This window comes from Chiloscyllium plagiosum, unplaced genomic scaffold (genome assembly GCF_037043375.1).
Source record: "Chiloscyllium plagiosum isolate Xiang-an unplaced genomic scaffold, Cpla_swu_hap1 HiC_scaffold_5, whole genome shotgun sequence".
Lineage (NCBI taxonomy): Eukaryota > Metazoa > Chordata > Chondrichthyes > Orectolobiformes > Hemiscylliidae > Chiloscyllium > Chiloscyllium plagiosum.
In genome coordinates this window covers 27974940-28119118 of record NW_028270143.1, presented here as the reverse complement: position 1 = coordinate 28119118, position 144179 = coordinate 27974940, and the positions used below count along the sequence as shown (strand labels likewise).

The window sequence follows — 144179 nt, the reverse complement described above, 5'->3', positions numbered from 1 at the left end:
TTGATTTGAAAGGAAAATTCTTCTGGGAATTTTGGAAGCAGGTAGAGGAAGAGAAAGTCAGCCAGAAGGTCTGAAAGAGAAGTGCTGGAAGGCTCTCCGGGTTTTCATGTTCATCCCTGGGTGTTTTAGTCATTGAAGTGAGGACAACAAGTGGAAGGACTCCAGTGCATTGTGGGTAGGGAGTCTCATCAAAAGCATTGTGGATCAAAGAGGCTGCCAAGAGCATTAATGGGACCTCCTTTAGTCCAAGAGCATTTATGGGACCTATTAGTCCAAAAAATGCTACTAAAGGTGCTATTCCCTGTGTAATTTCTACAATAATAGTGGCCTGTCATTTTTCCCCTTGGCTATCCTATTCATAACTGGGTGAAAGTAAACCGCTGGAACTAAACTTGAGGAAGGTTACGTTATGCTTTTGAGCTGCTCCTTTCCTATTCACATTCCCTGTTCCAGCCTAAGATCATTTAGTCACAGAGTCATACAGTCATACAGCACAAACATCGACCCTTCAGTCCAGCCAGTCCATGCTGACCATGTTTCCAAACTAAACTCGTCCCACCCACCCCCTCGTGGCCCATATCCCTCCAAACCTTTCCCATTCACGTACTTATTCGAATGTCTTTAAATGCTGTAATTGTACCCAATGTCCACCACTTCTTCAGGAGGTTCATTCCACATGTGAGAGCCGTCTGAAAATTCAAATCAATCACCTAAACTTGCTCCCCCATTCAACTCTATTAGTTACATCCTTGAAGAACGCCCAATAGAGTTCTCAAGCATGGTTTCCCTTTTGTAAATCTGTTCTGACTGCATCTGATTCTGTCACCATTTTTGACGTCTAAAACATTTGCCCCTCATATCTTTTAAATCTCTCTCCTCTCACCATAAAAATGTGCCTCCTAGTCTTAAAATCCCCCACCCTAGGAAAAAGACAACTACCATTAACTCTTATCTATTTCCCTCACTATTTTAAGAACTTCTATAAGCTCATCTCTCAACCCCCAATGCTCCAATGAAAAAGTTGCACCCTATCCATGATTCGGAGATGCCGGTATTGGACTGGGGTGTACAAAGTTAAAAATCACACAACACCAGGTTATAGTCCAACAGGTTTAATTGGAAGCACACTAGCTTTCGGAGCGCCACTATCACCTGGTAAATACCTTCTAAGCCCTATATAGCTTAATAATATCCTTCTTATAACTGGGTGATCAGAAGCTGGCCACAGTGCTTCAGAAGAGGCCTCATCAATGTTCTATGCAACTTCAACATGACTTCCCAACTCCTGCATTCAAAGGACTGAGCCATGAAGGCAAGAATTGTTAACCCCCTGTTTATATGTGATGCAAACTTTAATGAAATTTGTACCTGCACCCCTCGGTCCCTCTACACTACCCAAGGCCCTTACCATTAATTTTAAAAACCCTACCCTTGTTTGTTGTACCAAAATGCAATATCCCACATTGATCAGATTGAACTCCATCTGCCATTTTTCAGCCAATTGACCCATTTGATCAAGACCCATTTGCAATCTTAGAAAAGCTTCTTCACTGTCTACTATGGCACCAATGGGACACAGCAGATGATAGGTCTTCAGTCCGAAAAGCAACTCTCCACATTACTCTCTGTCTCCTGCCATTAAGCCAATTATGCACCCAATTGGCAAGTTCACCATGAATCCCATGTGACCTATCTTTACTACTTAGTCTGCCATGTGGAACCTTGTTGAAGACTTTACTAAAATCCAAATAAACAATGTCTACTGCTCTGCCATCACCAATCCTTTTGGTAGCTTCCTTAAAAAAAGTCACAATTAAATTGTGAGACATGGCTTTCCTCACACCAAATCACGCTGACTCTCTGTATCCAATTTTTGCCTCTCTAAACGTTCATAAATCCTATCTTCTATAATCATGTCCAACTATTTACCCACAATCAAAGTCAGACTCCAGGTCTACAGTTCCCTAGTTTCTTCTTACAACCTTTCTTAAGTAAAGATACAACAATAGTCACCCTCCAGTCATCAGGCACCTCATCCATAGTTACAGATGGTACAAATATTTATTCTAGTTGGTGATGTCCACGGAGCCTGGGACAATCAGCTTCGCATGTAATTAGATTAGAGATGTCACTGTGATTGGTAATCACTCAGGAAAGTATTTCAAATTCAGTCGCTAGGTCAGGTTGTCTGGTTTCCGAAGCATTGGAATTGGTGGAGAGTGTCTTCAAGGGTTGGGTAGTTAGTGTTTGATCTCAGGATCAGGGGTCAAAGCAGGGATAGGTGGTCTAGAATCGCTGTGGTTTGAGGGGGTAGAATGGATGTAGTGGAGTGGGATCAGGGGCCTGGGAACTGGCTGTCAGACATTAGGAATATCAGAATCTGGAGCTGGCTTGTGCTTACCTTTTTTCTGAAGGCAACCTTCACAGTTGTTTTCCCTAAGTACTGTCAGACCTGGCACTGTGATCTAGGCTGAAAATGTGTTGCTGGAACAGCGCAGCAGGTCAGGCAGCATCCAGGGAACAGGAGAATCGACATTTCGGGCATAAGCCCTTCTTCAGGAAAGGCTTATGCCCGAAATGTCGATTCTCCTGTTCCCTGGATGCTGCCTGACCTGTTGCGCTGTTCCAGCAACACATTTCCAGCTCTGATCTCCAGCATCTGCAGACCTCACTTTCTCCTCCACTGTGATCTAGGGCAAAGCTAAAGTTGCTGCAAGTACTTAAATCTGGTGAAAGGGTGTTTCTTATTTCCCTTCACCCGATATAGTGGATGGTGCATCTCATGAAACGTGTATGAATCCACATTTTGGAGACGTTGTAGGTCAGAAAGAGTGCAACAGAAAGAGCGATGATGTATGGGCAAATTCATCTCCGCAGAAACGAAATGTAACTTTTGGTGCAAAGCAGTCAATGGGTAGGACAAGCCATCCTGCTGCCTGTCACATGGCTTGTGAAGGCCCAGGTTTCATTTCCAAGAATTGGTACATTATGTTGTACACCTCAAACCAAGCTTCCAATGATATGCACCAGTCAGAGAAGGAATCGACATTTTGAACCTTAGTCAGAGCAGTGTCATTGATGTCATTCTTATGGATGGGCAAAGCATTTTTCTCAGGCTAGGAGGAGGATGGCACAAAATTTTAAGAATAGGTTATTTGTGGAGTTTTTTTTCAGTGGTTCTTTGTTTGAGGAAAATTTGTTAGGTTGCTCAGTTGAGTACAAGGAACTCAGGAGCAGGTTTGACTTGGTGAGCAATGAAGGAAGGCAGCAGAACAGACAATTTGAATGCTCGCAACTAACAAGAACTAACAATGGCTTGGGGTGAAGGATGAAAGACTGGTGAGAGGAGTTTAAGGAGAGAGTAGAGGTTGAAGAAAGGAAGGCTTATCTTCACTCTACAGAGTTATCCGACAATAGTGAATGGTTTTGGCAGGGTAGTGTATGGTCCAACACTGCTTGATCATTTCCAGCCAAGTTAAGGAATGGATGGTTAGACATCTGCTAAGCTCAAGTCTACAACTCATGCAAACAAAGAAGAAAGGATGCCGATGAGAATGTGGTTTGAGTAGAAAACCTGTTGCGAATTGTTTTAAAAAATTCTCAAGGTCAGGTTCGTAGGAGAGTAGTCTGACACAGAACAAACGACCAAGAGGCGAGTCTGCTAGAATATGAGCATTTTATTCCCCGCAGCGTCGCCACAACCAGGTCTCATACTTACAACGGGTCTGGCTTATACTCACTCTACATGTTACCGGAACTGGGAGCCGTCAGTTCTCGTAGAGCGGTTGCCAACAACCCACGCTCGGCGGTTAAACGTAACCCCGGAGCAGACTCCCCGAACTGGAGACTTTTCCAGCTGATATACTCTTTTCCAGATATAAACATTCATGTGAACAGCAGAGCAAGGCTAAAAAACACATTCCATTCTGGTTACATACAGATAAGAAGATTCACACGGGGAGGTGTGTAATAAGATTCACACGGGACTAAGCAACACCTCCATTCCGGTTAGATTCACACATGTATTGGGACATAATTTTTTAACCGTTTCACCACATTCCACTGCTTGGCCCAATACATGTGTTACATTATGATTCACACATGTATTGGGACATAATTTTACACCACACGAATGTATTGTGGTAAATGGTGGACCAAAGACTAGGCCATTAGTAGTTAAAATGTACACATACCAATAACTTGAAATGCATCAACAATGAGCTCCCGTTTCCTTTCTCTGGCTGCAGACTGACAGCTCGTTTGTTCTACTTTCACCTCACTGTACACTCTCCTCTTGAAGAAAAAATCAGAACCTGTCCTCCTGCACAAAATTCTTCCTGAATTTTCATTTTTTGGTCAAATTTGCAAACTGCAATTCGCTAGGTAGCATCATTTATGCATTGCTAAATTAGTACCTCAGCTTCATTCAGTAAACTCAGGTCTGCATGTGACCTCACAAGTATGCCTGGAAATGTTTGCAATGTCATATTCACTGAATATTACTTCTAACTTCCACAAAGATGGAATAAGTGATACTTTGCAACATCTCTGTATATAAACCGTTCCTTGATAAATGACCCACGGTGAAGCTGTTGCCTCTTAACTGCCCTCTCAAGTGGCTTCGCAAGCCATTGCTCATATTAAACCTCTCTAAAAAGTAAAAGAAGAATAAAACTCTATGGGCCACTCAGTGACAGACACACACAAAACAAAGGTCCAATTATCTTTGCAAAGTCCTCCTCACCGAGCATCAGTGAACTTGTACTTAAATTGGAAGACTGGTCTCACAAACCAGACCAGTCAGACCTGGCAGAGTCATACTCAATGAATCATACCTTTCAGCCAACATTGTAGACTCTTCCATCACCACTGTATATGTCTCCCTCAGTTGGGTGAGGTTTCAAAGAAAACAATTCTAGCCTATCCAATCTTTCGTCCTCACTGAAATTCTGCTGTCCATCCTTGTAAATCTCCATGTACTCTCTCTGATCACATAGTTCCTACAGTGCAGTGGAAAGAACTGTGTACGGTATTCCAGCCTAACCTGTGTGCTACAGGGTTCCAGCATTAACTCCTGCTCTTATATTCAGTGCTTTGATTAATTAAGGCAAGTATCCTATGTGCCTTTTCTGTCATCTTGTCTAGCTGTCCAGTTACCTTCAGGATCTAAAAATGCTTTGCCCATCCATAAAATCATTAGCAATCAATGTCTGAATAATGATCAGATTAATGACAGAAATACAGTGTTTTCACCTCTATTCCAGCTGTAATAGACTCCGGGCCTGCCTCTTCACTTTACTGGTAGTAAAATAGTCATGCCATGGTTAAACAAAAAAAACTAATTGGTGTATTGTAAAAAACGTATACATAGCATGTTCACGACCATGTGAATGATGTGTTGGGTGGGTGGGGGGGATGCGGGGTAAGTGGACAGTTATATTGCAGTCCCATTTGCTGGCAATACACAGATAGGAACAGTCCAGGCAGTGGGCTGTGGAGGAGGTCGTCTCTGCCAAATACCTCCCCCTCTTCCGCGGTAACGTTTGAGCCTGGGTGTTCTTGGAGGGTGAGCATACGATGTCCACCAACACTCTCGATGCCTTTAGGGAGAGGTCGGCACCATGGCAGGTGGAGAGCTTTATTCCCCCCTCCAATTGTATTTTGATTTAGTCCCTACCCTCCCCCTTCACTTTTTCCACATAAGCATTGCCCTTATCGGGCTTTGCTTTTTAATATTTCACTAGCCACGTGGGTGGCTTCCTGGTGGTGGAAAATAGAGAATAAAGTTTTAAAAAATCACTGACAAAGATATGTAGGAGGGTAGTGAAGAGGTTACAAAGGGTTTGTAAGGGAATATGGACAAATAAAAAGGATGGGCAAAATTACAGCAGGTAGTACATAATAGGGGAAATATTGTAGTGGTTCACTTTGGAAGAGCCAAACAAAAAAGCAGCATATTGTTTAAATGGAGACACAATCTGCAGAGTGCAGTGATACAAAGCAAAGAGCTTATGCTATGAAGAAAGGTTGAGCCTCTATTTTATTCAAGTTTCAAAGAATAAGTGGTGATCTTATTGAAGCATTATAGATCCTGTTGGGGAGGGGGAGTGATAGTTGACAGAGTGGATGCTGAGAGGATATTTCCATAGTGAGGGATAGCCAGGGGACACAGTTTAAAAATAAATTTGATACAGAGAGGAGGAGGAATTTCTGCCCTCAGCATATTGTTAGTCTTATTTAGTTCTCTTATTCAGAGAGCAGTGGAGGCTGGGTCAGTGAATATATTCAAAGTTGAGCTGGACAGATATTTGTTTGACAAAGGAGTCAAAGAAAATGGAGTTAAGGTTGCAATCAGATCAACTGTGATCCTACTGAATAACAGAATAGGCTCAATGGGCCACATAGACTACTCCTGCTCCTGTTTTTTATTATTTATTTAGCAGATGTGATCACATATTCCATAGACTCTCAAATAGGGGGGATGTACAGAAGGAAATTTGGAAGGACACTTGGGTTGGGATATCTGGTTGGCATGGACGGGTTGGACCGAAGGGTCTGTTTCCATGCTGTACATCTCTCTGACTCTATGACACTACCGGGAGTATCAAGTATAATGTAGTGATTAAGCAGACCTTGCTCTAATGGGTCATCCGAAAGACAACGCTCCATCCCTCAGTGCTGCGCTGAGGTCCCACTCTTGGTTTCATGCTGAAGAAGAGGATATGAACAAACACTGGCTCCGAGGTAATATTGTGACTGCTGATAATGCTGACACTTTTTGGATAGTCTAAGCAAATGGTTTAAGACATACTTGGCTCTGAAGTAGTGCTTCTGCAATAACATGGAATGAAGCTAGACTTTCAGGCTGTTAGGCACCTGCTCTGCCCTTTGTCTTTTTCAAGAGTAGCTGGTCCTCATGTTTCAGTTGCTTTTGCTGACGGTGCAGATCCATGGATTTGGAAGGGATCGGGGATGGGGGATTTCACAAGCTCTGTCCAACTGTTGGATTTCCTGTGACTGAAAATAATGATTAATTTAGTTGGAGATTTTTAATTATTGGAAGGAAAAACATATGTGGCAGAATAAATTCTGTACCTGAATTTCAAACATAGTAGCAATGATGAACTTCTGTCTGCTAAGAGCAATTGATAAGATGGCACAAATGCAATTAAAGGGAACCTGAATAAACACACAAGGGAGATAAAAGTAGAAGGTTACACTGGTATGGCTTGATAAAGAGAAATGATTGAAAAGTCACATGGAACATAAACATGGATTTGGATTAACTGGGTCAAAAGTGCGGATTCTTTGCCACATATTCTATGTAATTCTATGTAACATGAAACTGCAACAATAACTTGTAAAATCTATCCTTTAATATATTGCAACAACGTAGACTTCAGAACTTTAATAACTTAGTGGTTTGAAAGGATTAGCTATAGCTCTTTCTGGAATAAATAGTTTCCCAAGCTGAATGGGACAAGGAGAAATGGTTACAAAGGAACTAACAACAACATGCCCATTCACTTGGAGTGAAGGAGTCAAAGAAGAAGGAGTCAAAGTAACCAAAACAATCTGTTTCCTGGGAGAGTGGAGGACACACTGCTTGCTGACCTGCTGTCTTGTGACAAATGGGCAATTAAGACAGCTTGTAGCAGGAAAGTCCTGAAGAAAAGCTGTTTGAAACAGACAGCTAACCCTGAATATCACAAGGAATGTGGCACTACTTTGGGTCAGAAGGCGAGCGACAGATTTGAGGTCTCCAGAAGTGTAATCATTGTTGGGATAAAAGAAATCAAAGGATCATCAATAATGCCACACAGCCAACTTGAAAGAGAGAAAATTGGAGAAGAATCCATTTCAGAACTATTCAGCAGCAGAACTTCAAAGAATAACATTGCACAAAGATGGAACCCTGGACACTTCTGAAGACAGACACTTGGTTGGGATCCTGGCTAGACTCCACCAGTAATTGACCACTAGCCAAGCTGCATTGTGAGACTTAACTTGCTGATCTGAGGGGTATTATTTTGGTTGCTGCATGCAACAAGGTTTAAATAATTGTTTCAGTACTTGATAGTTTGTGAGATTTCTGAATAAGTAACAGAATTACTGGTAACTTTTAGTGATTTACCCAAATAATATTGTAATTACCAATGGACTAGAAATAAACCACTAACTCTTGTCTGCACAGAGAATTAATGCCTATCTCTCAAAGTAACTTACCTGCTGTGACTCCTTGACAATAGCATTCCCCCAAGTAAACCTGCTAAACCTGAGAGGAATTTAGCTATTACACATCAAGCCATAACTCATGTTTAGCAATTAATGTACTTGATGGCAAATCACGTTATTCTGTAGGTGATCACAGCACTCATTAACAATCACGAGAAGAGATTTTAAGCTACTTTTCCATGAGCACAGAGCTTTTGCAGGAACACAGAGAAAAGAACTGGGCAGAGAGATCAGCCCTGGCCATAAGAGGAGAACTCCACACAATGGGCCATACAGTGTAGGTCATACAAACTAACACACTGCCAGTACACACAAAGGTGGGGCCCCAGCAAACTCCACAAAATATTCCAAACAGTAATGTTAATGAACAGAAGGTCCCACATGCTCATTGACTTGTCTGCACAAATTCCAAATATGTTTAGCCCGTATACAAATTTGTAAATTTTATCCATATCTTATATATAATGTATGTTTGTGTCTGTATATATTGCACAGAAACATTTGGCGAGTGAGTTCAACTTTTGTTTTGATTGTAATGTGCTGCCATCTTCTGCATTTTCTCACAAGGTGCAAACATTTTAACACTAGGCTGTACAGATTCACATGGGCAACTACAAAAACATCTGAATAATAAACATTTCGAGCAGACATCAGGGTTTCCAACCATTGTCAGCATTCTTGAATGAGTTATTCTCATTTTGCTTTGTCCTGCTTACTGTCATTTCAGTTGAAGACCATTTTGGGCTTGTTCCCGTTAATTCTATCATTTCTTGCTTAACATCATGGCCTCCCCTTCCCTCCTTCACTTCACTTCACTTCACTTCACTTCAGTGTTGCTTCCCCATGCTTTCCTTGTGCCACCGATGGAGCTTATTCAATCTCAAAAACAAACTGAATGTAAATGTTACTTAAATATTGATTTTTTTTTATCATAGACTCCCTGCAGTGTGGAAACAGGCCATTTGGCCCAACAAGTCCACACTGATGCTCCAACAGTAATCCACCCAGACCCCAACCATATTACTCTACATTTACCCTAAATAATGCACCTAACCTATACATCCCTGAACACAATGGGCAATTTAGCATGGCCAATTAACCTAACCTGCATATCTTTTGGATTGTGGGAGGAAACCGGAGCACCCGGAGGAAATCCATGCAGACATGGGGAGAATGTGCAAACTCCACACAGACAGTTGCCCAAGGCTGGAATTAAACCCACGTTCCTGGTGCTGTGAGGCAGCAGTGCTAACCACTGAGCCACCATGCTGCCCCTTATATTTCGGGACATATTCATTTCACAAGTTATTTCAGATAGGAAATCATGGTGTTGCACAGATTCTGCATTTCAACGAGTACATTGGCTTTTTCATTGTTGAGAGGGTGGTGCTGGAAAAGCACAGCACGTCAGGTAGCATCCGAGGAGCGGGAGAATCGACATTTCGGGCATAAGCTCTTCATCAGGATTGATGCCTCATTCCTGATGAAGAGCTTATGCCCAAAACGTCAACTTTACAGCTTTTTGGATGCTGCCTGGCCTGGTGTGCTTTTCCAGCACCACCCTCTTGACACTGATCTCCAGCACTTGCAGTCCTCACTTTCTCCCTGTGCTCTTTCAGACAAGAAAGTGCCCAATCGAACATAAGTTTGGCCTTAACATTAATTGCTCTGGGAGCACCTGACTCCCACAAAGTGATTTCGCTAGTGGCACTGTGGTAGTGTCCTCACCTCTGAGCCAGGTGGCCTGGGTTCAAGTCCCACTTGCTCCAGTGGTGTGTCTCTGATCAGGTTGAAGGAAAGAAATGTTTGTGGTGCAGTGTTGAAGGCTGATTTGATACAGTGGTAGTGTCCGTATCTCTGAACAGGGAGACCCAGACTCATAGTCCCACCTGTTCCAGATGTGTACAACAACATCTCTGAACAGGTTTATTTAAAAAACCCTAAGGTGTAGTGAATGGCAGGGGAATAGCACGCTTGTGATGCAGTGGTAGTGTCCCTGCCTCTCAGCCATGAGACCTGGATTCAAGTCCCACTTGACCAAGCGGTATTAAAACTTCCAAGGGTTCGCAGCCCCCCTGGAATACCTGAGAAGCTTTCAAGCACACTAATCCTGAGAAAAGGCACATGAACAAAAGCTTCTGCTTTGAGTGTGATAAATCCAGAATTATGCTGCCACCAAGTGGCTCCTTCAGGAAAACCTGCATTGTTCCTTGCCTTAAATACCTAAGAAGAGAAAACTTATCGATGGTAAAATTACCTTCCATTGGCAGCCCAAATGATTGGGTCTGATCAACAAGATTTACAGGATGTTACTGAGACTGCGTTATAAGGAGAGGCTGGGTCTTTTTCCCTGGAGCGCCGGAGGTTGCGTGGTTCCTTATCGGTATTTATAACATCTTGATGGGGAAGATTTGTGAATAGCAAGGTCTTTTCTCCAGGGTAGGGCCATGCAAAACTTTAGGGCGTAAGACCTAAGGTGTCAGGGGAATGATTTAATGAACCTGAGGGGCAACATTTTCACACAGAGGTAGTACATACATGGAAAAAGTTTGCAGAGGAAGTGGTATAGGTGAGTACCATCACAGTATTTAAAAGATATTTGCACAGATACATGAATAGGAAAAAATTTGAGGGATATGAGCCAAATGCAAGTGCATTTGACTAGATCAGTTTAAGAAACACAGTGGGAATGGATGAGTTGGGCTGAAGGGTCTGTTTGCGTGCTCTATGCCTCAATGATTCTAACGAGAAGCATATTAAACAGTTGCTTAGTTCTGCTGCTGTTATCGTTTTTATCACTGTCACACTTGATACTTTCTGTTTCAATCATGTGTAATAACATCATTTACGCTCATACTATTTGATATCCTGAACGCAAAGGCTGGGGCTGTCTTCCCTGAAGCATCAGAGGCTGAGGGGTGACCTTATAGAGGTTTATAAAATCAGAAGGGGCATGGATAGAATAAATAGACAAAGTCTCTTTCCTGGGGTGAGGGAGTCCAGAACTAGAGGGTGTAGGTTTTGGGTGAGAGAGAAAAAATATAAAAGAGACCTAAGGGGCAACTTTTTCACACAGAGTGTGGTACATTTTTGGAATGAGCTGCCAGAGGAAGTGGTGGAGGCTGGTACGATTGCAATATTTAAAGGGCATTTGGGTGGGTATATGAATAGGAAGGGTTTGGAGGGATATGGGCCAAATGCTGGCAAGTGGGACTAAATTGAATTGGGATATCTGGTCAGCATGGACGAGTTGGACCGAAGGGTCTGTTTCATAGAGTCTCTATGACTCTATGATTATATGACAAAGAGAAGTGGAACTACAGCCTCCAAGCTCAGCTCCTCAAACTTAATATTTATGGGGCATTCAGGATCAGGATACTCAGCTCTATACAAAGTGGGGGAACACATTGGGGGAGAATAAAGCAAGAACTGAACTCCTCGAGTCCTTCTCGGTAACCAACGGCTAAGGACATCAACAGCCCCCTGTAGACCAGAACATGACAGAGCTGGAGAAGCAACTGAGAGGATCAATGTGAAGAAACAGAGACAGACAGAAAATATTTTCTGGTGTGTTTTGGAAAATTTTCTTGATCAGTTTGTTTCTGGTCCAATGGGGAGGGATACATTTCTGGCTCAGGTTTTAGGAAATGTGGGGAGTCAAGAGTCTATAGGGAAAAAAAGGGAACAGTGATCATCATAACATTGTGGGCGGCACGGTGGCACAGTGGTTAGCACTGCTGCCTCACAGCGCCAGAGACCCGAGTTCAATTCCCGCCTCAGGCGACTGACTGTGTGGAGTTTGCACGTTCTCCCTGTGTCTGCGTGGGTTTCCTCCGGGTGCTCCGGTTTCCTCCCACAGTCCAAAGATGTGCAGGTTAGGTGAATTGGCCATGCTAAATTGCCCGTAGTGTTAGGTAAGGGGTAAATGTAGGGATATGGGTGGGTTGCGCTTCGGCGGGTCGGTGTGGACTTGTTGGGCCGAAGGGCCTGTTTCCACACTGTAATGTAATCTAATCTAATCTAAATTAGGTTACAAGAAGCCAAGAGTGATCGAAATTAAAAATTCTTGCTTAGAGAAAGGTTAATTTCATTGAACTGAAAGTGTATTTGCCCTGTGTAAAAGCGATTCGAAGATTGGGAAGCAAAAATATAATCAAACAATGGGCAATCTTCATGGAAGTGATGGTTCATGCATATGAGGGGAAACTGTAGGGCAACAAAAATCGGGAATTCTATGATGTTGAAAAATAAGCAGATTACTTTGCACTTGCCCTTATCAAAAAGACATTCTCTAAGGTGTTAGTAAACCAGAATTGGAAGTGATGATACTTGAGAAACTGAATGGAACAGAAGTTGATAAAGAGGTGGGTTTGAGAGACTGGCTGTGGCCATGTTTCTTCTCTTGTTTGCAAAATGATGTGATAGAACTTTCTTGCTGTTTAGACCCTACTTGGCATACATGTCTCTGAAAGGTCTGCCTGTTTCACAATGGTGCATTGTCATATGTAATCTTTTTAGGTCTACTGAATATTGTATTTCATGTGTCTGTATAGATGTGCTTGAAAGTGTCCACTAGCTACGACTTGGACGTTTAGAAAAGTAGTCAGTGACTAGGAGAAAATTAACACCATGTATGATGAATAAATTTGTTGCGATTTTGTACCAAAGGACTGATGGAATTCGTGAGGATGTTTGTGAGGCTGAGGTAACTAGGGGATAGATCTTTGACTGTGAACTCCACAGCATGCTAATGGTCAAACCAAGTATAGTACATGTGAAAACATTCCATACCATCAGCATCCTACAGTAAACCGGCAACTGGCTTTTTAATCCTGCCTTTGCATTTTCTTCAAAAGGAAGCAAAACAAAATATACCTGCAGTTTGGGATTTTAGTTGCAAGGTGTAACTTGCTGTTGATCAGGACTGTGTCACCCCTCATTGTCTTTGTAGTCACAAGAGATCATAGTCCAGTCTCTTTTGACTTGCCTGTTCCGTCTTTAAGTGTGGCATTCTCCAGATTTCTCTCTCTCTAAAAAGCCACCTGATTTATATTCTCGACTATTGCCTTTTAAAAACAGAGCTTGGAAGTACAATTTGAAACTACCTACAGTATTTTGGAAATCTAATCTCTGCTCATGATGGGTATTCTGGGCCCAAATATTCCATGATTGTGCCATCTTCCTTCAGCATGCATACAATCGAACTGCACCTTTATGCTGTTCTGTTCCATTTTGTCCAGCTCACTCTTAAACTTCTGTTGTATGTGAACACTTCACTTTCTGGGAGGATTGATTGTTGGAATTGCATCTTCTCTGAGGGTCGGTATAGCATCAAGTTTGAAGTTTGGCATCAAGTCTGTGTAGTAAGTCCTGCACTGGGTGACTTGTGGTCTCTTCTGCTGCAGTCAGCATCTTGAAGATCTTGTGAATGTTCACATTGTTGAGGGACACAAATATAATCCTGTTATTGCTGGTCCACTCATCTCTGTGATGCAGAATTGCCTTGCTGCATTTCATTGTAAATGTACTAATGCAAAGCATGAGTGTCTCATTCTATGCAGCTAATTCTGCTGTTGTACATTGTATCATAGATGTATAATGATTCAGGTAATCTCCTTCAGTGTTATAATGAGTACAATGCAGAATTCTGATTGACAGGATGATTGCACTAGCCCCTGAGCTAACTTTGTCCTTGAGTGTGTGTTTACCAATTTTATTTGGCCATAAGGTGTAGTTAGTGGCAGAAGATGATTGTACCCTGTTGTAGCCTTTGGTAATAGCTTTGGAACAAGGATATTTTGCACAGGCGAACCAGTGTCCTTTTGCATTGCATCACTTGCAAAGATCTTGGAATGTAGGACAGTTTTGTGGTGTGTACAACAGGCCATACTTCCCAGAATGCTTTTTGCATTCTAGCTACTACCCCAGTACTAGTAATTGGATTTCGTGCTATAGATATTGTCGTTCAGCCACAATGATTTCATATTTTCGTTGTTATAACCTCTCTTTTTCTCCAAGAAGTCTTATCAAAGATGCAGCAGGTGAGCAAGATATAACGAGCTACATTATCTACTCGGGCAGTTCAACCTCTGAAGAATCCCAGCTTTCACCTTTGTCAGTGCAACTCCTGACAAAGTAATTAATTAATTCTTGAGACTGTTGTAAGATATCAACTCTAGTAGGTGAATTCTAAAGTTTACTTTCATATGAAGCTGATTTTCCAGCAATTTCCATGGCTTAGCTTGAGCTCTCTGTAGTGCTAATGAGAGAGGTCTGAAGTGTTGATTCTTTGTATCCTCTTATTTCCAGTAGCTGCAATCGGTTCTTGCTATAACACACTTTTTTTCAATGCAAATTAGCTATAATGTGATTGAAGAATTTAGGCCTTTATTTGTAGAAGGTGAATTTTTCTTGCTTCTATTGGTTATAAAGTGATTCTGGCCCCATTAGTTTAAACTGTGCTGCTATTACGTGATTTTCTTATAATGTGGGGTCACATAGGAATGGAACTATCACTTTATATCAGAACTGACTGTATCTTTATTTTCATGGTTTCCCTTGCCTAGTTCTAGAACTGCTAAATCTAAAAAAACAGAGCTCCCATCATTTGTTCAAAGAGCTTATATTCAGACAGGGACCTTTGTGGCTTTCTAATTCACACCAGCGATATGTGATCATCTTTTTGATGTTCCCTGTCCTTTTCAAGTGCTATTGATAACTGGGACATTAATTGCCATGTTGTGACTATAAGGTTACTCAATGTAGAGAGCCAGCAACAAGGCTATTAATATTTTAAAATTCAGCCTTCTGCCACTTTTGGCTATGGCTTTAAATATTTTTGTTACAAATTGAGCACTCATTGTTTTTGTGGCTTTTTTTCCTCTGGGTCTCAGTAATTTCTGCACCATGTTAATTCATGTCTGGGTCCAACTCCTCTGGGTGTCAAGCATAGTTCATCACCAGATTATATTCCTTGTTTATTAGTGAGTTGCATCAATTTGACAGAGTGGGTTTAATATATTTGAAAATCTCATGCAGGTTTATTTAACAGCCCAGGCCACGATTTGCAGTTGGAGAAAACCATGTAGTTAATCTCTTTCTAGCATGTTACTCCTGGATAGCACACAACATTTGGCCATGTCATAAAATCCCTATGATTCTATGGTTGGGGTCATTTGAGTACAAAGGATCATGTTTGTGCTTGCTGGAGGCTAATCAGCCAGAAGACATCATTGCAGGAATTGCAGACTCAACTCATCTGCTTCATCAATGACGTTTCCTGCATCAAAGGATCAGAAGTAGAATGTTCACTGATCATCGGACAATACATTCCACCATTTGCAACTCCTCAGGTACCTACGCAGTTCATTTCCACAGGGTTGCCATGCGCTAATCCCATCTATGTTGGAAAAGAGACTGACTGATCATCGGAAAGTCCAGGCCATACTTTTTATTGAGCATCTTAAAGGGAGAAAGAGATGTCATGCGGAGTGGACGCGATGGGCCGAATAGCTTACTTCCGCTCCTATGTCTTATGGTCTTATGGTCTTATGGTCATGAGGTGTGGAGATGTAGTGGGGGAGCACACAACTCAGTGCCATGGGATCTGAAGGCAAAGTGACCAATGGGCAGTGATTAAAACAGAAGACGCTCAAAAGGTTAGGTGAGGCAGGAAAATGTGGATGATCTCAGGCCATGGATGGTCAGAGGCTGTGAAATAGTCAAGTCTAAGAGTAACAAAGGTATGGAAGAGGTGGTAAATGGGGTGCCAGTCAAGCTATCCTGGATAGCATTTTGCATTTGCTAAAGATAAAATTCTATCCTAGTTTCAACCTGTGCTTTGTAGATGGTAGAGAGGCTTTCAAGTTAGCAGGAAGGTATTTAACATGGAGCAGGAGGTTAAAATGGTACTGGTGGCATGACATACACCTGCCTTCCCCATGCGAGTGTGGGCATCTGTATATCCATTCTTCAGATTGTGTTTTACCCACCTAGTCCATTAAGACGTGGGTAGAATTCTGCAGCACCGTACAGAACAGTTCTCCAAAAGGCTGCCTCACAAATAGGTCTAGAGCAAGCAGGAAAGAGGACATGCAGTAGTATATGGAGCTGACCGTGAAACAAAGCTATTGTTCAATGCAGAAGGAACTGGCCTTCATAGAGCAACAGCATTTTAATTAAGGCATCCTCAACGTGTGGGATATAGGTAAAATAGTGTTACTTCTGTAATCATAATTACTTATGCAAGGTAAATGCATTCACACCAGTATATAATGTTTCAGCCAAGAGCTGAGTCAACAAGAATGTGGAAGAAATATATAATTGTTTTTGTATTAGCTGAAATGTGCATACAAGAATGAAATGTGCCTACAAACAATGGTAGATGTTACAGACAAATAGATAAGGTGCTGTGAGGATGTCGGTTATACAAGCTTATACAAGCAGTAGTTATAAGCATCTGTTCCCACTTTTGCAAAAACACAAAAACAAACCCCAATTAAAAGGACATAAGGATCAATATGGTTGGGGAAAGAGAGGAAATGTCACAGGTGGAGGAACTAGATAATAGTGAAGAAGGATATACCTAACAATGGGCCACAGCAGGATGTGGTGAAATGGCTGAGTAAAACTTGTACTTTGTTATGCACAAGGCCGGATAAGGCAAGTGATAAACAATAGGAGAAAGTGAGGACTGCAGATGCTGGAGATCAGAGCTGAAAATGTGTTGCTGGAAAAGCACAGCAGGTCAGGCAGCATCCAAGGAGCAGGAGAATCGACCGAAACGTCAATTCTCCTGTTCCTTGGATGCTGCCTGACCTGCTGTGCTTTTCCAGCAACACATTTTCAGCAAGAGATAAACAATAGTAATGGGCACCGTGTTTGGAGTAGTGAATCCTTTATAAGATATGTACTTGCTAAACACTGTGTGCCCTATTCCAGGCACCACGCTTGCAAGCGTATAATTGACATACTGATTGCTTCAGGTCTTGTCTTGGACTGAAATTATTGAAGTGAGTGAGCTTTGTTTCTCACAATTGGGGGCCGTCTGGGATGTTCTTCCATCGCTGGGGGGAGTGGCTGCCCCTGGACACTGGGAAGACGCGTCCCGTTCCCAATTGAGGAGCGGTCTCGTGTCCCGGTTTGGTCCGCTCCCTTGGGCGACTGGTATGAATCCCACAAGCGAGACATCTGAATCAGACAGTGAAAGGAGGTCAATAGAAAATACGGCTAAAAGGGGCCAGGCAACTGTGTGCACAGACCAAGGTAAGAAAACTGACTTTTAAGTATTGCCTTGATGGCCGGGAAAAGGGGTATTTAATCGCTGATGGACTGGCAAGGGCCCCGAGAAATGGGGGGTATGCCGAGTAACTGTGACGGAGTAAAGGAAGAAAAAGTCCCTGGTAACATTCCTCCTGAAAGTCCGTTGGGGAGGATGTTGCGGGAATGGACAAGTAACACTTGTACAAGGGCAGAAGATAAAAAGAAAATGATTAAATATTATTGTTTAGTATGGACCAAAGAACCAATCCTTCGCCCAGCTATCTTCTGGCCAAAGTATGGTTCGGACAAGCATTGGGTATGTCAGTATTTAGATTTGTATGTGAATAAAAAACAACCTTTTAGTCAAGACGAGGCGGACTATGCGTCCTGTTGGAAGGGCAGTTTGGGAATGATGGTAGTAAAGACAAAGAATTCCCCCTCGGCTCCACCCAGTCCCTGGGATCCTCTTGGCTGCTTGCACCCCCCACCCCCCCGTACCATAAAATCAGGTTAGATGAAAATGGGGGAGGAGAGACAGACAGGGACAGGGAACGGATGACCCACAAGAGGAGGACGAAGGGGCGGTGGACGGGGATGTTGTTGTTCCCGACCCTCAATCCCCAACAAAAGAAAGGGAAGATAAAGTAGATGTAGAGGAGGCCTCCGGAGTATCTCAACCAAAGCCTAAGTGGGAAAAAACAAAAACAAAAAAAGGGGAAGAATGTAAAGACTTATCCCCTTTGGGAGGTACCCATAGGGGACAAAGAGATTGGGTTTGTAAGTGCCCCCCTCACCAGTGGGGAGGTCAGAACATTTAAAAAGGAGATAAAGGTCCTGGTTGAGGATCCGGTAGGGTTGTCTGAACAAATTGATCAATTCTTGGGGCCCAGTATGTATACGTGGACTGAGTTAATGTCTATTTTGAATATACTATTTACTGGGGAAGAAAGGGGACTTATATGAGGAGCAGCCATTAAAATATGAGACAGGGAACATCCCATTGGAGATGGGGATGCTGGACAGGGAGAGACGAAGTTTCCCCTCAGAGACCCCCAGTGGGAAAATCAAAACCCGGAGCATAGAGAAGAAATGAGGGAATTGAAAGACCTGATTCTAAAAGGAATAAGAGAGGCAGTTCCAAAGTTGCAGAATTTGACTAAAGCCTTTGAAGTTAGACAGGAGAAAGATGAGACTCCCTCAGCTTTCTTGCAAAGATTAAGAGACTCAATGCGGAAATACTCTGGAATGAACCCTGAGGACCCAGTGGCACAGGGTCTTTTAAAAGTACATTTTGTGACAAAGGCATGGCCAGACATACAGAGAAAGATACAGAAGATAGAAGGGTGGAGCGAAAAACCATTAGATGAATTGTTAAGAGAGGCACAGAAAGTGTTTGTAAAGAGAGAGGATGAGAGACAAAAACAGAAGGCAAAAATGATGGTAGCTACAGTTGATGAGGTAGTTAAGAAAAGAATGGAACCAATAGTGAGCAACCGGAGCGGCGGGTAGCAGCATGTAGGACAGAGAGGAAGAGGGAGAGGGAGAGGACAAGGGGGAGCATTTGATAGAGGGTTTGGGCGACAGGGGCAGAGATGGAAGTCTCCACAGGCAGGATGCTATTGCGGAAAGATAGGGCATTTTAAGCGGGAGTGTCCTGATCTACAAAGGGAAGAAAGGGCAATTCCACTTATGAATTTTGGTGAAGAATAGGGGTGTCAGGGGTTCCTGCCCTCGGGGGCCCACCAGGAACCCTTGATAAACTTGAAGGGGGGACCCTGTAGGGAAGAGGTAGTCTTCCTAGTAGATACGGGGGCGGCACGGTCATTGCTGAATTTTAAACAAAGAAAGTAGGAATGTCAACACGATCAATTACTGTTTCGGGGGTAAAAGGGGATGGATTTACTGTTCCAGTATTTGAACCTATGATGATAGAAGGTCCTAAGGATACAGTCACAGGGGAACTGTTGTATATCCCCGATATAGGAAGTAACTTACTAGGGAGAGATTTAGTTATCCTTTTAGGACTGGAGATTGGAATTCAGGAAAAATAATTAGTTGTACAAATAGCAATGTTGACAGAGGATGTGGAGAGAGAGAGGTAGACCCTATTGTATGGGCTAGAGAAGGGAATCGTGGAAAAATACAGATCCCTCCCCTAGAAATAAGTTTAAAAAGGAAAGAGGATGTTGTCTGTGAGCGACAATATCCCATTTTCGTAGAAGGTAAACGAGGACTGCAGCCAGTAATTGAGGGACTGATTAGAGATGGACTGTTGGAGCCATGTATGTCTCCTTATAATACCCCAATCCTACCAGTACGGAAATCCAATGGAACTTATCGATTGGTGCAGGATTTGAGAACATTGAATCAAATAATACAGATCAGGCACCTAGTGGTGCCAAATCCCTATACGTTATTAAGTAAGATCCCTCATGATAACAAATGGGTTAGTGTGATAGATTTAAAGGATGCCTTTTGGGCTTATCCCTTGGCGGACGAAAGTAGGAATTTGTTTGCCTTTGAATGGGAAGATCCCAAGACAGAACGGAAACAGCAATACCGGTGGACCATGCTCCCCCAGGGGTTTATGGAATCCCCGAATTTATTTGGATAGATGTTCGAACAAATATTGGAGAAATTTAGCAGCCCCAAGGGAACTACCCTGTTGCAGTGTGTAAATGACCTCTTAGTAACAGGAAAAAGAAGAGAAAGAGTAGTAGAAGCCACTAACAAATTATTGAATTTCCTGGGTCAGCAAGGACTGCGAGTATCTAAAAACAAACTACAATATGTGGAGCGAGAAGTGAAATACTTGGGACATTTAGTTAGTAAGGGAAAGCGAAAGATAAGCCCGGAACAGATAGAGGGAATAGTGGGGATGCCGCTGCCCAGGACTAAACGGGAGTTACGTAAATTTTTGGGTCTAACGGGATATTGCAGATTGTGGATTGATTCTTATGCTCAAAAGACTAAGAAATTATATCTCAAATTATTAGAGGAGGAACCAAAGTGTCTAAGTTGGGATGATGAGGAAAAAGAACTAGTTGAGGAACTCAAAAGAGATCTGATCCATGCCCCCGTGTTAGCCTTACCTTCTCTAGATAAACCTTTCCACCTCCTTGCTACCGTAGATAAGGGAGCGGCTTTGGGAGTATTTACCCAGAGGTGGGGAGGAATGAAACAGCCAGGAGCATATCTTTCGAAGCTATTGGATCCAGTATCCCGGGGGTGGACTGAGTGTGTGCAGGCCATGGCTGGAGGAAAGCAGAAAGCTTACATTTGGGGGAACCCTAATAGTAAGCACCCCACACCGTGAGAATGATCCTAAACCAAAAAGCTGGGCGATGGTTGACAGACTTGCGGATTCTGAAATATGAGGCAATATTAATAGAAAAGGATGATCTAGTATTGGTCACGGACAATTGTTTAAATCCAGCTGCCTTTCTTTGGAAAGGGGAAGGAGAATCTCCTCAGAATACAGAGCATGACTGCCTTGACATTATAGAATACCAAACTAAGGTCCGTATGGACTTGAGAGATGTTCTGCTTCATGCAGGAGCTTGACTTTTTATAGACGGATCATCCCGGGTGACTGAAAGGAAAAGACATAATGGGTATGCAGTCGTAGACGGGACAAAAGGTAGTGTGGTAGAGGCAGGAAGGTTGCCAAATGGGTGGTCAGCTCAGACCTGTGAACGCTATGCATTGGAAAGAGCCTTTAGGGCATTAGAAAATAGAGGGAACAGTATACACTGACTCTAAATATGCATTTGGTGTTGTGCACACTTTCGGAAAGATATGGTAGAAAAGAGGACCGATCAATAGCCGGGGGAAGGAATTAGCACATGAGTTCATTAAACGGGTCTTGGAGTCTCTATTACTCCCCCGAGAAATAGCAGTAGTGCATGTAAGTGGTCATCAGAAAGGAAATGAACCAGAAGTTAGGGGGAATAGATTAGCCGATGAAGTGGCTAGGGAAGCCGCCCTGAATCCACAAGAAATGGTGATTCGTTCCCTAATACGTACTGTCCCAGATCCTCGGGAAGCTCCTATATTTACTGAAAGAGAGGAAAAAGAATTGCAAGATTTAGGGGCTGCAAAAACAGCAGATGGACATTGGATGTTACCTGATGGAAGGGAAATGTTAAACAAAATGATGATGTGAGAAATTATGGCTGTCCTACACCAAGGCAGCCATTGGGGAGTACAAGCAATGTGTGATTTAGTTCTTAGGGAATATGGATGGAAAGGAATATATACAATTGCTAAACAAATATGTGAGGGATGTATAATATGCAGAAAGATAAATAAGAAAGCCTTGAGAAAACAGGCCCCGGGAGGAAGAGACCCAGGATTGAGACCCTTCCAGAGTATACAAGTAGATTATACTGAACTACCCAGAGTAGGAAGACTAAAATATATGCCGGTCATAGTAGATCATCTATCTGGTTGGGTTGAGGCATACCCCTAGCTACTGCCACTGTGAGTGGGGTGTCTAAAACAATATTAGAGCACATAATTCCCCAATATGGGCTAGTGAAGCGTATAGATTCCGACCAAGGAACTCATTTTACCTCTAAAGTGTTACAGGGGGTAATGAAAAGGTTGGGAATTTCCTGGGAGTTACATACTCCATGGCACCCGCCATCATCGGGAAGGGTTGAGAGAATGAATCAAACACTCAAACGACAGCTCTCTAAATTGATAATAGAAACCAGACTCCCTTGGACCAAATGTTTACCTATAGCTCTCTTGCGAGTACAAACAACCCCAAGGAAAGATTTGGGACGATCCCCTTATGAAATCTTATTTGGATTACCTTATCTGGGAACGAATGGAGAATTGCCAATTCCCGAAACTAAAGACTTGTTCTTAAAGAAGTATATACTGGGCTTGTCCTCCTCTTTGTCTTTCCGCAGGAAACAGGGTTTATTGGCACAGACTCCGCCCCTTGAATTCACCGTTCATCCCATCCGGCCGGGAGATTGGGTCTTAGTAAAATCATGGACCGAGACTAAATTGCAGCCAGACTGGGAAGGGCCGTACCAGGCTCTTTTGACCGAAACGGCAATAAGGACGGCGGAGAAAGGCTGGACTCACTACACTCGGATCAAAGAGCTAGTGGAATCTCCAGTTGAGGAAGAAATCTGGACAGCCGAGTCAACGCAAGACCCGCTGAAACTCAGGCTAAAGAGACTTTGAGTAACTGATTATACAGTGGCGACGCGAGCCCGGGATTATTTCTGTAGGATTGTATATTAAGTCTTTTTGTCCTTCAGCACGATTTTTAGAATGCTGGGGATGCTTAGAGTTATGATGCTAGCCCTCTTAGTATTGGGATTTTGTCAAATATCATTTTCATACGTGTTATTAACGGTTCCTGAGTCTGGTAATCCACAAGTAATAGACGCTGATGCATGCAGCTTAGTAAATTGTGGGGATGTAGATAATCAGAGACAGTACCGCAGCTCAGAGATACATCTTAAGTCCTATGGGGATGGCCTTGGGGATTGTACTTGGTATAATGTTCTCGTCACAGTACACCGGGCCAGCTCTCGATTGTCCCGATAAAAAGTATAACCCAATATACTTAACGATAAAGAAAACCACATGGCAAGAAGCAATTCTGGGGGGGGGATGCACCTATGAGATACAATTAAATAAAACATTTGGGATAGAAATGAAAGCAAACGGGAATGATTTCTCAGGCTGTTGTTTTCGAATTAGTGTAGGACAGGGAAAACGAGCAGAACTACTTGATAATAAGGTACAACCTTTCACCCCTCCCAATGATCTTAAATTAGTAAAAATTATAGAGGTAAAGGACTTAAGACAGACCATTGAAATAGAAACTGGGTACGGGGATGCAAATGCCTGGGTTGAATGGGTAAAGTATACTGTAAAAAGTCTGAACAAAGCAATTGCTATGCATGTGCCTCCGGTAGGCCAGTGGCCCAGGTGGTTCCCTTTCCGCTCGGGTGGAAGCGAGACAGGAAGGGCATGAAATGTATGATAGCTGTGTATCAGGATGAGACTGCATGGAATGATAGGAATTGTACCTATCTCTGATGTTCCCTCCTTTGGAGAAGAAAGATTCAAAAGCCCCCCCTACGTTTTCAGCCGCAGTCGGAAATCACACATCGTGTGCGCGTAGACGAGGTACAAATTGGTCTAGAGATTTGGGGGAGCTGAAATTGTGTACAGAGATTAAGAATGTCACCGAAACGGACAAGGGAGGGAACTACTCAGCATTAAAGGTTCCCCGAGCGGATCTGTGGTGGTACTGTGGAGGCAAAATATTGTGACCCACCCTACCTCCGGATTGGAGAGGGATATGTGCAATTGTACAATTGGCAATTCCATTTACCCTGGCATTTGAGAAGGAAAAGATAGTGGGGAAAAAGGGAAAGAGTAAGAGATCACTGTTAGACACTTCGTTCGATGACAGGATTTATCTCGATTCTGTAGGAATCCCTAGGAGGATACCTGATGAGTTCATGGCTCGTAATCAGATTGCAGCAGGCTTTGAGTCAGCTCTCTTTTAATGGATAACAATTAATAAAAATGTAGATTGGATAAATTACATTTTCTATAATCAACAGCGATTTATAAATTATACAAGAGATGCGGTTAAAGGAATATCAGAACAGCTTGATGGGTCAAGTAGGATGGCATGGGAAAACAGAATGGCCCTTGATATGATTTTAGCGGAAAAAGGGTGTGTGTGTGTGTGTGATGTGAGGAGGAAGCTGTTGTACCTTTATTCCTAATAACACTGTGCCTGATGGTTCAATTACTCGGGCCTTAGGGATTGACTACCTTAGCAGAGGAACTGGCTGAGAATTCAGGAGTTGACACATCTCTCACGGGATGGCTTGAATCCTGGTTTGGAAAATGGAAGGGGGTGGTGGTTTCCATCCTTACTTCCCTGATAGTAGTAGTCGGGGTATTGGTGAAGACTGATTGAGACAGCCTTAATGAAACAGATGCCCCTAAAAGGGAATCAGGCAGAGGAACTTTATCGATTAAATAATGAGGGGATGAGTGAGAACAAGATGGATGAAGTCTCCGGAATGATGCTTGTGAATTTTGGGGGCGATGCTTAAAAGAAAAATGCAGAAGATAACAAATGGTAATTAAAGAAAAAAGGGGAAATTGTGGGATATAGGTAGCGTTACTTCTGCAATCATAATTACTTATGCAAGGTAAATGCATTCACACCAGTGTATAATGTTTCAACCAAGAGCTGAGTCAACAAGAATGAAAACTATGTGGAGGAAATATATAATTGTTTTTGTATTAGCTAAAAGGTGCATGCAAGAATGAAACGTGCCTGCAAACAATGGTAGATGGTACAGACAAATAGATAAGGTGCTGTGAGGATGTCGGTTAAGCCAGATATGCTTGTATAAGCATTTGTTTCCCACTTTTGCAAAAACACAAAAACAAACCCCAATTAAAAGGTTACAAGGATCAATATGGTTGGGGAAAGAGAGGAAATGTCACAGGTAGAGGAAGTAGATAATAGTGAAGAAGGATATACCTAACAATGGGCCACAGCAGGATGTGGTGAAATGGCCGAGTAAAACTTGTACTTTGTTATGCACAAGGCCGGATAAGGCAAGAGATAAACAATAGTAATGGGCACCGGGTTGGGAGTAGTGAATCCTATATAAGATATGTACTTGCTAAACTCTGGGTGCCCTATTCCAGGCACCACGCTTGCAAACATATAATAAACATACTGATTGCTTCAGATCTTGTCTCGGACTGAAATTATTGAAGTGAGTGAGCTTTGTTTCTCACAAACATATATTGGACATATGGTCAATACTGATACTTCCTTGAAAGGAATGGGGGGAATAACATTTATCATAGCAGTATTCAAAGGCAATTTTTGATAAAAATGAGATGTTCTACTCATTCTTGAGTTAAACAAGATCATACTTTATTAAGCATCCAGTGCATTCAAAAGTAATATACAGACAACTGACAAATGGTACTTACAAATTCATCAGGGCACAGACAGATTAAACATATGACAGTTCAGTCTAAAGGTTTTTGAACATAAGATCTCTGTAAAAAAATCTCAGTTTTATTTATTTCTCTAAAAATAACAATGCATCATACAGCTTTCCATAAAAGTTAAAGCACAATTTCATATAAAGATTATTGTACCTCATTACCAATAGAGATCACTCAGACAGGTCAGTCAGTTAATGCAATAATTCATTATTCTGGCTACAACTGAAAGAACTTTAACTACTAACACAAATCAAGCAAACTAAAGCAAGGACTCAAAACATAGCTGAGGTATGACCCGCAAATGGTGAACCTGACCAAAGTTCGACAAAAGGGTCTCTAATCACCAGGTCCTGGACACAAGGGCTGGTCACTTCTGTGATGGTTGTTCTCCAGAGTTGTCACACCATCTGCGCTTGTCTCCTTCTTTATAGGGTTACTCTTGGCTTCTTTTCCTTCAAATACTCTGTAAACCTTGAAGTCTTGCTGTTTTATCTCTCCCCTTGTTACCTTCACTGCTGACTGACCATCTGAGCCGTCACCAATTACACCACTTTGAAAAGGCTACGTATCACCCAAGTTGTGTATCATTTGAATCCATGCATCCTTGTCAGTTGCTGCAGCCAGCAGACTTGGAGACTCCAGCTGTCAGGTTTGATGTGGTCTGTCAGAACCCTGGGTCTACAAGGCATTGTAACTGAATTATCGCTTATCACTACAACTAATTAATGTACCACTTTCCTAACGTCAATGCAAAAACACATTCGATGCTGGAAATCTGAACTAAAAACTATAAATAGACACGTCCACTTAGACCTAAAACATTAATTGTATTTATCTCTCCATTGAAGCTGCTTGATCAGCATTTTCTATTTTTATTTGGTTTCTTTTCTCAACTATCTCGTTTTCCCGATCAGACTCATGAGGTCAGCATAACTCGCTTTGTTTACTCATCAATAGTTTTGCTTTTGTGATAATAACGGTTAGCCCGCCAGTAAAACATGTAACAGTTTGCCCTAGATTCTGTATCATTTGGTAACAGTCTCTTGATTTTACAGAAACTCCAAATATAAAAGGTGTTTATCAAACTATTTTTCTTGTGCAAAACTGTTTCCTCTCACCCATGAGGATAGCTGCCTGAAATGTAGAAGCCAAAGTTTAACTTGTGTAAGGCTTCTTCAACTATGTTAGGGAAGAAATGATTTTATGCAGGAAGTGACCATCACTTTGGAGGAGATTTCAGTTCAAAGCTTTGGTAACGTCTATATTGTAATTGAATCATGCTTCCCAGTTTTTCAAGCATAGATGGCAGGCTAACGTTACGAGTCAGAATATCATTTGACAATTTCTGAGCTGCCTGGTTGACCCTTCCCTTACAACTGATAGGGGTTCACCAAAATATAACAGACTTTAAAAAATATTATCAACTGGGGATCAAAACATTGTTGCTAGGCCTTTATTCTCAACTGGATCTTTTCCATCAATTTTGACATTGTTAGAAATTACAGCAATCTGACGACCATGCTAAACTCTGAAGGAGTGAAAAATAAACTACAAGGTGTTCCCTGTTGAATGAGTTAATCCCAAGGAATGCCTGTTTTAGGCATTCATGATGTTACCGAGAAATCTACTCAGAAGTTAACTAATCTTAATATAATTCATTCATAGCTTGTAACTCACTCCATTTCTCTTTAAACTAAAAATACTAATACAGGATATCTTTCACAAATACATACTGATTATTTTTTGTTACAACAACACAAAAGTAGAGAAAAATCTCAGACCACATTTTGTAAAAGTACTACACATATGCTTGACATCTCCCCAGGAGATTATACAAGGTTAGTAAAAACGTGTTTGTAAAAAATATGCAAGTTATAGGATTCTGAGGCACATTCTGCTGATTGGGATCTTCTAGATTAGTGAAGGTAGGTTTCAGGATGGGATGTAGGAAAATTGGGAAAAATTGCGATCGGGCCATTAATCTGATCTGTTCCCACCTCCTTTGGTGTTTCCCATGGCAAAGTTGTGGAGAAATCAGATAAAGTGCTGACATTTGAAATAAAAATATGAAATCTAAAATAAAAGTGCTGAGGGCAGGCAGACTGTCAGCTGTGATGAAAAACAGCAAAAGCAAATCTCAATCTGTCTTTTCTCCTTTAAATGCTAATTAATTTGTTATACATGCTTTGGAGATTTTACACTTGTAACACAGAAGGATGTAATGAACAACAGTCAAAACCACAATGGATTCTGTATATCCTGGTCTCTAACCAGTGCTAATACCAATTTTGTGGAAACATCCGTTTTTTCCTCACATTATCTATCATACAAACAGAGTCATAGAGATGTACAGCACGGAAACAGACCCTTCGGTCCATGCTGACTAGATATCCCAACCCAATCTAGTCCCACCTGCCAGCACCCGGCCCATATGCCTCCAAACCCTTCCTATTCATATATCCATCCAGATGCCTTACAAATCTTGGCACTTAAAAGAAAGATTTTTTTTGGGTTGGGATATTGCTGTCCATCCCTAATTACCCTTGAAATAAATGACTGGCTAGGCCATATCAGGGGGCAAGTTAAGAGTTATAAACATCGCCGTGGGTCTGGGATTACATATTTAGCCAGATTTTGTCCCCGAAGGACATGAGTGAACTGGATGGGATTTTATGACAATTAATAGCTTCATAGTTTTCAATTCTGAAGTTAACTTTGATTCCAAGTTTAAGCATTTAATTTCTAACTCATCAGCTGCACTGTGGGCAGCAGAGAGGGATTTGAGCTCCTGTCCATTAGAACCTATGGGTTACTAGTCCAATGACATGATCACTACACCATTTTCTTCCTAAATTATACAGTACCATCTCAAAACGTCACAAAGCATTTCACAAAGAAATAAATACATTCTGAAGTGCGGTCACTGTGCAATGAAAAACAGCAGCCAAACTGTGCACCAGCAAGATCCCATAAACAGCAATTTCTTAATGACGAGGTACAGTCATCTGTTATATAATAATTCAATGTTGCTTGAGAGATAAGTATTTGATCGGTCGCCAGGAATCGTTCCTCTGTTCTTCAAAACTGTTCCACTGGATCCGAAGTGACCACCAAGGGTTGAGCTATAATATCTCCCGTGGAAGTTGACACATCTGACTATGCTGCATTCCCTCCTTGCAATACTGGCGTATTCAGTTTTAATTTTTGGCTTCACGTCTTTGGAGTGGACCTGGAACAGCAAGAGCACTATCTCCTGAGCCACAGCGCTCCTATAGTTCCTGAACAGCCACAACATCTTACCCTGACTTTGGTCAGAGTGCAAGTGTGGCTGATCACATGGCCGGGAGCAAATTAGACCAGATCCCAGACCCTGGCTAAAAACTACAGCTGGCTTTCTGCTTTTAGTGACTCCAGCATAAGATTAAAAGAAGTAGGAACAGGAGTAGGTAATTTAGTTCCTTCAGCCTGTTCCGTCACATAATACTATCATGGATAATCTCATCTCGGCCTCAACTCCATCTCATCTTCCATCAACTTAAGGCCATTAATTCTGAAGTAGGGTCACTTGACCCAAACTGCTTTCTCTCCACAGAGTCTGCCAGGCCTGTTGAGTTTTGTTTTCAGCAGTTTCTGATTTTGTTTCATCAATTTAAGAGATCAGCTCGTGCTGGGGCTTCCATGCCCAAACGTTTATACAGGCCCAAAATAGGTTTAATTTAGAAAAACCTGATCACACTGGATGGACCAGTGTGAACCACTAATAACTGTGGCCACAAAGCTAGGACTGAAGTCTGGGCCACTGACTCTATGAATACTAAATTGTGTATCACTGGTATCTCAGCTTTTTTTTCTGGGGAATCTGATAGCCCCTGCCTGGATGTTGCTTAAATCAACACATTCCTCTGGCGCCCAGAGGGGGAGTTAAATACAGGCTCCACGGGAACTGAATCTATTTGGAAAATTGTCTCCCGAAGGTTACAGTTAATCTGATAATATACAACACAACATATATTTAAATTCTAGATGAAAAGGTATACATCGTGTAGACATTGTAACAAGGTTGATGCTCAAAGTTATATATTGAGTATATCAATGTTAGTTTGTGTTCTCTATGTCGTATGCTATTGGTCCATCCATGGAGAACCCCAAGTAAAAGGATACTTTTTCAATGCTTTGGCCACTTCTCAGTTTGCCCAGGTATACAGGACGCACAGGAATTTTGATTTTCTCAGTGCTGCCAAACTCAACGTACACTTTGTTATCTTCCCCTGTTCTACCATTCAAACGAAGAAGCAGCTTTTTGACTTGGTCTGTTTTCCAGATTTCTCCAGATTGCCATAAAGTATTCAGTTGTGGCACCTTACTGAAGAACTGATCGATTTTTGCTTTGTGAACAAATCTGTTCAAACCCTCTTTCTTGCCAAGATAGAAATGTGCAACAGGGTGTTTGGAACGACTCATTCGTCCATAACGCCCTCTAAATGACTGTTTGATTACATTATCATACTTAAGAAGGAATCTGGAATCTTCATTAATTTCATTATAATTCGTTGGCCAAAATAGTAAGGAAACCAAGAAATATGGGTCAACGTGTCCATAATCGAACCCGACATCTTGCAGAACCTGTTTCAGAAGTTCTCTAAGTTTATTATAAGTTTCGATTTTTTTGGACTTTGGTTTAACACAGTTAAGTACAATGGTAGCCAATATAAAATTTTGTTTGTATCTTGTTAACGGAGGTGCTGATTTCTGAAGGAGAAATTCATATTTGCTGACAATTTCTTCCACTCTTGAACCAATTTCATGATTGTTTGTAAGGAACTCAAGCAGACCAGCGAAACGGTCCGCTTTTTGGGACTCTAAAAACTTCTTGCATTCTTCCAACTCAAGTGGCAGGCTAAGCTTCGGCCTGTTTTTCCTTGCATCCCTCATTTCAATGTATGATGAACAGAATATTTTTGTGTATTTTGAAAAACAATCTGAAACTTTTCTGCGAATTTTAAATTCTGCAATTTCTCTCTCAATATTTTTTGTTTTGAAGTGGACAAAATAGTCTTCAAAAAAGTCAAAAGCTGTTTTCATAGTGATCTGAATATTAATCACGTATCGGTTGTATTCTTCAACCACTGAACATAACTCCTCATCTTTCTCGTTTGTCTTTTCAATGTGCTCAAGATTCAACTTACCTGAAAGTAAATCCCTTAATTTCATCTCACCAATATCGTCATTTCCACTGAAGAATGGTATCATCCTAAGGATGTCCATAACACACAAAGCAACTTCAATCTCTCCTAAATAACCAGAAGTGTTGTACACATCATATTTCCGTTTAGAACTTGGTGTTACCCATTCAAGACTGCTTTCTCCTTTTTTTCCTGTCAGTTGCTGGGATTCTCTGAAAGCATTTGAAGCAGATTGTGCAAGATCCAGGAACTCCCTCAACTGTTGAGGAGTCACCTCAGTTTGTTTAGCAATCTCAACACACTCCATTCTGTATTTTAACTTGCTTTTGAATACTTGGCCTAATGTATCAGCAACGTAAGAATTATCTCTTGCTCGCTCCTTAGCTTTAGTCGCCCAGTGAAGTGCTGAATCATAGTCCTTTGCTATCAGATAGAAATGCCTTGCCAGAACCTGGGAAATGAAGGGATTCTGGTCAAACCTGCTTGATGCTTCTGTCAAAACATTCACAACCTGATTATTTCCTTCCTCACTCTGTAATGCTTCAATTAAAGGGGAGAACAAAGTATCAGCTTCATCACCATGCTCTTTCCGTTGTCTGGTAATCAACAAGCTCCAAGTGTCTTGTAGCAGTTTTTCTTTTCCAATGCTACGTCGAAGAAATATGTCTTGGCTGAGCAGTTTCAAAGCAATCTCACTCTTGGAAAGCTTGTAAGATTGCTTCAATTCATCCAAGCAACGGTGTGCAATCAAGGGGTGGATGATTCGAATTCCCTCATATCTTCCATATTCTTCCACTTCTATGCGAATTAGAAGGTTGCAGTAAGTGCCCATTGCATCCTCAAACTTTTCTGGTCCCCAGAAAGATGTTTTGACCTGTCCTAATCCCAGAAATTCTTCACATTTTGAAACTGACATTGAAGAATCTTTCACGTACCAATTCAGCAAGGCCAAGATTGAAATCAGCTGTCCTTGCTTGCTCTGAGTATTCAAGTCCTTCAAACTGTTGTGTACCACATTTTCGATGTACTTTTTGTCAAAGTTACTCTTCATAATCATGAAGGAGTAGAAGTTTTCAGGTTTTGAGTGTTGTTCCTCAATTTCCTCAAGCTTTAGTTTAAACAATCGTTGCTCTTTAATGGACAGCTCATGTTTGAGAGCAACACTATCTAAAACACTCTTTTTTGAACTTCTGACTGGATCCTGGGATCTCATACAGTTTAGAATGATGACCAGAGGCCACTCAAACCGTAGGCCTTTCTCTGCAACTATAGCCTGAATTGAATTCTGTAACACATGCACATTTTCTAATTCTTCAAAGTCATCCACCAGCAGTAATACTGGTAAGTATTCTGAGTTAGCTGCTACTTGATAAGTGACTAGATGAATGACTTGCTTCCCAATTTCCACAAAGTCTTCTTTACTGTTTTTCAACACGGCACACCTGAATTTCTTCCTCGATTCCCATAAAAAATGCATGGCTAAAGTTGTCCCACCACAGCCTGGATGGTGAAATAAATTGATAATCTTTACACACATGGCAGAAGGTGATTTTGCATTAATCAATTCTTCGAGGTTAGCGTAACTGTCTCGTTTGATAAAAGGAACTTTTGTGTCAAAGTAGAAGTTCCACCAGGATGCTTTGCCACCCCGGTAAAACTGCTCCTCTTTGGATTTTTGAAATGCCTTAAAACGATTTTGATCATTTTCTATTTCAGTGCCCTCACATTCATTTTCACACAAGATTTCGAGAGCAGTCAAGAGCTCCTCCTCTTTTTTCTGGAGGATAACAGAGGCTGAAGTTGCAGAGGGTAAGAATCGTTTTGTAGACCGCGTAACGGATTTCAATTTTAAAACAGTAGCATTGACTTCATCAAGGCTTAAGGCAGAAACACATCTCTCTGTAAGTTCGTACGATTCACACGTGCACAGCATGAGGTCCTTCCATCGCAAGAATGTTTGGTCACTTTCACAGATACACAATATGTCTTCTGTCCCTTTCAGTTCCTGAAAAAATGAACAGAAGGTTTCAAGAAATGGATCTTTTGGATCGTCTACTTTAGACAGGATCAAAAAAACTACCAGAAACTTCCCTTTTGGCATGATGTCTGCTCGGCACAGAAATGAAACCAATTTCCTGACATCTGCAGCTCGTTCTTTATACCACATTTTGGGGATTAATGGCTTATAGTTCTGATCATCAAGGTCTGACCTTCCGTTACAAAATATCCAGCTTGTTTGCTTGTACAGGTTCAGTTGTTCAATCTTTTCAGTAACTGCTGTATCAATATCTTGGAAGTGACTAGGGAAATGGAGATTTGCAGCTCTATCTTCACGATATGACTTACACACCCCACTGGCTAGAGACTCAGGATCAAATTCAAGTACACAAAACAAATTCATTTCCTTCAGAAACTCAAAATTGTACGTTTGGGTTTGCTGGGATTTATTTGTCACTAATATGTACCACTGGTAATAGGATGTGTCCATCATTTCTGAGCCACCCGTAATCATCCTGATCAGCTTGTATCCCTCCTGTTTCTTCGTCTGCCTTTGTGGTTTTCCTTCAGCACTTTTCCTTTTATCGTCTAAGGTTTTTAACGTCTCTGTGTGGAATTGTCTGTATTCTGCCTCCCTTTCTGTGAGATTCTTATTTCTCAGAATATCCCTGGAGCTGCCTCCATCACGTATGAAGAGATGTTTTTCCTTACTTTTCATCCATTTCCCATTGACCTTATTCATCATGTAAATATGATACAGTCTGGACTCACAAATCCTGAAGCTTGGTACAACATCGACTTCAATTACAAATTTTTCTGACAATGTTTGATTTGAGTTCAACACCTCCACAAATCGAGGTGGTCTAATGCATAACTTTGCATGTTCAATCTTTTCTTTCTCAAAATACTGAGCAAAACTGTTAGAAATATGGTCAATATATATAGCTGGATTGTCCACAGACACACCTATAATCTCACCATGTTCATATCCAGAACCTGTATCTCCTACCCCAAAGTGGATGGTCCCATTGGTTCTGCTATTCATGCATGCAGCTGAGAATCTAAAAACTTCATTGCTGAATTTCTTCTTCATATCATCCTCTGTCGCATCTCCTGTCAAATTAAATAGCTTAAACTCATGTACTGGGTCAATTAGATTGGAGGGTCCAGTTTCAGGAGACAGAGTAGAGTTTTCTATGTATCGTGTGCCTGCATGACGTTCATCGAATGGATATGGTTCACATCTTAGTTTTGACTTTGTAACAGGTTGTATTTTTGCAGACGGCTGCTCTGAACACTCCTGCCTTTTTATCTCATCTTCTTCGGGTTTTGTTGAAGTGGCCAAGTTAACTTGCATTTCTGTGTCTGCTTGACAATTAATGGTACAGTGATCGGGTTCAGTTTTGTCTTGTCTCTTCTTAATGTTGTGTTTTTCTTGTGAAAAATTCTTTGCGAGTTCAGTAGAATCTGTTTTAGTGCTCTGAGATTCTGATTCATTATTGCTAACTGCCTTACAACCTGAACTATTTGCTTCTGAAGATGAGGATCGTTCTGAACAGATTTGTTCATCATTAGTGCAAGCTGCAAGCTTTGCTTCCGACTTTGAGCCCTTGATGAATTCATCCCGCTTCCGTATTATCAATGTCGCTGGTCCACCCTTTATGCCCAAATCACGTATGTCTTCTTTAGTAAGTTCTTTCAACACCACTCCATTGACATCTTCATTGTATAGTATGTCAGCATATTCCTGATCAAGGTTCAGACTAATCACCCAGTCTTTTACATGCTTTTTTGTCCATTTTGTTAAGTTGTCTGGTAAATCACAGAGTCCACTCATGTTCCGATCTTCACCTTTAATAGAAATAAAAATTGTTGGATTATTTATTGCACCAAAGGCTGTGTCTTATTTTATCATGTTATTATTTAGCTGTCACACTAATATTGTGAGGTCAGGACAAAACCTAAGTTGAAAAGAGGAGCAAAGTGAGACATGCAAGTAGAACCTGTAAGTACCTTCTATTTTGGCAAACAAGACATTTCTAATCGGTTCTTTTATGCTTTTCCTTGATTTCTACCTTTTTTTGTGGAAGTTGCAGCAGAAGATGTGGAGAAAACGCAGGAAAACTATTGCCACGGCATTCCTAGTTAGACAATGCAAAGTATGGATTGTAGAAGGAAAGGTGTTCAGAGGAGGTCAATGCTTTTAGCTTCAGGTCAGATGGACAAGAGGTGGTGCAATGAATTTTAATTTCAATGGCATGGGAATGACAGAAAAGAATGTAGGATGTCATTTGGAAGTAAATATAAGAAATGAAGAGAACAATGATTGTAATGCTATCATTAAAATAAGAACCATGTGATGCTATAGAGTGGCACAACTGGAATTGGACCATTATGACTGATTTGCAACTGGGGTCAATCACAACTCACATGATAGGACAGGCTATTAGTCGAAGTGGAGTTATATCTCCGCTCAACCTAACTACCTGGAATGCGATTTTGGAGCCTCATCTTCTGACTCGATGGTAATGCTCCAACTAAACCATATCTGCCTGTGGCTGAAGTTCAGGAAGGATTCCATCACATGAAAAGTTTATTGACTCTCTCTCCCATTAGAAGTACAGCAACTCCCTGATTAATTGCATTTCAGAGAAATGTATCTTTAAATGAAACAATGTCAAAGGAATCAGGTTGTCCCAAAATATTCAAGGTTATGTTAGGTTATGTGGGAATGAACTTGTCAAAATATATTTAATATTTTACCCTGCAACCTGTAATCCTGAATATTATTGCATTCCTATTTGTAAATGAAATAGCTTTTAGAATATATTTATAAATATAAAAGAAATAAGCTCTAACTACATACTTCTCACTCGTCCTCTCTCCCACACACTCCTACACTCACTTGATTCATATAAAGTCAGAAGTCACATGACACGAGATTATAATCCAATAAGTTTATTTGAAATCACAGGCTTTCAGAGCACTGCCCCTTTGTTAGATGAAGTCACTTGAAGTTTACACCAATCCTCATAAGAGCATCCCACACAGAACTATCCCTACCCTATAACCCTGTGTTCCCTATGGCTAATCCATCTAACGTGCACATCCCTGGACACTATGGGCAATTTAGCATAGCCAATCCATCTAACCTGCACATCTTTGGACTGTAGGAGGAAACCCATGCAAATATAGGAGAATTTGCAAATTCCACACAATTGCCCGAGGCTGGAATCGAGCCTGGGTCCCTGGCACTGTGAGGCATCAGTGCTAACCACTGAGTCACTGGGCCACCCTTACAGTCTTCACAATAAAGAATATAAACAACATTCCAGAAGCAGCATTAAATCAGAAAGTGCAAGGGAGGGAAGAACTCAGGAAAGTCACAGACTACATAATAGTACTGGGTAAATCATTTGAGGTATGGGCTGATCTAGGATTGGGGTCACTATTTGAAATTCAGAAGTTGCCCATTTGTACCAATGATCGGCAAATTTCTTTCTCTCTCAGGCGGTCATAGTTCTTTGGAACTCTCTTCCTGAAAAGATGGTGGAAGCAGAATCCATAAGATTTCTAAGGGTATAAATAGATAGTTTTTATTAAGCAAAGGGTTAAAGGTTATCAATGGTAGATAGGCAAGTGGATTTGAGGTTACAATATGATCAGCCATTATATTCTTGAATGGCAGAGCAGGATTGAGGGGCTGAATAACCTACCAATGGTTTCTCTCCACAGGTATAGTGTTGCAATTTGTAATGTCATAATACTACAGAGGGGGTCAGTTAGCTAGTTTGTGATGCAGAGTGATTCCAACAGCATGGGTTCAATTCCCGCACCACCTGAGCCTTTCCTGTCAAAAGGTGAAGTCACATGGTATCAAGGGCAAGCTTGCAAGATGGATACAGAACTGGCTTAGTCATGGAAGCTGTGGAAGGATGCTTTTCAGAATGGAGAGCTGTGACTAGTAATATTCCACAGGGATCAGTGCTAGGACCTCTGCTACATGATCTACATAAATGATTTGAGGAAAATGTAGCTGGGCGAATTTGTAAGTTTGTGGATGATAAAAAGATTGGTGGAATTGCGGATAGTGAGGAGGATTGTCAGAGGATACAGCAGGATATAGATCAGTTGGAGACAAGGGCAGGAAGATGGCAGATGGATTTTGATCTGGACAAATGTGAGGTGATGCATTTTGGAAGGTCAGGTACAGGTGGAAATTATACAGTGAATGGCAGAATCCTTAGGAGTATTGATATACAGAGCAATCTGCGTGTGCAGGTCCACAGATCACTGAAGATGATAGAAACAGGTGGATAATGTAGTAAAACATGGTGGCACAGGCTTGGAGGGCCAAAGAATCTGTTCCTGTGCTGTATTATTGTTGTTCTTTGTCAACTGAGGTGGAGTGACCATTAGTTAAAACACCACCAGTCATTGCTCTCTAATGAGAGCTAGCCCAATGGTTAAGTAGGAATATGGCAATTTAACCTCTAATACCACAGTAGTTAATTCTGTCAAACACATTTCTGATTGACATTCCAGCACCCCACTGATGGCCTTGTCTCAATAGCCCTTTCTCAACAGCTCATTAACTACTGATAGTTTTTTTTTAATGAATTCCCCATCATATTTACTATCTCTAGGAATCTTTGTCATACTTAAATTCTTCAATTTCCTTTGTTTTCTGAGGATTAGTCATTAATCCTGTGGTTTGCACTATGGTAATCTCAAGTTTTATCTTTAGATTTACTAATTAACACCCATCATTTAGTGTTAGGCCTATATTCTGCAATGTTTTCAGAGCCTCCCTAACTCTACAATCACGTTTCTCCCTTTGCAAAATCATGCATGAGATTATTATCCATATAGTTAGGCGTTGGATTACTTCAGATGCAGATGCTAGGTCAAAGAGCTGCTCGCTGAAGCAGTAATAATCGAAAATGATTGTTGGCACACTTTGCTTCAGAATGCTTTCTGATTTGGGTCTACAAATTGTTCAGACTGACTTCTTCCATTGTGCCCAGACTTTCTCTGCAAAATTTGACCTGATTCTAATTCTGGATTTCGCCCAGCCTCACAAACTGTGCTCCTTTCACAACGAGTAAATCCTTCTTTACTTGTATTAGGTATTACTTCATCTACTGCCCCAGCAACCATGTGGTCCCACACTAATTCATCTTCTATATTCCAATTGCACAATTTACTGCTAACTAGTCATGGTAGTTGATAAGGAAATCAGTGGACTCCCCCAGTCTCTGCCTCTTTATTAAATTTAGTCCATTCAATGATCAGGTTTCACCGATATTAAATTTTGATAAGACAGAACTTCCTGTTAAGACAATTAAATTCTCATCCAGCCTTTGACTGGTCAGTATCTGTAATGATTCCAGTCACAATGTGTTGACACAATTTTTCTGCTCTTTTGTGTCCATTCCTCCTCTAACCCTTTCCCATTCTCACCCCCTCCCCCTCCCCCTCACACCCCTCCCCATCACACTCCCTCCCCCTCACACCCTCTCCTACTTACACCCTCTCCCACTCACACCCTCACCCTCTCCCCTCACACTCTCTCTCCCTTCCCTCACACCCCCTCCCCTCACACCCTCTCCCATTCACACCCTCTCCCTCTCACAACCTCTGCACTCACACCCTCACCCTCTCCCCTCACACCCTCTCTCCCTTCCGTCACACCATCTTTCCCTCACACCCTCTCCCACTCACACCATCTTCCCCTCACACCCGCTCCCTCTGACACCCTGTCCCTCTCCCCCTCACAATCTCACCCACTCACACATTCTTGCCCTCACACCCTCTCCCCTTCCCCTCACACCCTCTCCCACTCCCCTCATATCCCCTCCCCTCACACCCCTCCCCTCACACTCTCCCACTCACACCCTCTTCCCCTCTCACCCGCACCCTCTGACACCTTCTCCCTCTCCCCCTCACACCCTCTCCCACTCACAACCCCTCCCACTAACACGCCTCCCACTATCTCCCCCTCGTACCCTCTACCCTCACAACCCACCCCCCGACAACCTCTACCTCTCACACCCTCTCCCCCTTATACCCTCTCCCTAAAACTCCCTCCCTCACTCTCACCATTCCCAGTCTCCCCCTCCTTTTTCTCTCTAGCTCACCCTGTCTCTGTCAGCCTAATGCAAGAGACACCAGGACAGAAACCCTGATGTTAAGTGTACACACTGGCCCTATTATATCTGTGACATTAAAGTGAAATGTCTTAAAACAGGGCAACTTTATGCAGGGTCTTACTGCGTCCACCAGAAGAATGGGAGCTCACTCATGAATCTTGATCTTAGGGTCCTTGCCTCCAATCTTGATGGAAAAACATAAGATAATTATCAATCCACTGATAATGCAGGAAATGCAGCCAAAGTATGGAGTCACAGTCCCTGAAGTAGCCTCTTATAGATACTACTGTACCTGCTGAGTACACCCAGAGTTTTTTGGTTTTATTTCAGATTCCCACCATTCTCCTTTTTGATTAATGCCTATTTCCACAATGGGATAGGAAATACCCATGGGAAATATCTCTGGTTCAACTGCCTGCATACCTTGATACCTTATTACATGATGCTTTACAAACTTACTGACTCTGGTAACTTTTTTGAGGCAAAAAGAACAAATCTACTCATAATGTGACAACACGCTTCCAAAATAACTCTCCAAGTTTTAAGTGAAACATCTGAGATTTATGAGCAATTAGAAAAAAAAAATCCCAGTTGTGCACAGCTTAATATTTGCTTTTTTACTGGTTCAAAAGCAACATCTACCTTCCACCAGACAGGTTCACAATCAGGTCAGGCAGCATCCGAGGAGCAGGAGAATCAACATTTCCTACATAAGCCCCTCATCAGGAAGGGCTTCTGCCCAAAACGTCGATTCTCCTGCTCCTTGGATGCTGCCTGACCTGCTTTGCTGTTCCAGCACCACACTCTCGACTCTGACCTCCAGCATCTGCAGTCCTCACTTTCTCCAGGTTCACAATCACCCAAACAAAAGATTATATAATTCAGCTGGATTCCATGGTCCTTTGTCGGACTCTTTACTTACCTTTTCACCATCAGCATCTTCTCTACATGCTCAATCTCATTCACTATAATCTGATTACGACTTAAAAATATAAAAGTATGTTGTGATTTGATTTGATGTATTGTTGACACATGTACCAAGATACAGCGAAAAATATTGTTTTGGGTGCTTTCCAGGCAAATCATACCTAACATAAGGACAGCAGGGTAACAGAACAGAATGCAGAATATAGTGTTATACTACAGAGAAGATGCAGAAAAAGATCAACTCTAAGATATCAGAGATCCATTCATAAGTCTGATAACAGTGGGGAAGAAGCTGTTTCTGAATCTGATCTTATGTGTTTTCGGGCTTTTGTATCTCCTGCTCAATGGAACAGTGTGGAAGACAATATAACCGGGGGCTGCAAGATACTCAGGGATGAGACAGAAATGTTCATTTCTCAGCTCATTTGCATACATTGTCAGTATTTTTTGTCAACATCTGAATTTCAAAAACTGTTTGAATGAACCATGGTGTAGGCTATGAACTACAGTATATATTTTCTAAATATGAATAGACAGTAACACAAATGATACGAAAGGTAAACAAATAATTTATAGCAAAACATATAACAGAATGTGCAAGAATAATAAGAAATTAATTCTACTTCCTGGGGGATGGGTAGCCAGTGGGCACAAGTGTAAGGTAGTTGGCATATAGACTGAAGAGGAGGAAAATCGTTTAAAACACATCCTACCTGAAAGGGTGGTGGAAGCAGGTTTAGTTGTAATTTCCAAAAAGGAATTGGATATATACCTGAAGAAGAAATATTGTCCAAGGCTAAATAGAAAGATCAAGAAAGTGGCACCAATATTTTGGATAGGTCAAACAGCTCAGAAAATTGAATGGGTTGTGCAAAAAATAGTCAGGTCCAAATTGCGATGGTCTGAAGGTAGTCTGGAGTCCATGGGGGATAAGTCAATTATATAGGCAGGTGCTGAGGAAGGAGATATGGCTGTAGTAGGACGTGGTCGAAGAGCTTCAGGGCAGAGGAGATGACCTGGGGGAGGGCAGTGGGAGAGAGACTCACTGAGATTCTTGTGGAGGGAGGAGGAGAACTACTTCAAGGTCGGCATCCTTGGAAGAGGCTTCGCAGTACGATTTTCAGCAACTAGGAGAAAGTCAGGACTACAGAGTTGAAAAATGTGGCGCTGGAAAAACACAGCAGGTTAGGCAGCATCAGAAGAGCAGGAGAGTTGACGTTTTGGGCATGAGCCTTCACCTGAGCTTTTGATCTTCTTGCCTAATATCTATATATGGGGCTTACTGTCATACTTTTTTTCTTTCATGCTCCTGTGAAGCCTCTGGAATGACTCATTATGTTAAAGGTGCTATAAAATACTGGCAGTTCCTGGGATATGACCAGGTTCTGTTCTGGAGTCTGTTTGGAAATCAATTTGTATGCAAGCCACAACACAATGCAGGATAATGTAAAGGAAATGTTCATGAAAATGGAAATCGTTTTTATACTGGCTATTTAAAATTACACCCCTGTATGAGATCACGTTCATTAGAACAAGAATTCATAAGTCGGGCATTTTGTAAATCAAGTTCCACCCTGCTGTTAAAAAAGATGCATCTTTGGGAAATGTAAATGGGAAACATAGTTATTACCAAAGTCACCACTGAAGACAGAACCAAAGGAAAACCAGAATGGGGTAAAGCCTATGATCTGAAATCATTACACCAGGGAGTGGAAAGCTTCAGAGTGCTTAATGAAAAGCTGTTGTTCCTCAAGCTTACATTGAGCTGCATTAGGGCAGTATAGAAGGCCATGGCGAGACAGGTCAGGGTGGGAAAGGGATGAGGGATTCAATGGGTGTGTGGTCACTCTAGTTGGCTGAATACAGATGCTTCGCAAAGTGACCACACAAACTGCTTTGGTCTCTTCAATATAGAAGTGCCCGCATTTTGAGGAGCAAAGACAGAGTCATACACTGAAAAAAATATAAGCTAATCACCAAGAAGTATTTGGGGCCTTGAATGGTGAGGAAAGAGGGATGAAAGGGTGAGTCTTGGAATTCCTGTGCATGCATGGACCTGTGCTGTAGGAATGGGAGGAGTACTGAGCTGGTGGTGAAATGGACTGGACATCCTGGAGGGAACAGCCCCTTCGGGATGCTGACAGGGGATGTCATAGAGTCAGAGAGTTGTACAGCACAGAAACAGACCCCTCGGTCCAACTCATCCATGCTGTCCAGATATTCTAACCTAATCTAGTCCCACCTGCCAGCACTCGGCCCATATCCCTCCAAACCCTTCCTATTCATATACCCATCCAGATGTCTTTCAAATGCTGTAATTGTACAAGCCTCCACCACTTCCTCTGGCAGCTCATTCTATACATGCATCACCCTCTGTGTAAAAAAAGTTTTCCCTTAGGTCTCTTTTATATCTTTCCCCTCTCAACCTAAACCTGTGCCCTCTAGTTCTGCACTCACCCACCCCAGGGAAAAGACCCGATCTATGCCCCTCATGATTTTATAAACCTCTATAAGGGCACCCCTCAGCCTTCAACGCTCCAGGGAAAACAGCCCCAGCCTATTCAGCCTCTCCCAATAGCTCAAACCTGGCATCATTCTTGTGAATCTTTTCTGAACCCTTTCAGATTTCACAACAACCTTCTAACAGGAAAGAGAGCAGAATTGCATGCAATATTCCAAAAGTGGCCTAACCAATGTCCTGTACAGCTGCATCATGACCTCCCAATGCCTGTACTCAGTGCTCTGACGAAGAAAGGAAAACATACCAAACACCTCCCTCACTATCCTATCTACCTGCACTCCACTTTCAAGGAATTATGAACCTGTACTTTTTTCCGCAACATTCCCCAAGACCTTACCATTAAGTGCATAAGTCCTGTTCGGATTTGCTTTTCCAAAATGCATTTATCTAAATTAAACTCCATCTGCCACTCCTCAGCCCATTGGCCCATCTGATCAAGATCCCATTGTAATATGTGAGAGCCTTCTTCGCTGTCCACTACACCTCCAATTTTGGTATCCTCTGCAAACTTACTAACTATACCTCCTATGTTCACATCCAAATCATTTATCTAAATGATGAAAAGTGTTGGCATCACACAGGAGGTGGCAGAAATAAGGAAAGATGGTCTGTGGAATGTTGAGACTGGTGAGGTTGAAAGCAACCATGTCTCTTGCAACATTGATTAGATCAAATCTATTTATCTCCATTTGTGCCACTAATTTGTCTATCACCTTGGGAACATTTCATGGATTCAGACAAAATTCACTTTTAACTTTTTAATTATTTTTTCTTGATTTGTCTTTACTGATGCACTATGACCATTTCTTCTTCCTAACTGCAGTAAAATCCCCGTTATCAGTATCCCAAGTATCCAGAATTCTCATTCAACTGGCATCCAGGATAGGAAAGGAGAATTCCGGATGCTTGGAACCTGGATAGTGGGGACTCTGCTACCTTTAAAACACATCTTGTGGCAGCAACAAATTGAGTTATACCTGCTGCCTGTGGTACTCCCCATGCAACTTGCAGATTCAATTCACCATCAGCCCTCATACTCCACACCAGCCAGGTACCGGGGAGTTTACTGTTCATGTCTTTATCCAAGATGTTGCACTGCTTCACGACCTTGACTTTGCTCGTTATATTTTCACAAGTTTGCCCTCACATGAGCCCTCCCAGCATTTTTACTTTCAAGCTCTGAACGCAGTAGCCCATTGGGGTAATTCGCAGTGTTCCTTATCCAGTTTAAGTGGGGAAGCAGTCAGGAATCTTCTGTTACATGTTTCATTAACATCCTTTAGTACCTTGCAGAATCTTTCTGACAGACATCTAACTTCTCCTGCCTTCCACCCGAGCATAGACCTTCCATTTAATTCTATCCTTCCTTGCCCCCTTTCAAAGTGTATTCTGGCCTAGTCCAGCACCCATAAACCAATTGATAATCTTTGTCACAGCTTTTACTACTTTGTTACTATTGAAGAAAGAAATGTTCCAGGTACAGTTTAGGCACTTTCCTATTAGAGGGAAAGACAGGAAGAACATAGAGTCATAGAGATGTACAGCACGGAAACAGATCCTTCAGTCCAACCCGTCCATGCCGACCAGATATCCCAACCCAATCTAGAGCCACCTGCCAGCACCTGGCCCATATCCCTCCAAACCCTTCCTATTCATATACCCATCCAAATGCCTTTTAAATGTTGTAATCGTACCAGCCTCCACCACTTCCTCTGGCAGCTCATTCCATACATGTACCATCCTCTGCGTGAAAAAGTTGCCCCTTAGGTCTCTTTATATCTTTCCCCTCTCATCCTATACCTATGCCCTCTAGTTCTGGACTCTCCCAACCCAGGGAAAAGACTTTGTCTATATGTCCTATCCACGCCCCTCATAATTTTGTAAACCTCTATAAGGTCATCCCTCAGCCTCCAACGCTCCAGAGAAAACAGTCCCAGCCTGTTCAGCCTCTCCCCATAGCTCAAATCCTCCGACCCTGGCAACATCCTTGTAATTCTTTTCTGAACCCTTTCAAGTTTCACAACATCTTTCCGATAGGAAGGTGACCAGAATTGCGCGCAATATTCCAACAGTGGCCTAACCAATGTCCTGTACAGCTGCAACATTACATTCCAACTCCTGTACTCAATACTCTGACCAATAAAGGAAAGCATGCCAAATGCCTTCTTCACTATCCTATCTACCTGCGATTCCACTTTCAAGGAGCTATGAACCTGCACTCTGAGGTCTCTTTGTTCAGCAACACTCCCTGGGACCTTACCATTAAGTGTCTAAGTCCTGCTAAGATTTTGAGTTACTTTCTATTTTAACTTTCTCATTTTTTCACTTTGCCCATATTCTTGCCTCCCAACTTACTGTACTTGGCCTGTGCTGTTTAAAGAAGTCATCGTTATGCCTTAATCAGACTTTTATTTTCATTCAGTCACATTCTTTGTCTCCCTCTTTATCCAAGGAGCATTGTCTTTGGCTTCTCCACTTGTTAGAATGTATCTAACCTGTACCTGAAGCATTTCTTGATTTAAGATCTCCCATCATTCAGTTACACTTATTCCTGTCAAACATAAATTACATTTATCCTGTTTTAAGTCAGCTCTTATCCAATTAAATTTATTCCTCTACCAAATTAGAAGTTCTACTTCAGAATGTTCTTTGCTTTTCTCTGTTACTAATCTAAACCTCATGATATAATGATTGCTTTTGCCCAAGTGTTCTCCTACAGACTATTAGTCCACTTGGTCCACCTCATTCCTAAACCCATAATGCTGCCCTTCTTGTTGGACCGAGAATGTATTTATCAAAGAAATTCTCCTGAGTACATTTCAGAAATATCTCCCTCTCATTTTCCTTTACTGTACAATCATTTCAATTGATATCTGGGTAATTAAAGACCCCAATATCACTGGTCTATAATCTTCTGTAGTTGCTTTGCAGTTTTGCCCCTCCACTTCTCTACCTTTATTTTGAAGTTTATCTATCCTGTTGGGTTATCCATCCCCAGTTCTGATTTGCAACTCTAACTAATTAGATTTTGTAACAAAAACAGAAAACCCTGGAGAAACTTAGCAGGCCCAACCCTTTGACTCCAAACATTAACTCTGCTTCTCTCTCTGCAGATGCTGCCAGACCTGCTGAGTTTCTCCAGGGTTTTCTGTTTTTGTTACAAAATCTAATTAGTTAGAGTTGCAAATCAGAACTGGGGATGGATAACCCAACAGGATAGATAAACTTCAAAATAAAGGTAGAGAAGTGGAGGGGCAAAACTTAGCAGGCCCAACCCTTTGACTCCAAACATTAACTCTGCTTCTCTCTCTGCAGATGCTGCCAGACCTGCTGAGTTTCTCCAGCAATTTCTAAGTTTTGTTGTTTCAGATCTCCAGTACTTTGCCTTATTCAAATAAATTATGTCTTTTTCCCCTGAAGCACATCTTATCTTTTGAACTATAAAATTGTTGCTGGTACGGTAATGATATTGTAAGATACAACAAGTGAAAGACATTCTTTAAATGTACTCTGAGTGTTTAATTGTGCTGGAACACAATTGGCAAGGGGGGTTGCAATATTTAAATTTGCATTCTGTAAATAAACAAACAATCCAGAAAAGGATTTGCATCTGGTTTCATACAGTTTGGGATCCAATTATCAAAAATATCTTCCTTAAATCATGACTGCCATCTCACTTTTACTCTTCCATGTCTTTTCCCAACACTTCATATTCTCAAATGTGAAGAACCATGTCCTCAGCATCTTTAATGTGACATAAGTATTGTGCCTCACCCCGATGTCCTTTCATCCTTTTGTTTCCCAAGAATCTCAGCCTGGAACATTTTCAAATGCTCTGCTTCCACCACCCCACAACACCCCCCCCCCCCCCCCCCCCCCGTCACATGCCCGAAAAGAAAAAATCCTCGATCTGTCCATTTTAAATGGAAAACACACTACTTTTAATCAATGACCCTAATTCCATATTCCTCCACAACGGGAAATATCATTTTGTGATAATATTATGTCTTTAACAGGTATATTGCATCCTGGCTGTTTTTGAGGAGAGGTTTTAAGACAGAGATGTGACAATGCTGCTCCTTTAACAAGGATATTCTGTCCTTTTTTTTCAAGCAGGGTCGTAAAGGCAGAGGTTCCAATATGTCTGGAAATATCTACTGGAAAAAGCTTATAAGTTTTTTTTTAAAACTCTTGTACAATGCAAGGAGAGTGGCCAGTTCCCCCAATTCAGGTTGTGGTTTTAGCAAGTTGTTTTGTTTGCAGCTGGGAACCCAGAGGAACAGGCAAAAGTGAGGACTGCAGATGCTGGCGATCAGAGTCAAGATTAGAGTGGTGCTGGAAAAGCACAGCAGGACAGGCAGCATGCGAGGAGCAGGAAAAGCGACGTTTCGGGCAAAAGCCCTTCATCAGGAAGGGCTCCTGCCTGAAACATCAATTTTCTTGCTCCTCGCATGCTGCCTGACCTACTGTGCTTTTCCAGCACCACTTTAATCTTAACCCTGAGAAGCATTTTGATGCTGATCTTCTCTCTCTCTGACATCTCTCCTGTTAGAACCTGTGTTTCATTTTACCTTTTTTTGCAAAGGGGGTGTTTATGGGGATGTTGAAAGTATTTGGAACAGCGACATTAAGTTGCGATAGAATTGATTGGGTTTTCAGATAGGTTAAGTTACTTTAAATTCAATTCTCTTTTGTTCGTGTTTCATTCAATAGCCTGTAAATAAATTTGATTTTGTTTGAAACTGAGTGGTTGGGCCAGCTGCAAACCTCCTGGAACATCCACCTTTCACCTACTAAAAACAACTAGCAAAGTTAGAGTCAGGACTACCTTCGAGACATAGGCTCATAGAGATGTACAGCATGGAAACAGACCCTTCGGTCCAACTCATCCATGCTGACCAGATATACCAACCCAATCTAGTCCCACCTGCCAGCACCCGGCCCATATCCCTCCAAACCCTTCCTATTCATATACCCATCCAGATGCCTTTTAAATATCGCAATTGTACTAGCCTCCACCACTTCCTCTGGTAGCTCATTCCATACACGTACCACCTTCTGTGTGAAAAAGTTGCCCATCAGGTCTCTTTTATATCTTTCCCCTCTCGCCCTAAACCTATGCCCTCTAGATCTGGACTCCCCCACCCCAGGGAAAAGACTTTGCCTATTTACCTTATCCATGTTCCTCATGATTTTATAAACCTCTGTAAGGTCACCCCTCAGCCTCCGACGCTCCAGGGAAAACAGCCCCAGCCTGTTCAGCCTTTCCCTATAGCTCAAATCCTCCAACCCTGGAAATATCCTTGTAAATCTTTTCTGAACCCTTTCAAGTTTCACAACATGTTTCTGATTGGAAGGAGGCCAGATTTGCACACAATATTTCAACAGTGGCCTAACCAATGTCCTGTATAGCCGCATCATGACCTCCCAACTCCTGTACTCAATACTCTGACCAATAAAGGGAAGCATACCAAACGCCTTCTTCACTATCCTATATACATGGCTCCACTTTCAAGGAGCTATGAACCTGCACTCCAAGGTTTCTTTATTCAGCAACACTCCCTAGGACCTTACCATTAAGTGTATAAGTCCTGCTAAGATTCGCTTTCCCAAAATGCAGCACCTCGCATTTATCTGAATTAAACTCCATCTGCCACTTCTCAGCCCATTGGCCCATCTGGTTCAGATCCTGTTGTAATCCGAGGTAACCCTCTTCGCTGTCCACTACACCTCCAACTTTGGTGTCATCTGCAAACTTACTAACTGCACCTTTCATGCTCACATCCAAATCATTTATATAATGATGAAAAGTTTTGGACCCAGCACCGATCGTTGTGGCACTCCACTGGTCACAGATCTCCAGTCTGAAAAATAACCCTCCAGCATCACTCTCTGTGTTCTACCTTTGAGCCAGTTCTGTATCCAAATGGCTAGTTCTCCCTGTATTCCATGAGATCTAACCTTGCTAACCAGTCTCCCATGGGTAACCTTGTCAAATGCCTTACTGAAGTCCATGTAGATCACGTCCACTGCTCTGCCCTCATCAATCCTCTTTGTTATGTCTTCAAAAAACTCAATCAAGTTTGTGAGACATGATTTCCCACGCACAAAGCCATGTTGACTATCCCTAATCAGTCCTTGCCTTTCCAAATATGTGCAAATCCTGTCCTTCAGGATTCCCTCCAACAACTTGCCCACCACCGACATCAGGTTCACTGGTCTATCGTTCCCTGTCTTGTCCTTCCCACATTTCTTAAACAGTGGCACCACGTTTGCCAACCTCCAGTCGTCCAGCACCTTACCTGTGACTATCGATGATATAAATATCTCAGCAAGAGGCCCAGCAATCACTTCTCTAGCTTCCCACAGAGTTCTAGGGTATACCTGATCAGGTCCTGGGGATGTATCCACCTTTATGCGTTTCAAGACATCCAGCATTTCCTCCTCTGTAATACGGACATTTTTCAAGATATCAACATCTATTTCCCTACATTCTACATCTTTCATGTCCTTTTCCACAGTAAACACTGATGCAAACTACTGGTTTAGTATCTCCCCCATCTCCTGCAGTTCCACACAAAGGCTGCCTTGCTGATCTTTGAGGGGTCCTATTCTCTCCCTAGTTACCCTTTTGTCCTTAATGTATTTGTAAAGACCCTTTGGATTCTCATTAACTCTATTTGCCAAAGCTATCTCATGTCCCCGTTTTGCCCTCCTGATTTTCCTCTTAAGTATACTCCTACTTTCTTTATACTCTTTTAAGGATTCATTTGATCTATCCTGCCTATGCCTGACATATGCTTCCTTCTTTTTCTAAACCCTCATTTCTCCAGTCATCCAGCATTCCCTATACCTACCAGGCTTTCCTTTCACCCTGACAGGAATATACTGTCTCTGGATTCTTGTTATCTCATTTCTGAAGGCTTCCCATTTTCCAGCCGTCCCTTTACCTACGAACATCTGCCCCCAATCAGCTTTTGAAAGTCCTTGCTTAATGCCGTCAAAATTAGCCTTCCTCTAATTTAGAACTTCAACTTTTAGATCTGGTCCATCCTTTTCCATCACTATTTGAAAACGAATAGAATTATGGTCACTGGCCCCAAAGTGCTCCCCCACTGACACCTCAGTCACCTGCCCTGCCTTATTTCCCAAGAGGAAGTCAGGTTTTGCATCTTCTTTCGTAGATACATCCACATACTGAATCAGAAAATTTTCTTTTACACATTTAACAAATTCCTCTCCATCTAAACCCTTAACACTATGGCAGTCCCAGTCTATGTTTGGAAAGTTAAAATCCCCTACCATAACCACCCTATTATTCTTACAGATAACCAAAACCTCCTTACAAATTTGTTTCTCAATTTCCCTCTGACTATTAGGGGATTTATAATACAATCCCAATAAGATGATTATCCCTTTCTTATTTCTCAGTTCAACCCAAATAACTTCCCTCATCAAAAATGCCACCCCCTCCCCCTTCCCTCCCTTTCAATCCTTCCTGTAGCATTTGTATCCTGGAAGCTGCCAGTCCTGTCCATCCCTGAGCCAGGTTTCCATAATTGCTATGATATCCCAGTCCCATCTTCCTAACCATATACTCTGAGTTCATCTGTCTTCCCTGTTAGGCCCCTTGCATTGAAATAAATGCAGTTTAATTTATTAGTCATACCTTGTCCCTGCCTGCCCTGACTGTTTGATTCACTTCTGTTCTCAACTGTACTAGTCTCAGATTGATCTCTTTCCTCACTATCTATCTGGGTCCCACCCCACTTCCTTACTCGTTTAAATCCTCCTGAGCAGCTCTAACAAGTCTCCCTGCCAGTATATTAGTCCCCTTCCAATTCAGGTGCAATCCGTCCTTCTTGTACAGGTCACTTCTCCCCCCAGGAGAGATTCCAATGATCCAAAAATGCGAATCCTTCTCCCACACACCAGCTCCTCAGCCATGCATTCATCTGCTCTATCGTCCTATTCCTATCCTCACTAGCTTGTAGCATTGGGGGTCATCCAGATATTACTACTCTCGAGGAACTTCTTTTTAAATTCCTGCCTAATTCTCTATATTCTCCCTTCAGAATCTCATCCTTTTGCTTTCCTATGTCATTGGTTCCAATGTGGACAATGACCTCCTGCTGGTCTCTCCATCTTGAGAACATTCTGCACCCTCTCTGAGACATCCTTGATCCTGGCACCAGGGAGGCAACCCATCATTCTGATTTTTTGCTGCTGGCCACAGAAACGTCTGTCTGTGCCTCGGACTAGCAAGTCCCCTAACACAATTGATCTGTTGGAACCCAACATAGCCCTCATTGCATTAGAGCCAGTCTCAATACCAGAAACCTGACTGCTCGTGCTACATTCCCCTGAGAATCCATCACCCCCTACATTTTCCAAAACAGCATACCTGTTTGAAATGGGGACAGCCACAAAAGACCCCGACACTACCTGCCTACCTCTCTTACCTTTCCTGGAATTAACCCATCTATGCGACTGTATCTAAAACTTTTTTCCCTTCCTATAACTGCCATCCATCACATACTGCTGCTCTTGTAAATTCCTCATTGCCTCTAACTGTCTCTCCAACCAATCCAGTCGATCTGGTAGGATTCACAACCAACCGCATTTATTGCAGATATAATCCTCAGTAACACGTAAACTCTCCCTAAACTGCCACAACCGACAAGGAGAGCACATCATTCTACTAAAGGCCATTTTTGCTTCTTCCAATCTACAGATCCAGAAAATAGCACCGTCTTATTCTTCTACACAACATTGCTCCAGGCTAACTTAATACTTATGACTTATATTTTTAAGTTTAATCAAGAGACATTTCTCAATAAAACATATAATCCAGAACAAACTGACTCTATTCACTACTACAGACTTTCTGTAGGCTACACCTAAAAACATTCACTTATCTGTTTCTGTGCTGTGACCTCTCCAAATAGATTCCTCTAAGATTAGTTGTGAATTTCACTGTTTGTTAATTTTCCCAAATGCACTCTGATGTCCGGCGTTACATGAATTCAACAGCAAAGGCAGTAACTGCGCAGGTTCCCTGCTGTGTCAAGTTAGCAGCGTGGGTTTCTTTTTTTTCTCTTTCTCTCTCCTGCACTGACCAGACCATGTGCTGCCTTTTTCTGTTCCTCTCCCTTTTAAAACTGCTGTTGTTTTGACTTTTTTTTTCCTCCATAGTTCCAAAACAATGCAACAGCATATAAAACAATAATTGCTGCTCTTGGAATTTGAGGAAATCACCTCCAACACCTAATATACCTCAAAAAGCAGCAGTCTGTTACAGCCAGAAATTTTTCCTGTCCTCCATCTTGGATTACCCAGAATCCTTCTTCTTGAAATGTTTTGAGGGGGTCTGGCCTGGTCCACCACAGAGGCCATGAGATCTCTATTTGAATCCAATAAAGTGAACACCGTGTGAGATCTGGGGTTCTTTTTTTATTTTGAAATAACAGAAGCAGCCTGAATGGGTGGGGTCAAGCTTCCACAGAACCAGGATTTTTAGTTCTGGATTTTCAGTAGCAGTTGCTGGGGTCTAGAAGCTGGGTGGAAGCTGCAGTACCTCTCTCCCTGCTACTGTCTCAGAGTTTTCTCTTGATGTCTTTCTTCCTGGATTGGAGAATTGCCTGTGAGACAGTCTATTTTACTGAATATGCCTTGGCCAATGGTGTGTTTATGGGATTTTACTATATTGGAACAGTTACTGTTTAGTAGTTCAATAATGTAATATTCTGTTAAGTTTTCCAGTCGTGTTATGATATTCCAACTTCTTCTTTCTGCTGTTGTATTTTAACTAGCGTATATGAATAAAGTGTGTTTTGCTTCAAGATTGGTAGTATGACCAATCAAATTGCATCTGGAACGCAATGCCTGACACTTGCCTTTAAAATAAGAGAAAGTTTTGAGGGGGTTTGGTCTGGTACATAACAAATTGGGGGTTCTTGTTAGGATCAAATTCTCTAATTCTGGATTTGGTTTAGGATTGTTGGACTCAAAGGCAGTGAGCGGTGAGTGTTGGTGTTTTGTTTTGGCTGTTGCATTCAGTTGGTTTGAACAGGATGTGTATTATGTGGTAATGGCTCTTTCAGTCAATAAGAGTTCTCTGGGGATGGAAGAAGTCACTGCAGAGTTTTCCAGCAAATGAGCAAGGCAAAGCTGTTGGAATTGGCAAAAACACTGAAGGTGGCGATACCTGTGTCTGTGAGGAAAGGGAAGGTAATTCTGGCAATTGCACAGAATTTACAGTTGCCGGAATGTAATCGGAATCTTTGGAAATGGCAAAAATTTAATTTGAAAATGAAGCAGCTTGAACATGAAAATACAATGAAACAGTTTGAATGATGATTAAAAGTAAAGGGAAATGTAAAGGAAAGGAAGACCCCCAGCAAAAGAAAGGTAGAAAGAGAGAGAAGAAAGGGAGAAAGAGGGTAGTAGGGAAGAGATGTACTGCACCTTCCAAACCCTGCTTCAATATCCCAGCAATTGGTATTGAAAAACTAAAACTCAACATCCTGGCTCTATGGGGGCTGGGGGGGTGGGGGGGGGGGGGGGGGGGGGGGGGGAACGTGGGGGTAGGGGGGGGGGGCGGGTCTTGACCCAACCCATTCAGTCTGTTTCTATTGTTCCAACTTTTTAAAAAAAGCCCAAGGTTTCACAAGCTGTTTACTTTATTGAATTCAAATAGACATCTCAGTACCTCCATCTTGAAACTTCTCTTAAAAAAAAGGACAAAATACACCTCCTAAAGCCATAGTGTTATCACACTTTTCACAACAACTACATTATGTCAATTCCCTTCAGGATCTCAAACATTTCAATTAAATCCTCTCCTATTCTTCTCAACTTCAGCAGATACAAGCCTAGCCTTTCACAGAACATAAAACATTACAGCGCAGTACAGGCCCTTTGGCCCTCAATGTTGCACTGCCCTGTGAAACCAATCTGAAGCCCATCTAACCTATACCATTCCATTCTCATCCATGTCTATCCAATGGTAAAAACAATGACTGCAGATGCTGGAAACCAGATTCTGGATCAATGGTGCTGGAAGAGCACAGCAGTTCAGGCAGCATCGAGGAGCTTCAGCAAAATCTATCCAATGACCATTTAAATGCCCATAAAGTTGGCGAGTTTACAACTGCTGTAAGCAGTGTGTTCCACATCCCACTACTCTCTGAGTAAAGAAACTACCTCTGACATCTGTCCTATATCTATCATCCCTCAATTTATAGCTATGCCCCCTCATGCTAGCCATCACCATCCTAGGAAAAAGGCTTTCACTGTCCATCCGATCTAACCCTTTGATTATTTTATATGTCTCAATTAAGTCACCTCTCAACCTTCTTCTCTCTAATGAAAACAACCACAAGTGCCTCAACCTTTCCTCATAAGACATTCCCTCCATACCAGGCAACATCCTAGTAAATCTCCTCAGAACCCTTTCTAAAGCTTCCACATCCTTCCTATAATGCAGTGACCAGCACTGCACACAACACTCCAAGTGTGGCCGCACCAGAGTTTTGTACAGCTGCCTCGCATGACCTCATAGTCGCAAAACTCAATCCCTCTACTAATAAAACCTAACACACCATATGCCTTCTTAACAGCCCTGTCATCCTGGGTGGCAACTTTCAAGGATATACATGGACACTGAGATCTCTCTGCTCATTTACACTACAAGAATCTTGCCCTTCAACCAGTACTCTGCATTCCTGTTGCTCTTTCCAAAGTGAATTGTGAATTACCTCACACTTTTCTGCATTGATTTCCATTTGTCACCTCTCCGCCCAGCCCTGTGGCTTATCAATACTCCTCTATAACCGACAACATCCTTCGTCACTATCCACAACTGTGACGACTTTAGTGTCATCCGCATATTTACTAACCCATCCTTCTACACCCTCATTCAGGTCGTTTATAAAAATGATAAACAGCAGTGGCAACAAAACAGATCCTTGCGGTACCCCACTAGCGACTGAACTTCGGGATGAACATTTCCCATCAACTACCGCCCTCTGTCTTCTTTCAGGTCACCAATTTCTGATCCAAACCACTAAATCACCCTCAATCCTATGGCTCTGTATTTTGTGCAGTAGCCTACCATGGAGAACCTTCTCAACCGCCTTACTGAAATCCATATACACCACATCAACAGCTTTGCCCTCATCCACCTATCTGGTCACTTTTTCAAAGAACTCAATAAGGTTTGTGAGGCACAACCTACCCTTCACAAAACCGTGCTGACTATCCCTAATCAACTTATTCCTATCGAGATGATTATAAATCCTATCTCGTATAACCTTTTCCAACACTTTACCCACAACAGAAGTAAGGCTCACTGGTCTATAATTACCAGGGTTGTCTCTACTCCCCTTCTTGATCAAGGGAACAATATTTGCTATCCTCCAGTCTTCTGGCACTATTCCTGTAGACAATGGCGACATTAAGATCAAAGCCAAAGGCTCGGCAATCTCCACCCTGGCTTCGCAGAGAATCCCATCCGGCCCAGGGGATTTAACTATTTTCATACTTTCCAGAGTTTCTAACACCTCCTCCTTGTGAACCTCAATCCTACCTAGTCTAGTAGCCTGAATCTCAGTATTCTCCTTGACAACATTATCATTTTCTAGTGTGAATACTGATGAAAAATATTCATTTAGTGCTTCCCCTGTCTTCTCTGACTCCACGCACAACATCCCACTACTATCCTTGATTGGCCCTAATCTTACTCTCGTCATTCTTTTATCCCTTATATACCTATTGAAAGCTTTAGGGTTTTCCTTGATCCTATCCACCAACAACTTCTCATATCCCCTCCTCACTCGTCTTAGCTCTCTCTTTAGGTAGTTCCTGGCTACCTTGTAACTCTGAAGCACCCTAACTGAGCCATCACATCTCATCTTAACAAAAGCCTTCTTCCTCTTGACAAGAGGTTCAACTTCCTTAGTAAACAATGGCTCCCACACTCGACAACTTCCTCCTTGTCTGACAATTATATACTTATCAAGGAACCGCAGTAGCTGTTCCTTAAATAAGCTCCACAGTTCTATTATGCCCATCCCCTGCAGTTTCCTTCCCCATCCTTTCCTCAGTAGACAACTTGTCCATTCCAGATATTAGTCTGGTAAATATTCTCTGAACTGTATCCAATGCATTTACATCCTTCTTTAAATAAGGAGAGCAAAAATGAACGCAATACTCCAGATGTGGTCTTACCAATGCCTTTTGTAAATGAAGCATAACTTAGATCACTGCTTTTCTTGATCTAGATTAAGGACACAATTTCCACATCTGCAGATGCCACAAAATTTGGAAGTGCTGCGAACACAGGAGGACAGTGACAGACCTCAAGGGGATGTAGACAAGCTGGTTGAATGGGTGGAGATGTGGTGGAGAGAAGTTAACACCTGGAGGTATGATGTAATACAAGGATTCAATTCTAAAAAACAGATGCAGAAGGAGCTGGACCTATGAACAAATCATTAAAGGTGGCAGAAATGACGAGATTTTATTCAGTGTTTATAAGTGGAGGTGTTGAGAATTTGAGAAATAGAAGATTCCGATTTAAAGGGACTGATAAAAGAACAAAAGACAACATGAATAATTCATTATTTTAACCATGCTGGGGTTAGCATAACTAGAATACATTGCTTGTAGCAAATTCAATGTGACTTTCAAAAGTAACTTGGACCTGAAGATTTGGCGGGCCATTGGGAGAATACTAAGGTGCTCTTGTGGAAAGCTGACATGGTAATGAATGCTCAATGGCCTCCTTTAATGCTTTTAGTGCTTCATGGAGCAGGTACTTTGGATCAGATTTCCAATTCTGAACCTGGCAGTGATAGAGCAGTCACTCATTATACACCTGCCCAACCTTCCTTTCATTGATGTCCATTTTTTGGGAAAATCCACGTGTATAATAGAATTACTGTCCAGCAGATAATGTTAAATTGCAACTCTTCATTTCCAGTGTTATAAAATCATAGAGATGTGCAGCACAGAAACAGACCCTTCCATCCAACTCGTCCATGCCGACCAGATATCCTAAAATAATCTAGTCCCATTTGCCAGTTGTTGGCCCATATCCCTCTAAACTCTTCCTATCCATGTACCCATTCAGATGTCTTTTAGACGTCGTCACTGTACCAGCCTCCACCACTTCCTCTGGCAGCTCATTCCATACCCATACCACCCTCTGTGTGAAAAGGTTTCCCCTCACGTCTCTTTTATATCTTTCCCCTCTCACCCTAAACCTATGCCCTCTAGTTCTGGACTCCCCCACCCCAGGGAAAAGACTTTGCCTATTTATCTTATCGATGCCCCTCATGATTTTATAAACCTCTATAAGGTCACACCTCAGCCTCCTACGCTCCAGGGAAAACAACTCCAGCCTGTTCACCCTCTCCCTATAGCTCAAACCCTCCAACCCTGGCAACATCCTTATAAATCTTTTGTGAACAATTTCAAGTTACGTATTAGTTGTTTTTTTTTTAATGTAAACCTGATTTGATCCCAAAGATAAGTGCAGGTAAGAATAGAACAGAAACAAAATAGCTGGGGGAAAACACTGTACTTGATCCCAGCCTTTGATTTAACAACAGCACTAACTACATGGCAATGTACAGCAACAGCAATATTTTAAATAAAGACAAACAATTGCAAATGTCAGAAATCTGAAACAAACACAGAGAATGCTGGAGAAACTCAGCAAGTCTGGCAACAGCTGAGGAGTGAGAAAAACACACTTGACATTTGGAGTCTGAGAGTTCTGAGGAACAGTAATACTGGATTTGAAACATTAACTGTTTTTCTCTCTCCACCAATGCTGCCGAGACCTGCTGAGTTTCTCCAGATATTTCAAAATAAACTTGTACATGATAATCAAATAGTCATAATTCTTCTTGCCACTCAAAAGCACTTTCACCAGAGAGAGAACATTGGTTGTCTGCTTGAGGTGGCACCACTCTCTCGAAGCTTGGGGCAAAGTTCCTCCATCAGTTCCACAGTTGGTACAGAGACTGAACTGCAACATTGGCCTTGTTATTTTTAAAAAAATATATATTATTCATTAAAGATCTTTGCATATGTACATAGTCACAAATGCAATTCGATTCTGTACAGTAACATATCAAGGAAAGAAAAATAAATTGAGTTTGACTCTATCCTAACAAACCAAGGGCATCTCTTACTTCTAGCTGAAAATGTGTTGCTGGAAAAGCACAGCAGGTCAGGCAGCATCCAACGAGCAGGAGAATTGACGTTTCGGGCATGAGCCCTTCTTCAGGAATGAGGAAAGTGTGTCCAGCAGGCTAAGATAAAAGGTAGGGAGATGGGAGTTGGGGGAGGGGCGTTGGAAATGCGATAGGTGGAAGCAGGTTAAGGTGAGGGTGATAGGCCGGAGTGGGGGTGGGGGCGGAGAGGTCAGGAAGAAGATTGCTGGTTAGGACGGCAGTGCTGAGTTCGAAGGTTGGGACTGAGACAAGGTGGGGGGAGGGGAAATGAGGAAACTGGAGCAATCTGAATTCATCCCTTGTGGTTGGAGGGTTCCTAGGCGGAAGATGAGTCACTCTTCCTCCAGCCGTCGTGTTGCTATGGTCTGGCGATGGAGGAGTCCAAGGACCTGCATGTCCTTGGTGGAGTGGGAGGGGGAGTTGAAGTGTTGAGCCACGGGGTGGTTGGGTTGGTTGGTCCTGGTGTCCCAGAGGTGTTCTCTGAAACGTTCCGCAAGTAGGCCGCCTGTCTCCCCAATGTAGAGGAGGCCACATCGGGTGCAGCGGATGCAGTAAATGATGTGTGTGGAGGTGCAGGTGAATTTGTGGCAGATATGGAAGGATCCCTTGAGGCCTTGGAGGGAAGTAAGGGGGGAGGTGTGGGCGCAAGTTTTGCATTTCTTGCGGTTGCAGGGGAAGGTGCTGGGAGTGGAGGTTGGGTTGGTGGGGGGTGTGGACCTGACGAGGGAGTCACGGAGGGAGTGGTCTTTTCGGAATGCTGATAGGAGAGGGGAGGGAAATATATCTCTGGTGGTGGGGTCCGTTTGGAGGTGGCGGAAATGACGACGGATGATACGATGTATCTGGAGGTTGGTGAGGTGGTAGGTGAGGACCAGTGGGGTTCTGTCCTGGTGGCGATTGGAGGGGCAGGGCTCAAGGGCGGAGGAGCGGGAAGTGGAGGAGATGCGGTGGACAGCATCGTCGATCACGTCTGGGGGGAAATTGCAGTCTTTAAGGAAGGAGGCCATCTGGGTTGTACGGTATTGGAACTGGTCCTCCTGGGAGCAGATGCGGCGGAGAGGAAGGAATTGGGAATATGGGATGGCGTTTTTACAGGGGGCAGGGTGGGAAGAGGTGTAGTCTAGGTAGCTGTGGGAGTCGGTTGGTTTATAGTAAATGTCCCTGTTGATTCGGTCAACCGAGATAGAAATGGAAAAGTCTAGGAAAGGGAGGGAGGAGTCTGAGATAAATCTGAGGTAAATTTGAGGTCGGGGCCGATACAGTCATCGATGTAGCGGAGGAAAAGGTGGGAGGTGGTGCCAGTGTAGCTGTGGAAGATGGAGTATTCCACATATCCTACGAAGAGGCAGGCATAGCTGGGGCCCATGCGGGTGCCCATGGCTACTCCTTTGGTTTGGAGGAAGTGGGAAGATTGGAAAGAGAAGTTGTTCAGGGTGAGGACCAGTTCAGTCAGTCAAAGGAGGGTGTCAGTGGAAGGGTACTGGTTGGTACGGCGGGAAAGGAAGAAGCGGAGGGCTTTGAGTCCTTCATGATGGGGGATGGAGGTGTACAGGGACTGGATGTCCATGGTGAAGATAAGGCATTGGGGACTGGGGAAGCGAAAATCATGGAGAAGGTGGAGGGCGTGGGTGGTGTCCCGAACGTAGGTGGGGAGTTCTTGGACTAAGGGGGACAGGATCGTGTCGAGGTATGCAGAGATGTGTTCGGTGGGGCAGGGTCGGCCGGGGAAGTCAGGTTTGTGGATTTTGGGCAGGAGGTAGAAACGGGCGGTGCGGGGTTGTGGGACTATGAAGTTGGAGGCGGTGGATGGGAGATGCCCTGAGGTGATGAGGTTATGGATGGTCTGGGAGATGATGGTTTGGTGGTGGGAGGTGGGGTCATGGTCAAGGGGGCAGTAGGAGGAGGTGTCCGTGAGCTGGCGTTTAGCCTCAGCGGTGTAAAGGTCGGTGTGCCAAACTACTACCGCGCCTCCCTTGTCTGCCGGTTTGTAACAGACCACATTTAAGTGCATTTGAGGAACCAGGAGGGTCCGATAACTGAACGGACCCCCCCCCCCCCCCCATTTAACTTCAGCAGGAAGACCTCAGCCAGTGGTCTTTCCCCACTGCGCCTTGGTGGCAGCTTCCCTCACAATCTTGCCATGTCCCACTGTCTACCCAATACACAGAGAGAGAGAGTCAGCCTTTTCCACATCCTCGACTGCTGTAGGAAGCCACCGCCAGTCAACATTTGAGTGCATTTAACCTGCAGTTACTGGGTTGCCATAGCAATTGAAGACAAACAAATCAGTGGGTTTTCAAAAGAAATGGCATTTGGCGTTTGACGTCGACATTTTAAACAAAGCAGAATTGCTCAGCGCCTGGGTTTTAGTTGAAACGGGGAATGAGTATTTGAGGACTGTGCTTTCCTGTGGATGGCTATTCTTTCAGGAAACTAAATGGAGACCGAAATCGAAACTCAATCTCCGAGCTGACAGATCCTCATGCTATACATTACTCCCTCTGGTCAGCCAAAAAACAAATCAAGTAAGATAAAATTAAAGCATAAAAGGAATGCATTGTTTGAAACACCCAGCTGAGAAGGTGGGTGATGATGATGAAGGAGATGAATAAGTGCACACAGTTGCAGATAAGGGTGATGGTAGTTGCAGTTTCTTGGGTGACTTACCAATAGCAGATGTTCCTCTTTGCTGCCAGCTCTCCCTGAGGTTCTCACTGTGCCGCTGGATTACCAGCCCACAGCCTCCTCAGTCTCTCCCACCGACTGGTAAAGCCTCGCTGGAGGATGGGGGCAATAAAGGCCGGTTTTGTGGCAGTGAAGTGAGATGGTACTGCTCTTGCGTACTCTCTTGCGGAAATCCCCGAAACTGAAAGCGGTCAGCAGCTTCCGCAAATTCCCAGCTCACATCGGTTCAGTGGAAGATGGTTGCGAGTCTGTAGCTGACGGCAATGCTGCTGGGCAAACAGGAATCTGCGTGTGTGTAGGATGGCGAGAATATGGTCCCTTTGAACTGGCGCTGGATTGGAGTCGGGCTGGATGTGAGCTCTGTGCTGCACAGTTGCAGTTACTGAACGTTCCAGCCGTTGCTGGTCCTGAGGCTTCAGACAAACCTCCACCCACTTACTTATCATCTTATCGAGACGCCCTTCTATTCCTCTCACATGGACCTGAGCTTGCCTTTCAATGTGTTTATGCCAATGATCTCAACCATTCCAATGTGAGGGCCACTTTGGCATTCTCAGACACAAACTTCCTCCTGTGTTCCTTCTTGTATTTATTCGTTTTAAAGAACATATGAAAGAACAGAAACCAAAATGCCCATTCTAAAAGATGAGAGACTTGGGAAACAATCCAAGTATTTTTCAATATTTAATTTCAGTTACATCACACTGTAAACATTGGCTATAAATTCTGTGTCCTATGATCTTCTACTCCAAACCAATGCTCCAAAAGCTAATGCTTGCAAATAAACCTGTTGGACTATAACTTGGTGTTATGTGATTATTAACTTTATACGCTCCAGTCCAACACCGGTGACTCCAAATCGGATTTATTCGTGATTTCCTTGAATTAATGTGTCCTAGATTTGGAATCCAATAATAATGGAATTACCTTCTCTCCCTCTGCCCACTGAAACCCCTTTTAAAATTGTAAAAAGATTTAATGAGGTGATCCCACAGCTGCCTGTAGTTGAGAAGAGATTAGATCAGAGTGGTGCGGGAAAAGCACAGCAGGTCAGGTAGCATCCGAGGAGCAGGAAGATCGACGTTTCGGGCAAAAGCCCTTTATCAGGAATAGAGGCAGAAAGCCTCCAGGGTGGAGAGATAAATGGGGAGGGGGGTGGGAGAAGGTAACAAAGAGTACAATAGGTGAATGGGGGTGGGGATGGAGGTGATAGGTCAGAGAGGAGGGTGGAGTGGACGGGTGGGAAGGGAGAAGCCAAGTTGGATAGCTCTACCCTCTCACTTCTAGTTTCATTTTTATAAAAAGGCAATTAGAGTTCACATTGTTGAAATAAATGCCTCAGCATGTACAGTCTTGTGATTGCTACAACAACAACAATCCACACACACCCAAAAACCACACACTGACATTTTTTATTCCTTCTGTGTAGTTGTCAGTTGGATAGAAAATGTTATTGTTCAGAAACATATTCCAATATTATAATAACACACTTTGACTAAAGAAAACTTTTGACCAGGTGTGATTGTTTGACAAGGTTCACTTTCCCACAATATGTCAGGCTCATGACCTGTGGAATTTCTTGGGAGCCTGTTACTGCGATAAAGATACGGTTAACCCAAACCTTCACCCTAACTCTCACCCTGCCACAGGCACAACCAGAGGACATGCAGTAATACATGCTGATAGCTGTACTGCAACAACTGATACAATACCTGGATTGAAGTTAGGAGTTTGATAAACCAAAGCCTGAGTTAAAAATGAAACTTTCCTCCACAGGCCTGTTTATAGAAGGGCCTGAAATCATACATCTCCTTGGCTAGCCTGGGAGATGAGCCTCGATTAGCCTGGTGACCTTCACAAACAGTGAGGAGCCACTCCACCGTTGGTAAAATACTACACCAGTGCAATAGGGGCTCTAAGTATGGCCACGATTGGATAGATTGGCTAAAAGCAAATTACTGCGGATGCTGGAATCTGAAACCAAAAGAGTAAAAACTGGAAAATCTCAGCAAGTCTGGCAGCATCTGTGAGGAGAGAAAAGAGCTGACATTTCGAGTCTAACTGACCCTTTGTCAAATCTGACATGAAATGGACAGCCATCTCAGTTACCAGGTAAAAACAATGACTGCAGATGCTGGAAACCAGATTCTGGATCAGTGGTGCTGGAAGAACACAGCAGTTCAGGCAGCATCCGACGAGCAGCAAAATCGACGTTTCGGGCAAAAGCCCTTCATCAGGAATAAAGGCAGAGAGTCTGAAGCGTGGAGAGATAAGCTAGAGGAGGGTGGGGGTGGGGGTGGGGAGAAAGTAGCATAGAGTACAATAGGTGAGTGGGGGAGGAGATGAAGGTGATAGGTCAGGGAGGAGAGGGCGGAGTGGATAGGTGGAAAAGGAGCTCGGCAGGTCGGACAAGTCCGGACAAGTCAAGGGGACAGTGCGGAGCTAGAAGTTTGAAACTAGGATGAGGTGGGGGAAGGGGAAATGAGGAAGCTGTTGACGCCCACATTGATGCCCTGGGGTTGAAGTGTTCGGAGGCGGAAGATGAGGCGTTCTTCCTCCAGGCATCTGGTGGTGAGGGAACGGCGGTGAAGGAGGCCCAGGACCACCATGTCCTCGGCAGAGTGGGAGGGGGAGTTGAAATATTGGGCCACGGGGTGGTTTGGTTGATTGGTGCGGGTGTCCCGGAAATGTTCCCTAAAGCACTCTGCCAGGAGGCGCCCAGTCTCCCCAATATCTTCCTTGTATCCATTCCATCAATCTCACCTTCAAAACATTGGTTACATTCAACTTTTTGTACCTGTAGTAATCAAAGCAGACCAATACAATTGCTGGAGTAGTTGGGAAGCAAGGGTCCAGAGAGAACAAAGAACTTAAAGAAATCAATGTAAGTGCAGAAATTGTACTGGAGAAATGAATATGAACAAGTGAATCAATTTCTGGCCCAGAATGATCTGTAAGTTTGTAAATAAGTGGCTTCCGAGAAAATGAGTGCATTAGTTTTGATTTTTTAAAATACCTTGGATTCTAGAATAGATCCAAAGAGTTGGAAGATGGCAAACACAATCCTGTTAAAAGAGGAGAAAAGGAAATGGAAAGTTATGGACAAATGGGCAGTAGGCAAAAGTTTTGGGGAAGACTACCTCCTGCTGAAGAATCAATGCTGTTCCATGTTAAACATCATTTGGAGGAAGCACTCAGGGTGGCAAGGGCACAGAGTGTACTCAGCATTGGTGACTTCAGTGTCTGTTACAAACAGTGTCACGGTAGCATTGCCAGTCAACAGGTTGATCAATGCCAGTGGATAGATTTGCCAGACATGTGTTGTGGAAAAATTGTATGCATTTCCTTAAAGATGCTCATGATCAATAACCTTGGAACATAGAGGCAGAAGTAGACCATTCAGCCCATCAGCCTGCTTTGCCATTCCAGACCGTGGTCAATTATCTATTGCAACACCATATTCCAGCAAAATCTTCTTAACTCTTATGTCATTAGTAATTATCAATCCCTGGCTTGAACTTAATGACTGCACTTTTACAGTCTTGTAGGTTAGACAATTCCATATATTCACCATTCTGAGTGAAGGGGCTCCTCATTATCCCAGTCCTAGATGGCTACCCAGTGACTGTGTACACTGGTTCTGAACTCCACAGTCAGGGGAAATATCCTTTCTGCTTTTAATTTGTCTATCTCTTTAGGAATTTTGTAAGTTTCTATGAGATAGCCTCTCAGTTTTGCAAAATCCAGAGAATACAGGCCTAATGTCCTCAATTTCTGCACTTAGGATAGTCTCACCATCCATAGAATCAGTCTGGTGAACTTCTGCTGCACCTTCATAATTGCAAATGTCTTCTTCTTTTGGCAAAGGGACCAGACTGCACACGATACAACTGGACAAAACCTGAAAGTGCTGGTACTATCTGTGAAGAGAGAAACAGAGTTGACATTTTGAGTCCCGTGATCCTTCATCAGAAATGGGTTCTCCAGGTACGGCCTCACCGATGCTTTATACTACTGAAGTAACAGTTACTTGCACCTACACTCAACTCTTTTTGCAATAAAGGCTAGGATATTATTTGACTTCTGAATTATTTGTTACACCTGCATGCTAGCTTACAGTGACAAATGAACAATGACACTGAGGTCCCTTTGGACATTAATGCTTTCTAATCTCTTACACATCCACATCATATTCCATCTGCCATGTTTTTGTCCACTCACTCAGCCTGCCTAAATCCCCTTTGCACCCTCCTCACAACACTCATTCAAACCAAGTTTTGTTTTATCTGTAAAATTACAATTGGTCCTCACATCCAAATCATTGATCAAGTTGTGAACAGTTGAGATCCAAACACTGATCCTTGCAGTACTCCCCGTTATAGCCTAACAACCAGAGAATGACTCATTTATTTGGAATTTCTACTTTCTGTCTATTAATAAATTCTTAATCTATACTAGTATATTAACCCTGATCTCATGCATTTAATTCTGTTTATTAATCTCTTGTGTGACTTTATCAAAATCCTTCTAAATATTCAAATACACAGCATTCACTAGTTTCCCCCTTATTGAGTCTGCTGATAGTATCCTCAAATACCTTTATGAGGCTTTTCAAACATGATTTTTTTTCTTGATAAATCCACATTGACTCTGTCCAATCAGGCAATTATTTTCTAAATATCCATGTAGTCGCATCATTTATAATAGATTCTAGTGTTTTTCTTACAGGTTAACAGGTCTGGAGTTCCCAGTTTTCCCTCTTCTTTCTTTCTTAAATAATGGAGTTACATTTGCAACCTTTCAATCTCAATGTATCATTGTATAACTAATAGCATGTTGAAAACTGGTCTCTGACGATTTCTTTAGCTCTACAGCCATTTATTTCAACATTTTAGGGTGAAAATCTTGGAAATTTGACAATTATCAGTCCCAATCATTTCTTCAATATGATCGTTCTGCTCATAATAATTTCTTTCTTTTCATGAGACCCTTGCCCTTAATTATTTCAGGGCTACCTCTTGTGTATTTCTCTGTCAAGACAGATGTAACGTACTTATTTAGCACCTTTACTGTTTCAATATTCCTGATCACAAATTCTCCTGTCTATGTATGTAAACAACAAAAAAAAACTGTAGATACTGGAATCCAAAGTCGACAGCATCAGGAAGTGCAGAAGTCGATATTTCGGGTGTAACCCTTCTTCAGGATGGGGGGGGCGGTGGGTGAAAGGGAAGCTGCAGTTAAAGGGGGTGGTGGGGGCAGGGTGGTGAAGTGAGAATGGATGAAGACAGGATGAAGACTATGATCTAGTTGGCCAATGGGGGGGAATTAATCCGGTAGGTGGCTGGGAGCAGTGGGAGGGGGAGTGAATGGGAAGGGAGTCAGGGGATGGGAGGGAGGTTATTTGAAATTGGAGAACTCAATGATGAGTTCTCCAGGCTGTTGGGTTCCCAGGTGGAAGATAAGGTGTTGTTCCTCCAGTAGGAGCTGTGGTTATTTTGGCAATGGAGGAGGCCAAGGATGATTGTGTCGGAAAGGGAGTAGTTGGGGCAATTGAAATGGGCGGTGACTGGGAGGTCTGGTCAGCCCCTGTGGGCCTGGCTGAGATGTTTGGCGAACCGTTCCCTGAGTTTACTTTTGGTCTCTCCGATATAGAGAAGACCACATCGGGAACACCTGATGCTATAAACTAGGTTGGAGGAGAGGCAGGTGAACCTCTGTCTCACCTGGAAGGACAGTTTGGGGCCCTGGCTGGAAGTGAGTGGGGGGGTGCATCGGCAGGTTTTGCATCTTTGCTGGTTGCAGGGGAAGGTATCTGCGGGTTCAGTGGTGGGGGTGGCGTGAACCAAGAACTGTCAAAGGAAATGGTCCTTGTGAAAAGTAGAGTTGGGTAGGGAGGGGAAGATGTTCTTGGTGGTGGGGGTCTATTTGGAGTTGGCATAAATGTTTAAGGATGAAGTGTTGGATGTGGAGACTGGTGGGGTGGTGGGTGAGGACAAGGGGGCTCTGTCTTTATTGCATTGGGGAGGGTTTAGACCGGTGGAATGGGGACTGGGAGGTGGTGCAGCAGAGGGCTGTCTGGACGACGGAGGGAGGAAAAGCATATTGTTCAAAATAGTTGGACATCTGGGATACTTGGGAGTGGGATGCCCCCTTGTCCGAGCAGATGGAGCAGACGTGGAGGAATTGGGCGAAAGGGATGGAGATCTTGCAGGATATTGGGTGGGAGGAGGTTTAGTCCAGGTAGTTATGGGAGTCTGTGGGTTTGTAGTAGATGTCCACCTGAAGACTGTCGCCGGAGATGGAGATGGAGAGGTCAAGAAAATGGAGGGCAGTGTCCGAGATGGACCAAGTGAATTTGAGGGAGGGGTGGAAGTTGTGGGTGCAGTCAATGAACTGCTCCAGTTCAGCCTGGGTGAAGGATGCTGCACCGATGCAGTCATCGATGCCTGTAAAAGACTCATTCTTGTCTTTGCATCTTTCCCTTCTTATATACTTCAACAAGCTTTTACAGTCTTTTTCTATGTTTCTTGCTATTTCACATTTATATTCTATGCTATCATCCTTTATTAATATTTTGGTCCTCCTTTGCTGAATTCTAAAATTCTCCCAGTTTTCAAGCTTGCAACATTGTGTGGACAAATTTAGAAGCTTCGCCTTTTGATTGAGAACAATCTTAACCCTCTTTATTCACCATGCCTTTCATGCTTCTCCTGTTGGGTATTTTGCCTTAAATAAATGTGTGAGTTTTGTAAAAAGCAAACATTAATTCTTCAAATTCTAGTCATTACCAACCTACCATCAAACTTTTTAATGTGTCTTTTCAATCCACCATAGCTAACTTCCTCTTTGTAAATGCATAATCACCCTATTTTCAGATTGAACTGCACCTTTTTCAAGCTTAATCATAGAACCATAGAATCATAGACTCCCTATAGTGTGGAAGCAGGCCATTTGGCCCATCGAGGAGTTCCTCAGGGTAGTGCCCGAGACACAACCATCATCAGCTGCTTCATCAATGACTTTCCCTCCATCATAAGGTCAGAAATGGAAATGTTCACCGGTGATTACACAATGTTCAGCACCATTCACAACTCCTCAGATACTGAAGCAGTCCTTGCCCAAAAGCAGCAAGGTGCGGACAGTATCTAGTCACAGATGATAAGTGACAAGTAACATTTGCACCACATAAGTGAACAAATAAAGAACAAAGCACAATATAGCACAGGAACAGGCCACTCAACCCACCAAGCTTGTACTGACACTTGACAATTTTCTAAACTAAAAACCTTTTGCCTTTACATGGTCCATATCTCTCTATTCCCTGCCTATTCATGTATCTGTCGAGATGCCACTTAAACATTGCTATTGCATTTGCTTTTACCACCTCCTCTGCCGGCACATTCCAGGTACTTACCACCCTTTGTGTAAAAAACTAGCCTCTCACATCTCCTCTGAGCATTCCCCCTTTTACCTTAATTCTATGTCCCCTAGTAATTGATGGTTCTATCCTGGAAAAAGTAAAGGCTCTATCATGAGAGTAAGAAATTGTCACTCATTGATTAGCAATGGTACCATTTTTGCTGAATCTCTCACTATCAAAATTCTGCGGATATGCTGGGGTTGTGGTTACCACTGACAGGACACAGAACACACTATCTATATGAATACAATGTTAGCAAGAGCAGATCAGAGGCTAGGGATCCTACAGTGAGCAACTCAGCTCCAGATTTCCCGATGCCTACCTATCACCAATAAGGCACAAGTCAGGAGGAGGATGGAATAGTTGCCACTTATCTGGATGAGTGCGGCTCAAGCAACACTCAAACAGCTTGACCCCATGCAGGATAAAGTGGGGTACTTGATTGGCACCACGTCCAGAAACATTTGTTCCTTGGCAGCAGTGTATACCATCGACAGAAAGGCACTGTAGTAATTCATTAAGGCTTCTTAGACAGTGCCTTCCAAACCCATTACCAGGTGCATCTAGAAGGGAAAGAGCAGCAGATAAATAGGAATACTTCTCTCCAAACAACTTACCATCAGGACAGAGGAATATATCACCATTCCTTCAGAGTGCCTGGATCAAGACCCTGGAACTCCCTCCCTAATATCATTATGGGCGTACCCACCCCAGCGGTCACCCCAGGGCAGCACGGTGGCTCACAGCGTCAGGGGCCTGGCTTTGATTCCACCCTCGTGTGACTGTGTGGAGTTTGCACATTTTCCCCATGTCTGCGTGGGTTTCCTCCAGGTGCTCTGGCTTCCCCTCACAGTCCAAAGATGTACAGATTAGGTGGATTGGCCATGCTAAATTGCCCAAAGTGTCCAGGGATGTGCAGGCTATATGGTTATAGGATTGGAGGTTGGGTAGGATCCTGTTTGTGGTGTGGTGTGGGGGTGGGGTGGTGGGGGTGGTTGGTGTGCACTTAATGGGCCAAATGGCCTGCTTCCATACTGTAGGGATTCTTTGATTCTATGGTCTGCAGCAGTTCAAGAAGGCAACTCACCACCACCTTCTGAAGAGCAATTAGGAACAGGCAGTAAATACTGGCCCAGCCAGTGAAGCCAACAGTCCTGAATGAGTAAAAGGTGTATTAGATTTTTATCATTGCACCCTATCAGATCTGAAAAAACCTGTACTCTAGTTAGTTTTTAATATATTGCTTCAGAAAACCATTTCAATCTCATTCCAGGTTTTCTTCCTCTCCAACTTTGGTGCTCATTAGATTGACCCAGTTCACATGTGGATTGAAGTCACCCATAACTGCTACATTCCTTAAGCGACATGTACTTCTAATTTCCTGACTTATATCACGCCAAACATCATCCCTACTGTTTGGTGGTCAATGAATCAATCTTACCAATGTTAGCTCACTCAAACAAAACATTCTGTTTTGCTGATTGGAGATCCACTGGCATAGATACATTGATCTGTCCATTATTATTAACACAATCTCATCTTTTCGTTTTTGCCTTTGCATCCTAAATATCATTTAAAATTATGCTCCCAGCCATGTCTCTGTAATGGCAATAAGGTCATATCTTCTTATTTCTAAAAGTGTCATCAGTATATTTTTGTGAATGCTTCTTGCATTCAGATAGAGTGTCTTTAATTCTGCCTCTTCAAAACTATTCAGAAATGTGATCCTGGTTGATGTTAATTCTTCTTTCTGTTGCTTTCCACTTTTGTTTGCAGCTTTTCAACTTTCTGTAACTAACTTTGTTTTTGTTCTAAGTGGTTCTGTCTAGTTTCTTAACATGGCAGTGATTGACTCAATTTTTAAGAAACTCAATCTCCATTTTGATATAGACTTAATGTTTCTCAGTTGAATTAATACTTTGACTGGAGTGAATGTCTTAAAAATGCAAAACCTTCCTGATAAGTAGTGCTTTAATTTGTTGTATACCATGTAACCTTGCACAAAGGTATGATCCAAATAAGGTATAATAGTAATTCAATAAGCAGTCTGTGTTGGCTTCTCATTGCCATGGTTTTAGTCAAGCAAAGGATTTGAAAAGGAAATGTACGTTACCAGCATGACGGAGTCTGTGTACAAGTATGAGTTCTGCCCCTTCCATAATATCACTCAACACGAACAGACATTCCGCTGGAATGCTTACAGCGGGATTCTAGGGTATGCCCGCCATTGGGAGTTGAGTGGGAAGTTGGCTGGCTGTGTGTGTGTTGTGGGGTGGGGGAGAACACAGGATAAGAGGGGCTGGGAGGTAGAGTGAGCTGTATGCAGTGTGGAGAAATATACACGGAAGTACCACAATAAAGATTACTGCACAGAATAAGAGCCCATGGTGTAAATAACATAATAGAATCAATAGAGGATTAGTTAGCAAACAGGAAATAGGTATAAATGGATCGTTTTCAGATTGGCAAAATGGACATAGGAACATAGGAAGAGTAGGCTATTCATCCTCTTATATCTGTTCCAACATTCTAAATCAAATGCAGCATCATAGGGAGTAGTGCTGGGGGCTCAAATATTCAATTTATTATCAATTTCTTAGTTGAATTAAATGTATGATTGCAAAATTTGTTGGCAACACAAGGATAGGCAGAAAAGTAAATTGTGAAGGGGACATATTGAGTTGCACAGGAAGACGTTGTGAGGGGGCAAAAATTTGGCAGATGGGCGAGTGTAATGTTGGAAAGTGAAAAATTGTACACTTTGGCAAGAAGAATAGAAAAGCAGCATATTATTTAAATGGAGAGAGATTGCAGAGAGGCTAGTGTGGCACAGAGAGATTAGTGTGTGTTTTGAGAATATTTGTAGCTCAGGTTGAGGTTCTGGATGTAGGTTTGCTCACTGAGCTGGAAGGTTCATTTCCAGACGTTTCATCACCCTACTAGGTAACATCTTCAGTGGGACTCCGGGTGAAACACTGCTGGTCATTCCTGCTTTCTATTTATATGTTTGGGTTTCTTAGAGTTGGTGATGTAATTTCCGGTTCTATTTCTCAGGGAGTGGTAGTTGCGGTCTAACTTGTTGTGTTTGTTGATAGAATTCCAGTTGGAATGCTTGTGCGTGTCTCTGTTTGGCTTGTCCAAGGATGGATGTGTTGTCCCAGTCGAAGTGGTGTCCTTCCTTATCTGTATGGAAGGAGACCAGTGAGTGAGGGTCATGTCGTCATGACCCTCTCTCACTAATATCTTATAGAGGTCTTATATGGGACAGTCTCCTGCACTCTAAAGAAAAAGGTCCTAGCTTGTCCAACCGCCCCGTTTAACTCAGACTACTGAGTCCTGGCAAAATCCTTGTAAGTTTCTTCTGCACTCTTTCCAGTTTGATAATATCCTTCCAATAACAAGGAGACCAAAACTGAACACAGTACTCCAATAGTGGCCTCATCAACATCCTGTATAACGGCAACATAATCAAATGCAATGGGAATAGAATATAAAAATGGGGGTGTTTTGCTGTAGTTGTAGTGTTGGTGAGCCTTACCTGGAGTACTTTATATAATTTTGATATCCACATCTAAGAAAGAGAGTTAATACATTACAGGCAGTTTAGTGGAGATTTGTTTGATTGATACCCGAGACGTGGCATTCTGTGGCGTGCCGTGATCGTTTAGTAGTTAGTACTCTGTGTTGTGGCTACATCAACCTCGGATTGAATCCGAGTTATGGTAATAATTGATCTTTCTGCTCCAGTATTTGTCAGTGGGCGGCACAGTGGTTAGCTCTGCTGCCTCACAGCGCCAGAGGCCCGGGTTCAATTCCCGCCTCAGACAACTGTGTGGAGTTTGTGCATTTTCCCCGTGTCTGCGTGGGTTTTCCTCCGGGTGCTCTGGTTTCCTCCCACAGTCCAAAAATGTGCAGGTTAGGTGAAGTGGTAAATGTAGGGGAATGGGTCTGGGTGGGTTGCTCTTTGTGGGTCGGTGTGGACTTGTTGGGCCGAAGGGCCTGTTTCCACACTGTAAGTAATCTAATCTAATCATTATGATGTCAATGGCCTCACCTACCTTCTGACCTAAATCCCAGTGATTTACACCAGGAGAATGCCCTCATTGTTTTCTATAGAGATAAGGCAGTGACTTCATTTACAAAAGATTTTTGGGATCTCTTTGAAGCCATCGTGATTGTCAATCTTTTAAAATGTGGCTTGTAGAATATCTGTGTAAAATTTTATAATATTGTGATTCCTGTGCTGGCGTGACAACGGGACTGCAAGAGGTCAGGACAGATTTAAAAAGCAGAGATGGCCTTGCCAACCTCTTCCTTGTACCACAACTTGTTACATATGCAACTGTCCATGACAGGGTGTTAGGAGTGATCACTGCCATAGTTCATGTAGAAGATATACTTCGCTATACTGTGTGCAATATCGCACTAAAGAGTCAGAACAGAGTCAAAACAGATCTAGCCACTTAAAACCAAGCAACCTGTGGGTTATCAGCAGCAGAGGCAGAATGGCATTGTTAGATTTGCAATGTCAGATTTTCCTCACTCTATCCATGTGATCAAATCAAGGGACCAGTGCTGGTTCAGTGAGGAAGATGGAAGGGCAAGCCAAGATCAGCACCATGTGAATCTAAAAATGGGATGCTAATCTGGTGAAGTTTAGCACAGGACTACATAACTTCTAAATAGTAGAAGCCATGTGTTGAGATAGGGCTAAATTATCCCACAAACAAATGATCAGATCAAAGCCTTGCATGTAGTTCTGTCCGTACAGTTGGAGCAAGATTGAAGCATCTGTAATCATCTTCAAACAAAAGTATTTAGTGAATAATCCATTTGGTCTCCACCTGAGATCTCAGAGAGTTCAATTCCCTCCTTGTGATATCAAGAAACAGCTGAACAACCTGGATCCTGCAAAAGATATTGGCTCTCATGATTGGCTTAAACTCCAGAATAGCTGAGTTTTTAGCCAAGTTGCTCCAGTACAAAAAGAACACTGGTATCTGTTCCATAATATAGAAGATTTCCAGCTATGACTTCTACACAAAAGCAGAACAAATCCAATCTGGTCAGCCATCATTAATCAGTCTACTTCCAATCGTCAGCAGTGATGGAATGGATCATCAATAATGTTTGCAAGCTGTAATTACTCAGCAATAGCTTGCTCATTGATGCTGATTTTGGATTCCATCAGGGCCATTCCAGACTTCAGTACAGTCTTTATCCATTACTGATCAAAATATTGGAGATACAGTGAGCATAAGTACCCTTAACATCAAGGCAGCATTGAACTGAGTCCAGCATCAAGGATCCATGGCAAAACTGAGGTAGTGGGAACCTTTTGGAGGCCCATCTTGCACAAACAAGCTGATCTTCATCTCAGTCCCAGGACATTGCTTATGGAACTTCCCAGGGTAATGTCCTATGCCCAACCATCTTTAAATGCTTCATCTTTCCAGCAATAGGTCAGAAGGAAAATATTATCTACTGTATGCATAGTGTTCATTGAAATTTGTGATTCCTCAAATGCCGAAGTCATCCATATGCAATTGCAGTAAGGCCCAGATAACATTTAACTTTGAACTGTTAAACAACAGCTAACATTTGTGCCATAGAAGTGCCAGGCATTAAGTGTCTCGAAGAAGAGAAAATCTAACTGTCTCCTCTTGACATTCAGTGGCATAACCTTCACTGAATCCCCTAACATTTGCATCATGGGAACAGGAACTTCACTCATCAGGCATATAAATCCTGTGATTACAACAGTGGGTGAGAGGCTGGGAATTTGGAGAGCTGTAACTCATCTCCTGTCTTCCCAATACCTGCCCAGAATCTACAAGACACAAGTCAGGAGCGTGAATGAATACTCTCCACTTGCCTGGATGAATGCATTTCCAAAGAGGTTCAAGATGCTCAACACTATCCAGAGCAATGCAACCTGTTTGATTAGCACCTTATCCAGCATGTTCAACACTCACTATCTACCACCATTGTACAGTGTAGTGACACACTTTATCTACAAAATGCATTGCAGAAACTTGCCAAAGTTTCTTTGATAGAACACTTTCAATGTTTAACCAACACCCCCAAGAAGGACAAAGTACAAAACACATGGCAACATCACTTGCAAATTCTTCTCTAAGTCACATATAATATTGACTTGAAACCATCTTATCACTCCTTCGCTATTGCTGAACTAAAATCCTGGAACTCTTCCTAACGGCAATGTTGGTCCACCTAAACCACATAGACTGCAGTGATGCTAGAAAGCAGCTCCTCAAGGGTGACTAGGAATAGTCAATAAATGCTGGTGCTAGCAGGAATACTCACATCCCATTAAGAAATTAAAAAGGTCAGCAAGAAGGAACCACAAACAATTAGGAAAACAAGGAGTAGATAAGCTTTTGTAAAAACATATCTCTATTATTCAACAGGATATTGATGAGGATATTTCACGTGGGGTATTACATTTCCATTTTTGGTGTCCTCACCAAAGGACGGATATAGTTGCTCTATAGGAGGTTCCACTAAGCTCATTAGTCTGGGAAATCTAGAATACCATTTTAGATGTTCAACAATTAAGATTAAGAGGAGATATTTCTACATCAATGAATTGGCATACCCCCCCCCCCCCCCCAACCACTGCACGTCCTCCCCCCACTAGCTCTAGACTGACCCTTAAGATCATCCTTTCCATCTCCATCTTGTGAAGAGTATTCATGATCTTATATATTTCAATCAAGTTACCTCCTACTCTTTTAAATATCAGTGAAGACAGCCCAGACTGTTCAACCTATCCTCACAAGATAATCCATTCAATCCAGGTACCAATCCAGTAAACCCTTCTGAACTACTTCGGATACATTTACACTCTTCTTTAAGTAAGGAGACTAAGACTATACACCATACCTGAGACATGGTCTCATCAATGCCTTGTATAACTGAAACATAACATCCTTAATGTTATGCTCAATTCCCCTCATAAAAGGGATAGCAACCCATTCATTTTCTTGATTATTTACTGTACCTGTATACTGATATTCTGAGTCATGCATGTGAACACCTAATTCCCTCTGCACCACAGATTTCCACTGTCTTTCTTCTTTTGAGTAATATTCTGATTTTTCATTTCTTTTGCTAAAATGAACAACTTCACATTTTCTGTACTCTGCCAGAATTTTGCCCACTCACTCAACCCAATCACATCTGTCTGCAACTTTCATTTATCTTCTTTACGACATAATTTCCTAACCCTGTTGTCAGTGAATTTAACTACCATACTCCCCTCATGGAGGTTAATGATGCAAAATGTGAAAAGTTGAAGTCCCAGCACAGCACAGGGCCCTGCAGGATACCACATATCACATCCTGCCAGTCAAGCTAAAAGCCATTTGTTTATAACCTCTGTTTTCTGTTAGCTAGCCAACTTCTACCAATGCAAATACATTATCCCCTTTATTATGAGTTTTTATTTTCCACAGTAACTTTTGATGTGGCACTTTGTTTGAAAATCCAAGTATAGTACATCAAAAGATTTTCTTTTTCCAAGGCGCATCTTTCTCCTTCAAAGAACTCCAATAATTTAGCTATACATGATTTACCTTTGATGAAACAATGGTGACTTTTTTCAATTAATGCGAGTTTTTCCAGGTCCACAGCTATAATCTCTTCAGTGATTGAGTCTAATGTAGACAACAAGTTAAGCCTGGCTTTTAGTTCCCTGTGAGGTCTATCTGAACCTAGAAACTGGCCAGCCCATGGCTTTGTCCATTCCCCTTATGACTGTAATTTCACAAAGTTCCTTTTTCCCATCCAGTTCCTGATTTACAGATATAGGAGTAATGTTTTTATCATCTTCTATAGTGAAGATAGATGTAAATAATTTGTTCAGGTCATCCACCATTTTCTCAGTCAACAGTATTATCTCCCAACTCTCACTCTCAACAGGACTGACACTCAGTTAACTACCAGAAACTCTGCCTATCAATTTTTAAATTCCTAGCCAGCTTCCTCTAATCCTCTAAAGTCTTCCACCCCATTTAAACATTCTCTGCCTTTTTTAAAATATTCGGACCAATAATCTGACTTGCCATTCATCCTTGTGCAGTTACGTTTTTATGGTTCTATTGAGTGGAAGCGTCAGTTATAAGGCTGGATTGCTGAAGTCGGGACTGTTTTCCTTGGGCAAGGAAGACTAAGGGGGTGATTTTATAGAAGCTATCATGAAGAGTCTAGACAGAGTAAATAAGTAGAAATTGTTCTTGTTTGTAAAAGATTGAAAACAATGGGCATAGTTTTAAAATGCTTTGGAAAAGAAACAAATGTGAGGTGAGAAAACATTTTCACACAATGAGTGTTTCGGTGCACTGCTTGGAAGTGCAACGGAGGCAGTTTCAATTGAAGCATTCAAGAGGCTATTAGATGATTATTTAAATAGAAACAATATTCAGGCTTAGTGGGATAAAGGAGGAGATTGGCACTGGATTGTAACATTCAAGAGCTGGCACAAACACAATGGGCTGAATGGTCCCTTTCTGCGCCATTGCAGTTGTGAGATTCTGTCCATTACTGAAAATACGCTGTAGAAATGTGAAAGGCTTAAACTCTGTCTGCAGATATTCGCACATAGCTCTAATACCTAAGTATAAATGAAAAACAATTGAAAAAAATAGTTGTGTGAACATGCAGTTCAGGACGATGAGATAAAAATGAAACACTCACTGCAGTATAAAAGATAAACAGGCTCCAGCCACTCATAACACTGACATCCTGACCAGACCCTGTACTGCCTTGAACGTTGAACTGAAGGACAACTCCACTCAACATTATTTATAATGGCTGGTGTGGTTTTGATCCATTTAAAACTGTGCAGGAGCCTTCACTCATGTTAATATCTGAATCTTATGGGCATGAGGAGGAAACTATTACACGTGCAATCGAGAAGGAACTGCAGACCTGTTGACTGTACATCAGCAGTAGGAAATCTGTTACCAAAAATGTGATAGACAGATAGTAGAACAAAAATCATTTGATTGGGCATAATCTACATGGATTTGTGAATGGAAAATCACATTTGGTGAACTTGGAATTTATTTTGCAGATATCACTAACAAAACAAAATGAGAGATGATGGATGTAGTGCAATTCATATTTTCAGAAGGCTGAGAAATATTAAAGTGCGTGGAAAAGGAGGTAATGAACTGGCATGGATTAATTTGATAAGAAGAACAAATATGCAGAGTATTCCTTAAATGGTAAGAAGTTGGGAAGTGCACATATACAAAGAGAACCAAGTATTCTTGTCAATAAATCACTGATAGCTGATGTGCAGGTGTAACAAACTATTAGCAAGGCCCTTGGAATGCTGGACGTTATCAGTAGGGGAGTTGTGTGCAGGTGTAGTGAAGTCTTGATTCAATTGTGCAGCAACCTGGTTAGACTGCACCAGGAGTACTGTGTGCAGTTTTGGTTCCTTATCTCAGGAAAGATATCATTTCCATAGAGGGAGTGCAATGAAAATTCATTTCGTGGATGGTGGGATTGTCCTATGAGGAAAGAATGGACAGACTGGGCCTGTAATCTCTAGCATTTTAAAGATTGATACAAACGAAGTACTTAAAGGGATAGACAGGGTAGATACAGCTAAAATATTTCCCCTCGATGGTGAAGTTAAAACTAGAGGACACAATTTAAAAATAAGTGGGTGCCACGGAGGTCCGAGATAAGGATAAATTATTTTATTCAGTAGGTTTGGAATTCTCTACTGTGGAAGCCCAGTCCTTGAGTATGTTCAATGTAGAGATTGATCAATTTCTGATTACCAGTGGTGTGCAGGGTTCTGATGATGAGATGGATAAAAAGCATTGAAGTTTGCAAAACCAGCAATATCTGAGTTTCCTTGATCTCTTATGTCATGTATTGCTTTCCACTCCAATGTTGCTTAGCTCCAAGCAGTGCTATGTTATTGATCACTGTTCCCATACAGAAACTTCATTTGCTATAGACACCCAGACAGCATTTTACAGAAGTGTGTTGCCATATACCAAAGAATTTTCAAACAATGTATAACCATGCCGGCTATGAATAGATGAGCTCCTGAAGAAGGGCTCATGCCCAAAACGTCAATTCTCCTGCTCCTTGGATGCTGCCTGACCTGCTGCACTTTTCCAGCAACACATTTTCAGCTATGAATAGAGGCATGTTGCACAAAACATTTACCTGCAACTTGCTTGGGTTATAAAACCAAAATTAGGTTTAGGAACAACACAGGTTGGGCAAAGAGATCTTGGATTACACAGAGCACGACTTGATGGAAATCATTTTTAAAATTAAAGGTTTTGTGAATATATTTTGGTTTGACACCACCACCTTCCCCACACCATTAAGGCAATAGTTTTGTATTTAATAAATCCTGAAAGAATTTTTTAACCTATGAGTACAATATGCAAACATATAGTGTAGATATTGGAACTGGTTTAATTGAATGTCCTACACCACATGGTGCCCAGAAAATGTCTGACCCAAAATTCAGTCAACCCAATTTTTCAGAATTCCTAGCATCCAATGAATGGATGAAGGAGAAGGTGGCAATGGCCCAGTCAAATTATCACTGGACTGTCCCTAGGTAATGTTCTGGGACCCAGGTTCAAATCCCACCACAGCAAATGGTAGAATGTAAATTTAATTAGTATCTGGAATTAAAAGTCTACTGGCGACTATGGATCCATGAATCAATTGGTGAGAAATACCCATGTGGTTCACTTAATGTCCTTTAGGGAAGGAAGCTGCCATCCTTATCTGGTCTTGACTACATGTGACTCTAGATGCAAAGCAATATGGTTGACTGTTAACTGCCCTCTGGGCAATTAGGGATGGGCAATAAATGCTGGCCCAGCCAGTGATACCTTTACCCCATAAAATAAATATACAGAGTTTGTTTAGGTCAGTAAGTAAAGATCCCAGTACCTGTTGTGCATCCCCTAACAGAAATTGGACACTGAGGTACTACTGACATTGGATACATCCTATAAAGAACTCTTCAACAATTCTTTAAGGCCTTAGCAACAACTATTAGCTAGAAGTAGAAATTTGAGAAATACTTTGGTTGCAAGGTTGTTGTTCTTTGAAGGATATAAACAAGGACTAAGGAGCTGGTACAGGTCTTAGCAGTCTCTCTCAAAACACGTTTGAAAGTTCAGTGTTGGGTGGGGTGTAAAATAATGATATTTAAAGCATGAGTGCTTCATTATGACCACATTGAGTTTAATGTGGGTAAATTTGATGAGAAACTTACTCAGTGAATTTGGGGATTTTCTAATTGAATGAGGGTGTGTAATATGTGGGAAAGGAATGTATTTAGGAGACATTAATGAAGTATTCTTAGGTACTGTTTATCTTGGCTCCAAATTGTATTTGGGCAGGATGGATTACCTGGCAAGAGAAACATAGAATACAAACTTAAAACAGAAGTAGATTACTTGGTCCTTTGAGCATGCTCTGCTATTCATAAGAGCAGGCAGATCTGATTTTAACCAGAATTAAGATTAGAGTGGTGCTGGAAAAGCACAGCAGGTCAGGCAGCATCCGAGGAGCAGGAAAATCGACGTTTTGGGCAAAAACCCTTCATCAGGACCATATCCTTCATAATCTTTCATCCCTTTGATAATCTATCTAGTTCTGCTTTTAAACTATTTAAATATTCTGCATCCACTGCCTTCTGGACTCACAATTCTCTGAGAGAAAAAAATGTTTCCTCATCTCTGTCTTAAATAGGTGGGCTCTTATTATTGAATTATGAATCTCAGTTTTAGGTGCACCCACAAAGGAAACATCCTTTCCATACCCACTCAGTCAAGTCTGCTCAGTGTCTTACATAGGCAGGAGTTTAAACTTAATATTGTCCCATCGGAAGGAAATTTCACTTAAATCTACTGTCTCAATTTCTTGTGGAAATGTCTGGCTGATTATTCATGTGTGGAACAACTTTTTTTCCCTGGAGGATTCCAAACCGATGAGATCAGATTGGCTGCTGTTTTGAATGTTTTGCGGAGACTCACCATGGTAACGATGAACTGTGATCAGATCAGAAACATAAAAACAGAAATTGCTGCAAAAGCTCAGCAGTTTTGGCGGCATCTGTGGAAAGAAATTAGAGTTAATGGTTCTGGTCCAGTGACCCTTCCTCATAATCGTTCTGGACTTGAAATGTTAATTGGTTTCTCTCCACAGATGCTGCTAGATCTGCTGAGCTTTTTCAGCAATTTCTGTTTTACAGGATCCTCAGTTCTTTTGGTTTTTATGTGGTCAGATCAGAATGTGCGCTCGAGAGGAATTCCCAGGGAAGAAGTTTGTAGGTGGAGGAGCATAAATTGCCTCATTGCTCACCTTTGGGTGAGAAAGAATATGGAGGAGGAGGAGCAGTAGGATAGAGGTGAGGTACATGTTGCCATCAGGATCACATATTGCTGTTCAGGGTGCTGGGGTACTGTAACATCATGAAGATTTACCTAATATGAAACATAATAACTAAAGGGACATGATGTTGAAGCTTTTCATTTCATCCTCATCTGCACAAAATCACAAGAATGTCAAATCTGAAAGGGAAGAACAAATTATCCTGAAAGGAAAGAGGTTCATGACTGGTTGGCAAATGGACTCTGATTGAATGAGGTTTTCCCATGAAAAATGCACAAAAAAGACAATTAAATTCATGCCAGGCAATTTGATTCTGATTTGCCATGGGGAAAGCACAAGGGAATGGTTAACCCCACCGGTTTTGTTCAGCTGAGAGTGGTACCATATGTGGATATGTTCTATCAGTTTGCAAAGGACAGAGCCCCTATGTATGTGCCTTCTAGCATGCTTAAGTGATCCACACTGAGCCCTACTGGTCATGTTAAATTGGTTTTAGATTAGCCCTTGGCAAAAGTAAGATTATTTAGCAATTGCTATCCAATCACTGAATCACACCTGGCATTGGACACAGTGTGTTCTGAGGTTTGCAAATACTGGCTGGTTAATTATGGAGAATACTGTAACATCAGGTTCAAAGATTGCAGTCTTAGCTCTTTCCTAATGTGTACCATATACTGCAAGCAATGATCTGACTAGGGTTAGTCTTTGGCCTGTAGGACAGATTCCAATTGCTGTATTTTGGCATCCAGTTTGCACACAGTTAGCAGATAACCAGGAACCACACTATGCATCCCATTGGTGTGATCCTCTCTGTTATCTTCCCCTGGTAACTTCCTCTCTACTGCTGAAATGATACAAGAGCAAAACCTCACTTCAGGTTCAACAACTTGGGTGCACATCATCTTTAAGCTGTCAGCAAACAGGAAGTATGAGTTTTCCCATGTGTCACTGACTTAATCTTGAAGTTTGGACTTAATGTATTGCGCTTTGTAGTTATTGAATAGTTCATGGTATGCAAAACAATGCTGAATAGGGTCTCACCATCTGAGAGTGTGTTGATCAGTCTGTCATTGACCCTTTATTTCATGGCCTCAACATTACATGAGGATGTAAATAGATATTCTTGTGACTGCCTGCAACAGTAGTAGACTCACCAACTTTAAGGGCATTTAAATAGTCATTGGATAGATATATGGATGAAAATGAAATAGTGTAGGTTAGATGGGTTTACGATTAGTTCCACGGGTCAGTGCAACATCAAGGGCCGAAGGGCCTGTACTGTGCTGTAATGTTCTATGTTCTATGTTTGCCAGATGGATAGTGGAACTCAGAGGTCATAATAAGACAAATCTCTTCTATCTGAACAACACTGGAGGCTCATTTAATTTTACATTAGTTTGGATGCTGTAGAGAGAGCCATTAAGTCCGTGAATAGTTATTTTTCCTATTTGGAGTTGCTGATACACACCTCTGGAGAAGATAAGGCTTGAACTCAGGCCTTCTGGCTCATAGATAGGCCACAGTCCTACTGTGTCACAGCATCCTTGAATATACCGACAAAAGGTTTCGCCTTTGTTTAATAGCATATCCTGAAGAGTTCATTTTGCATTGTGCCCACTCTTCAAGTTTACTTGCTTTACAGTGGAAAAAACAATTACTTTATGAGGCATAGCTGGAGGCTGTAGCCAAAAATATAATGAAAAATAACATGGAGTGAGGAAGACAAGTGTACATCAGGCTTCTTAATGTGATTGTGAACTGCTTTACCCATCCTCTGTTCTATATCCCCATTCCCTGAGGAATCTCTTTTGATAATCACACTGACATTGTAATTCATTGAGCACATTACTTAGTTAACCACGTCCTCGTGCAGGAATGGCTCTGGCAGTCTGAGGAGCATGTTTGGGCCAACATCTTCTGAGGCATGCAGTATACATTCTGTACAGTTTGTGCTTGACAGTGGTTGAAAAGCAATTAACTCTGCCTGGGTGTTTTCTTCAGTAATATAAAGTGAGTCCTGAATCATTGTGTAAAAGCTTAGGGCGATGAGACAAAAGCTGCTATATACAGTTTCAGAACTTTGCTGGTTTGTAATTGGCTCTTGCTGCCTCAATAGTTGTCAAATTTGGCTGATGCGATGACTAACTATATTTAGAATCTCATACTTAAATCAGTTTCATTGCTTCACTTTGCATAACGAGGGAGGATGTTGCATTAAAATTCTTCTCTCTTCTTCATGCTTTGAATTGGGAATTATTGTTACTGCTATTGAGAATTCCTCAGTGTGCTGTTTAAAGTTTGCTACTAATTTCACTCATTAAAAATGATACTACTTTGTCATGGACTGTCGATGCATAAGAACATACAACTGCAGACTTCAAGTATCTGAATGCCTTAAGAGATGAGACTTACCTGTGAAAGCTGTCCTGCTGATAATTCATCAGAGGACCAACATTGCAGCACAGGGAGCCATGAAATCATGCACGTGTGTCCTGTGTCAAACGGTAGAGAGGACAACCAGCTTCTGGAACCACTCTTCTGGGCATGTGGACAGGATTTGATTACTTACAGTGTGGAAACAGGCCCTTCGGCCCAACAAGTCCACACCGACCCGCCGAAGCGCAACCACTTATTACTCTACATTTACTCCTTTACCTAACACTACGGGCAATTGATCATGGCCAATTCACTTGACCTGCACATCTTTGGATTGTGGGAGGAAACTGGAGCACCCGGAGGAAACCCACGCAGACATGGGGAGAATGTGTAAATTCCACACAGTCAGTTGCCTGAGGCGGGTATTGAACCCGGGTCTCTGGCGCTGTGAGGCAGCAGTGCTAACCACTGTGCCACCGTGCCGCCCACCATGCCGCCCATTTGGGAGCTTTCCATTACTTGCTTTTTAAAGCAGAGACAATCTGGTGTTCTGATTTTCACTATATGATTTTGCTCAGTGGGACATACTGAATTAACTTCCAGCAGACTAGATTCCTGTGGAAATGGGCAAGATTGAGGATCCCAGACAAAGTCAGAAATGGCAGAGAAACTCAGCAGGTCTGGCCAGTATCCGTGGAGAGAGGAACAGAGTTAGCATTTCGAGTCCAGTGACTCTTGTTCAGAACCCAGGTCACTGTAGCTAACATTTTAAAACTGCATTCTCTCTGAAGATAATGCAAAACTTTTCAGCAGTTTGTGTTTTTGTTTCAGACCTTCAGCACTGGCAGTTGTTTGTTTTAGCTTAATGAGCATCCAGCCCGGCAACCAGGGAGGTGCTGATAACGCAGCTCTTTGAAGCACGAAACGGACCAGCCCTCTCCCTCCTTAGGAAAAAAAACCCACAAAAAGGCTTTATTGTCTTAGCAAAGACTTTGTGCAAATTTATTATTCAATTTTGAAGCTGTTATTGCCAACATTACATAACATGTTGTGATATATGGTGCTAAACCTTAAAATCAAGATAAAAGGTAATTAGACATTTTTTAACTTTGAAAGTTGTCACAACATTAGCACTGCTTAGATTAATAGTTTTCAAACAATTACAAATATGTAACTAGAATTTAGGTCAGAAGCAATGACAATTACAATTATAAAGAGAATAATTGAATAGGTGTTTGGGGTAAGGACATGGGAGAAAGTGCCTCAAGCCCTAATATTGTTGAACTCAATACTGATTGCAGAAGGCTGTAGAGATCCCAAGTGGAAAATGAGATACTGTTCTTCCACTTCTGCTGAGCTTCACTGGAGCACTGCAGCCAGCCTGAGACAGGGAACAGGGCGGGGGGTGTTAAAGTGGCAGACTCAGCTCAATATTTGCCTTTGAGACAGGAGTCATGAGTGTCATGCCTAGAGTCAGAGGGGGTCAGAAGTGGAAGAAGTACTGGGGGGAGATTTGACAATCTCCGTATCAACACTGTGGAAATGCCATGTGAGGAGAGGACTGTCACTGGTACTTCACATATCCTTCTGCCCAATCCAACACCCTTCTCTTCCTCTACATCCCTGTCCTTCTCTTCCACATGCACCTCCTGCACAATTCAATTGCCACCATTCTCTGCTTCTCAGATCACTTTTTGAAGCCTGTATCACCAGCCATTGCCTTTTGCACATCAGTCTTGGTTCTGTCACTGGTTTTGCCTGAACAAGTGCATTATGAGCAATGTCCTTCTGCACTGATATTAAAAATAAACTTGTGACTGGTGATGTGAAAGAGACAAATTGGATCCTTTGGAGACTAGGCTGACTAATGGTAATGACACAGCTCAAATCCATGGAGAACAAATAAAAAGAATTTCAGAAGCACTTAGTATGGCCTGTATCCAATGGCAACTAGGTATTAAGGCACTTACATTAGGTTGAACTACTTAAGAAATCACTTGAAATCTCTTCTCACCACGCAGTAACAGCTTCTGAATTGGTAGGTATGCCTTAACCTGGCTGTTTCTTATTCCACGTGATCAGTCTTCCTCAGCAGATTCCACATACAGGTTGCTGCAGAGGACTGTGCTCATTTACTGCACAGAGCAACATATCACCTTTAGACTTAAACATTTTGTAAGTGACAGTCTTCCAATGCCCCATCAGAAAGCATCTCTCTGGATAAAGAATGAATGAAATATCAACCCCAGTTTTAATTGTTACAGCCAAGGCCTGTTCAATTGCTTCTGCCCAAGGCCTTGACTGTAGTCGAAGTGTGTTCCCCACAGAATTTTAGTCCAAATGAGACACTTCCCAGCATGAGTAATTGCACGGCTTCAGCTCAGTGGCAGCTGCTAAAATTGACTCTTTACTGACCCTGCTGACAAATAATGGGGTTGAGATTAACTCATAGTTAATGGCAGGAAGGAATTGAGCTGTTAAAAATGAAAGCTGGTAAAATGAAATGCTGACTCACTGAGTTTGTATCTGTCACCATTCACACACTGTTGGGCTGCTTATCATGTTTGGGAGGTGGGACTGACCATCAGGCTCCTGCAGTGCAGGGCTGAATATGATTGTGGCCAATTGGATTTCCCAGGGCTGTGGTGCCCACACACAGACAGTGTGCACACGCTGAATGTCACACAATGTGACAGAGTTGACCATGTGAGGAAGTGCACCACGAAGATACAAAAACACGTCTTCAGCTGCCTGGATACTGGAGGCAGCACTAGACCTGTGCAAGTCCACTGAATTCTGCACAAACTTACCATTCTGAGGGTACAACCCTTAGAACAAAATGCTGAGGAGCAGAAGGACTGGCAGATGAGGAGGAGAAGCTGGAACAAGCCAACTAAACAGCCTCTTTCTGGCCGGGCATCTCCCCTGACAGTTTCCTTCGCAATTTCACCTGTTTCTGTTACATCACTTCTTCTGAAATCAAGCAAATATTGATGTTGTCATCTCAGTCCATTTTATGGAACAATTCTATCATGCAAAGGACAGTAAATTGCTGATGATGTACACTCAGTGTTACTCAACATCTTGGCAGGCTTACCAGGAGACTGGTCATCATTATCTTCAAAGAGACCGACTTCAACTTTACACAGTATTTTATTCAGATCTTTGAGCTAATCCTTTCCAACATTAAAGTAGCAGCTAACTCCACACAACATATTCCTGCTCCTCTTGGCCTCTGAATGAATACCTATTGACAAACGCTGTGTCCTAATAATAATGAGATCATACGCAGTGTATAGGAGATGACAAGCAACTTGAAAATGGGGTTATGAGTATTGGAGGGATCACCATGTGTGGTCCGCATGGTGGAACTGTTGCTTTAGGAAGCCGTGCGATTTTGCTACAATGGATGCATGGCTCTCAGTGTGTTGTCCTCACACGATTGGTGTGCTGGAGAGGGTCAATAGCCATATCTATTGTGGGTCTTATAAACCTCCAACTAGTCTCCGGTTCTTTGAGACAAGCCATAGATGGCAGCTATAGCTGAGTGCTGCAGATGTGTGGACCATGGCTGCTGTCAGGTCAACAGACAGTTACTGAGAGGAGCTTGTGGTCATAGCTGCACATCAAGCAAACATTACAGAATGGTTACCTTCGCTGTTAAAGGAAGATTTCCATAGTAACAAGAAGCAAATGCACCATCAATTATACCCTGTACCATTCTGAATCCTGCCCGCTTCTTTTTCCTCTGACTCTGTCTGTTCAGTGAGAAGATGATAAACACTCCTTTTCTTCCATCCAGGGCCTCCAGCACATTGCTGATGCAGAATGGGCAGGGAGCTGGGAGCTATTGTTGATGTCACCTTCTGTCACCCCAGGAAGGATCCGCTAGTATAGAAATTGACGTTGAGCTTGCTGGATAACGCTACGCTGTATGGTTACAGGTTGGATTACAGGATGTGGTACAGTTCAGTCACCACTTCCTTGGTGCCTTGGCACTTCAGACACTGCTCTTAACTTCAGGTGAGATAGTGGTCTGTGAAGACTTTTACTGGGAATGGTTTTCTTTTTAAAAACCTTCCTCCCTTTCCCTTTGTGCATGGACCGCAATCCCTCTCTGCTCCTGACTTTCGAATGAGTCCAGAGAGTCTGGAGTAGTAACAGGTTTCCAACTGACAGTCTTTCCAATTCCTCGGACTTCCTCATCAAGATCCAACACCAGTCTCTTTAAAAGGACAAAACGTTACATACAAAAGTAAAAACAAATGAATCAGAAGTAGGCCATTCAGCCCCTCTGAATGCTCCGTCATTCAATAAGATCACGGTTGACCTGCTTGGAACATCAAATCCATATTCCTACCTTATCCCTGATCACCTTTCACCTCCTTGCTCCACCAGAATCTACTGAGTCTTTTTATTTTTGTGTCCTTTTTTAAAATTGCAGATTTAAATGACAGAGGAGCTATTTTAAAACCAGGGATTGCAAACATTGCTGCAAGGGTTCACAGCAAGTAACTTGATCCTCTTTGTGAACACGGTTTGCATACTTGGAGGTGGCGGAAGCTAGTGCTTTCAAATAAACCTTTTGGACTATAACCTGGTGTTGTGTGATATTTAAATGTTTGTATAGCTATGGTTTGGAACATAGCTGTGGTTAGACTTGGAGGTAGGTGAGCACTTTAGTGATAGCTATCAGAATTCTGTTATGTTTACTTTAGTGATAGAAAGGGATAGGTGTATACCACTGGGCAAGAGTTACAGCTGGGGGAAAGGCAATTACAATGTGATTAGGCAAGATTTAGGAAGCAAAGGATGGGGAAGGAAACTGCAGGGGATGGGCACATTAGAAATGTGGAGCTTATTCAAGGAAAAGCTCCTCTATGTCCTAGATACGTATGTACCTGTCAGGCAGGGAGGAAGCTGTAGAACATGGGAGCCGTGGTTTACGAAGAAAGTGGAATCTCTGGTCAAGAGGAATAAGAAGGCTTATGTTAGGATGAGATGTGAAGGCTCAGTTAGGGTGCTTGAGGGTTACAAGGTAGCCAGGAAAGACCGAAAGAGAGAGCTCAGAAGAGCCAGGAGGAGACATGAGACGTTTTTGGCGGATAGGATCAGGGTAAACCCTAAGGCTTTCTATAGATATTTAAGGAATAATGGAATGGCGAGAGTAAGATTAGGACTGAAAATGTGTTGCTGAAAAAGCGCAACAGGTCAGGCAGCATCCAAGGAGCAGGAGAATCAACGTTACGGGCATGAGCCCTTCTTCAGGAATGAGGAGAGTGTGACAAGCAGGCCAAGATAAAAGGTAGGGAGGAGGGACTTGGGGGAGGGGTGTTGGAAATCCAATAGGTGGAAGGAGGTTAAGGTGAGGGTGATAGGCCGGAGTGGGGGTGGGGACGGAGAGTTCATCCCTTATGTTGGCTGGAGGAAGAGCGCCTCATCTTCCGCCTAGGAACCCTCCAACCACAAGGGATGAAGTCAGATTTCTCCAGTTTCCTCATTTCCCCTCCCCCCACCTTGTCTCAGTCCCAACCCTCGAACTCAGCACCACCTTCCTAACCTGCAATCTTCTTCCTGACCTCTCCGCCCCCACCCTCACTCCGGCCTATCACCCTCACCTTAACCTCCTTCCACCTATCGCATTTCCAACGCCCCTCCCCCAAGTCCCTCCTCCATACTTTTTATCTTAGTCTGCTGGACACACTTTCCTCATTCCTGAAGAAGGGCTCATGCCCGAAACATCGATTCTCCTGTTCCTTGGATGCTGCCTGACCTGCTGCGCTTTTCCAGCAACACAATTTCAGCCCTGATCTCCAGCATCTGCAGTCCTCACTTTCTTCTAGAAGAGAGTAAGATTAGGGCCAATCAAGGATAGTAGTTGGAAGTTGTGTGTAGAGTCAGAGGAGATAGGGGAGCACTGAATGAATATTTTTCGACAGTACTCACTCTAGAAAACGACAATGTTTTCGTGGAGAATACTGAGATACAGGCTACTAGACTAGGTGGGATTGAGGTTCACAACGAAGAGGTATTAGAAGTCCTGCAGAGTGTGAAAATAGATAATTCCCCTGGGCCGGATGGGACTTATCCTGGGATCCTTTGGGAAGCCAGGGAGGAGATTGCCGAGCCTTTGGCATTGATCTTTAAATCATCATTGTCTACAGGAATAGTGCCAGAAGACTGGAGGATAGCAAATGTGGTTCCCCTGTTCAAGAAGGGGAGTAGAGACAACCCTTGTAATTATAGACCAGTTGTTGGTAAAATGTTGGGAAAGGTTATAAAAGATAGGAATTATAATCATCTAGAATAATTTGATTAGGGATAGTCAGCACGGTTTTGTGAAGGGTAGGTCATGCCTCACAAACCTTATTGAGTTCTTTGAGAAGGTGACCAAACAGGTAGATGAGAGTAAACCGATTGATGTGACATATATGGATTTCAGCAAGGCGTTCGATAAGGTTCCCCATAGTAGATTATTGTACAAAATGCGGAGGAATGGGATTGTGGGAGATACAGCAATTTGGATCAGTAATTGGCTTGCTGAAAGAAGACAGAGGGTGGTGGTTGATGGGAAATGTTCATCCTGGAGTCCAGTTACCAGTGGTGTACCGCAAGGGTCGGTGTTGGGTCCACTGCTGTTCATCATTTTTATAAACGACCTGGATGAGGGCGTAGAAGGGTGGGTTAGTAAATTTGCAGATGACACTTAGGTCGGTGGAGCTGTGGATAGTGATGAAGGTTGTTGTAGGTTACAGAGAGACATAGATAAGCTGCAGAGCTGGGCTGAGAGGTGGCAAATTGAGTTTAATGCAGACAAGTGTGAGGTGATTCAGTTAGGTCGGAGTAACCGGAATGCAAAGTACTGGGCTAATGGTAAGATTCTTGTTAGTGTAGGTGAGCAGAAAGATCTCAGTATCCAGGTACACAGATCCTTGAAAGTTGCCACCCAGGTTGACAGGGTTGTTAAGAAGGCATACAGTGTTTTAGCTTTTATTAATAGAGGGATCGAATTCCGGAACCATGAGGTTATGCTATAGCTGTACAAAACTCTGGTGCGGCCACACTTGGAGTATTGTGTACAGTTCTGGTCACTACATTATAAGAAGGATGTGGAAGCTTTGGAAAGGGTGCAGAGGAGATTTACTAGGATGTTGCCTGGTATGGAGGGAAGGTCTTACAAGGAAAGGCTGAGGAACTTGAGGCTGTTTTCGTTGGAGAGAAGAAGGTTGAGAGGTGACTTAATAGAGACATATAAGATAATCAGAGGGTTAGATAGGGTGAAAATGTGTTGCTGGAAAAGTGCAGCAGGTCAGGCAGCATCCAACGAGCAGGAGAATCGATGTTTCGGGCATGAGCCCTTCTTCAGGAATGAGGAAAGTGTGTCCAGCAGGCTAAGATAAAAGGTAGGGAGGAGGGACTTGGGGGAGGGGCGTTGGAAATGCGATAGGTGGAAGGAGGTCAAGGTGAGGGTGATAGACCGGAGTGGGGGTGGGGGCGGAGAGGTCAGGAAGAAGATTGCAGGTTAGGAAGGTGGTGCTGAGTTCGAGGGTTGGGACTGAGACAAGGTGGGGGGAGGGGAAATGAGGAAACTGGAGAAATCTGAATTCATCCCTTGTGGTTGGAGGGTTCCTAGGTGCAAGATGAGGCGCTCTTCCTCCAACCGTCGTGTTGCCATGGTCTGGCGATGGAGGAGTCCAAGGACCTGCATGTCCTTGGTGGAGTGGGAGGGGGAGTTGAAGTGTTGAGCCATGGGGTGGTTGGGTTGGTTGGTCCGGGTGTCCCAGAGATGTTCTCTGAAACGTTCCGCAAGTAGGCAGCCTGTCTCCCCAATATAGAGGAGGCCACAGCGGGTGCAGCGGATGCTATAAATTATGTGTGTGGAGGTGCAGGTGAATTTGTGGTGGATATGTAAGGATCCCTTGGGGCCTTGGAGGTAAGTAAGGGGGGAGGTGTGGGCGCAAGTTTTGCATTTCTTGCGGTTGCAGGGGAAGGTGCCGGGAGTGGAGGTTGGGTTGGTGGGGGGTGTGGACCTGACGAGGGAGTCACAGAGGGAGTGGTCTTTTTGGAACGCTGATAGGGGAGGGGAGGGAAATATATCCCTGGTGGCGGGGTCTGTTTGGAGGTGGCGGAAATGACGGCAGATGATACGCTATATATGGTGGTTGGTGGGGTGGTAGGTGAGGACCAGTGGGGTTCTGTCCTGGTGGCGGTTGGAGGGGCGAGGCTCAAGGGCGGAGGAGCGGGAAGTGGAGGAGATGCGGTGGAGGGCATCGTCGATCACGTCTGGGGGGAAATTGCGGTCTTTGAAGAAGGAGGCCATCTGGGTTGTACGGTATTGGAACTGGTCCTCCTGGGAGCAGACGCAGCGGAGACAAAGGAATTGGGAATATGGGATAGCGTTTTTACAGGGGGCAGGGTGGGAGGAGGTGTAGTCTAGGTAGCTGTGGGAGTCGGTCGGTTTATAGTAACTATCCGTGTTGATTCGGTCGCCCAAGATAGAAATGTAAAGGTCTAGGAAGGGGAGGGAGGAGCCTGAGACGGGTCCAGGTGAATTTGAGGTCGGGGTGGAAGGTGTTGGTAAAGTGGATGAACTGTTCAACCACCTTGTGGGAGAACGAGGCAGCGCTGATACAGTCATCGATGTAGCGGAGGAAAAGGTGGGGGGTGGTGCCAGTGTAGCTGTGGAAAATGGACTGTTCCACATATCCTACGAAGAGGCAGGCATAGCTGGGGCCCATGCAGGTGCCCATGGCTACTCCTTTGGTTTGGAGGAAGTGGGAGGATTGGAAAGAGAAGTTGTTCAGGGTGAGGACCAGTTCAGTCAGTCGAAGTAGGGTGTCAGTTGAAGTGTACTGGTTGGTACGGCGGGAAAGGAAGAAGCGGAGGTCTTTGAGTCCTTCATGATGGGGGATGGAGATGTACAGGGACTGGATGTCCATGGTGAAAATAAGGCATTGGGGACCGGGGAAGCGAAAATCATGGAGGAGGTGGAGGGCGTGGGTGGTGTCCCGAACATAGATGGAGAATTCTTGGACTAAGGGGGACAGGACCGTGTTGAGGTATGCAGAGATGAGTTCGGTGGGGCAGGAGCAGGCTGAGACAATGGGTCGGCCAGGGCAGTCAGGTTTGTGGATTTTGGGCAGGAGGTAGAAACGGGCGGTGCGGGGTTGTGGGACTATGAGGTTGGAGGCGGCGGATGGGAGATCCCCTGAGGTGATGAGGTTATGGATGGTCTGGAAGATGATGGTTTGGTGGTGGGAGGTGGGGTCATGGTCAAGGGGGCAGCAGGAGGAGGTGTCCGCGAGCTGGCGTTTAGCCTCAGCGGTGTAAAGGTCGGTGCGCCAAACTACTACCGCGCCTCCCTTGTCTGCCGGTTTGATAGTGAGGTTGGGGTTGAAATGGAGGGAGTGGAGGGCTGCACGTTCCGAGGCTGAGAGGTTGGAGTGGGTGAGAGGGGTGGAGAGGTTGAGGCCGTTAATGTCGCGGCTGCAGTTGGCTATGAAGAGATCAAGGGCAGGTAAGAGGCCAGCATGGGGTGTCCAGGTGGATGGGGTGTGTTGGAGGTGGGAGAAGGGGTCATCAGAGGGTGGGTGAGAATCCTGGTTGAAGAAGTAGGTGCAGAGGCGAAGGTGGCAGAAGAATTGTTCGATGTCACGCCGCATGTTGAACTTGTTAATCCGGGAGCGTAGGGGAATAAAGATGAGGCCTCTGCTGCGGACTGATCTTTCATCCTCAGAGAGGGGTAGTTCTGGAGGGATGGTGAAAACACAGCAGGGCTGGGAGCTAGGACCTGGTGTTGGGCTGGAGCTGGGAGTGGGGGCAGGGTTGGGCATGGGGGCGGGGATGGAGGTCGGCGTGTGGGCGGGGTTGGGTGTTGGGGCGGGGACGGAGATCGGCGTGGGGGCGGGGTTAGGCATGGGGACGGAGATAGACGTGGGGGCGGGGTTAGGCGTGCGGCGAGGTGGTTGTCCAGGTTAGTGATGTCACTGGGGGCGGAAGTGGCTGCGGCGACGGCAACCCAGTGGGCGGAAGTGGCTGTGGCGACGACAGAAACGGTGTTATTCTCGATAGCCGCGGAGGCCGCGAATCTGGTTAGATAGGGTGGACAGGGAGAGCCTTTTTCCAAGAATGGTGACGGCGAGCACGAGGGGGCATAGCTTTAAATTGAGGGGTGATAGATATAGGACAGATGTCAGAGGTAGTTTCTTTAATCAGAGAGTAGTAAGGGTATAGAATGCTTTGCCTGCAACGATAGTAGATTCGCCAACTTTAAGTACATTTAAGTCATCATTGGACAAGCATATGGACGTACATCGAATAGTGTAAGTTAGATGGGTTTCAGATTGGTATGACAGGTCGGTGCAACATCGAGGGCCAAAGGGCCTGTACTGCGCTGTAATGTTCTATGTTCTATGGTTTATAGCAGTGGTTGCAGACGAACCGGAGATGAAGGGTTGTGTACAAATAAGTTTTGGTTGGCTGCAAGTAGTGCATTGCTTTGTTAACTAGTAACCCGCTAATAATACCAAAGGCCTGCTGCTTGCTAACACTTGTGATTGGCTCTCAGGTTTGAACAAGATAGAGAGAAGCCATCAGACCAGCTCGCTCTATTTTCAGCAGTAAAAGCCACTTGAAATCTGAAGGAAACCAATTTATCTTTCCTTCATCAGTTTCTGTAAGCTTTGACATTTAATAGATAAGTTGGGGATCTTTTAAAAGTGTGCCAGCCACTCTGTGCCTCTTGCAAACCAAAGGATACATCTGGAGAAGAATGACTGAGATACAGTGTTTGTGACCAGCACAAGAAGCATTTCAGGCAGCTTTTGTGCAAAGGAAGCACTGAACTAGCTTTCCCAGTTACTCCCTCAGTGTAGAATCTAGTTTTATTTTCTGTCCGTGTGTAAGGAGATGCAAGTTTTAATTAGTAGGGTCATATGCTGATACAACTCATTGTTGTTCACATGTAGCTAGAGTCTATTTATTGTAATGAATAGTATTTTTGTTAAGTTCAGAGTCCTGACTCTCATTCTGTCCATCTGTATCTAAAAGAGGGTTAAATCTGTATTTTTGGAAATCCTTAACTTTTATGATGCCTTGGGAATCAGTGCCTCAATCAGTGTGTTTTAACACTACCCTTAAAAATATTCAAAGACTCAGTTTCTATCACCTATTCATGAAAACAGGTTAAGACACATGACTCTCTAAAAGGTAAATAAAAAATCATCAGCCTTCTGTTCTAAATGGGCAACCTGGTTTTTAAACAGTAAGTCCCAGCTCGAGATTCTCCAACAAGAGGAAATATCCTCTCCACATCCATCCAGTCATGACCCCTCGGGATCTTATATGCATCAATCGGGTCACCTCTTACTGTAAACTCCAGCAGATACAAGTCTAGCCTGTCCAACCTTTCCTCTGAAAGCAACCCTCCCATTCTAAAATTTCCATGAACCATCTCAAAGATATTCTTTAAATGCAGAACATCTGAAGTCTTACCAGTGCTTTGTACCGCTAGAGTATATTGAACATCTCCCCATTAACAATTAGGGCTCACAAATTACCACCACTCCCTGAGAGACAACTAAATACTTCCACTAACTCTGCACCAGCAAAGAAATACGTCACCTTGAAGTTGGATATAACCCTTTTAATAACAATAGTGGGAGCTCGAATGAAGGTAAAATACTGCAGATGCTGGAAGTCTGAAATAAGTACAGAAAATGCTGGAGGAACTCAGCAGGTCTGACAGCATCTATGAATAGAGAAAAACAAAGGTAGCGTTTCAGTTCTGGTATGATTCTTCTTCAGAAGTAGGGGGTTCCCTCAGCATCTGAATATATAGTCCCCTGGGAGTAGTTAGGAGAGAATGATTATTGTTCCTGAGCTATCCAAAATGGCAGATTGTGTAGCCAATCACTACTAGAGGCTGTTTGAAAACAATAATTGGCCCACTTTCTGCATGTTTCTGACCCAAGTATGGCAGAGTCATGCTAGCATTTTGTTGCTCAGGGAATGCTGCGTGGGCCTCATTGGAAATGGTTTCAGGTGTTCTGGACATCTTTATTCTATTCCTGGCCTCCATAGTGCCAGCACCAGTTGTAATGGAGAGGCCAATTGTTGTCGGTAAATCACAAGTAACCTTTAATTCGATGATTTATGAAGATACCTCACAGACAATCAAGTACTGAAACAATGATTTAAACTTTTATTGCATGTAGCAACCAAAATAAGACTCCTCCAGTAAGCGAGTTAAGCCTCACAACTTGGCAATTCCCCAAGTAATGTGGTGGAATTTGTCTGCAGTTCTAACCAACAGTGTCTGTCTCTGATGTCCAGAGTTTGATCCTTGTCAACGTAGCTCTTCAAATTTCTGTTACGGGAGAGTTGCAGGATTGCTTTCTTACGTAGTTTTTAGTCCTTCAGTTCCATGACATGATATTATTGATGATTCTTTAGATTCCTTTCATCCAAAGTATTGCAAGTCTGCAGCTTGTTTTCTTGTCAGTAGTAACTTCCTTGCTCCTTGTTACATTTGGCAGTGGCTTGTCTGTTTGAAGGTACAGCTTTCCTGTGATTAACTCCTTAAATTCCTCAGCAGGGCAGTCAGCTGTCCTTGTGGTTTGAGGCAGTGAGTTATCAAGCAGATGTCAAAACAGTTTTGTTTCTGTAGCTTTGACTCATTCTTCTCCCAGACATGACTAATTGTTTTCAATTCCTGTCTAAGTTTGTCTTTGTCCCTTAATAGATTATTCCAAACAAATATTGCTGATCATTCCAAACAATGAACAGTTCCAAAGTGTGTCATATCACAGTTACTTCTTCTCATTCATTATTTTTAACACGATGAACAAACACTTGTTTAATTGGTCACTTTCCACCATATCAAAGGTTTTGGACACTGTGATGATAGCGGAATACCTGAGAAATTCAGAATAACTAGTATAAATTCATGATGGACATTTTCATACATCACTTTGCCCATTCTTCACGTAACTATCAGTTCAGATCCAAGCTGAGTTGCTACCCTATGCACAATTTTATTATGCAGTACAGATATCACGAAACCAACAATCAATAAATAAGTTACAGAAAATTGATAAATAAATCACATACCAAAAATAGAGTAATAAACATGCATTAATCTTCACCCCTTGCAACCTTAAGATGATCATGGTTTCACAGAATTAATTCCATTTTCATTTGCTGCATTTGTTGCTGTTGCCAACGACGCAGTATGATAGTAATAGAGTCAAGATAGACCCAAGGACACTACATATTAATAACAAGATGTGAAATAATATGAATCCATGCAGCCATGTGCATATTACCTCCCCAATTCCAGATGTAATCCGACCAAGATTATTGCTTACTGTTATTAATAACTGTCTTCTTTTCTGTCTATTCTGCTGAACCTTAGCTGTGCCTTTCTCAATCCATTTTATTTCTTCCAAACGTTCCCTTTGCAGGGCAGTAAGGACCTCATCTTTTTAGCAATGAGAGATAGCATCTCTCCAGCTGAGTCAGTCATGTCAAAAATCACAGATTTTCTCATCCTGAAGATGTTCCTATTCAGTTGTTCCTATGCAAATGGGCATTTGAGGGGGAAATGTCAAATCACTGATGGGACAAGACAGGTCTTTTAAAGATGTTATGATACAATATTCTCTTTTGCCTGCATATCCATCTCTGACTATGCTGTGTCAAGTGGTAATTGAAATTTTGAGAGTACAGTTAACTGTTTCATTACTGCTGGACTCAAAGCCACATGTGGCTTATCCAGTTGTGTAAATGGGATCGGGACAAACAATATTTGAATCAGTCTGTTAGCATTCCTTAAATGCTGACCCTACAAGTCTCCTCTCCTTTTCAACCACATAATGTTGTGTTGATGTCTATTTTGTTGTATAAATCTGGACAACACAAGTTTTTGTACAACAGTAGATGCTTTATTATCAGACAGCTGGCGAGAGATACACAATGTCCCCCAAAGTAGCCCTGTTTCTACTTGTGGTGATATTTCTCCACGAATCTCTGCCCTACACACAAAGATGGTATTACAGTGTTTTTATAGGGATTAAACAAAAGGTTTATCAATCACATGGTCGATTGTCATTACATAGTTTTAAGTATGTAATTATAAATTTACAAAGCCCGATGAATGTCGATGTCCTGTGATAACGTATGAATGGATTACAGGGACTGATTATCGTATTCTCATGATTATGTGTTGATGGAAAAAGATTAAGACAGAAGGGTTTTTCCTGTTCTCAATGGGGGATTCACATACCTATGTTAATATGGAGGGAAGGTAAGACAATGGGAGCAGGATGCAGTTTAACAGGGTTGTGGCCAAGGCTGTCAGTCTTCTCTGAGAAAGACAAATCCCTCTGTCTGAGGCTCCAGGGAAATCTTCTGGGATACAGTCAGCCTCCCCTCTATTGAGATGTTCTGTCTATATTGTAAGAGGACAGGTTTCCAATTGTACTGCAGTGAGTTGCTTTTGGCAGTGGAATGTTTAGCCCTTGAGTCCTCAATGTGCCTTGAAGGAGAAGTAAAACATGGAACTGATCCCTTGTGGCTTTCTAACTTTCTAATTTCCTCCTTTTGATCCTTCGATGATCAACCAGGTCCCCGTTGAGCCTATAGCGAAAACATGCGGACAACAGTGGCCATTACCACCGGAGCACTAGAATGCAGGAGATTACAATTAGTATTGTAATTCTGATATGTACCAGCAGGCCTCCCAATCATCCAATAATGCCCCCTAGTGGCCACCCTTCCATGCCATCACTAAACCCATTGTCAATAGTTTGGAGAGTCTGGATTTCCCATGTGATGTGTTTAGAGAGGTCAGTGGACTCATCAAGGATGTAGGTGCAACACTCTGCCCCAACAATAGCACAAGTACCACCCTCCTTGGCTAGCAGGAAGTCCAGGGCCAAACAATTCTGGAGGGCCACAGTCCTAACTGCAAGTAACTCTGCATTAATTTCAGTTAAAGCCCGAGTCGTATCATTGGCGACCCGTTCCCGTGCGGTCCTGAGCTGACTAAGTTCTTGGGCATGTAAATAGATTCCCGTTGGGGGAGAGAACATTCCCACCCAGGTGAGGAACCTGGCGAGGGAACTTCTGGGTCTCGGGGGTGAGGATAAGGTGCCTAAAATGCAAATGCGGGGTACAACATACCCTATGTAGCACGACCCCTCCCAATCGGAGGGAAGCCAGGGGTAGGTTTTCAATCCGCAAATAAAATATGTGCCATTGTAAGCTATCAGGGTGGACGCACCCCCCCACCACGCACGCACGCGCACACACACACACACACACACACACACACACATGCCACATGCAGCCTGGGTGCAAGATTATTCCAGAGGTGGCCTGGGGTTCTGTTGTGGACGGCCGACCAATCAAATACAAATTAGCCATATTCTGTTAAATTCTGAATGCATTTCGACCCAGGCGATGGTCGACGAGCACTCACCATTCTCACATAAGTACCTTTGGTGGGCTTCCCTTCCCACCTGAAACAAATTGTGTAGTCGATGGTGTTGTTGAGAACGACAATGGAGGGAGGCCTATGCAATTGGCTGTAACTCAGGCGATACCAGTCCCTGAATGAGGTCAGGTTATACCCTGCCGACTGCCACCCTCGTGCGTCATCGGTGTTAGCAAGATTATCGGAAAGGCTTCGACACAGAAGCCATTTGGCCAATTCGTGCCAGCGAAAAGGTATGGGCCACAAAAGGATTCTCCCCCCCGCCCGAGTAGGGTGGCATGTGGGTACACACCCAGCAGTGAGTGTCCTTCCCCGTTACACGGGCTGTCAGATAGGCTCGGTACAAACAGGTATGATGCTGAGGGATGTCAGTTTGGGATCCATCTATTCTCATGGCCCCCTCTCCCAAAGTCACCATGGTCACAAGGATGGAAAACGTGTCCTGAGTTGTTGTCTGCTTCCACGCTGATTCATTTGCAGTCGGTTCTGTGTATCCACCAGGGATAACCTTGTACTTTCACATCCATGGGAGTGGTTAGCAGCACCTGGAAGGTGCTTTCTATCACGGTGCCAGCTTCTTTTGTTCCCAGTCTTTTATCAGGATGAGATTCCCTGGCTCAGCATCAGGGTAGTCCCCTTCAGGCAGATTGCCACTCTCTCTGTAAGCCTGGCATACCTGCGAATGCAAACTTTGGAGAGTTTTGATTAGCTCCGGTAGGTACACCCCCACCTCCTCTCCAAGGGTGTTCATATCGAGGCTCTCGGGAGGTGGGGGAGGGGTCAGACTATCCCAGGTCCTCATGGGTTTCCTGTAAACCACCTCAGCAGGAGACAGACTGGTTTTTCTTGAAGGGGTAACCCTCATGTGGAACGGGGCCAAGGGTAGGACCTTCAACCAACTTAGGCCTGTTTCCTGTTTTAGCTTCGCCAGCTTATCTTTTAGGGTACCATTTGCTGGTCCCACCTCTCCAGCTGCTTTTGGGTGGTGAGTACAGTGGAATTGTTGTTTTATTGCTAGGTCCCTGCAAATCCCCTGGTTAATTTTAGCCACAAAGTGTGGCCCATAGTCTGTTCTTATTGTGTCTGCGAGTCCATAGCGGGGAATTATTTCCTTCAACAATACTTTTACCAATGTTGCAGCCATGTTGTCCCTTGTCGGGATTGCCTCAATCCATCCACTGAAGACACCTATTATTAGCAGACGATACTTATAACATGATACCCTGGGTAATTCTGTGAAATCTAGTTGTAGACAATTGAAAGGCCCACCAGGCAAGGGGGTAGTCCCAGAACCACAAGGCATCCCTTTTCCAGCATTTATCTTTTTCCAGATCAAGCATGCTTTGGCTTGTTTCTCAGCTATTGTTTTGGGAATCAGGGTGCCACCAGGTTTGTAGCAAAGTGCTGACCATTCCCTCCTTGCCTAGGTGTGTACAGTTATGTACATAATCCTGAAGAAGGGCTTATGCCCGAAACGTCGATTCTCCTGTTCCTTGGATGCTGCCTGACCTGCTGCACTTTTCCAGCAACACATTTTCAGCTATGTACATAATCCACCAAGATTGGTAAAAATAAAGAGGAAACACAAATCTGTCCCACAGTTTGGGATGAACATCAAGGGTGCACTCCTTCTGTGACCCACAGTCTGTGTTCCTCTACAGGGGCGTCCCCCTGTAAGTGACATATCTCACCCAGGTCTGGCCTACCTGTCCTCATACTTTTTGTAACGAAGTGTTGCTGTGAGCCCAATCGAACCAGGAAAGTGGGGTGTAAGGCTACCTGCTTGGTGGCAGCATCTACTTGCGTGCTGGCCTTGGAGATTCTGTTGGTGGCATCAGTGTGAGCTGAACATTTGATCACCGCTGGGCTGGACAGTAACTGTGAGGCCTGCAAAAGATTATGCACAAAACAGCATTACTAATAGGTTGCCCCTATGCTCCCGTAAGGCACCGTGGTCGTGGGCAACGCTGAAACCAAAGCGAGAGTCCGTATAGATAATGGCCGAACTCCCTTCCACCAGGTTGCAAGCCTGAGTGAGGGCAAACAATTTAGCCTTCTGTGCTGACAGTGGTGTCTCGAAGTTTCCACGTTCAACCACTTCAAAATCCGTAGCAGGTCTGTGGTATTCCGGTTCCAATGAAATTCATCAGCACTGGCTGAAGGTGTGTGTTGTGATCGTGGGGCAGCTGAACAAACAGTTTTTTGTATGACCTTTAGAGCTTGACTTGGGGTCGTTCTGGCCTTCCCAGTAATAAATAAGGGCTCTCTTCATCTGTGTCCTTGTGTTCTCAGACCGATCCATGTTATATGTGCGTACCATATCCACGACACTCAAGGTGTCCTCTTTGAATCTGTCGTTTAAATCATCATAAGTGTGGACTGGTCACTTTCTGTCACCCTCGCCCATTTGTTCCTGGCACTGAGTAACTTCTTCTGGTGACAAGATCATACAACACAGGGCAAACAGATCCCAGGGTGTTGTATTGTCCATTAGAATTGTGTGCCGGATGTATTGGGTGAATTGGGCAGGTTTATCTTTCGCGATCTGGAGCCTGATTCATTATCATGATCATCTCTTGGGGTTTCCAGGGGACATCAACCCCAATAACTGGTGGCTCATCTTCCTCATCTGCCTTGGGGTTCAGTAGCTGCCGTATGGGGAGCATAGTTTTGAGCGGGGTGACATGGAGGTGGTGAACTCCAGTGCAAAGGTAACAGGGTGCCACTAGTTTCCTAAAGCACATCTTAACCCGATCAGATATCCAGGTTTTCTTGGGACAGCGGCAGGGACGGAGTCATAGGTGGCTCAACGGGAGGGTAACATCCCCATTCCTTCTTTACCTCATATCATTCTCTCCCTCCTTAAACAGGATCGATAAGCCAGACCTGAACTCAGGATCCCGAGAAGTACTTAGATTCTCTCTACAGCTTTGTTGCTTTAGCCCCTTCTGTTTATCTTATTCAGCTTTAACTTCTTTATGCTGTTTCTCCTGTTCCCTTTTTTTAAACATGTTATTAAAACATCCAATTTCAACATTTAAGAGAAGTATTGCCTCCATATTGAGTACAGGAGTTGGGAGGTCATGTTGTGGCTGTACAGGACATTGGTTAGGCCACTGTTGGAATATTGCATGTAATTCTGGTCCCCTTCCTATCAGAAAGATCTTGTGAAACTTGAAAGGGTTCAGAAAAGATTTAAAAAGATGTTGCCACAGCTGGAGGATTTGAGCTATAGGGAGAGGCTGAAAAGTCTAGAGCTGTTTTCCCTGGAGTGTGAGGGGTGACCTTACAGAGGTTTACAAAATTATGAGGGGCATAGGTAGGATAAACAGACAAAGTCTTTTCCCTGGGTTGGGGGAGTCCAGAACTAGAGGACATAGGTTTATGGTGAGAGGGGAAAGATATAAAAGAGACCTAAGGGGCAACTTTTTCACGCAGAGGGTGGTACGTGTATAGAATGAGCTGCCAGAAGAAGTGGTGGAGGCTGGTACAATTGCAACATTTAAGAGGCATTTGGATGGGTATGTGAATAGGAAGGGTTTGGAGGGATATGGGCCGGGTGCTGGCAGGTGGGACTAGATTGGGTTGAGATATCTGGTCGGCATGGATGGGTTGGACCAAAAGGTCTGTTTCCATGCTGTACATCTCTATGACGCTATGACTCTATAATTAGATTTGTCCTACTCCTAGGCGAGCTTATTGAATAAAAATAAAGTTGCCCACCGCAAAGAAGGTTCTTCAACCTCTTATTTCAGTGCCAGTGCTTTGCATGAGGAACACAAAGTCTCACTTTCCCTTAACAGTTCATCACTTGCTGTGCTACCGACATGTTTCCTCACATTGCCATAACTTCTGACACCAACTGAACATTAATCAATGCAGCCATGCTTTAAAGTAACCATGAGGTAATGACCCAGATCACTGACAATGTGGAAAGGTATAAAGCCTTGCCAATTAATTAATTAACTAACTATGATAATGCAGTTCAGGATAGTACAAATTGTTTTAAAATATTGAATAATAAACATACTTAATGAGAGATGGAAACTGAACAAGTGACTAGACACCGCACTATGAACTAATAAGAACGAACAAACATTTCAAAGTCACAGAAATGGTTAAAATCTGCTTAGTGTTGTATATATGAAATTGTAGCTGGATTATTCAATTCCATGAATATCCTACTCACCTGACCAAATCACAAGCTTATTTCCTATTGAGTAGGAGCTTTGTTAAGAGTATTCTATATAAACTGGAAATTCATTTAATCAAAATCCAGTGCTATAATGTAGAATGTGCACAGTTTCTAACTCTGAACTCCAGTATAATTACCTGGTTCTAGTCTTTCAATTTAAATCCCCAATTTGTTTTTTTTTCAAGCAGTTCTGATCAATCATTGCTCATTTATAATGTCCTGGGCTGTGAAATGACTGCAGCAGCATTAATAAAAGTCTTGTCAAGATACCTCATATGCACGAATAATGACTAATCCAAAGACACAGATATTTACAATAGTATCTTAACCTTTTCTTACATTTTTTTTGCAAAATAATGTTGAACTAACTCTTCAGTTCTCAGTGAGGAAGGGAAATTGACATAGAATAAAGCTAAAAATAGCACTCCATATTGACAAAGGAGATGCAGCAGTATTAAAATGAAATGGAGATAAATGAGTCCGAAACAAAGACGCAAGTCAACCAGTATCGTTTTCTGAAACGAATATTGTTGGTTTGGTATATCCAGATCCACCTTTACACTCTGTTTTACAAATTTTTGATTAAACTATATAGAGTTCACTGTAATTCCTCCACTTCATGAGCAAATGTTAAAGTCTGAGGTGATTTTCCTCAATGTTATGTTTAGATTTTCTTGAAGGAATGAGCAGATAAGCTTCACAAATCACTAGGACCTTGTTGAGTACTGACACGAGTAACTTGTAGCCCAGTATTGAGAATTGTAACAGTCTGCCCCTGCGTGGCCAGGAGGGACCAAAGCAGCGACCTCGTCTACCTGAGGGTCAGATTGCTCAGCACTGATGGTAACTTTGGGGGTACTGAGTGGAGTAGGGTGACAGGGTGGAGGGAGGGCCTCCCGAAAGAGCCCACAGGACACTGCGATCTCTTTAATTTTAGGAGACTGGTGGTCCCCAGCCACCTTCCCAAACACCTTCCCAGACATTGGATCACATGAATCCTACCCACAAAGGGTCTCTGCACCCACCTCCAAATTCCCCCCTCACCTTACTCTTGCAACGGGGCACTTCTGTGTCCTCTGTGAGACGGCAGACTGACGCTTGGCTGCCCTTCTCAGTGAGACAAGACTTACTTGTTCCCGGGAGCAGCCTTTCTCTGACATTTTAGAGTTCAGGCCAGCGTTCTGTAAGCAAACAAACAAGAAACAAAGAACAAACAACACATAAACCCCACACAGACAAGGCTAAATACTGCACCCTGCTCAATTGTTTTAATGCGATCGCAATAAAAAATGCTAAGTTATAGTTTTGGAATCAATTCACCATTCAAATGAAAGCTTTCATCACACAAACCATCACAACCACTCAAATATTCAAATTGGATATCCTTTAACTTATATACAAAAATTTACCAAAATGACCAATCTCTCAGTGGGGCCTACAACCCCTATAACCATTTTCCTGATCAGGTATTTTCTCACAGATTGTCCCTCTTCCCAACTACATAGAGGGACTGTCCCATTTACCTTATGAGTCCTTGTTCTGCTATAAACAATTTCTACCAGCCATATCAATACTGCGGGGTGAGAAATTTACCGAACCTGTCCTCTTTCCTTCGAATATATTAATTTCCACTGGCCATACCTGAAAGAGGCAGCTCCCGAACCAAATCTGTCAGGTAGTGATGAACACTTCCCTGACCGGGGTACCCAGTCCTGACCTTTTTCCTACATGAACAATACAGAGTAGCCAATGACAGCCTGCAGCAATTCAGAACAATCTGACAAAACGTTCTGACCTTACAAGCTGGGTCCAGGTGGTTCGTTCGACCTCTTCAAAGTACCAGTTCCATTGGGCTAGGGACAGATCATCTGGCTGAACACAAGGAGCAGGCTGGGGTAAAATACCTTACCACTTGTTCCGTTCAATTCAGATTTTTGTGTCGCTTACCCAGCTCAGTGAGACGTTCCCTATGTTGAGGTCCAAGTCACGGCACCAAATGTTGCTGTCTATTTTGTTCCACAAATCTGGACGACACAAATTCCAATACAATGGTAGATGCTTTATTATCGGACAGCCGGCGAGAGATTCAAAATGTCCCCAAAGTAGCTGTGTTGTCTACTTGTGATGACACTTCTCCATGAATCTCTTTATAGGGATTAAACAAATGGTTTATCAGTCACATGGTTGATTGTCATTCATAATTACCTACTTTAAACTGTGTAATTTACAAAGACCGATGAATGTCGATGTCCTGTGATAACGTGTGAATGGATTACAGGAACTGACTATTGTATTCTTCATGATTATCTGTAGATGGGAAGAGATTAAGACAGAAGGGTTTTGCCCGCTCTAAATGGGAGAATTCACATATCTATACCAATATGGAGGGGAAGTAAGACAATGGGTGCAGGAGGCAGTTTAACAGGGTTGTCGCCACGATTATCAGTCTTGTCTGGGAAGGACAAATACCTCTGTCTAAGGCTACAGGGGAATTCACATGTGTGGCTCCACTAGGCTCCTCTTCTGGGATACAGTCAGCCTCCCCCCTACTGAGATGTTCTTTCTATATTGTAAGAGGACAGGCTTCCAACTGGTACTACAGTGAGTCTCTTTTGGCAGTGGAATGTTTAACTCTTGAGTCCTCAATGTGCCTTGAAGGAGAAGTAAAACATGGAACTGATCCCTTGTGGCTTTCTAACTTCTTCAGTGGGACCTCTAATCCAGATGGTATTTTGAATCACTCCAATATTTTGTACTATTATATCATTTAATGATGTATCATCTTTAGACATAACAAGTATCTCTAACAAAAGACCTATTTTCTTCCCTCCCATGCACGAATCATTAATCCATACTTTTATTAATCTCCTTAACTCACAGATAGAGATTTTACTTAAAATCCCTGTCCCATTAACTAATTTCCTTAATTTAGTATTGTCTCTTCTTCCTCAGGCAGCTGAGGAAATTTGACATGACGGCAAACATCTTTCCAACTTTTATAGGTGCGCCGTCGAGAGCATTCTGTTTGGATGTATCACTACCTGATATGGCAATTGTACCATTTAAGATCGGAGATGGCTACAGGGAGTGGTGAACTCAGCCTGGACAATCACAAATGCCAACCTCCCATTTCAGAGGCCGCCAGCATTCTCAAAGATCCATCCCACCCTGCCAATGTTCTTCTACAACCTCTACCATCGGGGAGAAGGTACAGAATCCTGAACACACACACCAGCCGGTTTCGTAAGTTTCTACCCGACTGTTGTTAGAATACTGAATGGACTCACAAACTCTTAGCATTCACCTGTACCAGTGTTTTTGTTTTTGCCGCTGTTTACCTATGATTTACTTATCTCTGTGATCTTCCTGTATTGCCCTCAAGACAAAGCTTTTCACTGTGCCTCAGTACACGTGAATTAAATTCATTTTCTCTGTACTGATCTAACATCCAATTGCCGTATGTACTACACAAAGTTACATTTATTTCATGTTGATGTCTATTCATTTCTGCTGCCTTTATTCATTTGTCAATTGTGCCAGTGTGTGACACTAAGATGTTAACAATATGAAATGCAACATTGTTAGTGATATCCCCTACCTGATTACTAAGTTGAGTGCTATCATTCATTGTACCGAATATACTTTTAACTTGAGACATTAATTGATTTAATCGATCACATATAAGAATGATGTCTAGGTTATGAACTGTAGAAATGCCTGCACCATAAACACTTGCAGCATCTCCTAACAAACTTCTGCACTTCCGATCTTTTCCCTCAATTATGTGACCTTCTTGATTAGACAACACTCTGACAAATTTCTTATAAATGCTCGGCAAAGATTTTGGACGCCATGATGATAACCGAATACCTGAGAAATTCAGAATAACTAGTATAAATTCATGATGGACATTTTCATGTAACACTCTTCCCATTCTTCACATGACTATCCCTCTTCTGGGTTCTTCTTTTCTAACAAGACTTTCTGCTGGGTTTTCAGTCACTACTGCTGTATGGATAAGTGTGATCTGTGGGAGTGATGCAATGGCATTTCTGAGCAAATCTTTGGCACAAATGGACTTCACTTCCGTGTTGCATGTAAAATCACTGCATGAAGCTGTGGGCAGAGACGTCTCCCAATGCTATCGGTCTGCACACAGCAGTGTTTGGTTATGTATATACATCACCTCCACTTCACTGAGCACTGGGTCCCAACTGCTGACTCCGTACCTCACTTGCAAAAGCCAAGCCAGCAATACAAGTCCAATAATAAGCTTCACAGTTTACCTAAAGCTCAAATACAAATAAAATCAAAGTAGTCCCTGCTCTTATTTACAGCTTTAGTTTATCTGAGTCTTGTTCTTCTAAAATTGGTTTTCATCAGGACTGTTGCCTGTGAAATATTCTATGTATACACTTCAACTAATTTATTTAATCAAAAACACGTTCACTCCGGCGCTCTTACTTTAGTGAATAAACAAATGGCTGCAGTTCAAACTTAGTTTTATTCATCTTTATTCTCTCTCTCTCAGGTTTGTCATAGGGACATGTGAATCAATTGGGGTTGGGGTCCTGTTTTCACTAAATTCCCATTTCAGTCCCTCTTAGTCTTAGGCGTATCAGAAAAGCATGTCATGTCTCTCTAACATTCCAGGAGCTAGGCCTTAGCCATTCTTGTGGCTAACTCTAGAATTTACCCACACCCACAACTAACCCAACTTCAAATGCTGCCGTTTGTTTGTCTCACTTTTCGAAACACCTGATTTATGGCCTGTTTTACTGCCTGTTTTCTGATTTGTGTTGTTGGATTTTCAATAAATCTTTATCTTTACTTTGGGTTTGTACCAGACTAATGTAGGTGGATGCAGAGAACATTTGAGTATGGCAGAGGCACACGAGGGTCACGTTTATAATCATATTCCCTGCCCTGAACTGAATAACATGCAGCTTCACCCTAAACCGATTCCCTAATCAGAATTACCCCTTTCATTCTCTAATTTGTGTCTGGGGTTCAAAATACATAGAAACCCTTTCAACTGAAGAGCCTCAAATTCAATTTGTTCATGGCGTTTAGAATGATCAGCACTCTGCACTTGTTGCTCAAGCTGTGCCTGATGCAGCTCTTTAACTGATGCCTGGAGAGCTTTACATGTACTTTTCAGTTGCTGAGTCTTAATCTCTGACTCTTATGTTTTCTGACGGGAAAGTTGCCATTTCCTGGCAGGAAACCTCTAAAGTATCAAGTTTCTGTTTTAGCTCTGCATTTTTTAACTATAATTCCTCATTTTCTGACTTCAACTCACTTATCTCAGCATTTCTCTGCTTTAACACATACTTCACGCACCAAGTTTCTGCAAAAAGATAACAAATTCCCATCAGCCCATCCTCTTTGGGTGCATGTTTTCCCATGGACAGACTGACTGACCATAACCAATGATCTGGTGCCCCAGATATTCCTTAATATTTGCATATTCCTTAAACAAGTTCTCCAATTCAGTTTGATTGTCTACCATGATTTCAAACATAAGTACCAAAGCCAAATTCAATAAAACAAAAATTTAACCTTTCCAATTCCATCTGAAAATTGTTGCCTTTATCCTTAACTTTCCACTTGAAATCCTGGCCATCATGTGGGGCAGTTGCCCTCTTAATTTGACCTCTAGCAGGATTTCTGAGAATACACAGTGAGTTTGACTTTGGAGCAAATTAAAGTCACATCTTATTGAAGCCCACCCAGGGATGCCAGTTGATGTGAGTAAACTAACTACAAGTTACCTTTAATTAGGATACTTATTAAGAAATCTTACAGGCAATCAAATACTGAAACAATGATTAAAATTTTATTTTGAATGTAACAAGCAAAATAAGATCGTCAAGTAAGCAAATTAAGTCTCACACCTCAATTACCTGATTATTGGTGAAATTTTGCTATGAGTCCAACCAACAGCATTTGTCTCTGATATCCAGAGTTTGATATTCGTGCAGGGCTGCTCTTCAACGTTCTGCTGTGGGAGATTTCCGGAATTGCTTTCTGACATAGTTTTTAGTCCTTCAAGTCCATGATGTGATATTATTGATGATTCTTTAAATTCCTTTCATCCAGAATATTGCAAGTCTGCAGCTTGTTTTCTTGTCAGTAGTAGCCTTCTTGTTCCTTGTTACATTCGGCAGTGGATTGTTGGTTTGAAGGTACAGCTCTCCTGTGATTAACTCCTTAAATTCCTCAGCATGGCAGTCAGCTGTCCTTGTGGTATGAGGCAATGAGTTATCAAGCAGATGTTAAAACAATTGTTTTCGTAGTTTTGACTCATTCTTCTCCCAGACATGACTAATTCATGGTGGCTCAGTGGTTAGCACCGCTGCCTCACAGCACTAGGGTCCCAGGTTCAATTCCAGCCTTGGGTGACTGTGTGCGTAGAGTTTGCACATTCTCCCCTTGTCTGTGTGGGTTTCCTCCCGTAGTCCAAAGATGTGCAAGTCAGGTGAATTGCTCATGTTAAATTGCCCACAGTGTGAGGTGCATTAATTAGAGGGAAATGGGTCTGGGTGGGTTTCTCTTCAGAGGGTCAGTGTGGGCTGACAGGCCTGTTTCACACAGTAGGGAATCTAATCTAATTGTTTTCAATTCCTGTCTAAGTTTGTCTTTGTCCCTTAATAGATTATTCCAAACAGATTTATTGTTGATCCTTTCAATCTGTGAATAGTTATTTAAGTTCTAAACTGTACAATATTACACAATTTTTGGCCTGGTTCGGTGTACACTCTAAGTTCATTTGAGCTGCAGTCCCCTTTCTCTGTTTCTTTTAATTTAGGTGTGTCCAGGAGACGGACTGTTACAAAGTGCATGATGCTTGGCTGTTGCATCCATTACATTTTATACCACAGAGTAAATACCAACTATGTACAAGAAAGATTTCACAAAAGGCTTTTAGAGACAACCATGTACTAATGCTCACGTGACCTTATATCCCTAATGACATAAACTAGTCTCTTTATTTTTACACTATAGTCTTATGTAACTCTTTGCACCTCCTGAGAGAGTCTTTCTTCCAGCTGATGTAAAATATTATTGAGCACTATGTTCCTGGTAATCCAGACCAGTGCAATTTAACACAGCGTGAAAAACATCATGAAAATGATGTGGTAAATCAGTAAAGATGGTGGTTGAGTGCTGCCAAGCTTCGGACTTAAATGTTTGCAATAATTGAAGGAAGAGAAGAAAACGGGAGGTGGCTGGAAGCGACAGGTTTAACCCTTCCACATCTTTTCTGAGTGTATTGCTGCCACGAATGTCAAGTGCCTGTTCCTCCACTTGTATGAGCCAGGTCTCTAATATTGCCATTAGATCGTAATGTGATATGGGGCTGCTTTTGTTTACTGTGCATCTGTCAAAAATGTCCATGAACCTCACTAATTGTGTACTTAATTTTGTCTAACTCACATATCCACTCTACCATACTCATGCTAATCTTTCCAAACACTGAGCTGCTCTGAATTATAATCATCTGTGTCTCTCGCAGTGCTCTCTCCACCTTCGATCTCTTTTCTAATATTTCATTCTGGTTCTCCTCGCCCACCTTGACCCACAAAATTAGCATATATTGTGTATCACAATATATACATTCCCCACTGCCATCCAAAATGACATGATACCCTGAATATAGTAAAAATACAAATTTAAAACCTAAGTCAGTTTGGGAAAATAATCTGAGAGCTTGCTGTCTGATGCGTTCTGAACTTGAGCCCCCTGCAGAATTCTCTTTTGTGAGAGAACACATTTGTCTCAGCCAGGAACAGGTTCATCTATGGCTTGAGAGAAATCAGCTATTAACATCCACTGCACAAAGCCAGAGACTGCTCCAGGTCCACCAATCTCTGGGAAAGATTCAACTTCAGACATCCTATATGAATCTTGCCTTATACAAACTAAAGCACCAACAATTCATCTTAATTAATCAATATAATTGGGACAAACTATCAACTATAACATATTATAATTCCTTTCTTTATCTTTATGAAGTGTATCAAGTTAGATTGCAGTTCAACATTGATCTCATTGAATACCAGAAATGTTCAAGGAGCTAAACGATTCTTTTGTTCATTTGTGAGATGAAGCCATTGCTGGTTGGGCCAGCATTTATTGCCTGTCCTTAATTTTCCAGAGAACAGTTAAGAGTCAATCACATTGCCATGAGTCTGGAGTCACATGTAGTCTAGACCAGGTAAGGATAGCAATTTCTTTCCCAAATGGACATTAGTGAACCAGCTGAGTTTCATAGCCATCATTAGACGCATTAGTCCAGACATTTACTGAAATCAAAATACACCATCTGCCATAGCAGGATTTGAACCCTAGTCCACACAGCATTATGTGGCCTCTCGATTAACTATTCCAGCAATAAGACCATTAGGCCATCATCTGCTCATTTCTGTTTCATAACCAGATTAACTTTGTGTCGATGCTTAGCTAAACAGTAAAAACCTAACTCTTGTGGCCCATGGTAATAACTAAGACACCTTGTATTGGGAAATATTCTAGTGGCTCTCCTCAGTAAATTCTTAAGCAGGACCTTAGGACTAAGGAAGATTCTAGTCTTATGGGTCTTGAGGGCTGTTACGACGTGGGATAAACCTCTCTGCTAATTTAAACCCGACACACAGAAAAGCTCACCTCGCTCCATAATCTGTTAAATTTCTGAGAGGTAAAAACCATCCCAGATCTCACCATTTAAAGTAAAAATGAACAATTTTATTCTTAAAGTCCAAAAGAGAACATTAAACAACTATTTACAACTCCTTTTCTTAAACCTATCTTTTACCTCCCACTCTACAATACTGGACGAATTAAGAAAAACGATTAAGATATACAAAAAATAATCATGTTTCAAAACCAGCCAGCTTTGTTGATTCTCCTTTGCAGATTTTCCTCTGCATTTCCCTGGGTTGTCTTTTCTTCGGTCTTCTGCTGCACAACTTGCTTATGGACAGGTACCTTTCAGAGAGCTGTTTGGCTGGCAGTCTGTTTTTGTTGGTGTGCTTTGCAGTTCTCCCCCTAACTGTTCAAAATGTCTGATTTTATATCCCAAAACATCGGATCATTTCATTGGTTTGATGTCATCCCAACCAGTAAAATTCAAATTCGCTTGGATTTTGGTAACTGGGGCCGATGGTTTAAACTGATTGACAGAATTTGAATTTGTTTTTGTTCCACGGCAACACAACACCAGCTATTTGTTTCAACCAAATGTTACATTTTTAAATTTTCAGCAAACTCTGTGCTTTCAGTCAATTCTTGCCAGCTTCCTCTGTCTCTTAAAAGTATAGTACACACCTACACCTTCATAACACCTCCCCCCTTAAGAAAAATCAAACATCATAATGAAAAGGCGGCTTCATTTTTTTTCTATTCCTTAATCACATTACCATGACATACATATAACTTTAATCTAAATTCATATTAACTTCTTCCCACAAACATATAACATTAAATAGATACCAATTTCATCTATACTTCATCAGTCAAATCCACGGTAACGCATCTGCGATTACATTCTTATGACCCACAACATGTACAATTTGTAAATTAAAAGTCTGTAACATAAGACTCCAGTGGAATAGTTTCATATGTATTTTTAAAATGTTCCAAGAATGTAAGAGGATTGGGATCCGTGTACACGACTGTCTCCGACACATTATTCATGACATACACATTAAAATGTTGTAAGGCTAGTACCAACCTCAATAGTTATTTTTCGATCGTGGAGTATTTTCTCTGGTGGATGTTGAGTTTCTTTGAAAAGTAACAAACTGGCAGTTCAATCCCATCCTCAGCTTCCTGTAGGAATACAGCTCCAACTCCTATGTCACTAGCATCGATGGCGACTTTGAAGGGTTTGAAAAGTTTGGTGTAGCTAAAACTGGTTTGGTGGGTAATATGGCTTTCAAACGGTCAAATGCCTCCTGGCATTGCTCTGTCCACTGAAACTGTGTGTTCTTCTTCAGCAAATTGGTTAATGGTGCCACTACACTGCTGAGATTTGGAACAAACTTCTAACAGAATCCGCTTAGTCCCAAAAATCGAAACACCTCTTTGTTTGAGGTTGGTCGAGGAAATTCCTCGATGGCCTTCGTCTTTGTGTTCCGTGGGGTCAACCTTCCATGACCGATGTTATGTCCCAAGAATGTTACCTCTGCTTTCGGGAATTTAATTTTGTTTAAGTTTATCATCAGTTTTACTTCTTGTAGTTTTACAAAGAGCTCTGCCAACTATACCATGTGTTCTTTCCAGGACTTACTAAAGATCACTACATCGTCCAAATAGACTGCACAATTTGTTAACCCAGCTACAACTCTGTTCATGAGTCTTTGGAATGTGGCGGGTGCATTCTTCATTACAAAGGGCATCATTTTGAATTAATATAGCCCATTTCAGGTTCTTTCACCGTCTCAGATAAATGTACGTGCCAGTAAACATGCAGTGTATCCAACATGGTGATGTAACTGACTTGTCCAACTTTCTCAATATAGTCCTCCAACCTCAGCATTGGATATGAGTTCAATTTTGTAACGGCGTTGACCTTCCAATAATCCATGCAAAATTGTTGAGTCCTGTCCGGTTTGGGAACTAAGATGATTGGCGACTCCACTCGCTCTGGCTCGGTTCAATGATATCCTCACTGAGCATGGCTTCCACCTCCATCTGAACCTGTCTGACTTTGAAAGGATTAAGCCAGTAGGGATGTTGTTTTATGGCACAGTATTGCCTAAGTCTACTTCATGTACAATAGCATTAGTCCTCTCCATCTGATTCTTACATATGTCCTCATACTGCAGTAACTAACCTTTCAACTGCATTCTTTGCTTCTCAGACAAATAGTTAACTAATCTAACCCACTCCTCAAGGACTTCTTCATTTTTTAACATATTTTAACGCACATCAAATCCACAACATCTGGATTTGATTGCTCACTCTGCAGGGCAGTATCTAACACCTGTTTCTCCAGTTCTATCTCTAGTTCTCTGGAAAAGACCTACACAATCAATTATAACCCACGTGAAAGGTTCTTCAAATGTGGGAATTGGCAACAAAGGTACTGGTTTTATTACTGTCTGTGGCTTACCTACCCTTTGGCACGTATGACGTGTACGGCAAAAGATAACCACATCCTTGTGCATTCCAGGCCAATAAAAATATTTGTGTAACTTAGCCTGAGTCTGTAATACCCCTAGGTGACCACCTACAGGTAGCTCACGTGCTACCTGTAACACTTGCTGTCTGTACACTACTGGCAACACAATCCGGTGCACTTCGGCCCATTTCTCCTCTGCACTAACCTGCTGTGGTCTCCATTTTCATCTGAGGACTTTCTCTGTCAGATAATAACTCTCAGGAATATTCTCTGCCTCCTTTTTGGTGTACGCATCCACATATATCTCTTTTATCGTATTGTCTTTCTGTTGCAAGACCCTTAGCCTTTCATGACTAAACACCTCTGTCTGGTCCTCTGCCTCTTCAGGTTTTTCCTGCACCATTACATCAAACAGGGTATCCGCTAACTGAACTCCAACTCCTTCATCTTTCTCGTTAGTTTTTGCTTTGTGCTGTGACTTATGATAGTGGGATCTGGTTACTACCCAATCTGGGAAAATACCAGGATATTTCTGTTTAACTCCTCAGTTTCTTGGTCTTCCTTGGGCTTCTCCACAACAAAGGGTGTCACTCCCATCTTGGACCCTGCCAAATCATTCCCAAGAGCAAACTGGATTTCTGGAACTGACACTATGTCAGTCACTCCCACTGTTACTTCCCCAGTCTTGAGTTGGCAGTCTAACCTGATTTCTGTCCATCTATCTCACAAATTACAATACTCTCAGGTAACAGATGAGAAAGAGTGTATATTTGCCCTTCCTTACTATCAGTGACTGGTTAGATCCTGTATCTCTCAAAATTATAACTACTTGCCATTCTCCCCCTGTTCTTTCTGAATAAACCTTACCCATAGATGCAAAGTCTGTATAGAGATCAGGTACTAACTCCATACCCAGCCCCTGCCTAGGCTGTGCACTCTCCTGCAGCTCCTTGGCTCTTCTTGGGGGTCTCCTTTACTACCTTCACTAATGTCACTGGCTTAGCTTCCTTTACCACATCTTTTCCCATTGTGCCTTTCTTTAATGACCAGCACTGTGACTTTACCTGTCCCTTTGGACACCTAAAAATATGTTTCCACTGTATTTACCACAGGGGAACACCTGAGGCCTTTCATCTCTTTTCCATCCTCTTGGGCTTCTTTAACCTATGGTAAACTTTTACCAGTGCTCTCTACTCTTTGTTTCATGGTGTAGAATCTCCCCTTCTCCCAACATCTATCCCTTACAGGATAAAATTCGAGCCGGAAGCTTGTCTTATGCACCAGCATGTACTCACCTGCTAATTCTGCAGCCTTTCTCACTTCCTGAACTTTCTGTTCCTCCATGTAAATTCTTATCATCTCTGGAAGCAAGTTTGTAAATTTCTCCAGCAGAATAATCTGTCTTAGAGCCTCGTAGGCCTTATCTGTCTTCAAGATCTGCACCCATCCTTCAAAATTACTATGTTTAATTCTTTCGAACTCAACATAAGTCTGACCTAGTTCCTTCTCTATGTTTCTGAACCGCTGTCTACACACTTCTGGTGCCAATTCATTAGTACTTAAAATAGCCTGTTTGACCTCTTCATAATCTCTTGACTCCTCATCTGACAGCACGGCAAATACCTCACTAGCTCTGCCTACCAGTTTCGTCTGAACTAGCAAATCCTTGGATCACTCCATCTGCGGACCCAATTTTTCAAATGAAATAAAGAAGACTTCAACATCTTTCTCATCAAAATATGGCAGAGTTTTGACATATTTGTATATATCGCTGCCTTCTTTTTTAATCTCCATCCTGTTAACTTGACTTTGCTGATTAAGTCGAAACTTCTCAAGTTTAAATTCTCTCTCTTTTTCTCTGACCCTTTCTTCTCTCTCTCTTTCTCTTGCTTTTTGCTCAGCTAAGAACCTTCTCTCCCTTTCTTTTTCCTCTCCCTCTCTCTTCTCTCTCTCTTTCTCTTTCTCCCTCCTTCTCTCGTTCCTGTCTCTCCCTTTGTTTATCTTCTAACTCCATTTTCCTCAATTATAATTTAAGTTTTTCTAACCCAACTGCACTTGTCTGTTTCTCTGACTCACCTAAATGTTTGGGTAATTCCCTTACAATTTCAGCTTTACGTTTGTCCTTGGTCAAATCCAATTCTAACAGCATGGTCTTTTCTTTTCTTTCTAAGCTTTTTTGGCAAATTTGAGAATCATCTTCAAACCCCAGAACCTCTTTAGCAATTTTAAGAGCCATTTCTCTCACTTTTAATTTAACCAACCAAAGCCAGCAAAATTAAACAAATTGTCTCACCTACGTTTTTTTTAAAAGATCTGACACACTAACTGTGTTTAAATCTACTGGGTTTTTTTCATAACCAAAATCGATTCATATCTGTCCAAATCTCAGACTGGATCTGTTGAAACCTGTTCAGATCACAGATGAGAGCCCCCAAACTGTTATGATGCGGGGTAAACCCCTCTGCTGATTTAAACCTGACACACAAAAAGGCTCACCTCGCGCCGTAATCTGTTAAATTTCTGAGAGGTAAAAACCATCCTAGATCTCACTATTTAAAGTAAAAATTAACAATTTTATTCTTTAAGTCCAAAAGAGAATGCTAAACAATTATCTACAACTCCTTTCTCTTAAACCTATCTTTTACCTCCCACTCCACAATACTGGTCCAATATATAAAAAAAAACCCTGATTAAGATTTACAAAATATAATCACTTTTCAAAATCAGCCAGCTTTGTTGATTCTCCTTTGTAGATTTTCCTCTGTATTTCCCTGGATTGCATTTTCTTCGGTCTTCTGCTGCACAACTTTGCTTATGGACAGGTACGTTTCAGAGAACTATTTGGCTGGCAGTCTGTTTTTGTTGGTGTGCTTTGCAGTTCTCCCCCGAATGTTCAAAATGTCTGATTTGATATCCTAAAACATCGGATCGTTTCATTGGTTTGATGTCATCCCAAACAGTAAAATTCAAATTCGATTGGATTTTGGTAACTGGGGCAGATAGTTTAAACTGATTGGCAGAATTTGAATTTGTTTTTGTTCCATAGCAGTTGAAACTTTATTGCTGGAACAGCACAGCAGGTCAGGCAGCATCCAGGGAACAGGAGATTCGACGTTTCGGGCACAGGCCCTTCTTCAGGAATGAGCAGAGAGTGTTCAGCAGGAGAAGATAAAAGGTAGGGAGGGGGGACTTGGAGGAGGGGCGTTGGAAATGTGATAGGTGGAAAGAGGTCAAGGTGAGGGTGATAGGTCGGAGTAGGATGGAGGCGGAGAGGTCAAGAAGAAGACTGCAGGTCAGGAAGGCGGTGCCGGGCTGGAGGGATTCGGCTGAGACAAGGTGGGGGGAGGGGGGATGAAGAAACTGGTGAAGTCCAAGTTCATCCCCTGTGGTTGGAGGGTTCCCAGTCGGAAGATAAGACGCTCCTCCTCTGACCGTCGCGTTGTTGTGGTTTGGCGGTGGATGAGTCCAATGACCTGCATATCCTCGGTGGAGTGGGAGGGGGAGTTGAAATGCTGTGCTACAGGGTGGTTGGGTTGGTTCGTCCGGGTGGCCCAGAGGTGCTCTCTGAATCGCTCCGCCAGTAGGCGGCCTGTCTCCCCAATATAGAGGAGGCCACACCGGCTGCAGCGGATGCAGTAGATGATGTGGGTGGAGGTGCAGGTGAATCTGTGGCGGATATGGAAGTTTCCTTTGGGGCCTTGGAGAGAAGTGAGGGGGGAGGTGTGGGCGCAAGTGTTGCACCTCCTGCGGTTGCAAGGGAAGGTGCCGGGAGTGGAGGTTGGGTCGGTGGGGGGTGTGGATCTGACAAGGGAGTCGCAGAGGGAGTGGTCTCTACGGAAAGCTGATAGGGGAGGGGAGGGAAATATATCCTTGGTGCTGGGGTCTGTTTGGAGGTGGCGGAAGTGACGGCGGATGATGCGCTGTACATGGAGATTGGTGGGGTGGTAGGTGAGGACCAGTGGGGTTCTGTCCTGGTGGCGGTTGGAGGGGCGGGGCTCAAGGGCGGAGGAGCGGGAAGTGGAGGAGATGCGGTGGAGGGCACCGTCGACCACGTCGGGGGGGGAAATTGCGGTCCTTGAAGAAGGAGGCCATCTGTGTTGTGAAGAAGGAAGCATCCGCTGCAGCCGGTGTGGCCTCCTCTATATTGGGGAGACAGGCCGCCTACTTGCGGAGCGATTCAGAGAGCACCTCTGGGCCACCCGGACGAACCAACCCAACCACCCTGTAGCACAGCATTTCAACTCCCCCTCCCACTCCACCGAGGATATGCAGGTCATTGGACTCATCCACCGCCAAACCATAACAACGCGACGGTCAGAGGAGGAGCGTCTTATCTTCCGACTGGGAACCCTCCAACCACAGGGGATGAACTTGGACTTCACCAGTTTCTTCATCCCCCCTCCCCCCACCTTGTCTCAGCCGAATCCCTCCAGCCCGGCACCGCCTTCCTGACCTGCAGTCTTCTTCTTGACCTCTCCGCCTCCATCCTACTCCGACCTATCACCCTCACCTTGACCTCTTTCCACCTATCACATTTCCAACGCCCCTCCTCCAAGTCCCTCCTCCCTACCTTTTATCTTCTCCTGCTGAACACTCTCTGCTCATTCCTGAAGAAGGGCCTGTGCCCGAAACGTCGAATCTCCTGTTCCCTGGATGCTGCCTGACCTGCTGTGCTGTTCCAGCAATAAAGTTTCAACTTTGATCTCCAGCATCTGCAGACCTCACTTTCTCCTTTGTTCCATAGCAACACAGCTATTTGTTTCAACCAAATGTTACATTTTTAAATTGTTCAGCAAACTCTGTGCTTTCAGTCAATTCTTGCCAGCTTCCTCTCTTTCTTAAAGGTACAGTACACACCTACGCTATCATAACAGGGTATTAATCATTTCAACACTGCATTCCTGCTATGAGGAGTGAGGGGCAGTGTTGGGAAGTTGATGTTTGTTGAAGTGCGTGGGTAGTTGGAATGCTTGTGTTTCCACTTGCACTTTTTGTTCATCTTTGGCTTCATTCTGGGCCTGTGGAAAATGCGGAGAATGTTTGTTTTCTTCGTGAATGCTGCTTCTCCAAATTGGGTGGTCTTGGGCTAGGATATCCCAGGAATCTGTGAGAGTGTTGCATTTTTCTCATGGAGCTTTTGAGGAAGCCTTTGAAACATTTCCTTTGCTTCCTGGGAAATGCTTGCCCTGACAGAGCATGGTGTAGGGAGTTTGGTTTGCAAATCTTGTGTGTGTGTAATGAGGTCTGTCCAATGCAACCTATGTAAACCATTGAAGGCTTCACTATTACCTGTCATGCGTCAAATCGAAGATTTGTTTCAATATTCTGTAAGGCTTGACAAAATGTTATGTACAGGGCTTAGAAACAATTACATAGGCACGGACCATTTACATAGGACCGATTATATAGGCACGGACCATTTGATCCATTCCAGTCTATGTCAATGTTTATATTCCACTCAAGCGTTCTCCTAACTTTCCTCATGTTCCTCAAAGCAATCATCATAACCATGTGTACCATCTAACTCGTTTCTTCTTTCTAGATTCAATTTAAATATATCTATACTATTCTCTTCAACCATTTAGAGTCATAGAGTCATACAGCTGTACTGCATGGAAACAGGTTCCTCAGTTCAACTTGTCCATGCCAACCAGATATCCTAAATAAGTCTAGTTTCGTTTGCCAGCATTTGGCCCATATCTTTCTAAATCCTTCCTATTCATAAACCCATCCAGATGCCTTTTAAATGCTGTAATTCTATCAGCCCTCCACCACTTTCTCTGGCAGCTCATTCTATACATGCACTGCCCTCTGTGAGAAAACGTTACCCCTCAAGTCCCTTTTAAATCTTTCTCCTCTTACCTTAAACCTAGGCTCTCCAGTTTTGGAGTCCCCTCCCTGGGAAAAAGACCTTGGCTATTCACAGTATCCATGCCCCTCATGATTTTATAAACCTCTATAAGGTCACCCCTCAGCCTCTGATGCTCCAGGGAAAACAACCGTAGCCTATTCAACCTCTCCCTGTAGCTCAAATCCTCCAACCCTGGCAATATCTTTGTAAATCTTTTCTGAACCTTTTCAAGTTTCACAACATCCTTCCTATAGTAGGGAGATGAGAATTGCATGCAGAATTCTAAAAGTGGCCTAACCAATGTCCTGTACAGCCACAACACAACCTCCCAACTTCTAAACTCAATGAACCGACCAATAAAAGCAAACATACCAAATACCTTCCTCACTATCCTAGCTACCTGCGACTCCATTTTCAAGGAACTGTAGACTTGCATTCCACGGTCTCTTTGTTCAGTAACACTGCCCGGAACCTTACATTAAGTAAGACCTGCCCTGATTTGCCTTTCCAAATGCAGCACATTCCATTAATCTAAATTTCCTGTTGTTCTGTCATTAATTGGGTAGGGACGTTTCTTCAGTGTTCCCTATTGTATTTCATGGTGATGATCTTACTTTAAAGGCCTCTAATTAAGTTCCTCTCCATAAGTGGAAAATTTCCTTTGCAACCACTCTTCCAAAGCCTATCATCATTTCATGGTGTGTGTCAACTTCTACTCTATTATCTTATGAATGGACTTGAACACCCTATTCACTCTCACTGTCATCCACTTATATGTCACATTAATCTCTGCCTGTATATCCTGCGAACTCCACCTCTATTAATGTTCTTGTGATTTGCTCCAGCTCTATCTGTGTATCCCTTTCTAATATATAGCCCTCTGATCTCCTCTGCCTGTATCTCTCTGTAATCATCTCCATTTGTGTTTTCTCTAATCTTCTGACTATGTGTCTCTGCAATCACATTGCACAAGGACTAGGACCAATGCTGGTGGTGGTTCACTACATGCCAAGGTAAGAAAGTGCACAGAAACTGAAGCCAGGGAGGTGTTGAAACTAACTCAATGGAAGAAGTAAGGAGATAAGCTTGACAGGACAGAGTGACAGAATGTTGTGACAGAGTACACCATTGGATATTGTTGGATATCACTTCTCCTGACCAAATTAAGTCAAGGAGCTTTCTCCTGCCCTACTTCTAGGATATGAGTGCAATGCTCCCACTGCTGATTTCCCTAGTCCCATCCAAGTACACTGGACAGGTGAAAGCAGCAGGCTTCTTCCTCATTCAGCTGGGAAGACGTATTTCCTGCGTACTCTGTAGCTGGCAGTAATTCCAATGACACATCTTTGCTCTGGACTTGCTCACCCTATCTTTTTGTGAAGTTATTCTAAACACCTCTCAGCTCCTCCAAGTTTCACTCCTGCCTTGGATTTTGAAATTTCAATTTCAGATTGCAGTTGTAGGCAGATAATACAACTCAGTGAGTTAAACCATTCAGATTAGAAGAATCTAACCACTACTTCCAGGTTTTGCGTTTGTGCAACACTTGCTCCTCCCTTGCCTTTGTTATGATATCAGTATGTTTCAAGAAATGTCCACATGATCTGAGGTTGTCATGGGAATGAATAGCCATGAAGTAAAGGGGACATAGATAACTAATTGCGGTAACATTAGGTTCTAGCCTGAGCATTTTGTTTGGCAGTTTGGAGCACGTTGGGAATTTAGGCAAAAGAAGCAATTAAAGTTCTTTTCATGGGAAACCATTTTCTGTGTGGTGATCTCCAAAGAGATCTTGATGTTGAAGCAGGTCTGTGAGAGTAGAGCCGAAACTGTGTTACTATTTGTGTTGCACAGCTGCTGAAGACAGGAATGTCAAAGGACTCTGAATTGAACAAGATCCATTACTACTGGATCAACAATGCCAGATTCTACCAGATCATTTAAATGAACGAGATAGAGGAGGAAATCTTGTGGGATTCTGTCCATCCGGATTGTCATGATTGAACTTTAAAATAATTTAAATGTGCACCTAATGGGTGATAATTATGTTCAAGGATCTTGATGTAAAGGATCATCTTTCCTCTCCATTTTTGTCCAACACATGATTTTATTTTGCAACTATTTTCAGAATAGATGAAATCTTGTCATGATATTGAAATATCAATCAACGAACATCTGGAATTAAAAGTCAGCGCTAATGGTGACCATGTAACCATTGTCGTTTATTGTAAACACCCATCTCGTTCACTAATGTGCTGAATGGAAGGAAATATGTCACCTTCACCTGGTTAGGCCCACACATGACTCCAGACCCACAGCAAAGATCCTGTCTAGCCTGTCATTTCAAGTAGCAATTAGGGATGATATTAAATGATGACTAGTCAGCAAAACCCACATCCTGTAAATGAATAATGAAAAATAAAATCAAGATGTGAGTCTCCACTTTGAATTTACTTTCTTTCCAACATCTTCGAGTGGCCAAAAAGCCCTCAGTTGCAGAGATTGCATTACTGCTACAATGACAGCATTACCACAGAGCAGTTTCGATTTTGATGGTGAATTTGTTTCCTTTCATTTGCTGTCAATCTATTGTTTAACTGTCTGAAGTAAGCTACTAAAGTTCTCTGCAGTTGGAAAACACATTGAACCTCTTTGTTGCGACTTCCTATGTATTCTTCTCACAACTCATCAGCCTGTTCCTTTTATAAACTGACAATATCCATTTCCACCTTGACACATTCAGCTATAGAGAAAATGTTCAAGTGAAAGGTATTCAATCAGCCCTCAACCTGAAAAGCATCGCGAAACAAAAGTATTTTCGCAAATCAAGGGGAATAAGTGAAAACACAGGCTCTTTTTGTTTCAGGATGCTGAATAAAACTAATAACTGTAGACGCTTACAATGCTTTTCAATCAGGGGGGTAGCCTTCTAAAGCTGAAAGCCTTTATCATGCTCGCTATTCAGTGTACCATTTCATCTTTGAAACATATCACGAGAAGTTGGAAAAATAAATCTCTTATCTCATGATATTAGGAACTTATTACAGTGAATGTTATAAGAACAATTGAGGAAATGATTCATTTGCAACCTCTTTAATTAGAATACAACTATTCCTTCAACCTGAGACAAGGGAGAATTCCTACAAGTAACTTATTTTAGTGACTTATTAACAAAACCCTTGTTAAAAAGGAAAGTCTGCTTCGGTATGAGTAAATAAAGCATGTTTGAATCTGAGCATGGTACAGCATAGAAAGGAGGCCACTCAGCCTATCATTCCTCTGCAGGTTCTTTGAAAAAACTATTCAATTATCCTAATCTTCTACTGTCTCTCCTTCAGCCCTTTTCAGTACTTGTTCAGTTCCCTTTTGAGAGTGAAATAACTCTATAGGAGCCTCTGTCCTGTCACTAAGCCATGCTTTATTTACAGGTGTGTAGTACTTGGTCCTGCTTCCTCAGAGTCAACTCTCAGAGTGAACAGAACTTTTGACACGTCTGTTTTTTTCTGTCAGTCAAGGCTCCCTGATTGGACCAGATTAACAGCCCCAATCAGGGAACTTATGTTCCGTGAGGTCCACCCGGCTGATCTTGTCACAATCACTAGGTCCCTAACCCTCTAAGTCCAGGGACGTAGACCTGTTCTTTATCTTATAGCCTTGACTGGGACGTGTTAGCACCAGGTCTGGTTTCTCTGACTCAGCCTCAGATACGGGGTGGGGGCTGCAGAGGACACCATGTAAAGCACTGTAGTCTGCCCTTTGTCCCAGGAGCATCTCAGAAGAAATTCATCCTCTTTTTCAGGTGGTAAAGGAGTCAAGGCTGCAGCATCTGTCATGTTTATCTCAGATTCAGAGGTTTCTCTGACACTAGACAGAGGGGGAGAACTCACAGGTTTCGACAGTTCGTTCCAGCTGTTCTGAGGGGTCGGGTATGTTTTGCTCCTGTCCCGTTTGCAAGTTTGCAGCTTTCATGTGGTCCATGTGCTCATTCACAATCGCCTCACTTACCTGAACTTTGTATGTCACAGGACCTGACCTCGTTTCGACCATTTCTCTCCCCCATTCAGGACCATGGGTTATCATTTGTTTAAAATCCTCACAAAAGTGAACCAACCCACTGGGCTTCACCGTCGGAATGACAGGTGCTTCCCATTCCACAAACTTTACTGGCTTGATGATTCTTTCGCTATCCGGCCTCTTGATTTCTGCTTCTACTTTTGCCCATAAAGCAAATGTGGGCCTTGCAGAGTTGTGGAATTGCTTCCTGGTCAACATGTAAAGTGACCTTGGCTACTTTGATAGTCCCTAGACCTTCCTGTAAAACTTCTGGGTTAGGACTTCACTCAGGCAGCCATTTTCGAATTGAAATTGTTGAACCAAGCCTTTTACTACAATCAGTGGTAACTGAACCAACTGCTTCTTATATGAGACTGGAACCGAAGTTGTATGCTTAATCTGAAAAGATTCCCAGGTATAGGTATCCAGTCTCGCCGAGGTCTTATGCAAATATAAGTGTTGAAGTCCAGAGCAAATTCTGGTAAAGATTGGTTCTGCGATCACTGATACAGCCGTCTCAGTATCAACCTCCATTAGAACTGAATGACTATTTAAGTAGATGTTTATTTTGATTGGTTCTGATGTGGTTGTTACTCAGCAATTTAACTGTTCCAAACCCGAGGTAGGTGGGCTTTCCAGGGTATGCCCTCTCCTAGACAGCAGTCTATGTGTTCTCTTACTCAATTCAGGTCGAGTGGGAATCCTTTGCTGTCCAGAGACCACATGTTGGCAGCAACTACAATGGCTTAACAGGCCCGATCCTGGAGAAAATGTTAATCATTTGGTCAAGGTTTGGCTTTGTTTTAGGGTTTTGATATGTGATGACCTAGAGTCCCTTTGTTCAGGATATGTCCTGAGTAAGGCTCTGCAATTGCCTTCACACAGGCCCTACCAATAACACAGTAATAAGTCCAAAGATGTGCAGGTTAGGTGAATTGGCCATGCTAAACTGCCCATAGCGTTCAGGGATGTGTAGATTAGGTAGATTAGTTAGAGGAAATGTCGGGTAATAGAGTAGGGGAATGGGTCTGGGTGGGATACTCTTCAGTGCCGGTGTGGACTTTTTGGGTCAAATGGCCTGTTTCCCACAATAGGGATTTTATGATTCTAACAGAAGTTCCATTGGAGTTTTTGGTTGTGGACGTTGACAAAATGAACATCTTCTGTTCACCAATCAGAGGGAGGGCAGAAAGACAAGCTTCCCAAGCGTGCCGGAAAAGTTAACAGAGCAGGTTGATGTCTGAGCTTATTGTCTTATTTCTAGATCACAGCTACAATGCTGAAGAGAGTGAAATTACTTTGTGAGGATGACAAATATAACTCCCTTAGGCTAAAATTTAGTCATGGCCTATCGTTAGTTGAGGTAAGGGTGGGTTTGCAATTTACAACGTGATAGCTCCAGTTGCTTTGGAGGCAGATGCAACATTGAAGAAAGTCTTTGTACTGCCTCTTCATGTACATATTCGTCATGTGGAATCCAAGAGGTCTAATTGGCCAAGCACTCAGCATGGGGAGCCGAGCAGTAAGCACCGATCATGTGTGGTACAGCCTGTGTATTTCTTTACAAGGGGAGCTGCTGCTTGCAACTGGAATATTACCTGCTACAGGTAGGGGAGTTGCACAAATAGAGTACCAGGGCACGGAAAGAGAACTGGAGCCTTAGTGGCGGAGATGGACAGGGTATGACACTGTGTTTTTGCGGGGGAGCATGGAAAGAAATACAACCTTGTGCCTGGCTGATCAATGCATGGATCCTGGCCCTGAGGATCTGACTGCAGCGTCACAAGAAATGTAATGCTATCAGATTGGGTAGTCAACTTGCCCCCCACTCCGGTACATTTTGAGAACTACCATTTGGCCAATGAGCCTAGACTGCACCAACAGCAAGGGCCTCAGAGATCAACACGGTGTACACCTCCTCTCCAAGGCCCTGATATAGTGCTGTCGTGTGCTGCGATTTTTCTTCACTTCTTGCCATGAGCTCCACTCAAGTGATTTTTGACAGAGAAAATGACTGTAGGATTTCCAAAGGGAAAGAAACGTAGGACTAGATTGGGTTGGGATATCTGGTCGGCATGGACAGGTTGGACCGAAGGGTCTGTTTCCATGTACACATCTCTATGACTCTATAACAACCTTGGGTTATCTGAACATCAATTATTCACATTTTGGATTATCCAAACAAGATCTCAAGGTCCCATAAAAACGTTATCTGTTATCTGAACAATCAGTCATCCAAACAATCAGTTATCTGAACAATCAGTTATCCAAACAAAATCTCCCTGCCTGTCTCGTTCAGATAATTGAGGTTGTTCTGTATACAGGCGTCCTTGCTGTTAGCAACTTACTGTATAGAGTCTTCTTCCTAGTCTACAAAAGTTGGTTTCCTCTTGTCTGTGCAGTTTTTCAGAAGGTAAAATCTCATTTCATTCCGATGTTCCTTAATTTTTGTACCTATGTAAACTTTCAGATGGATAGACTTTACTATTTAAGCCCTTCAAAATGTGAACATTCATACAGGGACCTGACATCAGCTGCCTAGAGCAATATGTGAGCCCAGAACAAAGGAACAGTGTATGGAACCTCTATAATGCTGCAGAATTCTTACACATGGTGAGTCTTGTATTTTGATGCTTGTATTTTGTGCAGTCAAATCTTCAAAAACATGCTGCCAGTATGTCACAACTGAAGTACTTAAAATTAAAAAGTTCCAAATTGCCAACAATACAAATACCTTAATGGATGATGTACTTAAAAACTAAAAATCTACAGACATCACAAGCTGTCAGTTATGTTATTTATGGTCATGAACATACTAATGATATAAAAGATTTGTGAAACAATAATGTGGCTTTGTTATTTAAAGGTGAGACTATATATAGATGATGTTCACTGGGAGTATAGTATTACCTACTTCAATCACTGAATTCGTACTGATTTCAAATCTTGGGACTAATACTTCACATTCTGTCAAGATATGTAACAACTGATAGCAGTTTAAGATCTGTTCCATTAATGTTCTATAACTGTTAATCACAATCTCTACCTGTTGGTTTGCACTCAACCCTGGCATTCTTCTCTTGTCACATCAGTGCATCCATTCCTACTGTTCCTAAGAGAACATTCTGTACCTGCTTTAACAGCATTGTCATAATGATGAAGCCGTTTTACCTGCTTTACATTCTGTACCGGCTTTAACAGCATTCAGTTCATTGTGTCTGCACTGGCTCTTCCAATGAACGAATCTTGTGGTGCCATTTTCTAACTTTCTCTCTGTAACTCTGCATGTTTTCCTTTTAGGAAACAGTCATATTTTAATTTTGAATACTCAGATTGAACCAACATCCACCAGAATCTCTGGTTGGAGTTGTACATCCCAGAATTTGATCACCTGCTAAATGAAATCTTTTTTTGTATTGCTTTCGCTTCTTTTGCCAATTACTCTGTGCCCTTGTTGTTCTTGTGCTTTTATTAGTTTTATGAAGAGTTCATTCCAGTTGCTGTTACTTGTACCTTAGGAGGTCAATCTCAGATGTAGCTAGATGTTTCTCCTTTTCTGGACCTTTGATGATTTTGAATGCTTCTATCAAATCTCCTCTCAGACTTTCTTTCCTCGCAATCTTTCACACCCCAGCAACACTATTTTGGTTTCGCACATGCATCCTCACAAGTCCTTGCTTCCTGAACACAGTCATCCTTCCTGGCTCCTTGCAGGCTAATCTTATACACAATGGGAGGAGAGAGGTTGCAATTTCCTTCATACTTAATTGATTCAACTTGCTTTGTCTATTTGTGAGGCTTTCAAGAAAATGTTTTACAATTCCATACTTTGTCAAGTCTAATTATGTAAATGATCAAATTTGATTTAATACAGCTTTTGCACTGGACTACATTATATGGCAAACTGTTCTCCATGTTGCATGAAGAAGTGTTGTGACTCACACTGCTTTCAAGCTTGATATTCAGTGTGAGATTAAACTCTGAAAGAGTCAACTTGGAAACTCCAAGGGCTCTGAATTGAATCTCACGTTTAGCTTAGATTCCCATGAGAAACATAGTGGGTAATTTTTGTATATTGCCTTAGTATTGCTGCAAAAGACATTGAGGCACTCTTCAGTATTTTTGCAAGAGTATTGGGGAAGAACATTTTGTACTGTATGAGACTAGAGTGCTGATCGCTGATGGCTTGGCAAATGGATTCTAAGTGGTAGAGCCATTGCCATGGTGAATGCATCAATTAAATAATGATTGGTAGTTGTTAAACTTTTTTAAGCTGAAACCAGGCAGGTTGACCTGACTTGGTCAGGGCATTGACCTCTGTAATAACCTAGACAATGGTTGTCCCCTATTTTAAGTTGAAGCAAGTGTAATGTGTATACATCTTCTTTCTGTATGCAAATAACAAGGCCCTGTGTATTTATATAAATTCAGTACCTAGCGTATCCCAGAAGATCATTTCTTCAGTTTCATCAGATGCTCAGTTATGTTATTGTTCAAGGAAGGGACAAAGCAGAATAGGATAAGTGATTATGAGTGGTGCTCCCTGAAATAGCACAACACAATTTGAGCTCAACAAGGATACATGGGCATTTTCCTTGTTACCATCTATTCTGAGGAAGGGTCACTTGATCTGAAATGTTAACTCTGATTTGTCTCTACAGTTGTTGCATTTTTCCAGCAATTTCTATTTTTGTTCAGGATGCATGCACATTAGCTACATCTGAGATTGACTTCCTAAGGTACAGAGTAACAGCAGCTGGAATAAACTCTCCATATAACAATGTTAAAGCAATTCATGTCTTCTGGCCCCATTTACCATAAAAAAAATTGCATTGTTCCTCTGTCTTGCCAACTTTTCGCACACTTTAGTCCTGGGAATGCTGAAACCATGGAGTCTGCACAGTGATGCACCATGGGAATGGAAAATCTCACAGCAAATGATACTTGAACATTTAAAGATGATTATAGCATCTTTACCAGTCCTCACACATTTCAAGGAGAAAATGAGGTCTGCAGATGCTGGAGATCAGAGCTGAAAATGTGTTGCTGGAACAGCGCAGCAGGTCAGGCAGCATCCAGGGAACAGGAGAATCGACGTTTCGGGCATAAGCCTGAAGAAGGGCTTATGCCCGAAACGTCGATTCTCCTGTTCCCTGGATGCTGCCTGACCTGCTGCGCTGTTCCAGCAACACATTTTCAGCTCACACATTTCAACCCATATGTTGAAACATATGTCACTGTGAAGATGTTGGGAAATGCAATTGGAGCATCAAGCTTGTTCACACGTGGGACATCATGACAAAATATTCCTTCATCTTCCTTTAATCCAATACCCCTTCCCACCCACAAATGTGAAATCTTGCAAAAGTGAATAATGTCCAAACAGCAGCTGGGCATATGAATTAGGAGCAGGGTTGACTGTTCAGTCCATTTAACCAGCTGCATCATGCAATAAGATCATAGTTGGTCTGTTTGTGCTCTCAACTCCACCTTGATAACCCTGATAACCATTGACTCCCTTAATGGTTCAGATTTGATGTACCTCTTGGATGGTCCTCCTTTACATGGAAGTGAGTTGCAAAGTCACGTGACCCTCTCAGAGAAAACAAATCCTTTGCACTTCGGACTTAAATGAAACCCTTTCAGTGTCCATCCTGTCAACTCGCTTTAGAATCTCATGATTTGATAAGATCACAGCTCATCCTTCTCTCCTATTAAAACAGGGCCACCCTCTCCAAGCTTTTGCTCAGACCATAAACCTGAGTCCGCACTTCCCACCTATCAGTTGAGTAATCAGGGGCAATATGTTTGAGAGACACAATCCTCTGTGCAAAGAGAAACTACTAAAATATATACTTTATGCTTCTTTTCCAAGATGGCGGAGGAGTACAGCTCCTGAACCAGAGCTCCTCCACTTTGGCTGCTTTCTTTCTTCTTTCCTTGCTTTTCTCTTCAATGTTTTGGAGCTTTTGTGATTTTGTTTCTCTACACACCCTCTGGAGGGAGCTCGGTTGTGGAGGCAGCGGCTGGGGGCCTAGAGTGGGGACTTTGGTGAATGGCCACAAAGTGGTTGGTGTGCCTGGGCAGAGCTCTGGAGATCGGTGGCAATGTGGAAGTGGTTGGGACCCTGGGGAGGCTCCAGAGCGGGACTCTGGCAGCCCGTGGCAAGGCAGTTGGTTAGCCTGGATGGTGGAGATGGCAGCACGGAAGCTGAGAGATTGAGCGATCGAGCCCGGTGCAGGAGGAGAGATTGAGCCCTGTGGGAGGAGAAATCAAGCCCAGTCTGGGGGGAGAAATCAAGCCCTGTGCGGGGGGAGAGACTGAGCCCAGAGCAGGGGAGAGATCAAGCCCAGTGTGAGGGGAGAGATCGAGCCCAGTGTGAGGAGAAACCGAGCCCAGGGCAGGGGAGAGATTGAGCCCAGTGTGTGGGAGAGATCGAGCCCAGTGTGGGAGAGAGATTGAGCCCAGTGTGGGGAGGGAGATTGAGCACAGTATGGGGAGAGATTGAGCCCAGTGTGGGAGAGAGATTGAGCCCAATGTGGGGAGAGATTGAGACCAGTGTGGGGAGAGATCGAGCCCAGTGCGGGGGGAGAGATCAAGCCCAGTGTGGGGGGGGGGGGAGACACTGAGCCCAGAGTGGTGGAGAGATCGAGCCCAGCACAGGAGAGAGACCGAGCCCAGCTCAGAGGAGTGATCAAGCCCAGAGTTGGTGAGAGATTGATCCCAGGGTGGGAGAGAGATCGGGTCCAGTGTGGGGGAGAGAGATTGAGCCCAGTGCAGGAGGAGAAATCGAGCCCAGTGTGGGGGAGAGAGATTGAGTCCAGTGTGGAGATAGATAGAGCCAAGTGTGGGAGAGAAAGATCGAGCCAAGTGTGGGAGAGAGATCGAGCCCAGTGTGGGGAGAGAGATTGAGCCCAGTGTGGGGAGAGATCGAGCCCAGTGTGCGGGGAGGGATTGAGCCCAGTGTGGGGAGAGAGATTGAGCCCAGTGTGGGGAGAGATCGAGCCCAGTGTGCGGGGAGGGATTGAGCCCAGTGTGGGGAGAGAGATTGAGCCCAGTGTGGGGAGAGATCGAGCCCAGTGTGCGGGGAGGGATTGAGCCCAGTGTGCAGGGAGAGATTGAGCCCAGTGTGGGGAGAGATCGAGCCCAGTGTGGGGGAGAGAGATCTGTTCCTGAACCTGCTGGTGCGGGTGTTCAAGCTTCTATATTTTCTGCCTGATGGAAGAGAGTGTAGGAGATCATTACCCGGGTGGGATTGGTCTTTGATGGTGTTAGCAGCCTTTCCGCGGTAAGGAGAAGTATAAACGGAGTCCACAGATTGAAGGTTGGCTTCCACGATGGTCTGGGCTGTGCACACCACCTTCTGTAGTTTCTTACTGTCCTGGGTAGAACAGTTGCTCTACCAGACTGTTATGGATCCGGACAGTGCGTTTTCTGTGGTGCATCGGCAGAGGTTGGTGAGGGTCCTTATGGACATGCCAAGTTTCCTGAGCTGCCTGAGGAAGAAGAGGCAGTATTGTGCCTTCTTGACCATTGCATCTACATGGGAAGACCAGGACAGGTTGTCGGTTATCGTTACTCTGAGGAACTTGACGCTTTCCACCCTCTTAATCTCAGCTCCATTGATGTAGATGGGGGTGTGTTCTCTTCCTCTCTTCCTGAAGCTAATGATCAGTTCTTTTGTTTTGTTGACATTGGTAGAGAGGTTGTTCTCATTGTACCATGGTATGCAGCCCTCTATCTCCTTTCTGTATTCTAACTCATCGTTATTTGATATCTGTCCTACCGCAGTGCTGTTGTCAGCAAACTTGTAGATGGCGTTTGTTCAGAATTTGAGTACACAATCATAGGGGTACAGGGAGCACAGCAGGGGGCTGAGAATTCATCCTTGGGGGACTTAGTTTAAAGTTTCCAATAGGTCCATTATCGAACTTGTGAGTAATCCACAACTGCTGATTACAACTAAATTTGAATATTTTTCAACCAATCAGACTTGTGTCTAGTAAATGACAAAATTTCAAACTATCACCATGGTAGTAAAGAAAATGAACACTAAGAGGAGCTTTAAGACTGACAATGGCTTCCAACTGTGTATCAGAGTAAAGTGAGAGAAGGAAGATTGAATGTTCTGGAAGCACATGGGATATAAATCGCTCAAATAAGCACAACTATCACACCAGGCAATACCTGAGACTGGATGATTATTTAATTTTAGATATAATCATAATTGTAGCACTATTTGATAGTCCCATTTAGTTTTCTGCAAACTTCATATGATTACATTCTCTGCAAAGCAAAGACCAATTTGATATTTTAGAAGTAAATTAAATTTACTTCATCAGATGGTTTAAAGGCTAAAAACATTTTGCTGTTATAATTTGGCTGTATATATATGGGTGAACTGTGCTGTGTTGGTTATGGATGCGCTCTGCCATAAAGTGTTCACCCAGTTGAGGGAGTAGCACTACTGTAAAAAATTAGCAAGCTGCATAACTGTATAACACTCTGTCTGTATCTGCAATTATCACAGAAGTATTTGCAAGACTGATGGCATTTCAGATCTAATATAATTTGCTAAATATATTTCGAAGCACACTTATTTGAAAATAACATATCCGTTAGTCATGCCTTTAGTTACTAATAGACATGCATGTTACGTTTGGTGTTTCCAGAATACTGTCGCTTATTTTGGTCAAGTGACAGCAATCTCTTCGCATACAGTAAAAATTGTTTCAACATCATCTTTATTTTAGCTTAGCTGTAGTTCATGCTTTTGGATGGTAGTCGGTGCTGCTGTTTCATGGGAATCAAATAATTATCCGTAGGAAAATTTCACACGAGCCTCCATCAAATGAGTTTGTAAAAATAGGATCAGCTCAGGCCTTTTGGCTCTTGAAATTAGAATAAATGACAGCCATTATGATTTCGTAATCTGTATGCGAGCTGACTATTTGTGTAAGATGGGGTCAGACCTATCAACCAAGGTCAGAATGATGTTATCCCACATCATTCTGACCGATAACTTTATCAAGTCCATTCCTATGAGAATAAAACATCACTGCTGGTCTTCCTTATAGAGGTTACAGTTAATTACTGTATAGACTGGAGGAGGTTCTTTTAGAATGCGCACTGTTCCCACCCCCCTCCCCCGATGTTTAGTCTGAACAAGGGCATACACTCAATTTCCCAATGTGGGTCATCAATATTTCTTTATGGTGAACTTCCTACATATTATGGGATTTAACTGTGAAAGGATGGGAATCAGCAAATGACACCATACTTAAAAATAGACAGTTACGCCTGTCACATTTCAATCTTCAGGAGGGCTTTTGGACTTTTAATGGGCATGAAAAATACCGGTGGAAAGGCTGGCAAGATATGTGGAATCAGGAAATGAAATTTGGAGATAAAAGAAGCACCAAATTCATGAAATCCATTGGCTGATGGTTGGCTTCAGGAGGGCACATGTACTTTTCAGAGAGTAACAAAGCAACTGGGAGCCTATTGTTGTCAGCTACATAGAATAGGGCATGCTGATATCTTCCTACTGATGCCTGCTGATCTGCTTGATGTGCCATGGTTCATCTTGCTCCTCATCAGTCCTACAGTTGGCATGCTCCCGCACCAACCTCCATTATGAACTTGTCTCGCACTTATAACCCACCAGTGGTTTCTACTGAGATGGTTTGCGATCCCCTGAGCTTTTAGGAAGGTAAGAAGTAAAAGAATTCCTTTCCACGTGTCCTTTCTCTTCATGTGTTTCTGTTCTGCTCAAGTCCCGTACATATTTATTTTTCTTGTATGCCTGTTTTGCTAACTCAGTGAACAATAATTCTCATTTTGGAGGGGAATATGATGGGTTGGAGATTGGGTGGAACATCTATAAATAGGTGCAATGGAATGAAAAAATGTTTCGCCCTGAAGAAAATCACAAAAATACATTCTTAATTGAAAATTGAGGTCAGGATTTTGCATTTGAAAACACGAACTGCTGACAACCTGGATGTGTAAAATCTGATGATTTTAGGGTGCAAACCCCAACTTCAACATATTGATTTCCTTTAATAGTGCAGGCAGCATTTAAAAAAAAACACAATTGAGCTCGTTAACAAACCAGTTTGCTTAAATATTATGCTGCCCTTGCTATAATACGGTGGGTATAGGCAATCAGACAAGAGTTGGGAGTCCATTCCTTCACCAGCTGTCCTGTGCCACCCTTCTCCACTTCCCCACCCCTGCTTGTCTGACCCCTTCCAAAAGAAAACCCACACCCACAAAAGTCCAGGTCTCAGAGATCTTACTTCCGTTATCATTTACCTCCCAGTAGTGGCTACTACTGAGTTATTGGGATTGCTTGAGCTGCCAGTCAACTAAATCGAAGCTTAAAGGATGGGGCATTCCTTTTTTTTTTGAAAAGGCATTTTGTTCACAACCAACTGAGGTTGTAGGTGTAGAAGCAAAACATTGTGCAATATTAGGTTTCCCTGTGACTCCTCAGCTCACTCAAAATGCCTCTTTGCACTGATTCTAAAATGAACTGTGAAGAGAAAAAAGAACAATGTTGGCCGTGGAGGTGAAAGACTGTGTGCCAAACATTCATTTCTATGTTCTGGCATGTATTCTCAATGAGGCTATGGCATGCAATGTGGCCAAGCACTTTAGTACACTAAATGATACACTCAGAAAATTGGCATTAGGTATATTTTGGGATCAGCTTGCTCATTCCCTTGCAGTGTTTTGTGTCATGGCAACCAGCACATGGTTCTGAAGAGTGTGTTTTCCATCCAGAAGCCTTACATAACTCACCATGTTTGAGTCCACTCAACACATACGTATTGAAGGAGCTCAAAGTGATTTTCTCCTTTAACCAAAAGGGTTTAATGACTAGTGGTCTGGAAATTAATTGCTTTATTTTTACAGTTTGACATGGCTTCAGCTAACGTGGAAACTGGGAAGAATTGCATCTCCACTTTGCAAATAATCTGCAGTCTCTTTTATCATCTATGATGTTACAATATTTACTTGGTCAAAAACTTCATATTTTCTGAATTGTCTGCTACACTATAAAGTGATGGGTTGAAATGTTGGACTCACTTGCATGGTATTAATGTATATATCTGAGACACAACTACAAAATCAATCCAACGCTTTATTATTAGAGTTTCCATTGATTGTCTGGCACAGAACACATCATTGACTCTTTACAAGACACACTATCAATCAATCTGAAGCTAGTGAATGCTGTTTCTTTTTGTCAAATATAAAACTGAAAATGAAGGTATGACAAAAATCTAAAATTACAAAGTATTTAATTAATTACAATAATTAACATTTCTAAAGTATCCATGAAATTTTGTGGCATTAACTTTGCTATTTTATAATCCATTTATCATATTATTAAATGTGTTATGCATGATCACATCCCTGTCATTGGCAACTTTCTGAAGCTGTGTTAGATTATTCACAACATTGAAATTGAGCTTGAACGTTCGATCACATGTTTGCTTCATCACCTAGCCTGCCTATCTCCACCTCTGTAGCTGTATCTGACTCTGACTCTGGCTCAACTCACTTCACAGCTGGAACTCTCACACGTGCCTGAGTTTGCTCTGACATGACTTCTTCAATACTTTCCTGGCTGGCCTTTATTCTTCCACTTTGCATCAATTTGTGCTCATCCAAAGCTCTGCTGTTCCTTTTTTTATTAACTCATTCCATATTATGTTTACCCCTCATTCCTGCAGTTGCCAACTTGTAGTTACCCTTATCAAGAAATGCTTTGATTTTAAAGTGCATTATTCTATCTCTGCCATTCTCTTCCTTTGAGCAGCCTCCCAATTTCCATAATCCCTGTACGTGTTACAATGATCGCCTTTGCAGCATCCCATTGGAATTGCTCCATCATTGGTGGCCATGCTTTCAGGTGCCTTGGATCTAAACTCTGGAATTTTTTTCTCAAACCTCCTTGCTTCTCTGGCTGCCTTTTCTCTTTTAAGTTATTCCTTAATGTACACAAGAGTTTGTGGAGATCATATATTAGCATGAATAGAAATTGGTTGGTATACATGGATCGTTTTCAATTCTGCAAATGTGAATAAGCAGAGTGCCACAAGTGTCAGTGCTGATGTCATATCTATTTAGAGCTGAAAATGTATTGCTGGAAAAGCGCAGCAGGTCAGGCAGCATCCAAGGAGCAGGAGAATCGACGTTTCGGGCATGAGCCCTTCTTCAGGAATTCCTGAAGAAGGGCTCATGCCCAAAACGTCGATTCTCCTGCTCCTTGAATGCTGCCTGACCTGCTGCGCTTTTCCAGCAACACATTTTCAGCTCTGATCTCCAGCATCTGCAGTCCTAATTTTCTCCTAGTCATATCTATTTACCTCATCGATGACTTGGATCAAGGAATCGACTGAACTGAAACCGATTTTGATGAAGTCGGGAAAACAGATAAGGGAGCAAGTTGTGAGACACACTCAGCAAATGAGTCCACCATCACAGACAGAATGGGAGGCACATGAGGAGCACATCAGCTGTGGACAGGAGCAGATCCTTCAGGCAGGGAGCGCTATAGACAGTCATTCTCAGAAAACCAATGAATGGATGCAGACATAAAACAATAGCCTCATAATTGCTGCTACCTGAAAGTATTAATCAACCAGTTACCCTTGTCGTCAAACACTACATCCAATTGTAACCTAGTGAACACATACACACACAGTTGGCTAGCGAAAAGCTGCTGATCAGCTGTGAGAAAGGAGTAGACACTGGGAGCTTTTCCGAAGCTGCCTCCTGGTCCTTAGGTTCCTAGCAACCCACTGACTGGAACAATAGTTGGTGGAATGGGTGAAGTCTTAAATAGATATGTCTCACCTACACACACAGAGTTATAGAGTTATACAGCATGGAAACAGACCCTTCAGTCCACCTCATCTCTGCTAATCAGCTATCCTCAATGAATCTAGTCTTTTGCCAGCATTTAGCCATATCCCTCTAAACCTTTCTGATTCATATACCCATCCAGATGCCTTTTAAATGTTGTAATTGCACCAGCTTCAATTACCTCTTCTGGCAGCCCATTCCACACATGCACCACTCTCTGTGTGAAAAAGTTGTCCCTCAGGTCCCTTTTAAATCTTTCCCCTCTCGTCTTAAACCTATCCCCTCTAGATTTGGACTCCCCTATTCTGGGAAAAAGACCTTGGCTATTCACCCTATTCAGGCCCCTCATGATTATATAAAGCATTGTAAGGTCACCCCTCAATCTCTGACACTCCAGGGAAAAAAGCCTCAGCCTATTTACCATCTCCCTGTAGCTCAACCACCCCCAATCCTAATGACATCCTTGTACATTTCTTCTGAACCTTTTCACGTTTATCAACATCTTCCCTAATGCAGGGAGAATTGAATGCTGTCTTCTAAAAGTTGCCGAACCAATGTCCTATACAGCCGCATCATGACCTCCCACCTCCCATACTAGGCACTGACTAATGAAGGCAAGCATGTCAAATGCCTTCTTCACTATCCTATCTACCTGTAACTCCACTTTCAAGGAACTATACACCGGCCCTCCATGGCCTGTTTGTTCAGCAACACTCTCCATGGACATACTATTAAGAGTATAAATCCTGCCCAGGTTTGCCTTGCAAAATGCAGCACCTCACATTTATCGAAAGAAACTCCATCTGCCAAACCTCGGCTCTTAGCCTATCTGATCAAGGTCGAGAGTGTGGTGCTGGAAAAGCACAGCAGGTCAGGCAGTATCCGAGGAACAGGAAAATCGATCTTTCAGGCAAAAGCACTTCATCACCCAGGGTGATGAAGGGCCTTTGTCTGAAACGTTGATTTTCCTGCTCCTTGGATGCTGTCTGACCTGCTTTGTTTTCATAGCACTAGACTCTTGACTCTAATCTCCAGCATCTGCGGTACTCACTTTCGCTCTGTCTGATCAAGGCCCCATTGTATTCTGAGATAACTTTCTCAATTGCCCACAGCACCACTTATTTTGCTGCAGAATGACATTGTAACCGAAGATATCATTTGGGATGGTGGGGTTCTTGAACATGTTAAGATTAATAAAGAAACTTAGATACTTTAGCAGGCAGAAAGGTACATAAATCCCCGGGGTCTAATGAAATGTATCCCAGGCCACTATGGAATACTAGGAAGGAGATTGCTGAGATCCTGGTGGATATAATGAATTCTCCGCTGGCCATAGGCGAATTGCTAGATGACTGGAGGACAGGTAATGGTTCCTTTGTTCAAGAAGGTCAGCAGGGAAATGCCAGGTAATTGCCAACCAGTCAGCTTGATGTCAGTGATAATGAAAGTATTGGAAAAAATTCTGAAGGACAGGATTAATCAATACTTGGCAAGGCAAGGATTGATCACAGGTGGATTTGTTCGCGAGAAATTCTGTCTGACTAACTTAACTGGATTTTTTGAAAAGGTGACTAAATATATTTGAGGATAGTGTGATTGATTTGATTTGACTTGTTTTGATTTATTGTTGTCAGGTGTACTTAAGTACAGTGAAAAGTTTTGTTTTGCAAGCAGTACAGGCAGATCATTACATACAAGGATACACAGATCATAGGGCGATTGAACAGAGTGAGGCACTTAGTGTTCAAACTCCACAGAAGGCATACAAAAGCAATATCAACATTGGATTTGCAAGTTGAGAAGTCTTTTCAGCTGTCTAATAACAGTAGGGAAGTTGTTCTTGAACCCGTTAGTATGTATCTTTTAAGTTTTGTATCTTCTGCCGGATGGAAGAGGTTGGATGTGATTATAACCAGGATGGGAAGTGTCTATGATGTTGGCCACTTGTCCATGGCAGCGACAAGTGTAGATGGAGTGCACGGATGGGAGGTTGGCTCGCATGATGGTCTGGGCTGTGTTCACAACTTCCTGTAGTTTTTTTATGGTCCTGGGCAGAGCAGTTGCCATAACAAATTGTGATGCACCCAGATAGAATGCTTTCTATGGTGCATCTGTAAAAGTTGGTGAGACTCCTTATGGACATCCTGAATTTCCTTAACCTCCTGAGGAAGTAGAAGCACTGCTGTGCCTTCTTGACAGTCACACCTACATGGGTGGTCCTGGATAATATGCTGGTTCTCGTCACTTCCAGGAACGTGATGCTTTTGACCCTCTCCACTCCAGCTCCATTGATGTAGATAGATGTGTGCCATCTGCCTTTCTTCCTGTAGGTGATGATCAGCTTTTTAGTTTTGCTGACATTGAGGAGAGATTGTTATCATTGCAGCATGACACTAAGCATCTTGATCAGTACTTAAAATGCCAGGGCATTGTAGGCAATAGACAAAGTACAGATAAATGGGATTAGTGTAGTTTGGTGTTTGTTTGTCCACATAGACATGGTGGGCCAAATGGCCTGTTTCTATGCTTTATGACTCTATAACTCTATAACTTATTCACAAGAGTGGCATTGTATACAAGTAACACAAAGAGGATGTTGAACCAGACACAAGGGAATTCACTGGCTGCAGTTTATTTTGTTGCTGTTAAATTACAAATTTATTGCAAAGAGTCATGGCTTGTTTCCTGGAAAGTGTAGTGGTCAAACTAGTATCTAACTCCCCATTGACTATAGGTAGCTTAAAGAGTGAGAGTGAAATGTAAGGGTGAGTTCTCAACATTGGGCAAAGGATTGTTGTAAATACAGAGTTATATTTTATGACTATGTGAAAATATAGAATCATCTGGACATTTTTTGGATTAAGTGGGGATCGAAGAGTAAGACCAACAGTTTAATTTGCGCTGTACGCCATTAGTTTTTCACAGAAAAGTTAAATGACTTTGGAGAGAACAAAAGCCAAGCCAAGTTTTCAAGGAGATAAGAGATAAGTTTATTGCCTTCGTCACAAGAAAATCTGGCTTTGGTAAGACTAAGAGGCCTTAAAGCTAAAAGTTGCATTGCTGGATTTAGAGACTGTTTTACAGACATAAGGAGTCAATGAAGAAAATATCTAAGAAGTTGCAAGTCTTTCCTCAAAATTCTTTCCTCTGTAAAAGTTCTTGGGAACCTGATATCATTTCAAAATACCTGTATCTCTGACGACCTTGTAAATGTGAAAATATGATTATAAATAGCATAGCTGTCAGAGCAGGCCAGAGGCTAGAAATTCTGCAGCAACCAACTCACCACAACTCCCCAATGTCTTTTCAGTATTGACAAGGTATAAGCCAGGAGTGTGATGGAGTATTATTCACCTGCTTGGAGTTCCAAAGACAGTCATGAAGTTCAACACTAATTTGGACAAAGCATAATGGTAATGTTGCTGGAATAGTAATTCACAGACCTGGCCTAATATTCTGAAGAGATGAGTTCAAATCCCAGCACGGTAGCTTGGAATTAGATTAAATTCCCTCTTCCATCAGTACACAGTGGCAACAGTGTACACCATCCACAAGATGCACAGCAGCAAATTGCCAAGGGATCTTTTACAGAAAGCTCTGACCACTACCAACCTAGAAAGCTAAAGTCAGAAGACATAAGGGCATACCATCATCCGTGCGTTCCCCTTACATCATCCTGACTTGGAAATATATTGTCACATCCCTCATCGCTGTGAGGCCAATATCTAGGAATTCTTTACCTCGCATGATGAAAATGCCAACACCACACAGACTATAATATTTCAACAAAGTAACTTACCACCACCTTCTCAAGGGGAAATTACAGATAGACAATTCATGCAAACCTTGCAGCAATGGTCAAATCTCATACATTAATTAAAAACACACAGTACACACCAAAATTTGGAAAGTTTATTAACAGAGCTGTACAGTGAGAACAATTAATGGATTGCTTGGATTAATCCACTCTTGTTTTACTGTGCGAGCACGGAGGCTAGTAACTTTGAACTTTACAGGGCAAGAATAGGCTGGAAGTATTTCCAGAATGATGGGTACAAACATATTTTTGGTTTTGAATCATCACATTTCTTTGGAGCCTTCACATGGGTGGATTAGAGGTCTCACTGTTGTGCACGTGATCCTACTCAATATATGCAAACTATGATCCCACAACATAATTGTACATTGTTGAGGATCTGAGCAAGGATACAAGTGACACAGGATTGTCATGGGTGATTGGGGGTTGACATTATGAAGGATAAAGAAAGAAAATATAGTCTTCTCAATAATGTCCATTTCAAATTGGTGATGTGCAGCTGGATCATGCTCACATGGTTTTTGTTTTATTTAATGTACCCGCTTTCACATTTTCTTTATGGCATTAATGAACTAAACACATGTTTTTCCGCTCAGCTTAATAGCTTCTTTTGCTGTTTGTGGTATGTGTTGGGTAGATCAGAGTATGTCTACTTCTGATAATATGCAGAGACAATACCTCCAAAATTCACCACTTTTCAGTCACTGTAGTAGTTTATGTCAAAATGCAGCAAGACCTGAGCAATTTATAGGCCCGGGCTAACAAGAGGGAAGTAGAGTTTTTGCCACTCGAACATCAGGCAAGGATTACCTCCAACAAGAGAGAATATAACCGCCGTTCTTTGACATTCAATCACCTTTCAATTGCTGAATCATCATTACCAACATGCTGGGGAGTTACCAAAAATCAGAAACTAAACTGGAATAGTCATATAAATACTGTGGCTTCAACAGCAGGTCAGATGCCAGGAATCCTGCAGTGAGTGGCTCACCTCCTGATTACCACCATCTACAAGGCTCAATTCAGGAATCCCATCCATCCCCAGTAACTATTGATTCCCTTGCATTCTTGACTTGAAACTATATTGCTTCTGTGTCTCTGGGTCAAATTTCTGGAGCTCCATCTCTAACAGCATCAAATGGGTGGCAATGGTTCAAGAAGGCAGCAGGCAACCATCTTCTCCAGAGCAGTTAGTAATGGGCAATAAATTCCAGCCTCATCAGCAAAGTCAAAATATATGAATGACTTTAAAAATACAAATTTGTCATCAGCTCCTGACGTCTGCTAACTTTAGAGTTGCACAGCTAAAGGCAGACTTCGAGTGACATAATTAAAAACATTATGTTATTCTGAATGCTTAAAAATATGAGTCAGAGCGAAGGGGGATTGTTAGATCTAAAAGGAATTGTTGCTTGCATTATGTATCATGCACTAGTTCAATTGGAAATGTAGGGCTGAGTTTTCTCAATTGAGGTGGTCAGCTCCAGCTGAGAAATTATGAATAAACCTTGGGAAAACAATCTTCGTTCCAATCAGGATCGCAAAAATGAGTTGGGCCCACCAATCCAGAAGCTGATGGGAGGTAGCTGTAGGAGCTGCTGATTGCCAAGCCGAGCTGGTTAAAAGGATTGCTCAGCTCTCTGTGTCTGCATCCCATTTGATTTAATAAACACCAGGTCCTTGAGTATCGCCATTCACCTATTCCTGTAGATATTCAGACCAACCCTTGTCTACCTATGCTCCCCACACATACCCAAAGGCTCCTTATACAGTCCTTGCCAGTAAAAACTTCTTCACCTATCCCCAGTGATCCTCATGCATACTGTAATAGTCTATAGCCCCACTCATCTCCAAAGAAACTCTGTGTCAACTTTATGGCAAATCATAAACTTCCCTTCATGAAAACCCATACCACACATTTAAATCTCCTCAAGTACTTAATAGTGTATTAAAACAAGCACCTATATTCAAATCACCATGTCAAAGGTAGCTGATTCTTTAGTAGCCTCTTTAAACTGTCAATTAAACTATGAACCTGCAGGTCCCCATAGTGGATAGTGACAGATTGTGGGGGCAATCAAATAATAATTACACTCTAATAATAGCATTTACAATTACATCAACAACAGCTATTGAATCTCCAGAACTGATTTTGTTTGTATTTTCACAGGTAGAGGTAAGCAGTATTTTTTTTAAGTTTTCAAAGCCAGGGAATTTAAGTAACTTGAAAACTTGACAAGCATTTTATCCAGTCTTCATGAGTATTTACATCCCCATCATTGGGACGGCACTGTGGCACAGTGGTTAGCACTGTTGCCTCACAGCGCCAGAGACCCGCGTTTAATTCCCGCCTCAGGCGACTGACTGTGTGGAGTTTGCATGTTCTCCCCGTGTCTGTGTGGGTTTCCTCCGGGTGCTCCGGTTTCCTCCCGCAGTCCAAAAATGTGCAGGTTAGATGAATGGGCCATGCTAAATTGCCCGTAGTGTTAGGTGAAGGGGTAAACGTAGAGGAATGGGTCTGGGTGGGTTGCGCTTTGGTGGGTCGGTGTGGACTTGTTGGGTCAAAGGGCCTGTTTCCACACTGTTAGTAATCTAATCTAGTTCTATAACATTGTGGTACAGGAACTGATGTTGTTTCTAGAATTAAAATTGAAAACTCTTCTCCAGTGTAATGTATATAAGTGGCCCAGCCAATTCATATCATGTGCCTGAGTTCTTCCCACCTGTCTTTTTTCCCCAACCAGCGAAAATGGGATCTGCTGGAAATCGGGAGAGGCATCTTGAGGCCAACACTCATTCACCATTGAAAATATCCATGGAGTTTCAACAACTTATAAAAATCTGACCCATGATCTTCGCCCATCAATGTGCATGAAGAAAAGATCATCATGAAAACAGCAGTTCAAACTAATTCAATAGTGTTGACTAGACTAATATTTGATTGCTTTAAAGTACACAAACAATGCAGTATGTATTCCCAGTGCACTGACATTCAACATGGCCACTCCGTGATCCATTCGTGGACATGCAGTTGCAACTGTGGCATCACGCCATTTATGTAAAAGCTCATGAGGGATTTGAAATTATCGAAGCTAATAATCATTATATTAATTACACTACCATTAAAATCCAACATGCAGTGGTTTTCTCCTATTCACGTTGACTGAAGTTCCAAAGTCTCCTTAGGCAAAATCCTTTTAAAGGTTGTAAGTATCTGGGAGGAGAACACTGATGTAAATTGTTTTGGCAGAAAAATGGGTCATATGCCTTTCACTTTAGATTTTCTCCCTCCAACCATTTCTCTAAAATGTTTCTCTGGTCCTGGTGCCCTTATTTATATTCATTTACTGTATCGGGTACGTTGCTGTATGTGCAAGTTCTAAAGCACTGTTTCAGTTTGTGCACATGTTTATGCAACACAACATCTAGCAAGGGCTCTGGCCACAAACACAGCCTTAAGGCAAAATGGATTCAAATGAAAAACAGTCCACAGGCTACGTATTAAGTTGGAAGAAACATTGTTTCAAGATTGGAATTGTTGTCATAAGACACCTTTCTTACTTTGAGGACCAATTCAATGACAGCTACTGGATGATGATTGCTTTTAGTTCAATGGAAAACAATTCCCATGATTCAGGGACTTTTATGCCATCTTCAACTGTCTCTTTGCCTATCCTTCAGCATCAACGCTGAACAAGAACTTGATGAGTGTCGTAAATCCGGGTCTCAGGTTCAGTAGCAATAGTTTCACCCTCAAGCACTTTGAATGTTCAATTTTCATCCTCACCATTCCGTAATTAATATCATTTAAGGTTGTAACATTTCTGTCCCTTGAGTCCTGAACTGAAGAAACATGACTTTCACGTGTATTTCTGCAATGTTTCCAGAGGGAGGCAGAACGTGAACACGATCAGATAGGCTTTGCAGGAATCCAGAAGCTGTTTTTTCACTGTGAGGAGAACATGCAGAAAATCAGCAACAATTCATTCTCTTAATTCAAACAGTACAACTTATGGCATTTTTGTCAACTACAGTGGATTGTCTTGCTTGTTTTAGAATTATTCGTCAATATTTTCTCTAGCACTCCAACTTCCTAACATCATCTAATGACTGATTGCCTCATGTCATTCTGTTTTGAAAATGTTTGATTGCCTGAGTTCCTGCTAGCCCATCATGATAAACTTCTCAAAATGTTCAGCTTTCCCCTAATTTTGAATTCACACCTTCCACTGAATGTTATCTCATTGCCTATCGTGGTTTCTCTGCTTTCATCCTGCCAAAGAGGCCTACTTCCTGCTCCCATGATCCTCTTGTGACA

General features: G+C 42.6%; 1 protein-coding gene and 1 long non-coding RNA gene across 2 annotated transcripts; one reads left to right on the top strand and one right to left on the bottom strand.

The window, feature by feature from the left end:
* Positions 1-25425: 25425 nt before the first annotated feature.
* On the bottom strand, positions 25426-60598 carry LOC122549746 (sterile alpha motif domain-containing protein 9-like). The gene is made up of 2 exons (XM_043689691.2): positions 60215-60598; positions 25426-34553 (listed from the first exon to the last, which is right to left on the bottom strand). Exon 2 carries the CDS (start codon positions 34537-34539, stop codon positions 29617-29619), a length of 4923 nt encoding a protein of 1640 aa, XP_043545626.1. The 5' UTR covers positions 34540-34553; positions 60215-60598; the 3' UTR covers positions 25426-29616.
* Positions 60599-64097: 3499 nt separating this feature from the next.
* LOC148149891 (uncharacterized) lies at positions 64098-106963 on the top strand. Its single transcript, XR_015757090.1, has 2 exons — positions 64098-64219; positions 105136-106963. It is a non-coding gene; the product is annotated as an uncharacterized LOC148149891 (long non-coding RNA).
* The last annotated feature ends 37216 nt before the right edge of the window (positions 106964-144179 follow it).

What these genes read in the sequence shown, in the direction of transcription:
- LOC122549746 (XM_043689691.2), bottom strand. Translation starts at nt 34,539, where the DNA reads ATGAGTGGACTCTGTGATTTACCAGACAACTTAACAAAATGGACAAAA.